Source organism: Enoplosus armatus, chromosome 16, assembly GCF_043641665.1.
Source record: "Enoplosus armatus isolate fEnoArm2 chromosome 16, fEnoArm2.hap1, whole genome shotgun sequence".
Lineage (NCBI taxonomy): Eukaryota > Metazoa > Chordata > Actinopteri > Centrarchiformes > Enoplosidae > Enoplosus > Enoplosus armatus.
Genome location: NC_092195.1, coordinates 11,795,010 through 11,909,530, shown reverse-complemented (window position 1 = coordinate 11,909,530; position 114,521 = coordinate 11,795,010). Strand labels below are relative to the sequence as shown.

At 41.5% G+C, this 114,521-nt stretch overlaps 3 protein-coding genes across 4 annotated transcripts; 2 read left to right on the top strand and 1 right to left on the bottom strand.

Moving 5' to 3' along the window:
* Nucleotides 1-33,992: 33,992 nt before the first annotated feature.
* Nucleotides 33,993-51,561, top strand: mylipa (myosin regulatory light chain interacting protein a). The gene is made up of 7 exons (XM_070921824.1): nt 33,993-34,100; nt 35,434-35,624; nt 44,343-44,528; nt 46,328-46,525; nt 46,634-46,798; nt 47,921-48,350; nt 49,594-51,561. Exons 1-7 carry the CDS (start codon nt 34,014-34,016, stop codon nt 49,789-49,791), a joined length of 1,455 nt encoding a protein of 484 aa, XP_070777925.1. The 5' UTR covers nt 33,993-34,013; the 3' UTR covers nt 49,792-51,561.
* A 6,870-nt stretch (nt 51,562-58,431) lies between these two features.
* Nucleotides 58,432-65,213, top strand: gmpr (guanosine monophosphate reductase). Of its 2 annotated transcripts, XM_070921783.1 has the most exons (9): nt 58,432-58,518; nt 61,496-61,615; nt 62,055-62,138; nt 62,264-62,437; nt 62,519-62,600; nt 62,996-63,102; nt 63,409-63,451; nt 63,568-63,727; nt 64,208-65,213. In XM_070921783.1, the coding sequence occupies exons 1-9, from the start codon at nt 58,432-58,434 to the stop codon at nt 64,386-64,388; spliced, it is 1,038 nt and encodes a 345-aa protein (XP_070777884.1). In that variant the 3' UTR covers nt 64,389-65,213. The 2 variants fall into 2 exon arrangements, with proteins under 2 accessions (XP_070777884.1, XP_070777885.1); XM_070921784.1 differs by lacking the exon at nt 62,055-62,138.
* Nucleotides 65,214-72,702: 7,489 nt separating this feature from the next.
* atxn1a (ataxin 1a) lies at nt 72,703-77,769 on the bottom strand. Its single transcript, XM_070922262.1, has 2 exons — nt 75,683-77,769; nt 72,703-73,312 (listed from the first exon to the last, which is right to left on the bottom strand). The coding sequence occupies exons 1-2, from the start codon at nt 77,534-77,536 to the stop codon at nt 72,722-72,724; spliced, it is 2,445 nt and encodes an 814-aa protein (XP_070778363.1). The 5' UTR covers nt 77,537-77,769; the 3' UTR covers nt 72,703-72,721.
* Nucleotides 77,770-114,521: the final 36,752 nt, after the last annotated feature.

The window sequence follows — 114,521 nt, the reverse complement described above, 5'->3', positions numbered from 1 at the left end:
AGTGGATTCAGAATAAAGATGTCAAGGCAACAAAATAGAATCACTTTCAAAAAGGTTTGGTTTCTCTCTTCTGCTTTTATCACACACACACACACACACACACACACACACACACACACACACACACACCATCAAAAGTAAAACACACTTGCGCCCACACCCACTCGTCTGCCTCCACTGCCTAAGGGGGGGGGGGGCATAATAATCCTGCTCATTAGCGTGATGCTGTGAAGAGCATCACAGTTCCACCTTGCTCTGTCTGCTTCTCTCCTGTCCTTCACCAACTCCTCCCCCCTCCTTTTTCCTCCCTCTTTTCCAGTGCATGTCAAGTGCAACTGATGGGAACCACTGAAGACACATTTCTTGCAAGCATGGCTTCTGCAACCATGCTAGTGCCAGTGACGTATGACTGTTTGCTGTATCAGTTTTGTAAATGTTAAAATCAGTTCAATGGAGAAATATCAACTGAAAACAAGCCAAAGGAATGCATGTCTACAACTGCACAACATATGACTTAAGAGTCAAAAAAGGGTAGTGAGTCATTGTGGAGAGAAATGAAACCCTCAAGCTCACACACACACACACACACACACACACACACACACACCAAATCCACATAATGTCAACCCTAGCCCTCATCTTTATGACACATCATAGCCCTCAATGCCTGCCGTTGTGCAGGAAAAATAAGATACAAACACCAGCAGCCACAATCAATAGCATTTGGATACAGCTGCACAAGTCGCACTGCAGGGAACTCAACGGAAATATCATAAGCTCCTTAATTAGCTATGGGTGATTATAACTGCGCCACAGAACGAGCTGTGGGAGGGGGGAAAGTGCACCTGCTGGACATTCGGATGGACTCGTGGATAATGACATCACGCAGTAGAGGAAGACAAATTACTAAACAGATAATTGGAGCCCTCAGTTCCCGTTAAGAAAAACACTTAAATATATGACTACAGCTGACAGTTAATTCCGATATTAATTCAGTTTATGAATATCCTGACTCTTAACTGTGTTTTTACCGTTGACAATGTTAAAGCCTGCAGAGATTTTGGAATGCGTGGCCAATTGTGCTGTGGTTGTATGAGATATGAAAACATGGGAACTGGATTAAAAAAACATTTCGAGGATTTCTCACATATCTCTCACAAACGCTGCCACTTCTGACCGTGACACTTTCAGCATTCACTGTCTGAACCTCGCAATGAATGTGAGAGGAGTTACTGCACTCCTTTTACTTTGCTTTACAAACACTGAATTGTGAGAGGAGGCAGTGTACATCCAAGTCCCTTTATCTGCAGCACTCCTAACCATTTACTAATGATAATACCTTGGGCTTACAAGTATGAATATATTAACCAGTACATAACATAATGATCATTGTCCAGCGAGGAAGTGGGTGGCAAAAGGATGATTCATCAGCCATGGGATGGGACCTCGAAGCACTTTTTCTAGTTTAACAATTTAGATTCATCAAACATTTGTATTTCTCGTATTAAAACACAGCACAAGGTGAGAAATCCAAATGCAATAACCGCAACCACTGAGATGAATTTATAAAAGAAGACATTTTCAGACGGCAGACAGCAGAGGTGAAGTGTGCTTACATTATAGGAATCATTTTAAGCTGTGCCTGACAATTATGAGGGGAGAGAGAAGCTAATTTCCCAGGAGAGTAACCTTTCATATTTGCTTGCCAAGTGGCCTGAGATTGATAGTACCACCTAGTATCTAGCATCTTCTACCATATCTCACTGTTTACAATGCAGCTGGAGGATAGGACCCTCGATGTTGATGCTTTACTAAAATATTAAATAGTCCGTGAAAATAACTGAGCCAAACAAAGTGGCAGTTGCTGTGATAGGTACAAACATTCCTCAACCATTCACATTTTTGTACTTTCATCTCAAAGTGTAAGGAGGCTGCATTTAATGTTTGCAACTAGACAACTGGTGGTGTGAAAATGTGTGGGTATACACAATTTAGTTACATATTCAAGTTTACAATGCAGTGAAGTTCATTTTCTCTGTGCAAAGTGCTACTAAATTAACTACGAATGTGACTTATGTATCAGAATGTTAAAATCACTACACAACTGTGCTAATATTTATGTTTTCTGTGCTTCCCATTTTAAGCATCTAAAATGTCCCTCTCCTCCTGCACAGTACCCCTCTTTAATTACTACAGAATATCACGCTTACGTCATCTTTCAATGGTCACAGAATAAACTGTAGAGGTGATGGTCCTTGCATTTCTTAACATGTGACGTATAGCAGCAACCACACAGTAAACGTACAGGTTTGCTGAACAATAGTTATTCTCTTTAAATCTCAGTTTTAAAACCTCCCTCTTTAATTCAGAGAGTAGCAAAGTTTGAACAGTTGAAGTTATTAAGCAGCATTGTTTGGCAGATAATGAGATTTTCCAGCAGTCTGCTCACAACTCATACTGTCTATAGGGCCAGTATACAAAGTAAAGTAAGAGCACAGTGTAAGATGCACACACACACACACACACACACACACACACACACACACACACACACACAGAAGTGTATACCTAAATAGGAAGGCAATTAAACATTTTCTTTCTCTCTCCCACATCCTTTTCTGTGCATCAATCTTTTATGTTAATACACACAGAGAGAACTCATTTCCGCTTTCTCACTTTTTCATTTCTTCCTGTGCAATCACAGCCTTTGTTAAACACGTTTTCCATTTGACACTTAACCAACCATTACTAAAGCTTACAAACACACAGAGCCCTCGATTGACAAAAAAACTGCCAAGTGTACTGAGAGAACTGACAGATGAGAATGAGAGCAAAGACACAAAAATACAGTTGCCTTGGAAACTGACAGTCTGCAATCCAGTTTTATGTAATCTGCGAGGAGACATGCCAAATTCTCCAGGCCACCCATAAACTTTTCAACTCTTTTGTCCAGAAGCCTAACAAAAGTTGGGAGAGGAACAGTGCTGTTCTCCTTGGCCATATTGTGGATGTCACATGATTGCCTGGGGAGCTAATCTACTCTCTCAATAGCAAACAAAAATAAGAATGTTCATCTCTCCAAATACTTTACCCAAGTAAGCACCAAGTAAGTGATTAATCATTAATCTTTTAGACTAACTTCCATTTTGAGCCTTAGGCTAATTACATTTCTATCCCATCTCAATACCTGCCCTTGGCACTGATCAGGGGCCGTATTCACACAGGATATCATCTTTTTTCCAAATCAGTACATTTTTTGGCATACTGCATATTTTGCTTTTGTTTGCATACTGCATACTACAGGCTACATTGTGGCCAAATTAGTATGTACTGCTAGTATAGTTGGTAGTTTCGAATACAGCCAACAACTCCTAATAATCTAAGAGAAGGGGTAGGGTTGACCCCGTTGGTATGGATGACCTCATGTTTTTTGAATGAACTTACTATGTCTACAGTGATTGGTTGACCTGTGTCAGTGAATGTGGAATATTAAATCAATACACAAAACAGGAGGCACACATTAATATAAACTTAATTAGATGAAGAGAGAGAAAGAGATGGAGATAAATAGATAAAGATAGAGAGAGATAGAGAGAAATATTTGATGGGGTAATTCTACAAATAGGGCCAATTTTACCGGTTACTTTATTAGCATTAGCCATGGAACAATGTGTATTTATTTAATTTAGTTAAGAGTTATTCATCAAACCAAAAATGTGTTAAACAGTTTAAGTGTACAATAACACCGACAGGCTGAGATATTACAAGTTCATGAGCACTGCCAACAGAATGTTTCCTGTGTCCAAGTATTGCAGAGTTGTGCAAACAATAATCTCTGATGTTATTGGAGTGATTACATTTGCTAGTGAGTTGACTGGATCCTTATTAATTTGTTATCATCAAAATGTGCATTGTATTTTTACAAAACACCGAAATCAATTGAAACATAAAATGCTTTGTGAATTACTCTCTAACTAAATATGCCTCAAAGTTAGGACTGAAATGCTCCTTATTCTGAAGAGTTTCTCCTAACTCAGCCAGCTGGGAGCTACTTTTAGCCTCAGGGTGTTTTGTGAATACTGCCCCAGACCTGCGCAGAACTGTAATCTACCCATGATCTAAACACAATCACGCTAATGGTACAGCTGGAGGTGCTGCCTTTAAATATTATAATAACTGTAAATCAGCAGTGGCAGCTTGAAAGCCAAAGGTGAGACTATGACCAGAAAGCCGCTGCTTTCTAGACTGCTGAGAAAATATGGGTGCACAAAATGGATGAACCCCCTTCATCAACTACCACTAAGGTGCCCTTGAACAAGGCACCAAGCCACCCTTAGTTTCCCTCGTGGACTTGCCTGCTAAAAATTAGTGTAATCATTGACTTTAGTACTGAGAGTAAGAGAGAGAGAGTGTATATGCTCATAGAAAACCTGAACTGAATAACTAATGCTTAAAATCAAAAACTAGTCTATTTATTTTGTAACACTGTTGGTAGAAGTTTGATGCTGCATTCAGGCTATGTCAGCAGAATGGGAAAGACAGGGAAATTTCCTGTCACATCATTTAAATAGCCTAAATGTGCGACATTTGTTGTTACATATTTGTAGCTGTGGGTGATGCAAACAGTGTATAGCTTCTTTTAAAATTAGCTGAATCGATTGTAGTGTGGATGTATCTGCCAGTGATGGTGGCTTCGCAGCTATTTTTCCAGCTGTCTGTTGAGACCTTTATCTCTTCTTATCAAGTGGGAGATATTGTAGCTGTCAGAAAATCTCTGACTTGGATTTACAACTCAGAGACTGACATGAACAGTTTTTCCAACTCAGTTACCCGCAATTCAATCTGAATGATATAACACGACTAAAGTCACTCAGACCACCACCTACACCCCTCCTCCAAGAGCCAGTTGGGTGCAGTGCCCAGGCAAGGGCAGAAAACACTGTAACTGACACTACTTACAGTTGGTACAGTAATGTTGGCATTGTACTAAGCTGCGGTGGTAGAGAAAGCTGAGCTTCAAAGCAACTACAGATTTAGTGGCCAGTATTTTAGCTTACTGATGCAAGTGGTTGACATGATATTCCTCCACAGGCTAGCTGTCCTCACTTGTTGTCATAGAGAGTTGTCCAGCAATCTGGGAGGGCCTTTGTGTCAAGCCACTGCTTTTCCACACTGAAAGAGGCAGCTTGATGTGGTTCAAGCACATGCTGACGCTTAGCCAACAGCACAGTCCTTCTGTGGCCTCAATCTAAAGAAATATGGCTCAATTAAAGTCTTGTAACTTCTATTCTTTTAACCATCTTTCATGTAACAATTGGTGACGGTGCCCTGATTAATAATATATAACAATATATACTCCCTAATACGGGCCTCTGTCCACAATATATTCATGAGAATGATCAGGCAGAAGTCCATGTAATACAAGTGAGTTTTAATTTGTCTTCATTCAACAAAGATGCATTTTATTTGTCATGAGGTGTCAAAAGTTGCTTTGTATCATGTTTTGTATATATCGAGTGTTAAAGTTAGCCTGAGAAGCTAGATAATCATTAATTAAAAGTTATTGCAGTATTTACCAAAGTTGAGACACACAACTTATATACAAACACAAGCAGATATTTACTCAGCTAAATGTTAAATAACCTGCAGCGTTAATTAAGACTGCTTGCATTAAAACCGTGTTACTTATAGTCACTGGTTAGGGAGGAAGGAATTAGAAAATGGACGTCCTAGTAAAACTGTGTAAAGTTTCCATTTGGTTAGATTGACGCATCACAGAGACAACATCTTGACAGGCTTATGAGAGAATATAAATACTCATGACTCAGTGTTTTTATAATCTTTTTGAAAAGGAATGATTTGTGTATACTACAGAGGATGGACATAACAGTCTGATGTATCCCAATACTACAGAAATCCATTACATTTACTTGTACTCTAAAATCTAATCTTTAGTTTGCTGTGTTTTTGTAGTTGAACTGAATTTTATATTGTAAGGTGTTCATAGTATTTAACCCCACTGTATAGAGTACTTTTTGTATACCATAAATGTAGTTACATAAAACCTGCATACATAATGATGTTGTTACGATAGTAGCTTATTAGTATTATCTCTTATTGTTCTTAAATGGAGTAGCATATACTAACACTCATCTGTGAGGCTTTAAAAGGGGCACAACAAAATGCCATGATGTTTAATCCATTAGGATGAATGAAAAACTCCTTGTATTTCCTCTTCCTCCCCTCCTGCCTCTCAACCAGTGTGTGAAAACCAACTTGTATACTAAATGTCTTCTCTGCAATCTGATGAAGGCCGACTCACACAAAAGGTGGGAAGTTGTTGCCAGGCAACTCTACACCTCAGGCAGTTCTCTTTATTTTTCTTTTTTCCCCCAGTTGGATCACACTTTCTTTGACATCACCACAAAATAAGAGCAGTTTTATGATGGTTCACAGTCCCAGAGTATGTTATTGCCAGCGAAGTCAAAGATAAAAAGGACAGAGGACTTTCACGGGAGATGCCTGGAAGATTGGCAAGGACTGCGGGGACTGGATCCAGGGATAGGTGGGTAGAACAAGGGACTGAAGACGGGGCCTGGGGAGAGATAAGAGAAGAGATAGAAAAGTGAATGATAGAAGAAAAAGTCGAGGTAAGAAACTTGATTGACTCTTTAGAAAGTGTTCAAATAAAACAAAGATGTGAGAATTGATGTAGACATTAACATTCGGATCACATTTGGGATACAAAATATCGTTAACGCCAAAGTCACATCTAAAAACAGTGAAACAAGGTCATATTATATGTAACTTTCCTGAGTTTGACTGTGGGTAATGAGTTAATATCTATTAACACCAATTTCTTTCCAAGTTCTGCTTTTTGTGATGTAATACAAGCCTTCTCTCCTCCTCTGAAAGATCTCTGTTCATTACTTTTGCATCTATTTTTGTATCGCACTGCTGTCCATATGCCTTGGGTTTGTATTACTGTGTCTTTTTGGCTTCAGTTCACTTATAAAAACATACCTACATTTCTGGATGAGTTAAATATGAGTTTTGGGGATTTTTTTTTTATTTGCAGCTCCATGAGCCATTTGTCTTGTTACATAAGTGTCTATTGTGGTGTTACTGGAGGTGTCTCAACCTCAAAATGCACATCTCAAGACAATTATGTCGATTTAAATATTCTTTGCTTAATTTCATTAGCCAGTGAGAGTGGCATGTGACCAGTACATAGAAATCTTAATGTGCATCAGTATGCGTTCATACCAGCGTATGCATGTGTGCTTGACAGAAAGTTGAAAAATAGGGGTAGAAGGCAACAGATGCCGTCTTCAGATGTCAACATTTTAGCTTCTGTCATCATCTTGTCTGGCATCTCTCATGTCAACAACTCTCTCATCTTTTGAGGGGGGGGGTATGAGCTAGAGGTTAGAATGACACCTTGTACAACACCTGTAACTGTTTCTGCTACTCACATTTCTGTCAAGCACAGAAGAGCAGCTAACAGACTGCTGGCAAACACGCAGAGGAAGTGAAACAGACAGAGACCCCTGTGCCTGCTCACTTGCATTTGATGTAGATGGGGGAAAAAATCTACTGACAGGAAGTGTGCACATCCTCCCAAGACCCGAGGTAAACTCCACAGACATGTTTTTAACAGTGGCAAGGCATACAGACATACAAATAAAAAAAACTCTTAGAACATGCAAACACACAGGTTTTTCTTATTCTTATGTAATCTCACTGGCTGACTAAGAGCACGTTCTTATTTAGAGCAAAGGCCTGCAGGAGCAAATGTTGGAAAAGAAACACATCACACACTGTGAACGCACAGTCACATATACACAAATAATCCTACATAAACTGACTCACATACACACTTACTTTTCAAAGTTGTCACAGGCACAGTGAGCATGTCTGGATTCCACCCGTGGGGCCATCTGTTCTTGCGTTGGCCAACTCGAGGAGACACAAACTCAGGAGTCATTAAGGATGCAATATGGCTCCCATGTTAATCACCAGCCTTCATCATTTCCATTGAAAATGAGCCACTGGGCAACAGGGAAGTGGGGACGGTTTGTTATTCACAATCTGTTCAAGAAAGCAACATTTTATAGGCCACTTCCCGAACAGTGGGATAAACTGAAGACTGTATATATATATATATATATTTACCATTTGCTTTATCTGGGTGCTATTTGGCCCTTATTTTAAGCACTACTGGTTGCATGAAATTTTGATTGATTTTGAGCTCATTCAAATATTAACGTTGTATGTCTGGAAAAGAAGCTAAAGCTTGAAATGCACGTAGCTCAGTCTATATCATGCTGTTTTCAGATTTGTTTGTTTAGTTATGGAATTCCTGCTTTGTACGGTAGAGTCCTTTAACCAGATCACATAAGAGAAGAAGACTTGAATTCTGGTGTCTTACGAACATGATATGTGTAACTGTCTTGGTTGCCATTGAACATGCTGGCGTTAAGTTTAAGTTTAAGAGTTCACATGTAAGTTGCTCCCACTCAACACCTCCCTACACAAGCCTGCTGCCGTGTCCCTGCAAAACCACATCCTAAACTCAATCCTACGCTTCCAATTTCTTCCTCTCATGTTTATAAAGTACAGTGACCTCGCATCTCTCTCTGTTCTGCTACCTACCACAACTGCTACAGGCAATGACTGACCTGTGCCACTACCCTTGTTATCACTTTGAATTTTTCCCATTTCACGCCACAGGGAGCCTTTTTGATAGACCACATTAGACCATAAAAAGCCAGCCTTTTTGAACTGACTTGAATTTCCTCCGCCCTCAGGTCGCCTCCCTTTATAAGTGGCCCAGTGGTTATGGTTAATGCCTGCTCCCTCGGTAAAGACTCTTCTATTTTGGTGGGAATAATGTTAGCTGGCATAGTGCCGCCATCACTGGGCTAATAAGTATCTGGATGACCTTGACTGTATGTGCAAGTATTATAATTATGTGTGACATTTTTATTTAACCAATTGGAAATAAAAACACTAATTCATTTTTTTCCTTCCAAACAGGATCAACCGGGAGCAACGATATACATTATTAACAAAACTGCCCTGTTAGAAAGGTGACTTTCAACACAGAGCTGCAACTTAGCCCAGTGCCTTATCTGAAAGAGAAGTAATGTAGATCACAATAACAAAATGCTATCCATAGTTTGGCCTGAATGTATTCAAAGTATACACAGATAGCAGTGAAAAATGTGACTCTACAATGCGAGAGAATGACAATAGCTCATGTAAAATGCATGAGCTGTATTTTAGTCTTTGTCGCGACCGCTGATAAAACCTGAGTAGGCAAATTAAATAGTCAAACATCACAATCCAAACAATGTTATGTGGTAGCATATCATTTGCTCTTTAACACGGATCCCAGGTCTCCTCAAGAAAGAACGAGGAAAGCAAAAAAGGGATTCGGTAATTACTCTCATTGCACAGCTCACTGCGCTTTGCAAAAATGAGCCCTCGAGGTCTGCTGCAAATTTTAAGGTTTCCTTTGACAAACAGAATGTGAGGATTATCTCACTTAATTACTCCACTTGTCCTACCTGATGCTTCTGTGATGCTACCCAAACAACACTTTGACCACCAGCCCACATCTAACAGGGAAATGGTTTGTTCAATGTGTTCTCATGTGCCCTCTCCTTCTCCCTCTTTTAATATGTTGGTTTCTGACTTGCAGAGCCACTGAACGTGTTTAATTAGAAGTTAATGTCATCAGTTCTGGATGACTTGTACAGAAAGCCCTGTTTTAATGGCATTGAATTGGTAGGCAAGGTGTTGTATTTTGCTTCTCCTTTTGGGTTCGGTGATGTCACACTGGACCCTCACACAACAGAGAACAGGCTGTGTGTCTAAGTGGAACGGAAAAGTCTCATGCTGGGGAGATGATGGCATCGGCCTATTTAGCTCAGAGATTTGAACAACTGGAGCCGGTGTTTTCTTTGTACCTACAACACTGCGAGGTCCTCTCAGAGAACACACATAGTAACATAGAGTATAACAGCACAGTGTGAAAATAAGCATGCAGAGACCTGATGATCCATCGCAGTGACCATCATGTCCACTTGCATTATTGTCAGAGGTTACGTAATCATTGTGCAGTAACGCATGACCACAATGATGGGTTAACTTTGACTAAAATAAAAGCAAACAGAATGTTCACTGTTCACAATTAATTTCTATGTGCAAGCACATGTTAAAGTTGATGCAAGTTGATTTTAAAACAATGAAATGAATAGAAACTCTTTGCAGCGTGAACCAGTTGAATCAGTTTAAAAGGTGGTAACAAACCCTGCACGTTACCTGGCTATCCTATGATACTTTTTGTCATGAGATAGCCCCATCTAGTGTAAGAAAAACTAAATACTTCAACATTAATGAAGGGTAGGGTGCAATTTCTCTGAATTGCCCTGATTGGGCCTCAAGCATTGTGAAAAGGGTCCATATACTATCTTAGTAAAATCTAAGATGTAGTACTTTATGCCAAAATAATGTGTATCAAACTGCATCCTTGAAATATTTTAGACAACTCACAAATGCTACAAAGAGAGTGCTAAATTCAAATTTTCAACAAGCTCAACAGTAACGAAACATAGACAGCAGATCTTTGCTCTAAAATTAATATAATCTTGAACAAATTCTAACAATTTACCCTGAAATTGTTAAATGAGATTGTGATGAGAACGGGATATCGCTTGACAGAGGACGCCAACAGCAAGAGAGACAATTGTGGGAAGATGTGGCACGAATACAAAACAGAGTGAATGGTTGGCTTTCCCTGCTGCTGTCTTCAAATGCGGCATTTTGTCATTCAGGCAAAGTTGCCAGTAGCTCAGTCAAAGAGAGGATTACATAATGACTGGCTCTCTGGCCTCAGAGCAACGTTACTGTGTTGTGGGCACACAGCTGTTCATCTTTTACCAATATTTTCATATCAATTCATTCTGTAGTTTAAATCTACCACTGAGATATACATTGCACTTATGTTGCTTTTCCAGAAAGTATGTCTGGAATTACACTATTAATATCTAAGATACAAGATTCAGTATCATGTAACATTACCTTTATCTGAAATGTAGCAGTAGGTTCATTTAAATTGGAGCAGCTATCTTCTGTTTGATATTCAAATTAATTTGACAAGTTTTGAGACGCTGTGCAATCCAATCAGGGATTTCAGCAGAAGTGTCTATTAAGTCTTGTGTGAGCACCAGCGCCTCATATATTCAGTGCTTCGGACAGTGCGAGATTCAGACAGCATGGCACACAGTGCAGGCCTGCCTACTGATGTATAACAGTGTGCAGGTGTGCATTATCTCCTGAACTGGAACCTCACGTTTCTTTCCCTGAAGAAATGAACGTGAGATCCGTCCAGACAAACTGAAACCACAGCAATCTGTTTCTATTCCTGCCTCTCCGCTTGACAGACGCACATGTCAAATGTATGACATTGTTTATGTACGTGGCATGTGATGAGACGCTCAGTAAAGCGTCAGATCTGGTGTCAATCACATGTTGCTGGTTAGACGCATTGCCCACATCAAGAAGCTACATGCATCCACCACACACAATGACAGTTGGACTGAATTTCCTCTGGATGCTTTGATAGTCGATCCAATTTGATCCAACTTCTAACTTCTAGTGATTTATTGCAGTATGCTGATGAAATATCATAAGGTTCTGTTTCTCTCTGTCCTGACATATCTCTGTCTTTGACCCATTTTTTTGTATCTAGACTGAATGGTTTTTATTTCACCTGTTAAAAGTAAGAAATAGCAAGCATTTTGAGACATAGGGTTGTAGTTAGACAGGTATGCACTGGCCTGAAAATCACTGGTGTAAATTCAAAGACTGGCCAATCACTCACTATGGAAAGTCTTTAGCAAGGCACAGCTCCCACTTCAGGATTTATCGAACTGTGTAAGAGTGAAGCTGAATGATATTGACAAATGATTAGGCAACCTGTTTAAAAAAAAAGTAATTCCCAACCCATTTCACGAGGATAAATGTATGAACACAGTTGGCAAAGTCAAAATGCAAGCACAAAAAGTGAACAGGGAATTGAAAAGAAGGAGGATGTTGAAGGCACGGAAGCAGATCCCCATATTCATGTCTTTGGCTTATTGAAGCATTACATCCACAGGCAGCATATTCCCCACTCACTCTGCCTATTGCCGTAGAAAGCTCAACTCTTTCCTATTACCATTTCCACAGACTGTATGCAGAGAGGCTGCATAAAGATGCACTCAGTCAGATGGGATAAAGTCAGTGTTCAAAGCAAGAGAGATTAGGATAAGAAGTGTGTGTGTGTGTGTGTGTGTGTGTGTGTTTGTCTGTGCACACATGGGTCTGTGCACACATGGGTCTGTGCATGCTCTCATATTAGGAGAGGGGAGAACGTGTTATTCAACAGACTCCAGCAGAGTGCATGAGCAATATGACAAAGCAAAAAGAAAACGCAGGGGGGAAAAAAGCGGAGTGAGTGGGAAAAATCTGTCCCCCGGGCTCGAGCAGACTCCATCTTTTCTTCGGCCGGAGAGGGTCTGTCACAGTGTATTCCACTGAGACTGCCCTGCCACAGTCTGAGTCAAAAGCCCTACATGTCTGTCCACACACAATGCACCACACACACACACACACACACACACACACGAAAAGTAAAAAGGATAAGGGAGTTTGGGTATGTACATTGTTCATCTATTCTGTGATATGCAGGGCAGGAATGGTGAAAAAACAGAGCCTAGGAGGTTATGGTGATACTTTTATCTCTGAGTAATGTTTTCTATCTGATCCTCAAATCGTTTTCCATTTACTGTTTGCCATTAGATATGTTCCCTCTTATTATACCTAATGGGATTTTGACACTCACACATCTCCAGCAGTGAAGAGAGTTAATTCAGTCCATAATTCACTCATCATTCTTGAGAGATATATTCTCATGTGACAATTTAATTGCCACAATGCAATATAAGTATTGGGCATAATGACAGAAAGGTATGTTCTTACAGGTTAAAATGCTCCTTGATTATATTCTCATATTCTAATTTTATTAAACTAAATATTTATTCTGGATTTCTGTCTGAACTCAAATTATGATTAAGGGAGGTGCATTAAAGGCTTCAACTAAAGTTTTATTTAGTTTATTTTACTTTTCACCCTTTTACTTTTTACTTAATTTTATTATTGTTACACATTTCCATTTTAAATGTACATATGGAAAATAAAACAAGGCAACACATACACTACCTGCATGATCTAAGACTTGACCCCAAAGTGGTAATTATCATTTTTCTAGGAGCTTTTAGCAATAATTCTGATCTCACCTAAAACCAGAGCTGTTAAGTGAGCAAGTCCCAGAAGGACAGACCGACGCTGACTCTCATCTGGTTTCATCTATTCAATTTAATGTAAAAGTTCAACTCTGTTTGAAAGTAGAGCTAACAGGTCAAACTGAGAATAGTGATGATGTTGGATGACTGGATTTAAATAGATCAATGTCTCCATCTAGTGGTTTGATGTTGTAGTAGGAGGGGTTTGTCAGTGTAAGGTTACAGCAGCAAAAATGTAACAACTTCAATAAATCTAGCAAAATGATTCATTTGAACAGGCTAAGGGGTTAATTTAGTCTACTATGGATTACTTTACCTTGTCTTATAAATCTTATCTACACTCGTAGACATGGTGACACAAGAAACATACAGATAAAAAGCTGCATGTGTCTTCTATATGTGCGGGGACATGTGGGCACAATCCAAATGTCAAAACAAAAGGGGTTACATGTTCAAACCACCAGTTATTCAAACACAGGCTCATAGAAATCACAGGGACAGACATGAACTACAAACTACAAACGTTAAACAATATGTTTTATCTATAACTGCACTCGAGCTATGTTTTTATGATTCTGTTCCTGTTTTGTTTGCACGCACACATGTGATGCGATACACAGTCCTGCCAATGGACTCACAGTATTCCACTAATCTACATGAGGCTGTAAAGCACCAAGGAACGTAGCAATGCACCAGCAAAGACTGCAAGCAAGTAAACAATGCAAGTATCAAACAAAAAAAAATTTAATCAGCTTCGCAAATGTTTAATGAGGAAGGTAATACATCCAACACATTTGTTATGCACAACGTGTTTTGGTAAGCACCGAATGCAAACATACTGCAACACAGCCTGAGCAAACAATTTCACAAGAAGAACTCAAGCCATTTCTCTCTGAGGTAACAAGTGTACCAGCAGAGGGTGACTCTTTCCCTCTCCATGGGCCACATCTTCAAACACATCCAGCTCAAGAAACACTCCCACATCCTTTCACTCCCACTCAACACACGCAGAGCTTCAACACTGTTGTTGCCCTGAGCAAAGCATTTAATACAGTGCTTTGGCTGTGTACTGCCCAACAAGCTCTACCAATGAAATACTTTGAATACTGCTTGCAGTCTGTCTGGTGTAGCTTAGTAAAAACACCATCATCTCTCTCTCTCTCTCTCTCTCCATTATTCAGAATAGTCATGCCTCTGCCTGGATCAATTATGGTTTCAGGCAGACAAAAGTAGGCTGATGAGTCCAGTGGTAAACAAGTAATCCACATGCTTCTGATTCCTGAAACCAGTTTCTGTGGGAGCATTGCTCGAATATATATTTACTATTGGCATAAAATGTACTAGCATCGCAGGTTTTGGATGTATAATGTGTGTTAATGCAGCCGTAAGAAAATATTCTGAATTCTAAAATATTTTAAAACATTAAGTTATCTTAAGTTATAAGATGTCTGGCAGAATAAATGCAGCTCACCTCAACAGTTGGGATATTTGATGGAGTAATAAGTTGTGATTTACAAGGTATTATCTTCTGGTCTGTATGTTATAAAATTAAATTAATGGGTGTAATTTTTGGTAAATTTGAAGTGTGGTGACCTGCAATGTTTTAAATCCTCACTACATGAAACACATATTCAAGCATGAACTGATTTTGAAGAACAGTGTTTCCTCTGTTTAACTGATTCACCCTGGCTAAAAATAGAGTTTATTCTCAATTCCTCATTTATAGAATTAAACATTTACCACTGACATGTTGGTTTAGTGATGAATAAGAGATGGAACAAGAAACAAGGACAAGATTGCTCCAATGAGCTGGCAGATAACCCAGCTAAATAAAGCATAACACACTCTCTGCCTCTGAGAGAGGGGTGAAATCTACGGTACATCTGAAATGTATACTACTACTTGTCTGTTTCACTAACCTAGAAATATCCTCCTGACTCAGTGAACTCAGATCCAAAGTGAAGCTTACTCCATATCTGTCGGAAAGCACTTGTGTTTGGTGTTCATTCTGGGGACTGTGGGGCAGGTGTACCCACTCCGCTGCAATTACTCACATTTTGAAAAGAAAACTTTTCCATACTAATAGTGAGGATGCAAGTGGAGAGGCCCAGTAGATGTGACAGCTCTACTGCTGCTGCAAGAGAAAGATGTTGATGGCAATTTAGCTTAACATTTTCACTTTTTTATATTTCACTGTGATGGTATTTTATATGATTACATGTGACAAATAAACTTGATAGATTGATGATGATCTGAACTGCTGCCTCTGCTCTGCTGTCAGAACTTCCTACTCTATGCACAATGTGTAAACAATGAAGGTGTTGTTTTTTCACCTTTGCACCAAACACATTCAAAAAAAGAATATGTATCAGGTTGAAATTATTCATCATGAGAAGGAGCGACCTAAATTCCAGTTGTGGCTACAATACAGATAATTAAAATAATAGAATTTAAATTTACTTTTCTAGTCACACATCACATGCATGAATTAAATATAATGGCAAGTCAGCCATAATAATTTCCCAAGGTAACACTGTTGACTCACAACAAGGAGGACCATGGTTTGACTCCTTGTGGACTGAAGTGTTGCTGAGGCTCAAAAATGACAGGCCAAGACTTAATGATCCCTGAGGCAGTTGATCAATTTACTGCACTTTAATGCAATATAAACATTGTGTGTGTGTGTGTGTGATAACGTTACGTATGAATGTGAGTGTAAGAGGGCATTCACACTACAAGTTATCTGATTGGTTCAGTCCAGTCTGACAAAGTGTGAAAGGATTAACATTGTGTGACACAACATTTGGTGTGGATACAAAGATCAGAACTGCTGATTGCTTTGCTACTGCCAGTCACAACATGTTTTAACAAGTTAGGTGGCACGTGCTAATTATGCTCATTTACTTTAAATTAAAACAGGAAAAAAAAATTATAGACTCACTTTCACTTACTACTAATATGATGGATACAACTATTCTGGGAACATCATTATTGGGATGTTAATTCATGTATTCTTTAATGTAAAAGTTGAGAAAACTAGGAAGCTTTGCAAATCTGTGATTGTTGTCGCACTTAATTTGCCCTTGCCTCCTGGAAACACTGTTCATTCAATTAAATCCCATTAGTATGGAAAGCAGGACATGTGCAAATTGAATTGGCAAGTGACTGTTAATGGTTCTATTGCAACTTTTTATCCAAAAACTTTGACGCATTCCCACAGTCGCCTTCCTCTACATTGTGTTATAAATATTAAACTGGAAAAAAAGGACCCCTGGTGACTTGTTGAAGTTATTTACAGTGTGAATGCACAATGAGTTGTGCTTCTGTGTTAGCTCTGTGATGGACTGCCCTATCAAGAATGTTTCCTGCATTTGTGCCCAACGCATTTAAGGACAGACTGTGGGCTCCAGACTCAGAGAGGGATCACAGGCCGGGAACATGTTTTTCCATCTTTTTACAGAATGTCAGGAAGCTTTAGATAGACGTATGAATAGTTAATTATCTTACAGATTACTTACAGACTTAGCATCTTAACAGATTGATACAAGACATTGCAATTATATATACACTGTACAGCAACTGTCAAGTGTCTTCATCAAACACTCTTGATCTTATATTTAATATTCCACAATCTACTTATCATCAATTTTCTTTACCTGCTTGTTCCTAATCAGGATCGGGGGGCATGCACTGGTGAATGGCAAACAACAGTTCATCGCAGTCTAAGCATTTTCAGTTATACAGCTGTCAGTCTGAAAATTTAGCAGTGTTCACTATCTACTGCATTATATTCCCTTCATTCATTCTTTAATTACCAGTGAATTAGCATAGCCTTTCCACTATCATTTGTAGCTACGATATGCCAAACAATAGTGGCCCGTAGGGGAGATGTGCTTTGGGACTTTAACACAATGTGAAAAGATTGATATGAGGCCTTATGCTTTGTTGAAGTCCACATTGCATATCACATACCCCAGTGGGCAACAGTGTTGGCAGCTGTCATCGTCACCAGGAGGTGTGCCAGTTTGGACCTGAGCCAACACAACTCGTCAGACAGGAACAGCACAGCTACTGTCCCCGCCTGAAAACACAAGGTGAAGTTGTACATACATCCGCAATACATATATGGAATAAAGACTCACTTGCCTAGGACTTGATAATTGCTGATTCATATACTTGCATTATAAACAAATGTAACACTGTGAAGCAGTCATACTCATTTTCATTCACATTCTAAAGAAACAGAAATAGACTGCCTCAGGCGCAGAGTGAATCCTGTTTTATGTTAATTTACATATATTATATTATTGATAAAGCATTATTCTCGCCGATAATTTACAAAACCTTGTCGGTGCCTGTTTCAGTGCACTTTACTCGGGAAACAAAGACACTGTAACAAAATACAAGGATGCTGCAGCACAACTGCATACTGACTGTAAAAGCCAGAGACAAAATCCCACTGATAACTTAAAGACATTACCATAAAGAGCTTGGTCATACCAGAATTTATCAACAGTAAAATTTTGGACCAAACCAAATTAATTTCAATGGATTTGCTTAAGGCAAGTAAATTTGCATGGTGCTTTTGCATAGAGTTAAACTTTGGTGACCTTTGACACGTGAATATGCGCTGGTGACTTTTAAGAAAGGGAACCAAAGAATCCAAAATGGAGGAATTATTCATCTTAAGCTTTGTTGTACCATCCAATTGTATATGACCCTGCTCTGCTGACTATGAACCGCTCCACAGGAGATGGGCGGCATCGTCTGCAGTCAGTCGTCAGAAAGGAGTGGATAAAATATGTTTCCTTGAATTAATTGTGTTAAGTTGTTGTCTGGTAAGCGATCAAGAACACACGTGCTGCACAAAGCTTCCAGCACCGACGACTTTGGCAAATATGATTATTGTTGTTGTTTTGACCAAACCACCAAAAGCACAGTAACTAATCAGCCAATTGATGTGGTTTCTGGGTTTACAAACATAAAATAAAAAGGCATGCAAGCAAAATGAAATAACATTAATGCTTATTAGTCATAGATAAAAGTGTGTGGAGGATATGTACTGCCTCTTTTACCCATTTCTAATTCCTGCTCCATTTCTCCCTGATGCTCATCCAGTCATGAATATTCCTCCCTCTCTCTCTCTCTCTCTCTCTCTCTCTCTGCCCTGAGGCAAGGTGACGTAGAAAGCACTGAATAAGCTTTAATGTGTATCCAGACACAGCTTGTCAGCTTTGAACTATACTTGTCTGACCATCTTTTCCATGCCCATCAGCCAGTGTTAGAAAACTCTTATCCTAAATTGATTCTGCGCACCACAGATCTATGAGGAAAGGCGCAGACAACAAAGCAAGGACTGACAGCCAACTTGAGAAGTACTTAGGGCATGTGAAAAGAGGCAAGAGAGGGGTGGTAGATAGAATTGGTGAGAGATGACAGTGATGTCTTGTTTGGCTGCAGGGAGAGGTTCATATCATAGTTTTTTCCCATGTGTCTTTGCACCTTACCCAGTGTCGAGGCAGTGCTCATGCAGATGTCTGCCTGTCTCCTGACCCTGCTGCTGGAAAAGAAAGTGATGACTCTGCTTTGGTTCGAGACCTGTGACTGAAAGGTCTCAGGCTTAATCCTGACATCAACTAATGTAATGTGACAGAGTCCTTGAGCAATACACTGACCTGTTACCTGCTCATACACTGAACGAACAGTGTCAGCCAAATGGCAAAAAGTGTAAATGTGAAACTTTGAAAGTTTCTTGATTTTACAAGTGTGGGTTAGCAACAGATTCATATCAGATTCATGATGTGGAAAATTGACTCCTGTGTAAGAATGTCCGAACTGTCAAGGCCTATGTTTATCTGAATTTATAGTCCCAGTATTTGTCTGCATGAATAGGTGGTGATACATGCTGGCTGTCCTTGAAACAGCAGTGAAAAGGGGTTTGTCTAAAACACACACAGTCAGAGCTGAAATTGTGTGTGATATCCCAGCTTTAGCTAATGTGCTTCTATGGATTTCTGTTTATCGATAAACCTCTTTTGAAAAGCAGTTTAAAGAGGGATTTCTGTCTGGAGATGGAATGAGATGATTCTGGTGCAAAAACACCCACCAACACCGAGGATGATGCATCATCTGAACTATTTAAAGTTAAAAGGAATCATTGTTTCACTTCCAGAAACCATACACCGTTGGCTGGTGAGCTGCCTGCATTATAGGCAGACACCATGTACATTTCTAGTATTTAATCATTATCATGGTATGTAGGTCACATATAAATGAGGAGATAGAGATGCACATGCATTCAAACACATTAACACACTCCGTTTAGCAGGATTTATGGTTTATAGGAGATTTTGTTACATAAGTCATTGATGACATGGAAGTTGTAAATGTGCCAGTGATACCACTATCTATCCAGAGTTACAGCACATGGACTATACGCACATGAGTGGGATAGTTACATAAGAGAAGAACATTTGATTACTATGCCGGTGTGTGCTTGGTTAAAAACCTAAACTTGATGTGATGCATTACATTTTACTTCAGTTTTACATTTTATTTATAACTGATATAAATCTTATTTTTTGGTGAAAATATGAGTCGCTGTTTTAGATTACAACAACAATACATCAGGACACACAGTGGTACATTGGAACAGGTGCAACTCAAAACACAGATCTTAAAACTTACTATTCTCCTCACAGTCTGTCTGTCTGAGACATGACAGCTCTGCAGGGTACAGAAGCTATTAACAAGGAAAATGATTAGTCTGATTGAAGCAAGAGAGAGGCGGAGAGGAAGAGCACGTCAGAGTGGGAGAGATAGCAGGAAGAAAAACTTCTGACAATGACTTTGTGACACAGACTTTGCACGCGCGCACGCACGCACACACACACACACACACACACACACACACACCAAACCAAGTGACTGATTTCCCCCCAGAGCCTTCGGGCCTGGACCATGGCTGCCTTTAGAGATAAACCACCCCGCTATCTCTTGGAGATTTCACTTTCTTATAAGTTCCATGAAAGCTGTCGCATGCATTTTATGAAGTCAGCGTACAGTTCGCCTTACTTTTGCTTGGATGTTTAAATCTGTCTTTGTAGTTCACCGAGTCCAGTCGTACCTTCTGTAACAACCAGACTGCTGCTTTTCTAAAAGTTTTAGCAAAGCTTTCCAATTACCGTACATGTGTAGGTTTCAAATGTGTTGTATATGGACAAAAATATGAAGGGAACACAAAATATGGATTAATTTGCCTTCCTGCATTTTTCAGCCTTGCACATACCGCTGCTTAGCTGACAGTATCCAACTTGGTGTGTTGACAGCCCATTTATTCTGGTGGCACACAGGTATATTTCAGATAGTGAGCGTACACTACACATTTTCAGCTGCACACCTGGGTGAGGGAACATGTCTCCTATTAGACTGTATCAGCAAGAAAGTGTTTGTGCTGATTGTGTAATTGAGCGTGTGTGTGTGTGTGTGCGCGCGTGTGCAAATGCTATTCCAGCCACATTTATCGCTCACATACACTGATAGTGCAGAGGGATGTGTTGTAGCTGCTGAAAGTGGAAATATCAAAGTTACAATTGAATTAGTGTGCCTTCACATGAGGCAACTGTACTGTGCTAATCAGATTTATGAAATATGACATATTAGTAGTAAGTAACTTAAATGCAATATTATTATATTATATTCTAGGCATCAAACCAAGTTTATAAGTGTAATGGTAAGTGTTTTGGACATCGAGAATCCTGTCGCTTGACCTTTTTCTCACCTTGACAATTAGAGCAACCGTTGAGCAAGCAAGTGAATACAGTGAATCCTATGTAGACAGCCTCATTTGGGATATGTGCACCGTGAGGTGCAGGTTAAACCTACTTGTCTAGTCCTGTCTGGTTCTCTGAAGACCACACCTCTGTTGGCCATGTCATTGTAGAAGGCAGCCTGTGAAATGAGGCAGATTACGCCTGCCAGGCCATTTGGCCCCATCTGGTCTTTTTTCTCTCTTCACTTGAGGACATCCACATGTTCCATCACTCCAGCCCTCCTCTGTCATTTGATCCTTGGTGTCCTAATGAGAAAGACAAGGCATTACACAACTCTGCCTAAAAATAATAACCACCCCCTCTTGCACAATTTACAGTCATGTCTGTCCTTATGTAATCCGACGAAACGCATGTTTTTAATGCTTGTAAAAAGAATTATTAAGTGAACTGACACTGAACATTATTTCATTAGCTCTTACATCTCACTAAAAGAATGCATCTCATTGTTGTGTTGTATTTATGGGTGCTATTGAAAGCGCTCTGCTTGGATGGCAGAGTCTCCCTTGGGCAGTGCATGCAACATACTTTGAACTATGCACTGTTCACTGAGGCGCGCAAAGTAGGTACAGTGGGGCAGATGTGAATGTGTCTAAACAAGCCCCAGCTGAATTCAATGGGGAAGGAAGCACACACAGGCAAGCATGAGCATGGAGTGTCAAGCAAACGTAAAGTAAATGCTGTGCTATAGACTCATAGACTTATATGAGCATCTTGTTTGGAACAGGCAGGGTTAAGCTGAACCATGTTTGCAGCTCAGGATTATGATGACCTTGTGATTCTCTCACACATAAAGGACTGTAGCCTCCTGTATGACCACTTAGCCCTGAGGCAATGAAGGCTCCCTGTAACTCTTGAAACTGCATACAGGCAGACAATTAAGGTCTTCTTTTCTAAGGCAGACTATATTTAATAGTAGGACTTTTGATCAAATATACTGAGCCTCATTTTTATCTTTCATGGTGTCTTCTGTTAATTATTAATTAGAGCCTGTGTAACTTAGATTTAAGTAACAACATTAGTATTATTTCTCGTAATAATGAGGAGTTGAATTTATAAGCAATAAATGTACCCATCCTCAGCTCAACACACTCAGTGGTTTTACTGCTGTAGTCTCATATGGTCAGGTACTGTACATCCAGTGGCTAATGTTAGCTCATGTTAGCTAGCTTTATTTCAAAGTAACTGACATTGCTGAGTCAGTTTGCTGACTTCTGAAGTCTCCTCTACTTGAGCTAACTTACTGTTGAGCTATGTCACATACTGTATAGAATACAGTGTGCTATTGTCCTGTAAATAGGTAAGTGAAAGGTACATAGGCAGGCTTTAAACCATAGACTACACTTGAAACAGAGAAGAATTGAATAACCTCAGGCCTGTAAACATTTATAATATTAATATTTGCTTTCTGTCAGTCGGTTTTCTCAGCCTTCATAAGACAACTCTGTTCTTATGCACAATACAGCCGTATTTCATATGGCACGTCATGAAGACAGCACTGTGGAAGTGACATTTTACCTATTGTGTCATATAAGTTATTTTGTTAGTTTGTTAGTTTGTATGTCTGTGTTTTTTGCCCATCCCACATGGGATTATAAGATACAGCTATTTTATGAAACAAGATTCTTCCCGAAATATATATATACAAAATCAAAAGAACACATGTATTCTCAATATCTCATCTTCTATTTAGTAAAATGTCCTGTCTCAAACATTTTACATTCCTTAGCATTCATCTCAACCAGACCAGAGTTACAGTATTTCATGGTATGACTGAGTGTGGTTTATGTAAGGAAAATTGTGGTAAAGATATAGACACATGCCAAAGGAGCAGCTGTAAGCTCAACAAGGGTGTGTTATGTTATTGTGTTATGTTGCATCAAAGTGCATAAAAAATCAGACACCTAATTCACTGCAAGGATTGCTATGGCAGCAAATTTCTATCTGATTAGTTCTGACAGGAAAAACTTCTCTTCTGCTCGTGTTATTACTGTTCTGTCCAAGCCAATTAAATAGAGATTAGTTGAACCGTACACCTAACAAGGTGCTTATTGTGTTTCACGCATTTTGGAACATCTTTGCAAAGGTCCAGTAATCGATGTCCCTTCCAACATGTGTAATATCACAGACTAACACGGCTGATTTTTCACTAGCGCTTCTTGTGAAACTGGAAACCCTCTCGAGGTATTTCTTAGAAAACTGTGGCTGCTGCCTGATAACAGTCTGCACTCCGTAAATGATCACTCGAGTACATCAATGTGAATGGGATTCTTGCAAAAGGGCTTTCTTTGAGCTACTAACAAGAATCGATCATCATGGCTTGACTCATGTCACACTGAACCATAAAATAGGATTCCTACAGGGATTTTTTTGACCCTTAAAGTAAGAATGGCTGACTGTGTTCACTGTTTCCATTAAATCACAGTTTGTTTCTCTTAAAAATACTGTAGTATTTCTAAAAGAGTAAAGACAAACACTTCTCATCTGATCAATTTAGTTGCATACTATTCTTCTTCATTGTCAGTATTTCCTCTGCTCATGCAAAAATAAACTTAATTAATTTAAAACTACAGTCTTCTTTAAAGTCTGTCAATACCGATACGTGTCATTTTTGTTAGCATTGTCTTTGTGGATTGGATTTACACTTCAAATGTTCAGGGGACAAAGACTGTGACATGTATTTTACAGATATATGCAGGGACAACTTTAAGGGTAAAGATTTCATTTTAGCCTTTGATTGTTCTGATAACATGTGGAATAAAAAAAGACTGATTATTTTCCCATCCATTTCAAGGGACATGTGATATATTGTAATTATAAATGATATTAATTATAGTCACTTCAAATCAATCATATATTTGCATTTAAGTGACATGTTTGGTCGCTGACTTTTTACTCTCCTAGATACAGGAACTGGGTACCAACCATAATGAGCGAGAGGACAATGTGAAAACTTATTCATTTCAGATTTAAAAAGTTAAAGTGCTTGTTTGGTCTTCTTACAATGGTTTTGGCCAACCATACAAGCAGACATGTTTTAAGCCAATTCCATTTAACCCTATTACCCAATTTAATAAATTAAAGTTTAGGGTCTCATCTAGGTCATGGAAGATATCGGGACTCATCTACAGAGGTTTTATTAGTTCTGATGAAGAAAGTACAATAAAGCCTCGCAGATGAGAAGAGAAATTTAATTTCTAACTACACAGCAAATCCAGTTGCTTAAGGCTTTCTGGATTTTGTGGATGAGGATGGAGGAAGGGCATTATTAATGGGAATTATTAGGGAAAATTAGCCATGCCTATCCCTCTCAGCAGCAATGTCCAATATGGCTTTGAGGCACATAATCCTCAGCTGAAGCTTTCTCCGACAACGTGAGTGAAGTTCAGGTGATGACTGCAGCTCGGTAATGTTAACCAACCAATAATATGCATCTTCCAAGTACTATATGGAAAGCAGAAAAATACCCACTGCACCACTGTCAGAAATGCTTGTGTGCAGTCCACACTGCTAGCATGGTGTCAGAGAGTGTGTGTGTGTGTGTGTGTGTGTGTGTGTGTGTGTGTGTGTGTGTGACAACAGGAGGGAATACTGAGGAGTCTCATGATAGTAATCTATCACATAGTCAACCAGCCGTGTGCTGTAGCAAAATGCCACCTTGGTATTCCAAACACACTTATGCATTTGCACGCACACACACTCACATATCGACACACACCTAGAGTCAGCATGCAGCAGACTATGAACCCGCAAGGACGAAGCCGTCTCATAAGGATCCTAAACAGCCAGTGATGTCACCACAGTACTTTTGGCCATCTGCAGAGCCTGTTGGCCAGAGTGTGTGCACATGTGTGTGTCAAGGGCTAACTAATCTTGGCCAGCATCACAAATGCCCCGCTGGAATCATCCATCACACTCTGCTTTGTCCTCCACAGACACACACCCTCGACTTGCAACTGCAATTCATCATCCGGAGTCAAGTGTTCAACTTGCCAAGTGTCCCCTTTGCCCCTCTGTGCCACTATTGGTATTACTTTACTTCAGCAAGCTCACACCTGAGGCTGAGTCCCATCTGCATGCTTTATGAAACACACACACACACACACACACACACATGCAAATGATAAGATAGATCTATAATACATAAAGCAAAATGAGCTGGGATAAAGGGGATTAACTTCCCTTAACTGAGACAAATGAAACAGTTCTCCTCGGTTAAAAATGTATACACAGGTGCAAATAAGGAATCATGACCTCTACATCACCAACCATGTGCCTAGCTAAATCTATACAAATGGACCTGCAGAATACGCACATGCATGGGATACCAGCTTATACTACACAAGTGAAAAAATATGCATGCATGCACATATAGCCTACATCTTTATACCTGTGAGTGTGTGCGGTTTCCAAATTCAAAAAATGTCCTCATTCTGTCTGCATCCTCTTAGTTAACATTCCTTCCTTCTTTCTTGCATGATGTTCACATTGTATGAAGACGCAGTAGAGTTGTGGAAATGAATCTAATAATGACGAGTGGAGGGAAATCTTTACACAATTGTGTGAGAAAACAATTGCTCTTGACAACACTTTCCCTATGATTGGCAATACTACTTGTTCCTATTGGGGATGGTAAAGCCTAACCCAGTTTACATTGGATGCTAAAAGGGAAATTATTCATGCATCACAGGCATTACACAAATACATACACACACAATCACACAATGTGCAATATAGTCTCCACTCCATTTGACTTGCATGTCTGGGAGGAAACCACAGCAAACCCATATGAACACAAACTCCATGCAAAAAAGGACTGGGGCTGGGAATTGAACTTGGGAGATAGATGTTATGAGGTGACGGTGCCAGCTGCTGAGACACAATCATGGCACCCAGAGAGACGCCCCATTAATATACTGTAATCCTAATTTACCTGAAGCCTATCAAGAGGGACAGAGATCCTCAGTTCTCATTCTACATTCCTAAAGAAGATTGGAGGCAGAGGCCCAGGCAAATATTTACTGTATGTCGCTTTTCCTACCTATTGCGTCCTTTGATTTGATATATATTTTGAGATCATGTTAAGATTTAGATAGATAATGTAAGATGGGGTAAGAAGTGTTATGTCGAAATGCATTTGTAAAGCAGCAGTGTGCTTACATTTGGGGTAGAGCATAATGGCTTTTCTAAAAAGCTTTAAATCTAATAGAATATAACTAAAAGGCCAAGGAGATAAAGCAATTACTGTCTGGCGAGCCTCCTAAGACCTCAAAATTCCATGAAGTCACATTTGTCCTTTGGCGACTGGAACGTGTGTCCTCTGCTGGGATTTGCAGCCCGTCACCACGTTATGTAAGTATCTTTGGGGACGGTTCCTTCCAGCACAGTTTACAAACACACTTGCATGACTGAGAGGATGAGCCGGGAAAGAGGAACTCGCCGTTCTATACTTCCTCCTTCTCTTGAAGACAGATGAGGAACACTTCACTCTTGATGATTGCCAGGGAATGAGTGCTTCCTGCCAGAGGAGGTCAGGTTGTTGTCCTTTCTGGAATAGCCAGCCAAAGACAAAGTCATGGAAAACTTTATGTTCAGAAGTTAAAACTGGTGGGAAGCTGTTGGTGAGTGCTGACAAAGGAAAAGACTATTTCTGACACCGTAAAAACTCCTCCCTGCTTCTGGACAGGTGCCCCGATGTTATAAAGATAATTAGGTATACATATATATCTGGCTTTTTCGATTTCACTTGTTTCTTACTTCATGGTCACAACATATTGCAAAGACAACAACAATGAATGCAAAAATGATCATATCTTTACTTTTAATTTGAAGCAAATCCTCCAAAATGTTGCGTTATCCTAATTGATCTTACTGATTACTTATGAAGAATGTAAAATACATGTATCTGTGTGCTTTATGACTTTTGCAGCCCTGCCAAACCGAAAAACAATTAAACGTATCTAATTTCATTAGCCATTTTATCTAGGATGCTACACAACAATTTCCCACACTAGAAAGATTAGATTATTTTTAAATGTTTAGGGCTTGGATCACTCGGTTTCATAACGAAACTGAATCTTGCCTTAGTTTAGAGTTTCTTCCTACATTTTTGGAATGGCTCAAACGCAGATGGATTTCTTAAAGTTAATTACAGAGTAACAGTGGATCTGACAAAACTTAAAAGTAACTAATAATTTGACACATAAATCAAATACATAAATTGCATAAAGTTGTTAATTTAATCTTAAGAATGATGCTATGTTTTTCTCATGGCTCGCTTTATGACTCTGAGATGAGGAGTCACACATTCAGTATTTAATCATACTTTACCCAAGAGGAATCGAGTTATCATTGAATACTCGCTACAAGACTGTGTCATCATTTGTGCTACATGTATCATTTGCCTAATGAGGCAGTCATTAGTGATGATGGGTTGCCAGTTGTGGCTTTAGGGATGAAACTCCTGGCTCACAACAGATGAGACTAATTTCTTGCCTTTTCTTCATCCTTTGCACATACAGTATGCACACACTGCCTTTCCAGACACTCATATTCTCTGTTTGTGTTTTCATCTTCCACATGTTGCTATGGGTCTGAGATACATTATAAACAATGTGCGCACAAAAAGAAAGCACACACCACTCTACCTAAACCTAAACAATATTCATACCTTTTGCTTTGGCCTACACCATGCATGAGTGCACTTGTTGTACACTTCATTGATGAACTGAACTAAAATGTGTTTGCTGCATACATGTGGCGCCAATGGGCAGCTAACTGTAAGCAGAATATGCATGACCCAACACATCATGAATGCCACACCCATGTTGATGGTGCTCAGAGTTCCAGTGCAACATCATTTGTTGTGACTGGCTAAAATTAAGAAGAAAATGGTCTGGGTAATTACTGGCTGATATTTAGAGTTTATTGCTCTCAAATAGGGCTATGTGTTTAAACTTTTAACTCATTTCTATTTTTTTTTCATACTCCCCCATTTCCTTTCTCGCCTTCCTATTTCCTCTGTACTCCTCCTTCCAGCAATGAGGGTAGCTGGCACTGGCAGTCAAGCCAAGCAACTATTGCCATGCTTCCACACCTCATGCCAGAATCTCAATGCAAATATGCTCCATTTCCATACAGTTACAATAATCAGTCACGAGGCTGAGAAAACAGAAAAAATATTCCAGTGACAGAAAACTTTGTTGCGTGTTTTGTTACGAGATATCATTTGTCCTGCCAGCTATGAATGTGCATACAGAAACAGGATGCAAATGAAGTAGAAATTAATACATGACAAGCAAGCCATAAAATGCAAAAATGATATATATAAATATACAGTTTGCATTTGGGAAGAAAGTGCATTAAAACATGTATTGCACTAACAGTGAGGAGCTGGTATCTCAAATATACTACTGCTCAAGGAGCTACACTGTACACACTGTGCAGATCCCTAATAATAACCTTTGCCAAAGTATAGCTCTGTTATGAAAAAAATAGCAAAGCTTGTGCGTGCATGGTGAAAATAGGTTACAGCTATGCAAAGAAACACTGAGGGGATGCTCCTGTTTGAAAAGCAGCAATAGTGATAGCACTTGTCATGTGAAATCATAATTATGCAGCCACACATTGTCTTGTTGCATGTGATGGCTTCAAAAAGGTTTGATTGTCAGAGTTTGAGGAGACTAGATTATTTTAATTTCTTTTGTCTAATAATGTTGTAATGAAAGACTGTTAGATTGGAACATTGATAAAAAAAAAAAGGCCCCACTAATAATTCTCTTCAACTGACAGACTGTTAAAGCACTTAGGAGATGTAGTCACTCTGGCAGACATGAACTACATTTAAATAATTCCCATCATGTTCTTACTCACACAACCCCCACGACACTGAACATGCTGTCTGAGACTTTTAAAACACAAATCACCAAATGAATAAAAAAAAGCGAAAAAAATGAAAAAGAAAATGTCAGTCGGATTTACTAAAGACTGCTGGCACACACAGACCATGAAATTTTAATTTGGGCTTGATATCTGTGTTGAATTTTGTTGGTATCTATATAAAAATACATTGCTTTTCTTTTATTGTTCTGATGCACAACAATTATAATTCATATTTTGCTGAGAAATTCTAAATATGTTCATGAAATTGTTCTAAGCATACAGAAAAAATGTGAGAAACAAAAACAGTGTTTTTTGTGGGAAATCGGAGCACAATCTGTCAGTGACCCTTTCTAACATCACGACGTACAATTTTCCTGTGTTTGTTATCGTATAAATTCTTAATAAAAAAATAAAACCCATATCACGATTTTATTCATAAATACATGACATGTTCTATCAGGTCTCCCTTGCCTCCCACACATGGAACCAGCCATGTATAAAATGTTCTCCGAGAGACCCAGAAAGGCGGAAAAACATTAACTCATTAACTGTGCTGTGTGTCTGAAAATAGCCTTTCTCATCTCATTAGTTAGCCACAGTCACTGCATTTGTATCAGCACACAGCAGTTTACACAGCCATCATGCAAAACCAATCTTACTGATTATTCGTCGAGATCTAGGCCACTTCTAATCAGCAGTCACACAAACTAAGATTAGATGATTATAATAACCAATTCACTGATGGCTCTAACTTGATGGGTGAATAATATAAAGGCTACCCCATCAAAGGCAACCAAACCTCTAACTCGATGGGTCAATCCATCAACTTTTGGCTTCGAGAGAGCCAGACTCCCTCTGCCAGTTCCTTAGTTCTCTCTGACAGCTTCCATTCTGCCCGGTAGCGTAAATCTTCCCTCTCATCGCCCGAATCTACCAGCTCAATCCTCAGGAACATTTCTTTCTCCAAAATCATTGAAGCTAAAACAGAGTCTGTAGCTTGTCTGGATCTTGGCAATCTGGGGGAGGAACGAGAAACCCCGCGACGAGGGGGTGGACCGCTTTTAACCCCTGTGCTTCTGACTTCCTCTTCCTCATGTTTCACCAATGTCACATCTCTATCATCTGAGGTAGATGTACTTGAAGAGCTCTCATTGGTTGATTCGCAGCTAACGGACGACCGCGTGTCCTCCGATTGGTCAAGGTCCACTTGGTAGGCTAATTTCCTGTTACTTTGTCTGTTGATGGACAGACAAGGAGGCCATCGGAGGGAGAGACATCTTGTCATTGCCAGCCATAATTCCTGAGGCCTGAGGAGTAAACCTGACCTTGGAGGTTGATTTGTGGCACAAAAAGTGTCTCGTGTCTCTAATCGCACGCATTCTGCCGCTAACTCTGCCTCCACCAGCTCTGTGACGGGTACTCCATTAGAGTTCTTGGGCGACAGTTCTTCTTCTCTGTCCTTATTCTCAGACTGTAGCTGATGATCTTCTCCAAAGCTGAAGGAGCTGCTGAACCTCTGACTCCTCTTCATCGCACGTTCTGCCTCCACTTCTGAATCTGACGATGAATCTTCATCTGATGAGCATCCACGTGATGACGACTGATCTTTGGAATCCTTTGACGGTGGCCGTTGATTCTCTTCGGACTCAGAGGAGCTGCTCGCCCTCTGGCCTTTCCTCATACTTGGGCATACAAGTCCCTCCTTTTGCCCAATCTGTCAGCCGCCTGGTGCTGCTCCTCTTTCGGCTTACGAGAGATAGATTGAAAAGGAGTGAAAGACTGCAATCAAACCTATCACAACAACAACAACAACAACAACAACAACAGCCGCAGCAGCTCTGCTAGCATGGCACTTTCTGACATAATCCCTGCTTCAAGAGGCACAGCTTTGGCTATGGAGATGGGCAGTGATGACGCTGTGATGTCGTGTGCCCACATGCGCACACACAAAACACACACACAAACCCCTGCATGGCTATGTGTTCACGCTCCAGTCGAGTGAGCGGTGACTTGCCTCAGAGGGAAGTGATGTCACATTGCATGATGTCATACCTAGCCGCGAACCAGGAGTCTGCAAATGGTCTGTGTTTGTGCGAGACCACAGATGGTAAAAAAAGATGCCCTACCCCAAAAGATTGACCTGATTGTGCAAAATGCAAAAGGGGAGTCTTAATAGATAAATGTTGTTTTTTTTGTTTGTCCCCATTCATCTTACTCTAGTTCTTCTTGCATTTATTGTTGTATTTGGTATTCGATTAAATTTTTTTTTTTACTTTTATAAAAATAATGTCTGTTGCTCTTCGTCTTAAAGTGTAAGGGTGCACCAAGGGAAATGTAGGGATACCTACATTTGTAAGAACTGGATGTGAGTATCTATTATCTGTTAGTGTGCACAAACAATAATATAAATATGGAGGATAGTATAGCAAATAAAATATAAATACTGCAAAATACACTAAATATAGTGACCACTGCAGGTGCATCACGGAGAATCGTTAATGTATTTCTTTATCTATTTACTTCTGCATGTGTGTCTGTTGTTGTATTTTGGAGGGCTGTGAGAGACAGAAAGAGAGAGAGAAAGTCAGAAAGACAAAACCAGAAACAGACTCCTACTGGCTGCAGGTGCTCCATGTCTAGCAGTGGAGTACATGAGTGTACGTGTATGTGTGTGCCTGCGCAGTGAGTATCTCCAGTCCCATGTCGACAGTGGACGTTGGGTCACTCGCTATCTTCCTTGCTTTTCCATTTATGGTTATGATGGCTGCTCAGACTGCACGTCTCTCTGTTCACTCACTGTACACCTTCTTGCATCACCTCGGGGCAAAAGGACACTAGCCACGTCCAACTCTAAACTGGTTGCCCATATCACACACAGAAAGACACACACACACACACACACACACAAACACACACGCGCGCGCGTTGCAGCTGATAAAATCTGTCGAGTCCATTTTTGAGCGTAGGGGGCTGCATGTCATTGAGACTGAGAGAAAGTCACTGGAATTATCCCATATCAGCAGCAGATATGAGAATACCTCCTGAGCAGATATATTTCACACACTGATACTAGTGATCCAGATGCAAACCGCTGTTACACGATGACCAAATAAGTCTAAAGCCATAAAACCTTATGGTACAGAGTGCATGCCCTCAAATCTTGATGAAAATGTTTGCCATGCATCTTCATCCATATTTCACAGTAAACACGGTGTGGCCCATTAATGTGCAGTCACTCTCTGAACCAGTTCAGTGATAAACATGTCACACCTTGCTTTGTGGGAATGAGGCCACAGTAAAGTTGCTGGGGCTCACTAAAATGGCAAGATCATTAACCAAAGCTTGGTTTACCAATCATTGATGTTTTTTGAGATTTGGATGTGATACATGAATGAATGAATGAATGAATGAATGAATGATTGAATGCAAGGTCAGGATAAGAATCTGCTCAATTTTAACAAACACCAACCTTTTACTATTATAGACAAAAACAAGGCTGCCTGTAAATGACTTCATTTGACTCAAAGTGCGTCAGTCCATTTTTATAGCTCTTATCAGCCTTCGTTTTATCTTGAACAGATAAAAGAGACACAGAAACAAATAGACACAGAATGCATCTTCACACATGCAGCATGTAAATTTGAATCTAATTTCACACTCATTCTAAGTAATTGCTTCAATACAATAACTGAACGATGAAGTGATTGCGTTTAGGAGCTCCTTCTGGGTCCTGTCGTATCTGAGTCACAGATGCTACATCAGGAATGCAGTGGTGGGAGAGTACAAAAATATGTAGAGGCACACTGCCTCTACTCTAAAATGTCCCCTGGCAGACAAACACAGGGCTTGGCTTAACACCATGCCTCCCTAGTGTAAGTATGAGTGTGCGGCTGCAGTTTTCTGCAGAGTCTTCTGGCCTCGGTTGTCTCCCACCGTGGAAATGACAATACTGCTGAATAATGTATCATAAAAAGAGTGTGTATTGTGGAAGAGATGAAGATGAATTAACATTTAATTATTTAATGGCTCTCTATGAGTCAGTGGAGAAAACGCTTCAACCAAAACAATATTTCTGGGTGAAAATATTTTAAATAAAAAAGGTCAGTGTGTGAAAGTGTGATGATGCCAAACAACTTCCATCACAGTGATCTCAGTATGATTTGATGACACTTCATATCAGCACTGAAGACAGGGGGGTCACTTTTGTCTTTGTTCCTCACCTTGATGAGGTGTAGCTTCAATTAAACAGTGTACACTGGCATTTTAGCAAACGTGTGTTCGGTTCAGGGACAAAACAGGATAAGTCAATACGTTGGTCTAAGTGTTACACAAGCAGGAAAACTATGGAGAAGGTGGAACTGAGATGGAGACACAACAGGGCCGCCATCATGAAAAAATCATAAAAGTTGTGGACAGCATCTCCACACTAGCAAGACGGAATGTTTTCCGTTATCTCAGCTATTTCTGGACTGCATTGCCATACATTATTCACACAAAACCGAGGGGGGAACCGTATACAAGCCATTAAACTCACCCCGAGGTCTGCTGAAGTTCGCTGAAATGTCTAATTCATTAGGAGCAGGTTAGTTGAAAGCCACTTCGGGTCCCTGCAACAGGCGAGCCAGATGAGGGCGCAGTGGACTCCTCACACTTCCAGGCACGGGGGGTGAGCTCGACCAGAGCAGCGTGCGGATGTAACGCGACTTACAATTGGTTAAGATTTTGCAGCGATAATGACAAACTGGCCCTTATTGGACAAGCTGTGAGTAGGCGGCGCCGTGCATGGCGTTTCATTGATATAGCCCACAGCTGGTGGCTACAGAGCCGTCACACGGAGTGGAAGGGCTTAGAAAGTGACGAAGGCTTGATGTAGGGGTTTTCGAGGGCTGGAGAATTGTTTTTATTATTTTAAAGGGTGGCACACCAAAGATATACAGAACACACAGCCAAAATGCTCTGCCACGTTACTCGTCCGGATTCGGTGGTGATGGAAGTGGAAGTTGACGCGAAGGCGAACGGAGAAGACTGTCTGAATAAGGTAGGCTGTGGTGGAATACACATCACGTTTTTCTATTGTGATACCTTTTTTTTTTTTTTTTTTACCTGTTTTTAAACGCAGTGTCACAATCAGGCAGGGCAGCAATGCTCGGGTTGTCTTGCCAAACTTTAAATTTGTCCCTTTTCCTAAACTTCATCTTGATCGACTCGTCGCGACTCAAATATTCTGGTAAATAAGATTGAGGAATTGAACCCAGTTTCTGCGCGACGAGGAATACTTAAATACGCTATTTTATTTGATTGACTTAATATTAATAGTGAACTCCATTTGGAAACATCATCTGCTTCATTGTTGCACACGTAGAGACGGCGGAAACAAAATGTTCTGCTGCGCGCAACGTGCAGAGAAACGCATACATCTGTTTGTAACAATGAAACCTTAAAATGTCGATTAAAAGTCGAAACGTATGACTTGATACACACGCAGGAAAGTTTTGATACCATGGGCTGAAAGTGCCGGCGGTCACCTCTACCTGCATGGCTTAGTCAGAGGCAGATGGCTTTGTCGGGGTTACTAGAGTTCATCCTTCCGCCTTTGCAAGCGTTAAGCGCTCGCGCTCCACTCAAACTGAAACTTAGTCTGAGTTGTTTAGACCCCCAAAATGGACATAAATAGTGTAATATGCAAACTTTTCCTTTCATCTGTAGCCTCAAGTTGTTTTTCCGCTAATAAAATGTAAAGCAATTTCATATGCATGGCACATTCCCAACTTGCCGTGGGTATGAATGAGTTTTATCTCAGCCTCCGGGCTCCCTGCAGACGTTCACCAGCAGTTATGTAATAACCCCATGGCCGCCGCCGCCGCACAGGGGGCGTGGGATTGTGGGTTTGATGAGCCCCCTTTACCCCGGGAGAGCCTCCAAGTTTGCTTCCACCCTATCGCGAGCTTTAGAATATTGATGGGGTTTTATCTGTGTGAGAGCAGCACTGGGGCAGCAGCAGAAACCTAATGAACAAAGTAATAAAATCACTCTTCTGTGCTTAGCCCCCTGCAAGTCTTGTGAAACTTTATTGATTCCTGTGTGTGTGTGTGTGGGGGGGGGGGGGGGCGGGGGCGGGGTTCTGTTGATTCTTGCCACTGGGAGTCTAAAGCCATTATGGATTGTCCTATTCAATGACATTTTTGCCTGCTGTCACAACTCTGGATGTCATGTGACCTTCCTGCTCAGCCAAGTTTTATAAAAACTGTAAACCCTCCTCTGCATAAATGATTTAATATTCTCGTTGTCCCACACAGTTGGTTTGTGGATCCCTTTTGAATTTATTTGTCCAAAATCCACTTTTGTGACCTGTTTTTCTTTCATCTCTCCAGGTTTGCAGAAAGTTGGGCATAATTGAGGTAGACTACTTTGGGCTGCAGTTCACAGGCAGCAAAGGAGAGAACCTGTGGCTGAATCTGAGGAACCGCATCTGCCAGCAGATGGATAATGTGACGCCCTGTCGACTGAGGCTGCGTGTCAAGTTCTTTGTGGAGCCCCATCTCATTCTGCAGGAACAGACAAGGTATGTTTACCAACTCACAGGCTGCATAGACATTGTGTGCAAATCTGCCTCATGAAACTCATCACATTTCTTCATGGGCATATGAACAGATGTAGAATATTTAACAACTTCCTGTATGACACATTCTCTTTCAAGTACCTGCAAATCAGCTTGTCATCTTCTCTTAACAAAAGAAATCTGGTGTGTTTGTCATTATAATATGTACTTTTATTTCCTTATGACTGCAATGAGGAGCGCATGCTGAAAAAAACAAAGCCATTGTTAGCGAGTTCCCAGAGCATAACCTGATCACTTTGTTTGCAGTACAGTGTAATGCCCTGTAATAACCTCTTCCCTGAGCTCTTCCGGGGTTACTACAGGTCATTCTGGTGACACACCAAGCAGGAAATGTGATCCAGCAGCTCTGGGGCTATGTGTTGCTCTGTGCCTGCCCCCAGGGACCCTCTGTGTGACTGCCTGGACCTCTGTCACTGCCTCCATTCAGCTCAAAATAACTTTTGTTGTGCTTTTTTGTTTCAATTGTTTGTGGCCATTTATGTCTGAACAAAAGCACAGCCCTCCATTTGACATTTTTGCAGATGCTGTTTGGAAACCGTGTGACAGGCCAGTGTAGCGTGTTTACCTCCATAGTTTTTGTTTTCACAGGAATTAGTCATCATTATGAGCCACTGTTACAGCTGGTGTTCATTTTGTAATAGTTTTTGAAAGCATCAGGATATACATTTCACGTGTATCTGACGTGCAATATTTTCATTTTAGAAACGCAACAGCCAGAAAAAAGCTCCAACATGTTGGAGTCACATCTCCCCCTACTATCTCTCCCGTCTGCCAGATTAGTTTAAACGAAGTAACAAGCCTTGGCAAGTCTAGATCCTGACTCAGTATTATCCAGCCACGTATTCGTTTGAAGTTATAAATAACAAGTGCATTCGCATCCCTCTGAACCTATCCAAAAATCTTGTATTACACACAGTATCTGATGTGATAGCGTGGATTTTATATTCACCCCAGGCAGTGCTGTGAGTGTTGTGATACGGCAGGGTTGTGGAGGGAGAGCGGGCTTGAGGGGAAATTTGTTTGGTGTCTTTTTAAGCTCCGCCACGCTGCTCTTGCCCTCTCACTCTCACACACAGCATGCCACTAGAGCTGTTCATTAAACTGACATGTATCTGCCTTGGCCAGGATTTGTCTGGCATTCCAGTAAGCTCACAGTTGCTCCCCAGTTCACCCACTGCCCCACCTTCAGCTGTTTCCCACTCCCTCTCCCCTCCCTTCAGTGTGCTCTATCACATATAAAGATGTGATAGAAAACTTTGCTTTCTTGCACCCCCCACCACCAAACTCTGGCCCATATTTGGTAACCCTTTTTGAAGAAGAAAGTGAAAGGCTGCAGGGGGAGAGAGCGGGAGCTGGCAGAACACTTGGCTGCCTGCGCTCTGACCTCCACTAGATTAGCAGGGGTTATCAACAGATGGCTGGCGTCGGGTGGGGGTCATGGGGTTGTGAAAAAAGGTGAGATAAAGATGTGAGATGGCAGGCAAGAGGGTGTGGGGTTGCTGCTAATAAATACTCGCACATGGTACACACCAACATGCTGTCAAGTTATGTGTTACATTTTTGGCACAGCCCTGGTGCCATCCATCTGCTCAGATGTGACTGTAATTTAAGTGGCAGGGGAGCAAACACTGGCATCAATTTTAGAGATGAGGGCAAGATGTTGACAGTACACAACAGTGGCATTTTGGGGACCAACACACAGCTCTGGGAAACTGCTGGACGTCATTTCCAATGGTCATGACATTATACATGGCATTTCTGAGAATGACTGTCATGTATTCTCTTCATGACTAAAGGTGTTTATTAAAGAGGATTTTTTTTCATTTTGTAACTTGACTTTGAGGGAATATGTTCATAATTTGAGTGAATTAGTGCTTTGAGGACCAGGTAGGGCCCCATTTCACTCATTTCTTGTGCGGTCACCTTTGACCTACTTAGGCTACCACAAGCTCCACACAGCTTCTCCTGACTGCAGGCGTTACTCATCGTGGCAAACAGAAAACCTTCCACTATTGCACATTTTTGTTACTTGCATGCTTACATGTGCCATGGAGCATGTTTGCTGTATTTACTGTCAAAAACAGTCAAAGGCAGTGTTAGTCAGTGAACATTGGCTGCTCGACACACACACTCACTTTTCAACCACACAGCATGTTTCAGTAGATCAGTAAGTAGCAAGTATATATGAGCTGGAGAAAATGTCCTGTACAAAGCAAAAGGGCTTGTATGGTAACTCAACTGGCAGCTGAGCTGAGGGGTGGGCCTCTTTTTCTACGCCCTTCTTGTAGGCCTCATTACATAACCTGTGCTGCACAGAGCTGCTTATATAAGCTGCTGTGTACTCTGCTGCCACGTAAAGCCGAGCAGGTCACTCAACTGTTCATGTTCACATGTAGCTGACTTTGGGTACTTTGTGTTAATTCATTTTCTTCTTTTTGTTGGGCCTACACGTGCTGGAAAATGTACTATCTAGACTCCAATCATTTTTATAGTATTTAAGCCAAAAAATGGTACAGTTGTCTGGTCTACAATCACTAATACATTACCTGTATAGCCTTTTGGTAGGGTTTTTTTTCTAATGCACGTAACCAAAGTGCAGGCCATATCTATTTCAGTTGTAAGGCTTAAGTTCAGCTTGATTCTGTGGCAGCCGTGTCGCCTTCTTTTGAAAACCCTTTTTTCTTTTAATCTCATTGCTTTGAGATTCTTCATTCGCCCATCTCTCCTAGGCTTGTTTTTAGAAATCTAGTATTTCCCAGCTTGCTTTGCAAATAGGGCACTTTTTGCACATGAATAATGCGTCTCTCTGCTTCTATTTTGGGCAGCTGAAGGTGTCGCATTGAACAAAGACTGAAGCAAGGCTATTCAAACCTTCCAGTGGTTTAAGATGGAGTTAAGTTTTGCACTGAAAGATGCTTCCAACAGTTTCTTATCCAAAGCGTAGTTGCTTATAAAACACCTGATTTGCATTCATCTGTATTTCCATGATTTATCAACCGGTATGATGCAACTGCTTGGGTTCAGGAAGTAACTTTTTATTGGTTAAGGGATACTGACCTAAGGGCCTCAACAACTGCCTGTGTTATCTACATCATTAAGCACGACTTGCTAGGGGGTATTTCTGTATGTGAATGTTTCCCCTTCATTAGCCCTCGTATTTAACATTCTGATCAGGCAAACATTGGATACCCTGAAAGGGCACAGCTATTAGTGCACGCTTTATCAGCGGTCCTGATCATTAACCTCGTTGGTGTTAAGCTTTAATTTAAATCCAAACCAGAAGCCAAATGAGTTTTAACTGAGGAGGAAACATTATGTCTTTTTTAATAATTACAAATTAAAACGTCAGTACCACAGTGCATGGTGGGATAGGTTCCAACCCTATGTAGTGTTTGTAGAATTAATCAACTAAGAAAATACTCTACAGAAAAAGACAAGACTTTGCATGGATGCACAACATTTCGCAGCAGCCCGAGCATAACTGGGCAATGCACGAGGAAAAGGTTTAACTTGACTGCACTTTATATTCTGCACGCTGCAGCTTTTGTTTTTGCAACATTTAAAATGGCTGTTTTATATCTTACATTAGTTCACCCATGAAAACTGAGACAAGAGCATTATCTCTCCAGACAAAATTCCTGCTCTGCCTCTTCAACTGAATGTTCCACAAAAAACAATTTGAGGTAATTTATTCAGGACACACACACACACAAGTTATCATATGTAGCTCGCTGTTGCAGGCTACGGAGAGGATCAAGCCAAAGATCACACAAGATGCCTGTGGGTCCTCGAATGTTCAAAAATACCACCCAGGTTTTTTTTATCAGCATGCTCCACCATCTTAGTCGCTTTTTACTTTTTCCTGTGAGTTTATTTCCTCCTTCGTTTGTTGTGCACTCGAGTAACCTCGTCCTCGTTTGTCTTGTTTGAAGTCATAACATAAGCCCATGCCCAAGAATGACAGAATTGTTATATCTGTTTGCCGCCTGAACTTCGGCTTGATGCTGGGCTTTAATCACCGTTTTACCATCCAGTACAGAGCACCAGCCTGTAACCAAATGCATTTAGCATACAAACAGCTTCTTTGTTTTATTGCTGTGTAGCTTTCAGTTCGACTAAGCACAGAGCAAAAGCGTATGTTTATATTTTGATTGTTTGGCAACTTTCTGGTATATTACATGATAAAAACGTTGATACGTGTTTTAGTGTCTTGACGTTCCATTCAGCCCACACCCTTTGAAGATGTCTAGCATAGTTTACTATAGTTCATTGACTGCTAGTAACCTCGCAGCACACAGCTCCTGGCAGTGTGTTATTTGACTAGCTTACAAACCACATTTAGAGCCCAACGATGAGGTCTGAAACTCTACTGGTGATTGGCTGGATGAGGTGCAGTCTCTAGGCAGAGGTGTTAGGTTTCAGTTTGTGGGGAACGTTTTGTTCTTCTTTGTAGTGAAGCGGCTGACACTCTGCCTACTGGGGGAATAGACACTGGGTTGGGGCAGAAAACATTCAAATGAGACAATGGTTTTATAGATGGGCACAGCAGACTGGAGAGACGTTAGTTGACTTGGTAATGAGTGTCCAGTTACTTGGAAAAAGTACGCATGTTCTTTCTTTTTTTGTTTTCTCTGGCATCAGAGTACATACACTTGTAATATATTTTATAAAAAAGTTCCCAATGGTTCAACATCAAGTTGCTTAAAATGCACAAACGCTGCATTTTGGGATATTTCAGTGTTTTAAATTTTGAATGGTTCAAAGACAGAGCAGAAGAAATCAGCTGAAAAACTTGGATTATCTCATCCTCAGCCCCTTAGCTCAGCTCTGTAGCCAGTGACCTATTTTCAAATATTCTTTCTCAGGGTTCAGGCCTGCTTTAATTGAATTAGTCCAACCAGGCAATCAAGTATTCAAACATTCCTGCAGCACCCTACATGACCTCTCCTTCCCCCACAACCACTTCTTTCTCCTGTGCATTACCAGGGGTATTATGACTATAAATGAGTAAGCTTCTTAAGACAATGATTATAGGTTATCTCTATGAAGGACAAAACAATGATGAGGTGTATACAGTAAAAGTAGGCCAGGAGACTTTTGTCTCGGCACAGACTTCCTGACATTCAGTCTGGGTCTCGTGTGTTAAGCGAGGGCCAGTCTAAAGAACAAGGCAATGCTGTGATGCTTCAGTCTTTCAGAGTACACTTCATGGATGACCCTGATGATGGTGTCTGAATAGTAAATGTGTGTTGGTCCTTGACATGGTGAATCAAATGGAAGCATACAGAGGCCAGGTAAAGCTGCTGATAGTCAGCAAGACAGATTCTAGTCCTGTGATTCAGTTTAAGTCCAAGTCACTCTCATGAGAGTCACAGCGACTTGAACTCCCTATCATCTGCTTGGATGCCTGTTTGGTTGAGCATGGGAGTCATTTATTCATTCTGTTGTTTCTTGTCTTGTCACCTTGGTTACAGGCCTGTGTAAACTTGATGGGTTTGCAAAGGAATAACGTCTATTTTTTCAGTGTGTAGCAGTATACAGACATATCCAGTCACTTCACATCAGTAGGTCTCAGAGGTTGTGCCCATGATGGATTTGTGGACTGTCGTCTCTCCCATGCACTGAGTTTAGGAGGGACCATGACAGGTGCTGAGGCAGCACTACACCACCTGAGCAGACTGATCCTGGGACAGCTGTCTGAGAAGCCATCTACTTAATGTAGAGGCCAAGGAAGTATAGATAGAAATGTATGAGTTTGGTTTCTGAAACTAAAACAGTTGATGGAGTATCCAGACTGTTTTTTGCAATCTGTACAAAACCTCTGCCCTTGTTGTTATCATAACAAGAGTTATGCAGTGCGTTATTGCTGTGCAAAGCAGGTGTTCAGAGCAGATACAGTAGCAGTGTAGCTCCACAGGGGCCTCAGTGGGAGAAATTGTTACCTTCTGCGTGTGAAGAAGCTGTGCGTTGTCGTTTTTTTTTTTTTTTTTTTAAGTCATGTTTTTGTGGTGTTTGGCAGAGTGCATATCTGATGCCTCAGGGAAGTCGAGCAGAAGCGGTGAACTGTAGTTACCTCTGCTGCACGGCCTGTTAACCCGTTCTACTGTATGTCTTTATACTAGGCGTTTTCTTTCAAATGATGGTGGGTGCCCACAATCAGAATCAGAATCAGAAATACTTTATTGATTCCTGGGAGGAAATTTTACAGTACTGGTGCTCCCATTCAAGATTAGAAAGCAGCATAAATTTAGAAATAAAAGTATGTACAAAATGTAAAAATAAGAATTAGAAAATAAAAATATACACATTTACAATATTTAAGTGAAAAATAAAAGTTAAAAATATATACAGCAGCAGCACAACACTGGGAATGCAGGAGTCTGATGTCTTACTCATACATACCATAGACTGCATTGTCATAGATAGTTGGTTAAATGAAACAATGCTGAGGTTAAACTCAGAATAAGTAACACGAGAAGTCACACTGTCAGTATCACAACACCAAACTAACAACAGGCCCAGACGTGCTGAAGGAAGCTTTTAAGATATTAAATGCCTTGCTCACCGGCACAGTGATCGAAATTAACCTCTTGCCAATCCCCACCTGAACTATAGTAACCTCCGCGTCTTGCCCTACAGTAACCCTTTGTCGGCACCCTGTAGTAAACTCCCAGTCAAGTCAGCCCTATTGTTTGCGTCAGGCAGGTAGCTAACTAGCAGTGCTCCGTCACATGATGCCTGCTGGGCCTGACACAATAGAGCGCAGTGTTTGTGTGTGTGTGCGTTGGAGGGAATGGGATGTTTAACACCATATCAAAGCACTGTTTGTTATGCCTGAGGCTAGTCTGCTATGGGGCTTCGTTGTTATGGTCTGGCTTTATCAGGGGTGGCGTAGACTGGCTTTGTTTGTGTGCCTCACAGCTGCTTTTCGCTACTGTTGTTACTCCTTGGAAGCGCCGTGAATGTTCGTTGGATGAGGCGTGTCTGTTATTGCAAACTGAAGCCGTTACAGTACACAAGTGTGCATATTCTGCCACCAGTTGTGCGCTGCTCCCTCAAGAGTCCCATAAGAGGACAGAGGAAACGTCACCTCCAGCTCATTCTCGTGTCCCCTGTAGTTCCCACGAGACATCTCAGCGAGATGCGTCTTCTACATAAACAAAACACAATGGGTTTATATAAACTTAATAGGGCTGATGAGTGCTTCCCCACAGTGTCGCTCTAAACCCTCTCAAACATCCTCAAGTCATAGAGTGACCTGATTTGCACAAGTGAAAAATGTCTCTCGTTGCATCATGCTTCAAAGAGAACTGTAGCCCAAGGGAGATTTTTTTTTTTTTTAGCAGAAATAACAACAAGCGGTTTCAGGCGCAGTCTGCTTTTACTCTACTACACATCAGGCCAAAATATTCACAGCCATTCCTTTTTGAATTGAATTGTCTACTGCTCGAACTCTTGTCAGGGTCTATGGTCTATAGATGGGTCTATAGATGGGTCTATAGAGCGTATAACGTGTGATCAGGGAGTTAACATTGGGTCACTGCATGCAGTCACCAGGCACACTAACAGGATCCCAGCTAGTCAACAACAAAAAACAGTTGAATAGCTTTCCTCTGGCCAGTGGTTACAGAAGCAGGCCTGTGCAATCTTCTTAAGGTTACTGCGCCTTAGGTCATCTCAATGCAGGATCTGTTTAGGTTACTTCAGTTCAACCTCCTTCATGATTTAAGGATTGAGTCACCGAGGGTGTTGCTCCTTCTTACCGTCTTGTCTCCTGCTGCTAGAAGGAAAGAAATTCCTCACATCTTCTGGTCAAAACAATGGAAAGGACCTGCCACGGCATGTTTTTTTTTAAAATTTAGCTGTTTTCCTTGGCCACACCAGAACTCTGTGTTCTCATTTAATCGTTCAGCCCAAACAATAACAATTGTTGTTTTTGACCACCATTAATCTTTGAACTGTCACTTCATAAACCCACCTCATTTTTGAACACAAATTCCCCTTTCAGGCAAAACAAGATTAGTGGAAACTTGGTTTGTCTTTAAATGGGCATATTGCACGAGTGTGACGTTATTGAATCACATTTTTGACATTGAGCCGCAGAGCAAGAGACGCAGACAGGATGCCGGCCATTGTAACACCTTTTTAAATCCCATTTTGTATTCAACATTCAGACTTATAGCTTAATAACCCACAGTGGCGGTCACGCAGATACAGTAGTAGTAGTAGTAGTAATAGTTTGTCTACTTCCACTTTTAGAGCCACTCGTGAATTCACACATAAAGGAAGTTCCCATAGTGTGTTTTGAGGAAGAGATTGAAAAAGAGAAAGTGAGTCATTGTGACTATTGAACAAATGTCAGTTGTTTTTTCCTTTTGCTGGACACACACAAACACCTGCTGTCTGAAATTCAAGCCCTGCAATGGCCCATGTGTGCACCAGTTGTCCTGGCTCCTCAGTGACTACACATGAAAGTCGGTTGAACAATGAAAGTGGGCACTGTTTATGATGGGGTGCACAATGTTAAAGATGACGATTTGTCCTTTTTCTGGATAAATGTAAAGTAAAGGGTTTATTCAGGTAACACTTATTTACTACATCATATTGGCAATTGAAAGAATTCCCATTTGACCACTGTTCTGTTTTCTTTCTCTCCACCAGACACGTCTTCTTCATGCATGTGAAGGAGGACCTCCATAACGGTCACCTACGGATGGCCTCGGAACAGGCAGAGGAGCTGAGTGCACTCCTGGCACAGGCCGAGTTTGGTGACTATAACCAAAACACAGCCCAGTACTGGTACTCGGAGCTGTGCGGAGAGGAGGCCAGCACTGCCACTATCGACAGGTACAACACTCTTTAAGCAACCCAACATGGGCTCCAAGTAGAGCAGGAAATTGAAATTCTTGTCTGCTAAGATACATGCATGAAAAAGGTATTCATTATTTTGCTTCTGGCACAGAATCTTTTTCTTCTTTTCTTCACATCTAACTGTAATTAAATAAAAACAAAAACCCTACCCTGACCTGATGCCATCACTAATGATTTTGGGGTTTTGAGGTAGTTTACACAAGACAACTGGGATTTGAACATACTTTTATTTACCCTTATACATACATGTTAACCAGCTCTGGCCAATCCTTGAAACCTGCTGACCTTTTCTCTGTGTCAGCTCTCCTGAAGCTCTGTCTCCTCACTATCTCTGAGGGAGGTAGGAGTGATGAAAAGTAAATAATGGGTCATGGCAATGAGCTAAATATAATACAAGTGGCAGCTGTTGTTCAAGGAAATTAATTTTAATAAATCAAAATGCCATCTTAAGCAAAAAGTACCAAAACTGCTGCACTGACTTGAACTGACAGTGGTGTCTTTTATATTTTGCAGCATTTTATAAATTGCGGTGTCTCTTTTCAGTCAGAGTAACTTTATCTATCTGAGGTGAAAGACTTCAGATAAGAGTACATCACACACACACACACACACACACACACACACCGTGTGTGTGTGTGTGTGTGTGTGTGTGTGTGTGTGTGTGTGTGTGTGTGTGTGTGTGTGTGTGTGTGTGTGTGTGTGTGTGTGTGTGTGTGTGTTGGCTGTATGACAGCTAATACTGAACGGCCAAACACAGCAGCTGCCAGGAGATCACGTAGCATGTGTTTGCACTGACCGAACCTCCCACTGTACATCTTGAATGTTTTCTCTGTAAACAAGATGAGGGTGACAAAAATTCACTCTTACAAAAGCGTGGATCCCGTTGCACTATGCAAACAACTCGCCACACTTTCCACAGCAATGCCCATCCCACCTGCAACTGTTGGGCATTTATCCAAGACTCACTGCAGTGTCTCCATTTTGTAGTTACAGCCTTTGGAGTGCTTACTGGAACCATTTGTTTTGCACATGGCGCTGTGCCTCAAATGCTGAGACTCTTAAATTATACATTATCAAGCGCCATCTGCCAAACCTGCTTCATTAAACTTTTTATCCATGTTCTGTATTGAGTTAGCAGGCACAGCTGATCACTGCTACACCTACACTCACAAGGTGTAGCATTTCCCAACAGTTCTTTTTATACATTTCATAGAATGATCTCGCTACTGTGGATCAATATCATTATATGCCATTAGCAGGGCGAGAGTACTAGAATCTTGTACTCAAATAAAAGTACTGTTACTTAAAATGTTACTCAAGTAAATGACTTGCTCAAAGTGTACCCAAAGCCCTTATGTCGAACAGTAAATTCCTTTTCTATAGATTTGCAGCCTGTGCATACATTTATAATTGATTTATCAATTATAAATATACAACCTCCTTCCTCAGCAAACCCTTACTAGAATTAAACGAGAAAAGAGATCTGTTACATTGACAAGAGGAAATGTAATTGGTTACTTCCACTCGTGGCCACACAGCTAGCCTAAGCATTGATCTCACAAGTATAGTTGTCAGAAAAGAACCAGTTTAACATCAGAGCTCTCTGCCTGAGGGTTTGTTCAACTCTGAAAGTTAAAAACACACTACCGCATTGCATTTATCCTGCTTGTATAATACACCTGTCACAGTAGGTGTTCCTCGATTTATAAGATTATCTTGTCATTTGTGTTAAAGCAAAATAAACTTAAATGGTGGCCTTTTCTTCCCTTCTGCAGTATCATATCCAGACACAAGGCTCTGGAGGGTTCGAGCCAGGCCTCTGTGGAGTATCAGGCCCTGCAGCTGGTCTCCTCTCTGGAGCATTACGGTGTGGAGTGGCACTGGGTGCGCGATGCAAATGGCCAACGGTTGGCGATAGGAGTCGGCCCTGAGGGCATCGCCATTTGCAAGGAGGACTTTAGCTTAGTCAACAGGTATGCTGCAAATAGCTGTGTGTATTCTTCTAGTGATGGTACGGTACATGTCTGCCTTGAATAACATTTAATATGTAACATGTCTCCTCTCCTTTTGTCTCTTCTTAGGGTAAGCTATCCAGTCATCCAGATTGCCACCCAGTCGGGGAAAACTGTGTACCTGACAGTTACCAAGGACACAAGTGACAGTGTGGTGCTTTTGTTCAAGCTGATCAGTAACCGGGCAGCCAGTGGACTGTACCGGGCCATTACAGAGACCCACGCCTTCTACAGGTGAGAGCTAAAGACATACAGTATTTAAGCCCAGATCAATGACTCACACGTACACACACTCTGAAGCTGTACAGCTGTGCAGTCGCATTTTAATGGAAGTGGATTCAGGCCTTTTTTTAATAACTTCTTTCACAAAGTCAATACTGCCTTAATTATTAGAGGCAAGTCAGAGAAGGCGACTAAAGACTGTAGCTCACCTTGTGTACAGAGCAAAGATATCAATTAAAAAACATTTTAAGCTCTGTTGAGGTTTGTGTTTCTAATATGAAAACTGTCTGTCAACAGTCTTTGATACAGATGTTAGTCATCCACAAACCTGACCTGCTTTAAAACAATCTTTCTAACCGCTGCAGCTTGTTTTGATGATATAGACCAGTCTATTGTTCACCGTCCTTCACTAAAGACGGGTAGATTATGAGAGAGGCAGGGAAAGGCCTGACCTAAAATGTGTTCTGTAAACTTGACTTGTTCTGCTCTACTTGACATGCAGTGCTTACAGAGTGTGCATTCGCCCACAGTGTGCTCCTGTTCCCTTTTAACCCTCTTTATGGTATAAATGCATGCAAAGTGGGACACATAGCCACGTAAAACATGTCCTTGACCCGAATGAGTGTGGATGGAGACATAGATTGCACAGGACAATCTTCAGTGGGTAAAGATGGCATTTTTGCTTCCCACAGACGGTGTCTGTGTGTGTCTGAAATTGCAGTGAGTGGGCACAATTCAAATGGCTGAGCTATGAAATTGTTCTCCTTCAGTCACAATAGTACAAAGGTACAAAAGGCAGCCCTGTCCTTTTTGTTTCAGGGATGGGTTTTAGCTCAGAGTCTGCAGATTTTTTTTTGATTTTTTTTTTTTTTTTTTTGCAGGCATGTCTTCATCCTGCTTGCTCAGAAACGAGTGCAGTGTTTTTCTCATAGTGGTGAACGTGGTATCCAAACAGGATGGACATTAGGTGTTGCCTAAATAAGCAGTGTAGGGGGAAATTAAATAAGCAGACATACCCTCCACAGCAGTGAGGGAGCAGATGTGAGTCTTACTGCAGATAATTTTGGTTTGCTGACATTAGTAATCATATCTCATCATTTTTGTAATCATGTCTTATCTCATTTTCATGTCTAGGTGTGACACAGTTACTAATGCAGTGATGATGCAGTACAGCAGAGACTTTAAAGGCCACCTAGCTTCACTTTTCCTCAATGAAAACATCAACCTGGGCAAGAAGTATGTTTTTGACATTCGACGTACCTCCAAGGAAGTGTACGACCACGCCCGCCGCGCCCTCTACAACTCTGGCGTCGTGGACCTGGTGTCCCGCTCCCGCTCCGGCAGCGGCGAGCGCTCTTCTCCTTCACGCTCCCCAAGCAGAGACGACCAGCAGGATGAGGGGCTGGACTGCGGCAGCTGCCAGCAGAGCCGAGCCCTGCAGGAGCGGCTGCAGAAGCTCAGGGAGGCTCTGTTGTGCATGCTGTGCTGCGAGGAGGAGATAGACGCTGCGTTCTGCCCCTGTGGCCATATGGTGTGCTGCCAGACCTGCGCAAATCAGCTCCAGGTGAGACTCTTCTTCACTCATTATGAAAATGGCTGATAAACTTAGACTTCCGTAGAAAAGACGCAGGGGTGGGTTTAGCATTTTCTTTAGTCATATGCGCTAAGAAGTGACAGCACTGCTGGCATTTGCTATTCTGCAAATGCTGATGTCAACACTACGTTAAAAGTAGTACTTGATACAAGTAAATTAGACGACAAGAACTTGAAAACCAAAGAAGTTTTGCTTTGTTTTCTGTTTGGTCCTTGACTCAAGGCTCAGCTCAGCCTACTTTGAGTTTCCAGCTATACCGAAAGCTCTTTAATTATACTTTAGTTCCAACTTCTCATCCTTTTTATGGTCCTTTAAACAACGTCCAAAGCCTTGCTTACACTCTGCTGACCTGATTGTCCCCACACTTAATCAGCTAAATGTTGCCCATCTTTGTGGAAGCAGATGGTGTGTGTGTGTGAGTTTGTCTTATGAAGGGATTATAGCAGCCAGGCAAATCTCACTTCAATTAACTCAACTAAGAAACGTGACCCAGCTAATAGACGTGGGAATGAGTCAGTAGAAAGAGACAAGAGAAGGAAGGAAAGAAACTGCTTTCAGCATGATTGTGGAAACAGTTTTCACATCATAGCGATCCCTTTTCTTTTACTTTAAGAAGTTTATCACAGTGTTCTTTGTAGCAGTGATATTGGTTAGATGACCCGAGTGGTGGCTTTTGAGTCGCCTTAACAGCAGCAGTCTCCCCAGCTCATTTGATGAAAGAGCAGGTTTCTGTGACTCTCTGTACTGTCTGATTGTGGTTGCATATATTCTCTTAGCTTGCACCTTTCTTTTGCCAACACGTCTTGGTTCACATGTTTACTGGCAACATGTGCATTTATCACACATTACAAGACTGACACATTTGTTACCTTGGTGTAGTTTGCTCAGGTCTGTTTTTTTTGTTTTTGTTTTAAGAAAATGACTTGTGGTCATGAAATGTTTGAGATGTGCTATGGGTGTGTGATGAGGTCTTAATTTATGTTTCATAACAACAAATATTCCACCCAAGATTCCCTGGAGAAGCATGCCAAAATATATTGACAAAGGGTAATGGACCACTGAAAGGTTCACAACTTTAATGCATTAGTTGGGCCACTTTAGATTTGGCTCAAAGCACAAGTGACGTCCGACCAGTGTGTCAACTCTGCATACAAGCTCACTATTAGAAAATAAACATACTTGGGGCTTAATCCGTCTCTTTTCTTCCCCTCAGCTGTGTCCTGTGTGTCGGTCGGAGGTGGAGCACGTGCAGCACATCTACCTGCCCACCTGCACCAGCCTGCTGAACCTGACGCTGACCGACAACCACCAGCACCGCAGCAGCAGCATCCCCGCACCCATTCACAGAGAAATGGATTCTCCTCACAGCTGCTCTGCCACAGAGTACGACCACAAGATCTACCACACATAAAGACAACTCCACTAAACGCACCAAACTCCATTTTGAACACTTTTTTTGAAGCTGTGTCAGCCAGATCAAGGTTTCACAAAGAAGGAACATTTCTCGTCCGTCTGCGTTTCCTGCCTGGACTCTGAACTACCAAACATATAGAAACTCCTGAGCATAATCAAAGATCGACACATTCAAACCACTCCCTCAACTAGTGTGTTTGTGTGTGTGTGTGTGTTATTATTTACCTTTGGACTGTCAGTTTGTCTGGTTGGTTCTCAGTATTGTTGCTGTTGGTTGTGTCATTCTGTCCAAATGCCGCATTTCTTAAACATCATTACCCCTGCCACAATCTGATTTTAGATTAGGCCCTTATTCGTTCTTAAATTATTGCATCAGTTGACCTGATACAGAATAGAAACTTTTGTTTTTGTTTTTGAATTTGTCTGTTGTTCGTTTTTCTTTGCTCCATATCAGGCTCCTAGCCCCAGAACCCGAACCATTTTTTAGAAAAGCTAAACACTGTACATAATGGTCTTGTTTTTATTTTTAATGCTTCCTGACATTTTAAAGCTTATCTGTTTTTCATTTGAGAAGAGTTTTATGGTGTAACAGAGTGAATGCATTTTTTTATATTTTATTTCTCATTTGTTTTTCAGGTTCCATGTTTTCCATGCCAATTAGGGGGTATTTAGAGGCTAAGCAGCACTGCTCTGGGTATAGCACTGCATACTAATGAGACACACCAGGCGCAAAGGCCACCATGGTCCTGTTCTTGTGATCTGTGGGTTAAATGGGGTCCTTCTTTTAGCTGACCAGGACATGGACATGAAATGCAGTATCTTGACACACTCACAACCTCCTTCACTCAAAGCGGGTCTTGATGATTAACTGCCACACACAACAACAAGCCCAGTTTCATAGACTGCTGCTTTTCACATTTTTATCTCCATGCCAACAGAAAGTTAGAAATTAAGAGCACAAAATGCTCTTCTGCCAGACACAGAAACCACAGCTATATACAAAAAACATAGGAATTAGTCCAGCAGCAGCTGCTTCCTCTGAAAACCTCAGCTATAAATTCTTTCCTTTTTGATATTTTTAAAGGGTACTAGGAGATCTGTCTGTGCAATACTTTTTGAAAAGCTTTTCATTTTCAAGTTTTATTTAATTTCAAAGACTATATTTTTAAAAAAACTGTCACTTTACCAAGGAAGTTTTCCTCACGTCTGTAGGGGGGTTTGGCCTTAATGTAGCAGCAACACCGTGTTTATAATAAACTTTCCACAGACTTTTTTGTTTTTCTGGTAAGAAAAGGAAAACTTTATTTCTTTAATGCTGACTCGATTAAGCTAAGTCGCTGCAGGGGAAGTACTTTTTATTTTTCCATATTATACAAGTAGTGATTTGTTTCTGTTTTCTGAAGCAAAAGCCACTATGCTCTGTAAAATAACTCTTAAAGAATTAAATCATTTTTATATATTCTGTTTTTAACAAAAGAAAGTATTAATAAAGTTGTTTTTAAAAAAACAAACACTCTGGATTTGTGGGACGTTTGTTACAGTTTTGTGTTATCCGTCACTTGACACCCTATTCAGAACAAGTAAGACTAGAAATGTATATGACCAAGACTGTACTGTGTGTTGGATTTAACGTATGTTGTTGGTGCACTAATGATTTCAATGGGCACCACTAGACCATTGGTTCCCAACCTGGAGGCTTGGATCCCCCAAAGGTCTGAAAATAAATCTGAGTGGTCCCCAGATGATTAAAGAGATAAAAGAAAAAGAACTATTTTCTTAAATCATTGCCTTTTTCTTATGAAATACTGGATACCTCTTGCCTATTTCGGACTCAATACATCCATCAAATAAGACATATCAGGAAAGGAAAAACTGCTCTTTGGTTTGTTGAATTGTTCGCAAATGATGAGGGGCTGACAAGTCATCTCCCTTGTGACACTTTTACATTCGTATCTGGCCTCTGTTCCAATAGGCAGCTTTACTGATGGATAATAAAATCGGGAATTCTCTCAAATTAAAATGTAAACATCAGCCATGAGACCTGTTCTTGGTTTTACTTTGCAAAGTTATCGAGGTAAACCCGTAAACCTGCTGTCTTGAAACAGTCGGGGCCTCAGAGGTTTCAGATGAAACATGGTGAGAAGAGAGGTCAAAAAGGGTTTTTTCTTGTGACCTGCTGTGGGGAGCGAATACCTGCCATGACTTTAGTCCTCACCTCTCCAGCACCCCAGGTGTATCGCGCACTGAAAGGTCAATGCCTCACTTGTCATTGTCAGACGAGGAAAGGGATTTGAGAGTTGCACAGTCGGTGGTGCAAAGAGGCTCTCTATGTTGATGAGAAATGACAAGCTCCACTGGACTGTGGTTATAAAGTCTAGCAAATAAGTACAATGAAGTGCAGCAGCTATTGATTAGTCTGACTTCATCCCTCTCTCTGAACTCTTCTGTCTTTTCATGAACTTCTGGATGAGAATGCTTCTGTCTGTCTCTCCCCTTTCTCTTCTTATCTCTTTTTTTTTATTTGCTCTCAGCCATCACTGCCATTAAACAAACTCCAAGGACACTGATGACAGCAGAGAGGTAGAGTGCTGTGATTTCTCCTCAGTCAGCCATGCAGACCTCCAGTATCACTGCAGGTCAGAAAACAACGACACAATAAGCAGCAGCAGACAGAATACAACCTGTCTGTAAAGTTAAACTTCAACCTTGAGATACAGTGAAGTGAAATGAAAAACATGCTGCAGCCTCAGAACAGTGACACGTTGTCCTGTTGAGATTCCTGACACAGATTCACATGCATGCACATGTAGCCACAAAGGGGGCCAAACTGGTCATGTCACGGCTTCTGCACTTTGACGCTTTGCTTTGACCTGGTGACATGTAGTTGAAGCACAAACAGGAAAACCATCCGTCATGTCAGGAAAAAAGGTGGATAAGTTTATGGTATTATGATATATTGCTAAAGAAAGCAGTGGGGAAAAAAACATGGAAAGACTGCAGAGATGTTAAGCTCTCAGAAATGTGCAAATCTGAGAACGTTCCCTTTTGTCAAACTAATCCAAAATGTATCTAACACCACACACAACTGCGTTAATCTCTTGTTGAGAAATTTCCAACAAAATATGGATTTTGCAGTGGGAGGTGACATGTAGAGCCAATGCCAGAGAAAAATAGAAAGGGAAAACTAAAAAGGCTTAGTGGTTTCATTGAAGACTGTGGATTTTGGATTTGCCTAATCTGTTGCATATTTATATGAAATCGTGTTTCAATAAAATGTCACTGGCATGTGGGACATTTACAGCCCTTTTAATGTTTCGTTATTAATGGACAGATTCACCCTTTTTCATTACCATTATGTGATTGTTTTAAAACCATATATATATATATCTTTAAATGTCTATTTTATTGGCTTTATTTTGCAAATGTACCTTTTCTAGTGTGCATGTAGCCACGAGCAATAGTCAATAAAACCTGATAGAGGCGTGGTTTGTGACCCATTTCCATCAGTAGAATGTCTGACTTTACTATGGTGGGAGCGACTGTTCTCACAACTGAAACTAGGTTGTGCTATGTGTGGATATAAATGATGGGAAACAACTCAACTTAAAATCACAGGTTGGAGAGACACAGGAAGGTGTTTCAGGTGGGATATGATTTGTAGCTGGAAGGAGTGATGACGCAGGCACTATCAGCCATTTCCTTAAATAAACCCCTCGTTGTAAATGTTTGAATTTATGAAATATTTCTTAATGTCATAACAGATCCACAATTTTGCACTGTTGGCTTTTTCCCACTGGCCTGCACTGCTGCCATCAGTGTTGAATTACTTCTCGGTCGCATGCTGAGAGCGACTGTCACTTTCTGTGCGCCTCTCAAGGAAACATCTGCCACATTTATGACTGGCTACTTGGCCAGTGTTAACTCTGCATGTCAGAACCAAATGACAAAGAATGAGAGTTCAATTTGGGACTCGGTGTGCCACAAAATATTACTTGTAATTTCTACCAATTCAGACAGAACTGACTGATGTAAAAAATATGTGGTGCCTTGACCAACACTGACTGCATGATGGTTAAGGTTAGGAGCTGGTTTATGACTTAAGAAACATACTTAAGAATTAGGTTAACCATGTAGAGTTCCATTATATTAATATTCATTTTAATAGACAAGATATTACAAAGGAGTAGAGAGCATGTAGGGAAATAGCTCTACAAGTAAGCAAGTCTGTTCCATTCCTCTGCGTGTCACACTGTGTCTCAGAAGACTTGCCATGCTTTCTTGTTAACCCAGAATGGCATTTGACCTACTTCTCTGGGGTTTCAGCGTATTACTATTATTTTTACACTTACATCTGTTTAAGTGTAGCACATGCAGAAAGAGGCGCCTACTGAGAAAGAGGAAGTGCTGAACATTTAGCTTGATGTCATCCCCTGGATTCAAATTCTAGTCATCGTTTCAAACCTCACAACACAAAGCGGTGCGTATTCTCTGATGGAGACTCTTCTTCATCCTCATTACCTGAGCCATTCAGATGGAAAAGCAAATAGAATTTTTAAGTTCTTATCACTTCAACTCATGCCAGGAAAAGCACATCAAAGATTCTCACAGACTTCGCCCACCCACCGCCATGTGGTTTTCACATCTGCTCGGCCCAATGACACACTGCTGAGGGAAACGCAGCTCCTCTGAATGTGTTTGAGAGTTGAGTTTTGAGTTTCCTCTGGGCAAACAGAGCCCACCTCTGGATGGCATCATCAGCTGGTTACTGGATACAGGGTGAGACAGTCTGGTCTCTGTGTGTGTGCGTGTATGTGTGTGTTTGTGTGTGTGTGTGTGTGTGTGTGTGTGCATGTGTGCATTCCTCCGAGTTCTCATGGAAGTTTAAGACGGGTGTAAACAGCATGTAATGCTAATGATTGCAAAGGCCTTTGGTTCTCTGTGTACACCTGAAAAATGTTAAAATGTTAAAATGTAAAATGAAGAAACAATATTGTTTTAATGATTTATTTGAAAATCCTGAAGGATAGCACAAAGGGCTTCTTGTTTCTTAAACAAACTATCTAGTCTTCAGTCTGTAGAAAACAAGTACAATTATAGTGGTAAAGAAAAGAGTATTCAGTTGTTAAAGTATTAGTTTTTGGTATTTATCCTCTGCAAGTGCAAACCTGAGCAAATAAAAGCCAGCAAGAAAACACCTATAATGCTAGATACCATTTTCTTGCGATTAGAAGATGTTTTAATTGCATAATGGATGGGTAGTGAACATGGTGCTTATCAAATAAATACTGTAAAAATATGTGCACATGAACAAGACGTAGAGTCTGCATCCATGCTAGCAGCTCTATGAGGTTGTACACACCATGTTAGGTTAGTGTGTTAGCATGCAAACATTTGCAAATTCACTAAACACAAAGTACAAGTGAGGCTGACGGGAACGTCATTAGTTTTGCATGTTTTTGGTCATAAGCCAAAGTATTGGACACATTAAAATTTGGACCTGATGATGGCGCAAGAGGAAAAATGAAAAGTTACAACAATTTATCCTGAGAGTGACATGAAGGTCTCTACCTACTGGAGCTACTGGAAAAGTCAGGGGATCAACAAAGGATTCATTGGGATTCATTGTCTGGGAACAATGAATCTGCACAAAATGTCATGACAATTCATCCAACAGTTGTTGAGATATTTCATTCTGGACTAAAGCGGTAGTGGACTGACGGAGTGACATGAGTATAGCATGAGTACAGTGTTTAAATAACACGGGCTGAGCGACCCTATGACTTATATATAGGGCCGTTTCTGGACATTAAGTTAAACATTACAGGTAGTTCAAACAGAGTGGGCCATGCCATACAAGCAGTAAAGATAGATAGCTACTTGTTGCACTTTCACCTACTTCCTCCCTCAGCCTGTGACTCAGGCAAACACCTGAGACTCCAGCTGTGACCCCGACAATCTGACACAGGACAGATGGAGAGCACAGAGTTAAAGCCAGACTGTTCTTTTCTTATCAGTTTTGTTGCCATAAAGGGCTGTAAAAGGCTGACCTTACTCAGCACCCTCTTATCAATGCAGTTCAGTGTGACGTGCACAAGGGGTTAAAGAGCAGTGGGTTCATAGCAACTGATCTCATCAGTTATATAATGAGGTTAGGTTCAGTGTATCTAGAGCCAATCATGATTACAGTATTATTAAAGAATATATATACAGTTAAAGCTTTGCTCTGTTTTTTGTTGTTGTAGAGCACTCCGTAAATAGAATGTATTATTGTTAGACCACACTTTAAATTGAAATCAATCAATTTGCTTCCCTCCAAGACACTGTTTCAGTTCAGTCAATTTGTTACAAATTATTTGAATCGAATTACTTTTACTTCACTTAGTTCCTTTATTGACATTGAAATGCAGAGTGTACACTGAATGAACCCCATTCACCTTCATTCTTTGTCACAAGCTTCCAGAGCAGGAAATGAGAGTCTGTAGAAAAAGTTGATTTTCACAGTTTTCATGCTTTCAGGAATAACTGCTTCCTGCATGGACTGAATACAAAGACACCCTTGTCAGAAACAATGTAACAGGGTTGTAAAGGCAGTGACAAACAGACACATAAATATCATAAAGGAACGTCTTGTTGCCAGGAAACACTTTAACAAGAGTTTTGACCCTGGCGCTCATTCTGCTCTTTATTTAGCAGCAGTTTTCTTCAGCTGTGCTGACATCTACTGGTCTCTCGCTGTACTGACAGTTATAAATGCTGGGAAATTGATGCTCATGCAATATATAATGCTATGGGGGCTTTTCTTTGATCTGCTGCTATGAAAAATATACCATATAATGTCAAATGGACCAACTTATATTGTAATTAGTTTCGATCAAATAAATAACTAAATAACTTGAAAATATTCACTTAAATTGCTCATAACCTGATAGATTATTTAATTCTTCTGGACTAAATCAATTGCTCTCCTGCTAATGTAAAGTTATGTCTTCATAATGACTTTTCAGGACCATCTTGTAGTAATGTGTACTTGTTTTAGACAGTACTGTATTTATACAACTTTTAAGTTTTACAATAGAATTTAGGCCCATTTAAAAGTGCCTAATATAATACATTAAATAATAGTGCTTTTTAAAACTTCATGATAATTAATACTAATAAAGATCTACTCCAGACATGTTTTAAGACACATTAAAATACTAGATATTGCTTAACTGCTGGACACAAGATGTCTCCTATGTCACTGAAAAGTCAATTTTCAGTGTATGCACTGTAGGATTCAAGTTTCCACATCACACTGTATAAGTTACATATGGGACCAGGATTGGTGTCCAAACTAGTTATAAAGTCATGCTTGTACGTTCTAACCCGTTCTAACTAACTGAGAACTTTTCCCCTCTTCAGTGTCAAACTCTGCACATACTTCATTCTGCACAGTGAAGCTTAAACATCCAAGTGAAGTAAAAAAAAATAAAATAAAATAAGCAAACACATTTTTGAGTGGAGGGCATCTTTAATACAATACAGAATACAATAATAGACCATATGATACGTTACGTTTTTACACTTAATTGAACAGAAGGGATCAAAGAGTTAAACTTTGATGCACAAAGTATTTCAAGACCAAAGTCTTTCTTTTCTTTGAGATGCACAGTTGGCATTTCAATCAGGAGAGACTTCATAAGAGTGAACAAATATTTTATTAAGACTTGCATAATAAAGATGAGAAATGTGAAGAGTCTTTGGCGATTAGATCCCATCGTGACGCCATCATATTTTAAGGGGGGCAGTGAAGCCGTGAGTATTATTGGATGCCCCCGGATGGAGTCTCGACACTGGTGGTGGTGGTGGAAGGATGGCTGAAGATCTGGATGTGATGAGGAGTGGAAGATAGTCTTCCTGACTGAACTTATGCTGCGCTTCAACTAAAGCAGAACAAAAGACAGATCAACGGCTGCATTAACAATTTCAAAGAAACACTTGATCAAGGAAAGATAAATATAAAGACACATGTTCAAAGAAACGACAAAGCATTATGTTCCCTATTTCACATCATCCCACATGAATAACTAACTAATAAATTACTTTTCCATTTTAGTGTGTCGTCATCTGAGTCTCCACATCCCTCCCTCTCTCTCTTTTCGTTGCTGTCATCCTCCCTCCGTCTGTCTCCCCCTCTCTCTCTGTCTTAGGGAGCAATGCCCCAACTGGACAGCAGGTGTGCTCTTTAGCACTGCAGCACAAAACCCACTGCAGTGCCACCATGTCTGTGTGTGTAAAAGAGTGTGTGTGCGAGTGTATATGCGTCAGGCAGCCTGGCCACTGCTGCTGCTGCCACTCTGCTGAAGGAGAGGGGGGAGAGAGAGAGAACGCTGGAGGAGTGGAGGGAGAAAGAGAGGAAGAGGGATAGAGAGACAGAGAGAGAGAGAGAGGGAGGGAGTCCAGGCCCAAATAAAGCCATGGGGGCCGGGGCTGGGCTGGGCCCCCTTTTGCTATAAATACGCTGGCCGCCTGGAGGTTCGGGTTTGGTGGTTGGGGCTTAGGACCAGCGACCACCACTGCTGCTGCAGCCTTCCTCAGGGGATTCTCCTCCGCGTGCTCATCATCCTCATCCTGGTCATCAGTATTCTGGGCGTACAAGATGCCTCGCGTGGACGTAGACCTCAAGCTGGACTTTAAGGATGTCCTCTTCAGACCCAAAAGGAGCAGCCTGAAGAGTCGCTCTGAGGTTGGTACTGTTAGTTAGTTGTACTCTGATAATATATTACAGCCACAGTTCAATCAACCATCAGGGCAGGATACGTCTGTTACATTCAGGAAGTACACTTACACTTACACCTCTATGGTGGGTGATGCAACAGAGATGTGTTAACTATTTATACATGAGGGTGGATGGCAGCAAACAGGATAGCAAACAGGGTTAGAAGGCCCATACACATATTTATTTACAGAGCAATTGAATTAACCCCCCTGAAGCTGAAAAGTGCCCGCTCAGTGTAATTCTATATTTGAGCCTCTCCTTGTTGTCTTGTTTTGTGTAAGCCAGGAAGGGTACACTGCCTTTGTACTTTGGTGAGCAGCTACCCTGAATGAGCAGGTAACAGCGAAGTGACCTTCTTAAAGGTGACAGAAACAAGGCCAGCCTGTGCCAGACAGAGGCCATTAACAATAACTGTCTACAAACAGAGAACACAACAAAAGAAAAAGAGGAGAGTCAGAGGTATACAAAAGAAAAAGAAGATTTTGATCAGACGAGATGTGTCATTATGAACAGGCCACAGTGTATCTAGCAGCCACTGATTTGGCTCTCTACGACAACACAACCTCTCCTCCTTGTCTCCTTGTTGTTTTATCTTCACAACTTCCTCAACACAGCTATGTGTCACTAGATCGGGGACTGGTACCGACCCAAGATCATGATACTGGTGGAAGGTGGAAGTGGGCAGGAGTTGGCTTCTGACAGGTGGCAAGCAACACGAGACACAGGAGACTTCTCAGAAAACCTGTTTAAAAATAGTACTGTGTGTTACAGTCAACCAGAGCACATTCCATATGCAAGAGATATCAGGATAACATTATATGTATATATATAGACACAGATAACAGCACTGTGAACAGCCAGTACTTAAGCATGCACTGAGTGTATTATAAACTACACTAAAAATATCACCTCCTTCTTGACATTCCATCAAATCCTCTTTTCCTACATTAACTAAATAATAAAGAAAACACCTAAAATAACTGATCTGATTTTAGATGTATTATTTTACACGACATGACTCCATTGCAGCCAATATACTGCAGCCAAATCTGATGCATTAGCACTCCGAAAGCATCCATCTGTTGACATTCTGACTGCTCTTGTTTGAATCATTGCTGCATTTAGCAGGAGCAGAAATCCACCTGCCAAAGCTAAGCTAACCAGACACCCACAAAGTTGTTTATAGAGGAGGGGAGGGTATATGAACATCATGGAGGATAAACTGCTTTCAGAACAAGAGACTGCATGGTGAGCTATTTGGTAATCAAGCACTGATGCACCACCACTGAGCAGGAACGTGTCTGGACTTTAACTTTTTTTGCAGATGCTTGCATGCCTGATGTGAATTTTGACTGCACCATTGGAGTCAACAAAAACACCAGCAACATGGCAATAAATAGCAGATGACAGGAAATGTACTGTATTAAGGTCCTTCAAATTGTGTGGCTACACATCTGTATCAGCTTAGCCAGATGTTTTGAGAATCGAACCCCAGAAACCTCTCTATAAAAGAGAATTCATGTATTTCATGTGGGGATTTGTGATTTAATGCAGAAACTGCAAAGATTATACAGATTTTATCTACAGTAAATATGTGACACTGGAGAAAGCCATTTGTTTTTTGTGCTTCTGTTATTTAAATAGCCCAATTCATAGCATAAGTCGCTATGCATAAAAGCATAAAACGCTTTATAAGCGAGGCCACCGGATCCATGTGTCATACTTGGTCATGATTTACCAGTGACTAGACTGGAAAATCCTGCTGAGTCAGGCCTATATTGACTTGCAAGACGATGGATACGCACGACTGGACGCTCATACATATTTCACCGCTTTCCTCTTCCTCCCACCATTACGAGTTGTAGCCTCATTTTTTGCTGTGGCTCTGAAAATTGTTCCACCGTGAAGACTATGGCACACTTTACTGTTTGCCTATTTCCACAGCTGCAGTAGTTTTGCATAATAAATGTCTTGGCTCTGCTCAACAAAGGCATTCAGCACTGTGAAACTGTTGGATTTAAGTGAATGGAATCATTTTTAAGGCTTAAAATTTGTTTTAAACTCTTAACAAGTTTCACTTTCCATTATAAGCCTCTTTATATCAATCTATCATTCATCTTATCTTCCTTGTAGCCAATATACGTTTCCAATAAGGCATAATAACTTAACATACTGAGTTACGAGCATGTTAATACGATATACTTTCTCTACCATCTACTTCTGCTACAAGTGACATTTACAAGATAATGGTTAATGCTAAAATGTTGTTGAACAGTAGCACAAGTAGAAAATAGTCACAAAGTCAATGTACTGACTCAGCAAAGTTTAACTTAAGTTGCTAACATTAGCTAACATTAACCACCATAAGCTACCAGGCCAAGTAAGGCTGTAGCAGCAAAACCCCTGAACGTATTGAATAGAGCAAAGGAGCGTTTTATTGCTTATGAATTAAACTTTTCATTTGTGAGAAGAAGAATGTGTTACTCCTTCTGTGTTAGCGCTGTGACTTCATACCACAGGTAACGTTATGTGTAAACTCGAGCAGCTAACAGTCCAGTCATGTTAACTCAGTGGAATAAGGTTTATTTATAGCAGATCTTTTTGAAAGGCATCATAGCTATGACTTGCATCATCAGTGCAGATAAATACTTCCAGTAAAGGGAGCAGCTAGTGTGTCACAATGGGCCCTGCTTGCTTCATGTAGCTTATCACATTACAGCAGCACTGGCTTAGCTAACCACTGGATCTAAATGATTCAGTGCACCCCCATTAGGACCACACAGACTCAGAACATGAGCCACATGAGCTGCTCCCATTTTCAAGAAAATCTGCAGTGCCCCTCAGTCAGCGTTATAGAAAAATGTGATTCATCAGTCACATAAAACACTGACTAATGTTCACGAAACACAGCCTCCAGAGGTAATCGTGTGCCCCCTCCCCTCAGGTGGACCTTCAGAGGACCTTCACATTCCGCAACTCCAAACAGACCTACACTGGCATCCCCATCATCGCTGCCAACATGGACACCACAGGGACGTTTGAGATGGCACGGGTCCTCAGCAAAGTGAGTGGTTGAACAATAAATGACAGCATCATTGTGTTTGTGTATTTGTCTCTGTGTAGGCACACAGGAAGTATATGACATAGTTAAAGAGCATAAGAAACAAAAAGAAACAACAAAGACATTCTATGCGTCCTTCCGCTGAGATTTCTTTGACATAGAATCACAAAACAAAAATCAAGATGTTGTAGGGAGCCTTGAAAAACATGAATTCACAACCTTGTCCTAGAAGCAGTAAGACATCTGCTAGTTTGTGGGATCTTGAGTGTCTGTAATCTTTATATCAAAAGTTATGAACTGATTGATTTCGACAACATATTGTTTTCTTGCATGTAAATGGCCTTTTGTGTTTGAAACAAGACTAGAGAAACCACGATGAGTAATAGGAACAAATAGAGTCAAAAATAGGTCTTTCTTTCTTTTTTTCTTTCTTTCTTTCTAGCACACCCTCTTCACAGCCATTCATAAACACTACTCTGTAGAAGACTGGAAAAACTTTGCTGCTACTCATCCAGACTGCTTAGAGGTAACATCGTCAATGTTTGCCTTTTTTTTGAAGTAGGTTGTTACTCATTAGCAACACAAACATAAATACACACATTTATGTATAAGGGTCTCCTCCTAAAAGGCCATTGTGGCTTTTCTCCATAGCATGTAGCTGCCAGCTCAGGCAGCGGCATTGCTGATCTGGAGAAGCTGTGTGCCATCTTGGAGGCCGTCCCTGCCCTCAAGTACATCTGTCTGGACGTGGCCAACGGCTACTCTGAGTACTTTGTGGAGTTTGTCAAGACGGTCAGAGGAAAGTTCCCCAAACACACCATCATGGTAAGAGAGATGGTTCACTCCCTTTGCAGGCAGTTATGGGATGTGCCGTGAGATTGTGTCTTAATGCGGTCTGCCTTGCAGGCTGGTAACGTGGTAACAGGGGAGATGGTGGAGGAGCTCATCCTCTCCGGTGCTGACATCATCAAAGTGGGCATCGGGCCAGGTGGGTGGGTACGACTGTCTGAATGTGTCTGCTAATAGTCTGAAGAGCGTGCTCCCACTGAGTAAAGACAAACCTGCACAGGCCTCACATACAAACCAGAAAGACAGAGACATGCTGTTTTAGTAGCTTAAACAGCTAGGTTTGACATGTAGCTTTTACTGTATACACTGCCTCTTACTATATGAGCGTTGTGTATGTGTCCTTCATATATAGAACCAGTGCTGCATTGTCCACTTACAGGATTTGAGTTACAACTGCAAGGTTGCCTGTAGAGTTACCACCTGAACTGACAACAGGTTCCTGTAGCTACAGCAGCGGCAATTATACACAGGCGGGGAGAGTTACATGAAGGTTGACTTCTCTAATGAGTCTTCTGTGAACCTCGTGTGCTGCAGGGTCTGTGTGCACGACAAGGATCAAGACAGGAGTGGGCTACCCACAACTCAGCGCTGTGATAGAGTGTGCAGACTCAGCCCACGGACTCAAAGGACACATTATCTCTGTAAGTCCCACATCACAGTACGAAAAAATAACAAGGGACAGCCAAAGTTAGTGAAGTTAGTGTTATGTAGAGTTTATATTAAGCACTACTGTACTTGTCAAAGCAGTCTCATTCTGCTGGTGGAGAGGAGTTACTGCCTCAGTTATGCTGTTGCATAAATGTTCTCATGGTATCTAATGTTATGATGAATACTGGATTGCAGCCAGTAGAGGGCATCCTCAGTCTTCCAAGCCTGTTAGAACAATAAGAAAACCTTTGTGATTCGATTCAAGCCATATGACTGACGTCTATTTTTTCTCTGCTCAGGACGGTGGCTGCAGTTGCCCGGGAGACGTAGCTAAGGCCTTTGGTGAGTATTATTACTACTATTACTATGAGTACTATTGTTGTTCGCTTTGATTAGTCACAACATTCTTGGTGATGTGTGACTGTGTTGTACTGTACGTCTCTGCCTTTGCTCCTCAGGTGCGGGGGCCGACTTTGTAATGATGGGAGGAATGCTTGCAGGCCACGACCAGTGCTCCGGGGAGGTCATTGAGAAGAACGGGAAGAAATACAAACTCTTCTACGGCATGAGCTCTGACACCGCCATGAAGAAATATGTGGGTGGAGTTGCTGAGTATAGGTGAGACACTAATATCAGGAGATGCATAATAATTACTGGGTTCAGAAATGAAGAGGCTTCTAAGGACTCCTGTTCTCCTTGATTTAACTTTTGATATGTATTCAGTTTAATAACTGATGTGTTTTTTCTCTTGTGCTGCAGAAGTAGACGCTCAAAACCTGTACACAAAGAATTATAGTCATTGGCTGATAGACGTGCCATAATAACACCACAAAGTGCTGGATACCAAAATTAGGCCTTTTTAAAAAAGGAAATGGCACAATACTCATTGTAAAATAATGACATATTAATAAATCCACTTTGAACTTTTACACCGTGGTCATGTGTTTATGGGAGCTAGAATATTTAGCTTTCCATACATGTCTTACAGGTGTAAGAGGTGAATATGCTCATAGTGTGACTTTTGTCAATGAAAATGATTTCTGTTTTAACAAAAAAAATGTCCTTGTTCCTGCTTGCTCCTCTCTCCTCTGCTCTCAGGGCGTCTGAGGGGAGGACAGTGGAGGTTCCCTATAGAGGAGACGTGGAGAACACCATCCGTGATGTGTTGGGGGGCCTCCGCTCCACCTGCACCTACGTGGGCGCCGCCAAGCTCAAAGAGCTGAGCAGGAGAACCACCTTCATCCGTGTCACACAGCAGTCCAGCCAGATGTTCACTTAGTAGGGCGCACAGGTGTCCACACACATACACGCAGGTTGCATGATATGCATTGTACACGTACTGTGCAGAGTTTAAAGGTGTAATAGTAGGAGAGTGGTGTAACACACACAGGAGAAACCTGCACAGACACACGATCACCCGACCTGTTCCTCTCAGGATATCTGCTGTCAGAAAGCTGTTAGTTTCCTGCAGGTTGTGATTAAAATTAACTCAGAGTTTGACTTGAAGAAGAATCACAGCACTCTAATCAACTTAATCCTACAGCGAGTGCGTTTACATGCTTGCAGCCACCATAATTTACCACAACTGAATGTACCAGATTTCATTTTTGGATGGGCGCATGCAGATGTCCTGTTCCAGTAAATTCTTCTCAGTTTTGGGAAACAGTAAAAAGAGAGCCAGACTTCTGAGGCATGTGCACTTCAGATCTGATCTTTCAAAATACTCTTTTAACTTGGGTGTATACAGAAGACGAGATATTTCTAGATCAGCAGCATATCGAGAATAAACAAGAGCTATGAGCTATGTGAAACAAACTGATGCATGTAAACACACTCAGCAGGACGAGGCTGATACTTGTGCTGAGATCATTTGGGGAAACTGCTGAACTGTATGTTGGAATGAATGCAAGAATCAATATGCAAGATCCAGAGGTGTCACCCTTTAACTGTCACTGGAGAAACCATGTCGCAATAAACTGCATGCAGGACTTTCTGCTACTTTCCTCAGTGGTGTTGATCATTCTGTGAATTTCCTCCAAGGTGCGCAAATCACATTCCTGATGACAGGAGTGTGTGCCTCTCCTTAGTGTCTGTGTGCATGTATTTTGGGTGTGTCAGGAAGATTAAACTGAGCCAGATGAACATGAAGTCCTCTGGGTTTATGTATTCCAAACATTTGACATATTTGAGATACACTTGATTTACCCTGCTGTGCATGTAAAACACATGGAAGTCTTCTTTCATTGATTCCACTGTGCCTGTCGTTTTAAATCAAGGGCATCTTAATGTCTGTGGCTTCTACTGCATTGAAAAGTTGTCCTCTTGTACTTTAAGCAAGGTAATTCAGGGAAAAGCCATGTAAAGCAATGACAGAATTAAACACTATTAAATGAAAATTCAATTTTAAAATACTGAAAAAGCAGCACTTCTCACGTCTCACTGTGATCAGAGAATGAGCAGTGTGATTCCTCTTTCTGGACAAGATACCGCGGTTTTGTTGGTTTTCGAGGTTTTCTATTAAAACATTTTTAAATGTCAGGATTTTGGGACAATGCACTTAAAGTCAAGGCAATTCCTTTCCAACATGTTTTTGATAGCCAGCATTGACACTGCTGCCACTTACTTTCAGTGAGAGGTGGTGGTGTGTATTATAACAAGCCATGATGTAGGCATGTTGACATGCATAAAATAAATAATAAATAACATCAAATAAATAATAAATATCTTCTGTCATAGGGGTTGCTGGTACAGTAGAGTGTATTCTCTATTTCTTCTGTTTTTGTTTGTGTGACAAACATGAGTGGACAGCAGAGCAAAACTGTCAAAGACAACCGGATCAGGGGGATTATTTGAAGTGCAACACAGAACTCCTGTGAGAGATGTTTGACATTTCACAAGAATTGGTATCTTAACCGTTGTAGGTAGTGGGGATGTCAGGCACTGTATCGTACACCAGAGGGGGCTGTTTTCTGCTCAGTTTCGGCACTAAGCCCAATCAATGGAGGACAAACAGCTAATGACAGATAAGGTTTTAAAGGCAGTGTTTGTGTGTGTTAGTGTAAAAATAAAGACACAAGCCGCCCATTTATTCCAGATATGTCAAGGTTTCATTTTCTTTTTCAAAGAGGTGCATTTGTACAGATGTCAAATACATACACCAACAGGGTTTCTCCATTGCTATAGAGGAAAGGGGAGGTGAAACACAGGGACTTAGTGAGTACAATATAGTACAAACAAGTTGGCTGGGAACTGCTGCTGCGGCCCTCTGCAGGCCAGACTGTCCGTGCCGGCCTGTGCTGATGTCCGCTTCTCTGCCACCGTCTCATGGGCCAAAAAGTTTCAGTTCTGTACTTGGTGTCACCGGTTAGCAGAGAGACATCTACACAGACTGGTTGCTAGCCTCGGGGCTGAGTGTTCATAACAGGGGGAGGAATCAAATGAGCCACAGCTGACAGATAAGCTCCACCCCCTCCGTGGCAGTGGGCAGGGTCAGAGGTCACGAGCCGTACAGCCTGTCCCCTGCTGAAGTGTTTGTCGCCTTGCACAGAGAGGCAGAACAAAGACGTTCAGTACACTGAAGAGTAATCCAAGCCATCTCCAGCATAATACACATAATATCATAATAATAATTCATAGTTAATTGTCAATAATGACATTTGTTAATCATATCAAATTATATGTAATAAATTTACATATCTTATAACCCATATGAAACAGCCCACTATGTAAATTGATTGGGGTGAAACTAAACTGTTAAGTGGGCCTCTACAAGTTTTTTTTTTCTTTCTGCCTGAGTTGGTTATCCAGCGCTATGGACATTGACGACGTCATACAAAAAAAAAAGAATGAAAAAAAAATAGGAATCCTGATCGAATTCTGTTCACTTTTAAAACACGACAAAGTGCCAAAAACACATCCTTTTTGCAAAATGAAAGTACAAACATCAAGAAACAAAGAGCACACATGCCTTTTTTTCTGATCGAAAAGTCAAAGCTCACACACCAACATTCATTTTATTTGTAAAATTGTGCAAGAAGCCAATTTAAAAAAAAAAAAAAAAAAAAAAGAGACATTAGCAGTGTTCCTCCAGTGAGGAAGCTTGTCATAAAAACTCAACAATGACACATTCTCTACATAGTTTTAAGTCCCCTGACATTATATTGAGTGCTACAAGGAGACCAAAAACACAGAAAAAGCTCCTGCACCAAAGATAATGCAAACAAAGCAAAGGTTTGTACGCACCATTTTCACACCACGCGACCAAGCCAAGCTGTGCCGAATCTCCTTACAAACGTATCCGCCAAATTAGAGCTCAAAATGTGAACCAAACAAAACCTAATAAACAGCGCAGCCTGGTTGGTGTCGGGCGGAAAAGACTCCAAACAAACACAACAAAAGAAGGGATGCATTCCATGAGAAAAGGTTTTCCTAGTAGAAAAGAACCAAGGAACCACCTAACACCTCGGCCCGTTGGACCCAAGAACGCGCCGGGCGCCAAGCGAGATGGAGCACAGACAGATCAACACAAGGTTACGGCAAGGTGATGTGCAAAAACTTAAACTGAGCCATCTCTCTTTTTCATCCTTACTCACCCCCTTTTTATTTTCATTCTCATTCTCTCTGTCTGTTTTGAATGAATGTTACTCCTAGGGAAGGTATCGGTCTGAGACAGAGGGGTTAGACCAAGCCCATCCTAGGATTAGAAAGTGCTGAAACGTTATCAAGTCTTTTACATCTACTTACATGTGCATCTCTGTTGGTTGGTTGTTTTTTTTTCTTGTTTTTTCGTTTTCTTTTTTACAAAAAGTGGTCCCCACTAACAATGAGGTTTCTTTTTTTTTCTGTGGGTCTCACCGTGAACCGTTGAGGGTCAGGGTTTATGATCTCACAGACAATTAGAGGAGAAAACACTCCGTTACACACACACACACACACACACACACACACACACATATACACACGCATGCGTCACACCCTCAAACCCTAACACGCTCACACACATTTGAACACCAGGTGTACATACGCACACATACTACACACATGACATATGGTGCAGACACACACACACACACACACACACACACACCAAGGAGACATGACACAGTCTCTCACACACTCAAATTTAGGAAGGCCGCGAGGACAAAAGGGAAAGAGAGGTACAGACAAACTCTCCATTGGTTTTGTTTCTCTTCACAAACATCCTGACTCTTGTTTTACAGATGTGACACACACACATCGACAGACAGTAAAATACACAAGCCATTAACAAGGATGAGACACTGGAGTAGGACTATGCTACATACACTTGGCACAGCAAAGGGGGGGGAAACAAAATGTAAGTATTGCACATTGTGGTACATTTCAAGGGGATAAAAAGGATAAACGTGGGATTCTTTTAACAAATGAAAACTACACCAAACCCTCAAAAAATGTTGAAACCTTGCTATGATGTGCCGTTCCCTCTCCTGCATTCACAATGTGTCTACATTTCAGATTGCTTTGTTTCATAGTCTATTGTTAAGCATGCATTTCCACTGAAGTATAAACACAACGACCTGTATAAGCTAGTAGTGAAAAGGAGATCAAATATCAAAAGATGATGTTGCGAGGGGGGAACAGGCAGTCCAGCCCGGCCCTGCTCTATCCGGGCCAGGCCACACTGAAAGGTAGCTAACGGTTGTTGAGGGTTAATCAATTGCTTCGCCTCAGGAGGAGGTGCTTGTGAGGCTGGCTGGCTGTGATTGGGTACCTGAAACAAAGTTAACGAGGTCACTACGGGAGTCGTGGCAAGAGGCAAGAGTCCAAAACGTCTGCTGGTTGCTTCAGCTGCATGTGACATATGCTTGCCTGCAGGGTGACAACAGAGTTTGACTCTGACTCTGGGACAGTGGAGGTTTTGGGGGTTATGTTTAGTTACTGCATATATGAGACACTTCCCTGAAAGAACTAGCAACTGGTGTTGCAACTGCAATTTCTAAAGATTTTTATGTAGTACTTTATGGTGAGAGGAATCGTGTTAACTGAAGCGAGTCCTGTTCAGGTTTATTAGCTTCTAAATACATTTTTCAGTATATGGCAAGAAGATTGTGTTTTCTCTATGGGAAGAAAGGAGGAGTAGCTTTGGTTGCAATGCTAGAGGATTATTATTAAATGTTTATTGCAGAGAATTAGAGTGGAATGACTTTGTGTGTGTGTGTGATCCACTCATACACGAGGAGAGTGCCTGAATATTGTCGTACTATTGCTTTCTAAAGCAACCAAAGCATCACTTGGCTTTGGCTACAAGTGTTTTTGTTTTTAACCTGACTGATTGATGGTCTGAGCTGCTGACAGGTTTGTTTAGATGTTGGTGGTTCTGCTTTTTCATTTGTTGGGAAGGGGGTTGGACAAAAAAAAGAAAATGAACATGTACATACATTTACAAAACACACAGCCACACACACACAGATTGCAAAACATGGACACACGCACACATAATACTATTTCTACTACTAATGATCATGATGTTTCAATAGGAAAAGGAAGAAATGAAAATGCACTGCTGTGGTGGTGTTGATCTGAGAAACCCTGTTTTATTATAAAAAATAAAGCATTTTCAAATCTCATGAGGGGTCTACTCATTCACTCACCATCACCATCACCATCACCATCCATCTGCCCATTTACTCAACCACCTATCCATCCATCCCTCATCTATCTGAGCACACATCCATCCTGCCATCACCCTGGTGAACTCCCACCACCTGAAACAGCGTCGCCCCACACAGCTAAACCTATATAATCAGTGGGATGAAAGTACGACTGATCCACTTCTTGGAGGCAACCAACGACGTCGCCCACTAAAAAATATCTCTGCCATATAACACCTAAACACGGGGCTGAGTAGAAAGCTCAACAGACATGCCTGCAGGAAGCCACTTCTTCTTAACAACACTATTGTGCCAGCAACCTGCACATGCTAATCAAACCATGACCAATGCATGATCATACTGTGTTGTTACAGGCAGCATGAGTGAAACATGTTGAATGGCACCATACAAACAGAACGTACTGAATACCAGACCACATGTGTCCACCATCACTTTTACGGACTAAGCCTTTTTATAGGCATATAATCAAAGGACCGTCAGGTGGTACACACTTCACATTAGACCTCCAAATCTAAGCTCAGAAAAAGAACTTGGGCTTTCATATGCAGGAAAGAGCCTGTGAGGATGTTCAACTTATGAAGCTCTAAATGTTGGGCCAACCAAGCAAGCACATCTGTTGAGGTAACTGCTACATCCAAGGAAAATAGGGTTCAGCTGGCTGAAAGCACAGGCCGTGTTCAAAACTGAACCCTTGTCCCTACATCATGCTTTCAACAGCAGGAAAATTCTAATTTTCCTTCAGACACTACAAATGGTATATCTTTAACTACAGTCAGTAAATTCAGTAGGCAGGCACATGTTATAATTCTGTTTTACAGCTATGGTTATGTTCGTAAAAACTCAAATGTAATTTGACCTTAAGTGCGCTGATGTAGAAACTTTTCCTCTACAATGTGACAAGTGCCTGTTGAGGAACAAAAACCCTGGTCTCCTCCAGTGTGTTACGTGATCTAGGGCTCGTTTCAGGACAGGGTCGTTAAAAAAACTGATGTCTAAACCTTTTTCCCTCCTCCTGATGTGCAAATTGCAAGATTCTCTTAAGTACGACTCCAAGTGGAAACACTGGACATTAAGCAGTCTATATATCAAATGACTATATCCTTTTCCTATACACAGTATACATACACTCATACACAAACTCACACACATACACAAACACGCCACAGAGCACTTTCTGTACAACTGTACTGTTGGCAGTGCGCATTAATCCAATGTCAGTCGACTAATGTGTTTGCAGGAGGGACAACACCTGCAGTCACCACAATGCTCACCAACAACTACAGTACATATTATAGGTCAAAGAGTTTCAGGGATGGCTGTACTGTTTTGTGTTTGTGTAAGCATGTGTGTGTGTGTATGGACACAGACCGGCATCATGCACACTCCAGCACACACACGCACATACATTACAAATATATGACACCCTTCAAAATTCTGTGGCGTGAGCTTCTGATCGATGCTCTCAGTCTAGTACAGAACCTCATTGGGATATTTCAAAGCCTTTTCCTCATTAATCTTTATGCCAGATCCCAAACTTTCAAAACACATTCCTATACTTTTCCCTAGCTTTTGCATGGCTAACTGGCTGTACAAGTGCACATGCTGAAAACCATCGTATTTCTAATTCCTTTTGTCACCACATATGTTTCTCTAACCGTCTACTGACTGGAATTTTCTGTCACAATCATCCCTTTCTTTGTGATCTCATGGTACATCCACTCCCACATTACCAAACGACCCCTTCACTTTTCCAAAAAGCTTCACCCCTTCAAAGTGCTGTTGCTACTTTCTACCCTTGTCTAAATAAAAAAAAGAAATCTAAAAACATACAGTACTGCGTAAAATAAAAGAGACAACAAAAATGTGTCGGCTGTATGGTGAGTGTGACAGGTGTGTTAAGTGCTTTGAAACATCTTGACCCTCTCAGAACTGACATGCAGATTCTCTCGGTTCCTCTCACACAGCCTTTCTCGATTAAAAATATATAAAGAAATTCATCAAAAGAACACCGAGGATTGTATGAAGTCTTCCTCTTAACATTTTCTTAAAGTTCGCCAACCCAGTGTGTTTGCACTTGTACGTATTAGATTAGGGTATCTCACATTTATACATTAACATTGACTCACCTAGGTTCAATCTAGGACTAAATGACCCCTGATTAAAGTTTTTGACAATCATTGAAAACAACTATCTGGTGAGATAGAAGACGAGGGGTTTAAGAAAATAAAAATTTTAATTAAAATGCTCAAGATGAAAGTAAAGACTCCACTGTCATCAAACTAAACAGAGTAAGTGTTGTTCCCTCTCTATTGTGTGGCACACTGGCACCACCTGATGACAACACTGGTCAGGTCTGGCACACCCAGCAAATAATTTCATGATTTACCCACAAATCCTTCATGCTCAGGATCAGCTGGCGTTACATCCCTCCTGTGACCACAGTGTAAAACCACTAGCGTGAGAGGTGGTGGGAAAGTGTTTTTTCGTCCAGGCAGCCTCGCTAGCAGTGCACAGGGAGTGAAATCACTGTCAAGAAGCTAACTGTGAGCTAAATCAATTGGAAATTTACATAATGTGTAATGTATAGCCAGCCAAAGAAGAGCCATCCAGCATTGCTCCTGTGTGCCGCACAGCCACCAAGAAACATTTAGCACGCTTCACAAATCCCGCACCATAAGTCATCGCATGAAAACCACCAAAACGGCACCGATTGCTTGTGTGATATCAAATCCATCTATAAAAAAATGTGTTATAAACTACATGGACTTAATGTAAGGTGATACCATGTAGGGTAAATTTACCTCTATAGTACAGTATTCAAGATAGAAAAATAAAAACAGAAAACAAAACTTTAAAACCAAGACAAATGAAACATTAATGTGGGCATTCGTGGTTTTTTGTAGAAACCTTTTATATTTTTTTCTTCCAAATCCCAATGCTTATTTAACAGTCCTGCTAGCCTTCACTTGCCAATATTCGACCTTCCCTCAATGCTGACTTTCACCTCATGAGGGATGAAGGAGGGTTTGGGCAGGGTCAAGGGCGGCTCCTCCTCAGATTTTTCTACTTTCCGACCTTCAGGGGCGGACCATCTCCGCTTCCTGCCTCTTGATGGCTTACTGGAGCCAGCTTCTGCACCTTTAGAAACTGACCCTCTTTCCCCAAACATGAGATCCCCATTTTCCACATTGGCACCCCCTCCACTCCCATTCCCACTTCCGCCCTTCCCTCGCTGACTGATGCCATTCTCCCGCTCGCTGTGCCTGGAGCCTCCTCCACTGCAGCTTTGGGGAGTGTCTAAGACAGCCCTGTGGGGTTTGAGGTGCCCATGGCTGGAGGAGGGGAGAGATGCAGGGGTGGCCAGCTCCAGGGGCTGAGTCTTCTTCAGAGATCCGTTCTTCAGGTTCTTAAGGGTGAGTGAAATACAAACATCGCCCACAGACAGCTTGGTGCAAGGCAGCTCCAGAAGCTGGGTTGTCCGGTCAGGGCAGCATGAAGACCAGCCTTGGCCAAAGACAAAGAAGGGGTACTCCACCAAGACCTCCACACTCACCTGGATGAGAGAGAAAGACACATCAACACAAAGACACTGCAGTATGAAACCTTGCCTGTAAGCTGGTCTTGTCCATCTGTGCTTTAAAGCCCCTAAAAACTTTCAAATCCATTGTATTTTTCTGGAACATTAAAAAGTTTAAAAAGTTTAAAAAGAAATTTAGGAAAGAAATATCGTCTCAAACACACAAAACTGTTCTAACTAAAAAAGTGTGTGTTCATGTGTTTTTTTTGCAAACAAAGATAGTGAGATGGCTGCTTGTCAAAAACTACAAGAACACAAGGACTAAATTTAGCAGAATGAAAGAAGTTTTGGAACATGCAGTCCTAAAAATCAGCAAGACAATTATGTAATAACTGACTGGTTTGTTAGAGGCACAGCTGGATCCAGAAACATTCACAAGGAGGAAATGTCTTTGTGACCAAAAGGGGCAACATATTTCAAGAGAACAATATCAACCCAGAAATTAAGCCTTGCGGTCCATTACACAAAATCATAGAAGAGGAACGTATTTATGTAAAAGAAATAAAGTTTTTCTGTCTGAATCTGGATTCAATTCTGTACTTTTAGCACTGGTTGGGGTCTGCATTATCATTTGTATGTATGACAGAATGAAGAGATGACAGACAGAGGCAGAGGAGATGTGATGGGTAGAGTGAGGGAGAAAATAAACCTGAGGAGAAAGAAGATGAAGTGAAGATGACGATCTGAAATATTGCAGTGAAAATGAGAAGGTGGGAGTGGAGGAAGCTACTGAGATGGAGATGAAAAGGCGAGTTTACAAAGGGAGGGTGGGTTGAACAAGAAGAGGAGTGAGGAAGTGAGCGTGAAAGAGAACAATGTCAAGAACGATGCAAGTGTAAGATGTATCAAACACCCTCTCAAAGAAAACGTCAGGCAATATTTTCCCTCCCGTATTATATAATTTTTGACTTCTCAGAGTAAGTCCTCCGAGTGTGGACTCAAAGCTGCTACCACCTCTCAGGAAAAAAAAAGTAAGACGAGCCACTGATGGAGTACAAGAGAGAAAGATAAGTCTTTGAAAGATTGTCAGCTTTTGTGGGGTACAGTATCAAAGAGCAGCCGGGGGCGGGAGAGATGGTTAGAGATGTGCTGTGTGGGTGGACGAGTCACAGCATGGACAGATGAAATAGATTAACTGCCTTTAACGCACACCCTCAAAGACAGTGAGAAGGGTGAATGTGTGTGTGAGTGTGTGCAAGTGTGTTTGAAGGAGTTAGAGAGAACCAGAGACAGAGAATAGAAAGATAAAATTTGTTGTAGCATTATATGTTAAGAGATTACTGAGGCATCGGAGTTATAAGAGTGAGAGTTCTTTGAGACCTGTCGGACCTTTCAGAGTGCAAAACATACAAATCATGTAACCTAAACATCATTTCAAATCTGTACTTTAGGTATTTTACATGGACAAATGTAAGTCATAAATAAGAAAATAGAAGAATTGTAATTTTTGGGCTTCAAACATGCAACATATTACATGTAGAAGTAGCAACGTGGTACTGTATCAGTGCAGTCATGTTCCTGGCTTTACTGAATACTAAAAACTGATGAGTAGATTCTAACACTCAACTCTTTGAACTCGTAATCAGAACATGTTTGTTACATGACATCCTAGTACATCGAATCCTCGGGTCCTGTGGGATTCACGATAATAGTCATTAATAAGGTAGCAGCTCAGCACTTGTCATTCAACATTAATAACACCAGCTAAGAGTAAAGCCCTCCTAGAGATCAAAAGTTGTCTTTCACCCTAACAGAGGCAAACTGCAACTGGGGTGATTAGATTGGCAATGCATCGAACTCAGTAAAGGACTTGAAAGAAACAAACAATTATTTGATTATGAAAATTGTTATCATTCTTTGTAAAATCACACCAAGAACACGCATTAAAGGAATAGTTTCACTTTCTTGCAGCGAGATAGATGAGAGATCGATACCAATCTCGTGTTTGTGCATTAACAATGGAGACAGCACTGAGATTAGCTTAGCATAAAGACTGGGAGCAGGGGGAAACAGCTAGGCTCCAAACTTGTGAAATACACTGCTACTACTAGCTACTAACACCTCTAAAGCTTAGTAATTAACATGTTGTATCACTAATCAGTACACAAACAACATGTAAAAACAACAAGTTCTGCAGGAAGTCACTACAAATAGTTGCAGCACTTAAACCCCTGTAAAAGCACAATTAGATTGAATAATCTAATTGACAACCAGCTCTAGCTCCATTGTTAATGCACGTACAGAGTGAGCGATGTCAATCTTACTCTTGTGATAGAGTGTATTTTTTCCCTAGTTCCCTTAAATGTTGAACTATTCCTTTAATGAAGGTTGCTCCCTGTCTCTCACCTGTGCACGGTGCTCACCAACAGAGAATTGAACCACAGCAAAGTTGGGTGAGCTGTGGCTCCCTTCAATGCGCTCCACTGTGGACGAGTCGATCTTCAGCTCACTGCTGATCTCGGCACTCTGGATGAAGTCCTCTGTCTTCAGGTCCTCCACACGTTTCAGTTCCCCATCGGCCAGCTGGATGATGGAGCCCTTGATGAAATATGGGGGGAGTGAGGGGGGCACCACCGTACTGGATGGGGGAGGAGGAGCAGAAGAAGCAACCAGCCCAGGTGGAACAATGGGGAGATGAAGCTGGGCTTGGACAACTGCACCTGAAGTGGCCTGGTGATACGAGCCGCTGGGGGTTTCCAGAGTTTCTCCTTTGGGGGCAGGGGCAGCAATGTATGTGTGTGGGACTGTGGTAGGAAACGGTGCGGCTTGGGTAGATGAAGTCACATGGGAGGTTACAGGTTCCAACGTGGTGACTCCACCTCCACTAACAGGGATAATGACCGGCTGGGAGCCAGGAATGAGTAAGTGTTGTTGTAGGCTGGTGTGGTAGCTGATTGGCGTATGCTGGCTCCCACTGCCTCCTGCGATGTAACCAATGATAGGTGGCTGAGCGTAGATACTAGTGGCAGGGAGCCCCATTGACATTGACTCTGTAGCGTTGTGGGTGGTCTGGATAACGGTCTGGGGAGACAGTGTGCTGACAGCAGCTTTCAGGCTGTCGACACTTAACGGTGGTGGAAACGTGAAAGAGGAGGTGGTATTGGAGGGTGTGGGTGTGCGATTGACAGGCTGGCCCAGGATGATGCCACCTTTCTCCAGGTGTGCGGGGGTAGAGGTTGTCAGCTTCTCAGGGCTGGCTCTAGGTGGTACCAGCTGGTGGTCCCCATGGCTGTTGGGCATTAGCATGAAAGAGGTTCTCAGCCCTGAGAGATCACGAGTAGAGTAGTCTGACGGCAGAGCCAGCTGGCGGGCCTCGTAGGAGGACAAAGAAGAAGTGGCGTCCCGTGATTTGCTCGGTGGCTTGGAGAGGCTGGACTCGGGGGACGCTCCATACCGTCTGCCCCTTTCCAGCTCTCCATTGTGGAGCTCTCTGTGTCTGGAGCCACCTTCCTCTTTCCTGGAGGGTCCGTCCATATACTGCACCACAACCTGGGACATCCCATGCCCCAAAGTATGGTGGTGGTGCAGTGACTGGGGAGGAAGGTGAATGCCTCCCTGGTGATGAGGGGACGGCACAGTCCGTGGGGAGGTCGACATTTGAACATGGTGAGGGGCGAGGTCTGTAGAAGGCGGAGGCATCGACGTACGCCCTGTGGATGCTCTCTGCTGGTCATGTTTGGAGGCCTGCGAAGGAGCAGAGACTGTCTCTGTGTGTGAGGGTCTCTGTGCAGCAAAAGAGGAGGAGGAGGAGAGGGGGGGAGGTGGAGGAGGGGGTGGAAGCAGTTGAGGGGAGATGTAGCCTGTGTATGGGGCAGTGTAGGGTGAGGCTATAAACTGCAGGTTGGGAGGCAGTTGGGTGTAATGGACAGTTCCTCCAACTGTGGACTGTGACAAGGGGGACGTATACACAGTAGGAAGAGATGAGACTAGCCTCAGTGAGGAAGAGGAGGATGAAGAGTCTGATGTGGAGAAGAGGGATTTATACTGGGGCCCATCAGATTGACTGGAGCTACGGTGCCCACCCACGCCACTCTCATTCCCACCAGCTACACTGGCAAGCCAGGCCATGTTCTCTGTGCGCTGGCTGTCACTGGCAGGTGGGATGGTGGGTGAGCGATTTTCAGATGGTAATGTGCATGAGGGGATCTCCCTCTTCTTTGGGGGCAGACATTCATTACTGCGTTCCTGGTTGGACTTCATGCTGACTTCGCCTCACGTCCCTCGACCTCACGTTATTTTTCCTTAACTTTTGGACTTCTATAGCTTTTTCCTTCTTTTTTGTTTTCTCTCTCTCTGACTTTGTTTTTCACTTCCCTGTCTCTTTTTCTCACTTTTGATGATCTGTCCCTGTCTCACTTTAATTAGCTGTGAATTAACTTTCCCAAATCGTTTCTCTCTTTCCCTCTCTATCCAGTTCACCCAAGGCTGTTGAATCCAGGCCCTAACAAGCAGGTGAGTAAGGATTAAAGATGGAGATGAATATATGGAGGGGCAGTTAGAGGGGAGGGGTGGGGCGGCCTGTTTTGGTCCAGGGGTCTTTAGCGGCTGAAGGATGAGCTCAGTGTGGTAGGGGAGAGTGTCACGACGTCACACCTGCTGCTGCCGCCGAGGACGACGGGGGGCCGAGTGCGTCGCACTTCATGCGGAATCATTTCCCTGCAAAAGCAAGCCCGTCGACACCCAGCACAATCCTGAGGAAAAGAGAGAGAGGCAGGCTGTTAGGAAAAGCTGAGGATCTCAAACAGAGGAATAGGTAAATGCATACAATTTTGAGGCCATTTATATTTTTGTGTGTGTGCAGTTTCTTTTTCAACTAGACAGCAACCATAATGACAGGCCAACCCTCACTGCATCATATAGTATGCATCCCCGGTCTGGGGCACAGTGCCACGGGGGAGCACTGCTGATATATACTGTAAAGGTGTTCACACTGTCTCTGAAGCAAAACAAAAAAGTTTGTTTTACAGCTGGTTATCGTGAAGGTTCTTTTTAATTTAATTTTTCAGTATAAATAGAAATCTAAACTTTTGACTATTGGGTTTTCACCATTTACTAATTGCAATTTAGCGACTTAAACTACCCTAGATCATGTTTTGCAGTCAGGTGCAAATTCAATTCAAGGACTGGGAGCTGGAGACCAACACATGGTTCCAGCAAACACGGCAGATGAAAATGAAAAACAAGGCATAGCGGAGCACCATGTGCCAGCAAAATAATGCGCTGCACCACGAGATTCAGGAGCACAACCAAAGGCTCCAAGAAGAGAAACTATAGAGCGATGTGTTTACAGCCGTGAAGGTTGACAAGGCCACGAGCCAACAAAATGACGCCCTGCATCAACAGCCCAAGAAACAGGCCCAAAACAAAAACGAGATGCTCTGTAACATAGAACATACTAATAATAATAATCTAAACAATTCCAAGAAGTTTCCAGCCCCTGCTGTACTTGGACCAATGATAACAAGCCTGTGTCATACTCAATAAAGTATGTGTGAGTGTGTACTACATGTGTGTGTGCCACCTGCGAGGACCCCCTGCTGCAAAAGATGGAAAGCTTGGTGTGAATCTCATAAATAATGTACGAGCATTTCAAGCACATGCACACGCCCACACACATACACACACACATATACAAACACACACACACACACACACACACACACACACACACACACACACACACATACACACACACACACACACACAGACAACCAGGCACACACCATCTTGCTTACTCATAATCTGACACCTGAGCAGATTCAATTATGCTGACACATGTTCTTTTCCTGATACACAGCACAAGTTCACACACCAATACACACCCTCTTTCACCAACTAGTGCACAGAAGCACATACTTTGGCTCATGCGTATGCCCAACTTATAGAGTTCACATTTGCACACTTGAAAGTGGGCCGAGTATCAGTTGACTCACACGCTATAAACTTGCACTAGCATGAATTGAAAAGGAATTCTGTATGTAATACTGCAAATGAACACATCTTTCACTGTCAAATAAACACTTGGAAAGGTCTTCAACCACCTACACCATGTGAACTACCAATAAAAGGCCTTTCTAAACATCATCCAAACACATCAAGAAGACAATTATGGACTGAAAAATGTTGATGTCATGACACTTTATATTGCTTAGAGAAGAAAGGCAGTGACAATATCAGTCTTATAATATAATGGAATTGTGGTTAGTTTGCCCTCCATCGTCACTTTACCATGCTGACATGGGAAACCTATCATCATACTGTAGTTGAGGTATCTTGACATAACAATGGAAGCCCCTTGCTTGACATCATTACCTGAAATGTTAAGCATTTATTATTGTGCATTTGGAAACACTGATAATCTGCAGACATGGAGCAGAAGGATATAAAAGCAGGGAACGGCCATTTACGCAACTGGTTTGGTAACATAACTGAATATAAGACTGCAATTGTTGCTGACTGCAGTCACATTGGACCTCATAACACAGCCTCTTGTATTGGTGATGATTCTGACTATCTGATCTCCATAGCTGCCAAGCCACAAAAGATTTAATCATTCAACCAGAATGACTGGGTCAACACCTCCCAGAAGTCCTAAGGCTTATTTGCTAATTCCTGCTAATTGCACCCACTGTGTTTATGTGTGTGTGTGTGTGTGTGTTCCGTAGGACAAGGGACATCTTGCATCTCAAGCAGATTCCTGTGATTTAAGACGTGTCGCAGTGCTACTACAACACAACTGCAGAGACAGGCGTAGGGGTAAACACACATGCAAATTCACATGCACATACAGTACGAAAGCATGCGCACGCGCGCACACACACACACACACACACACACACACACACACACAGGCTTTGTTTTATGGTGGTGAGCACGCACACCTTCTCAAGCACACACACACACACCATCTGTTCAATCAAGCAGGCATGACTCAGATGTGTGCTTGTTGATCGGTGAGGGTTTAGCACCGAGATGCAATCTTCTCTGCCTCTCCCTCCTTCACTCTACCTCCTCTCGACTCCTCTCCTGCCTCAGCCTGCCCACCTCTCCTTCTTCATATCTCCATTCTCAATTATCATTCTTCCATCGAATGGTTTTATGTACCTAATCTTCTGTCTCCTAATGTCTTTGCTTCTTCTCTCTTGGCATCCTTTCACATTAATCTTCTACTTGTCTCATAATTGTACCACACCTAATTCACTGTACTGTTCAAGCTGTGTCATAAAATACAGTCAGTAGAGATAGAAAAAAAAAAAAGCCTAAACTATCCAGCTTGTATTCAACAAGCTCTTGCTCAAATTAAAACTTTGAGATAAGAGGAATATTATGTGTCGGAGAGCTCTCAGATTAGAGACATTTCATATCAGCTGTCACATCAAACACCGACAGTGTCTGTCCATCCAGCAGCAGATCTGTTCATGCTGCCATCTCTGAGAGCTTTTATCTTCAGAGCGAGGCATGTCAATTCTGACAGTTCACTCTGGCGTGTGAAAAAGGTTTCTGAGAAAGGAGAACTATTATATGCATTGTGTATTGGGATATATTGTAGTGCTGTTACATACAGTATGTGTAATAAGTGTGGTATGGTACTGCAGGCACTGCGTGCTAAGGTAAGCAACATATCACAGTAAGATTTCTATTGCAACAGATGATTTAACATAGGAATATAGGAACTTAAACCTGCATTAACATATCTTGGCCACTTGGGGGCAGCAGAAACATGTAGTAAACAAAACACTGACATTATCACTTTATTAAGTTGATATGTCTAACAGCATACTGTTGCCTATTTACACATCAGCAGAAATGGAGCAACATTTGGAGGAGCCACCTCAAATGTAAGTATGTAAGACCAATATTCACTTTCCTTTTAGCTCCGTTTTGGTCTCCACCAAATCCTAAGGGAAGCATCTGGCTCTTTAGCAGCTAAATGCTCCACTATGTCCAGCAGTTAGTCGCTAACTTGTCTGTCTGCTGTTTGGTGCTCATTTGATTCATTGTTAACATGACAATATTGATTAGAGCAGCTTTAACAAAAATACTGCTGGAACAGAGGGTGAGATACATACGCACAAATACACACACAATAATGCTGAACTTTCAAGCTTGGGTCCTTTCTCTTCTATTTTATCCTGCAGTGCTAGTGAGAGAGTAAAAGAGAGAGAAGAGACAATGCTGAGAGTGAGGGAGAAAAAGGAGTAAAAGTAGAGAAACCAGACTCATTCTCACTGTGAACTCCTCAGCTCAGACTCCGCTGAGGGCTACATTCCCTCTTTCTTAACCCTTCCAGCATGCGGGGTGGGAAACTTGGTATTTTGAACAATAAACTCTACAGCTACATTGAAGATCAAATTAAGGATCGACAAAGGGATTTGAGGGAGGGATAAAGAGAGGCAGGAAAGCAAGGAAGATGGGAGAACAGGGGTATGAGAGGGAGGAAGTGCTTGGGGAGACATGGAGAGAGAAAGAGAGGCAAACTCAACTGACCTACATTGGCAAAAGAGAGAGTATAGCTTCACTGAAACTGACCCTCAAACACACATTCACTGAAAAGCTATGTCACCTGAATCTTGCTGAGTTTGCAGCATGTACGTGTGTGTGTGTTTGTGTGTGTGTTGATATCAGATGACCTGTAACCCAAGCCGTCTGTCCTCCATGTGCTGTAGTCTCTCTCTCACACACACACACACACACACACACACACATTCACACACCAAAGTCTGTGAGTGTGTGAGTGTGTGTGTGTGTGTGTGTGTGTGAGCGTGTGTGTGCGTGTGTGTGTGTGTGTGTGTGTGTGTGTGTGTGTGTGTGTGTGTGTGTGTGAGTGCTCTCTGGGACACTAGTGATAAAGTGAAAAAAAACTCTGTGTGTACGTGTGTGAGTCAGTAACCTGAATCATTCACTAATGCACCATACTATTGTCCTTCCATGGTCAAAACAGTGGAGGTTTGTATATGTCACCCTTTCTTTCTTTCACTCTCAAACACACACACACACACACACACACACAGACATATATAGTGTACTTTAAAATCAAGTACAGTATATGCTGCAGCTGTATGTGGTACTAGAACCCCCCCTCCAAATCATGTGGATTTATGAATGAATTGTAAAGTACTCATACTGTCTGATGTTTGTGATTAAAACCATGCTTTTCTTTCATGCGTCAATTCTATATAAAAATGACATTTTACAGTAATATGCATTAAACCATACTCTAATTGATGCATTTAAAACGTATATGATGATCCATAATTTATAAATCCTTCTAGTTTACTCATGCAGTAATGGAGTGCTTTGTGGTCATGGCGCCAGTGCTGCAGTATTATGGCCAGCAATACTGAAAGTGTGGTCATTTACAACAATTACAAAATGTTTACAACAGCAACAGACATTCAAAGACACCAACACTGAGTTTCATAGTTAATCTCTCAACTGACTTCTTAAACTTCACTGAACAGCTAATACAGCATATTAAAACATCTAAAAGATATAGTTGTAGCTATAAGTTTCTCTGAACTAAATGTGCACAATACTTAGTGACATATTAATAGTAAATACATTTCAAGAATTTATTGTATCTTACCCAGATACCTCTAAACGGTATATTCTTTGGAATGTTATGAGATATCATCACATGACATGGTTTTGAATAACACACAACCTATGCAAAAATACATGCAACAATGGCGTTTCTTTTTCATGCTGAATAAATGCAGCGTTAGCTGATGCTATCAACTCTGCTGTATTCAGCTTTAGTTGTGAGCAGCAACAGCATGATCTATAATTATATGCAGGTATGTCTGCTCCACAAACAAAATCCACTTAAACTCCCCTTAAAACAAGAACATCCATTCAACTTTGCATTTCAGCTCAGGATGTTAAGAGGAGCCAATGCATAGCATTACTTAAAAAATGGCTTAATACACAAGGTTCAGAAGTGACATTTATATTGAGCAGGAGCGGTACAGGGGGCCCCGAGCTGCGTAGGAGACATGGAAATGTTTTTTTGTTTTTGTTGAGGTGTCAGGAGACTTCTAGCTGCTCCCACGATCACAGGCTGAGCATGAGTGAAACACCACAACATGCAAACCACAAAGGGCAGCAGGTTACAGAGTGTGTTGACTTGTGTCTTGTGTTTATTGTGTGTGACGCTAACACACAATAAACACACAATGAATGTTTGCTTATTAAGGATTTCAATTCAGAATATGATACACTAGATAATCATACAAACTCGTAACTTTGTGTCCCTTTGCCATCAATAAGCAACACGTCATCATTTTGTCTGTGAAAGCATTCAGATAAATGCTACAGTAACATAAAAGCTGGTGTGCATGGGCTACATATGTCTGTTGCGTTTTAGTCAGTGTGTGTGTGTGCATGATTGCCCAGCCATAATCATAATCATGATCAAAGGGATAAGTCCAACGTGATGTGTTATCTCACTGCTAAATATAGTTCAACTGGAAAGTACAGTGTTGCTGCAGGCTTATACTTCTCTGTCTCTCTCCACTTCTCTATTTCTTCCTCTATGTCCCTCTGTAGCTTTTTGCCTATGTGGTTTTTCATTAGTGTGGGTGTGTGTTTGCATATGTGTGTGCATGTGTGTGCACATTACAGGGACCTTTGCCAGACTGGGAACTCTGACAAGGCTGCCACTCTCCACTAGCGATTACACACAAACAACAACAAACACACACACATGGGAGTATGGTCAGATAGTGAGGGAGTAATGGAGGACAGATGGAGACAGAGAGTTAGAGAGGCAGGGGAAGGGAGGAGGGAGGGGTGACGGAGAAAAAGAGAAGCAAGAGCGAGTGAGGGGAGAGAAAGTGGTTAAGAGTTACACAAACAAAGAGAGCGACAGAGATGGAGAGAAACAAATGACTGTGAGAAAAAGAGGGAGTCTCTCTCTCTGAAAACAAACACTTAGGCAGCGTTGCATGACTTGCACTTTCTCACCCCTTAACAACCCTGAGACGGGTTGGGGGGGGGGGGGGGGGGGTGTAGACAGACAATCAGAAAGAAAAGAGCCAATGGAAAGAGAGGAATGAGAGAAATGTATGAAGAGAAGAGAGGCGAAAAGAAGAAAACAGAACAGAAGCAAAAAGAAAAAAAGAGAGGAGAAGCCAAGAGAAGAGAAGCAAAAAGAAGAGAAGTGAAGCAGGGAGGGGAAACACTTTAGGACGACGGCCGAATGGGAGAAACAAGCGACGACGATTGTAGGAAAAAACTAGGGCAGACGCAGTACGCACTTACAAATGACATACTGTGATACAACAAGACAAGCGTTCGGGACACACACACACACCCAGACTCTCTCTCCCACCACACACACTTCATTCAGAGCGAGCGCAAAACTGTGTGAAGTGTACTTACCAGGGTAGCAGGAGTAGCCCACTTCTGCAGCATGCTCTCTCTCCCCCTCTCATTCCTTTCCTCCCTTAACTTCTCTCTTCTCCTGCTCTGCTGTGTCCCTTGTAAAGCACCCTGAGTCTCTCTCTCTGTCTCCCTCTCTCCCCCTCAAGCTGAAAATCCCAAGCAGATTCAGTGTAGTTGTGCTACAAACTGCTCTCTGCCTTTCTCACCCCCCCCCCACCCCAAAACACACACCGCAGACACACACACACACTCAGCCAACAGCCCTCTCCTAAATCTTGACAGCGAGGCAGGAAGCTCCCTCACTACCACTGATGTACAGCACTCAGGTGATCTCACACACACACACACAAAATTGGTAGCACACACTTGCACACGCCCACAGGGAGGGAGTCCCGCATGCAGAGCTCCAACGTGTATTATGCAAGGGGCTGAATGCGAGCCAGATCTCTCACACTGTCTGCCCTACACACACACACACACACACACACACACACACACACAGGGCCCCTCCCACGGTTTGCTCGGCCAACTTCATCAGGTATTCATTCAAAAAACACACACACGCCAGCTGGCTGCACGCCCAGAGACCGCTTACAAGCAGCGAAAGAGAACGAGAGAGGGTGGGAGGTTGTTTCAGTGAGAAGGGCGGGGGGGGGGGGGTGGAGAGAGTGAGCAGTAGAGATTAGAGAGAGAGGAAGAGTACATGAAAGAGTGACACATGTACACATACAGATATGCATGTATCCAGGGCTGAAACTATGACTCATCTGTTGTTTTTTTTCTCAAATCATTGATTAATCATGACCTATAAAATGTCAGACAATAGTGAAAAAATGTCTGTCACAATTTCCCAGAGCCCAGGGTGATGTTTTCAAGTTGTCTCTCTTATCTAACCAACAGACTAAAACCCAGATATTCAAGCAGCAAATCCTCACATTGGAGCTGGAAACTGAGAATGTATGGCATCTTTGCCTTATAAATAGTAACCAATTATCAAAATTGATGTTGATTCATTTTCATTCATCCCCTCTCACATATGCAAGGGCACTCCTCTGTGTTTATATGCTCAAACACGCAGGCTTGAGAAGACATAATGACAGAAACACAAGAAACATCATATCCACTCTATTTGCAGGTACAGTAAGGTGTTGTGCTCAGATTCAACAAGGCTGCACTTCCTCCTTTCGACCACTAGATGTCATGACTGATTGCCTCACTGACAGTGTACAGCAGTCTATTTCCGTTAGTTAGCTGACCTAGTTAAAAGACCATTTGGAAGTAAATATAGATGAAATGTGCTCCTCAATGCTAAGAGATGTAGCACGCACAGGGAAGAAGTGAGCACTCGCTCATAAGATGTTAACACACACACGTAATGATTCCCACTCGACTCAATGGGTCTAAACATGCACTAAAAACACATCCTGTTTGTGTTGGTTGGTCTTCATGTCAGCTTGATATCAATCCTAGTGTTTAACATTGGATATTCATGGAGCGTTTAACTATTACAGGGCAGGAGACGTTTCAAAGTTTGTTTTCGATGTGGTAAAGAGGACTAAAAGAACAAACAAAGTGTACCCAGAGAGGCTCGGCTGGGTAAGAGGATTGAAAAGTGGTAATCTGAGAGTTCTTTGTGCTCTTTTTTATTTTATTTTGGAAGGCATTTTTTGGTGGTACACACTAAGAGCCGTGATGTTTTGTCAGTCAAGCAATGTAGCAGCGCTACAGTGTTTCTCTTCTTGGACTTTGCATTGGTGCAGTTTGACTTTTTGTGTAGATACCATTCTATATTTTGGTCTGTTGTTAGTTGTTGTTGTTGTTGCTCGTGTTAACAGTTCCTGATGTGCAATAGCGCTGTGCCCACATATCGCAAAATTTCTTTCCTGTTTTGAAACAAAACCATGTACTTAACATTTTTGCGAAATTTAGGGGTTTTATGTGCACTATTAGAAGTTATAACATAATCAAGATGCGTATCTTTTAACCATTTTGTCTTGTATAGAGAATAGTATATACAGTATATAAAGAAATTATCAAAATGAAATAAATGTTAGAGCATCAAGTAAGAGAACAGAGAACAAAGTAAAGAAAAAGATACAGATAGAGAGATGAAATAAACACATAAAGCCAAGAGAGAAAACCATACTGCATTTGTGTCACAGTTGTTTCCGTTTTGTCAAGTGACCTCAAAGGCACAGCAAAAGCCACCTGTTGCCTTGGCAGCTAATTGGAGCCTCTTTGCATTTAATCATAATTCATTTGTGTGGGTTTGTTTACAGTCTGCCATCAAGTGAAAGAAGTGCCAAAGAGAGAGAGAGAGAGAGAGAGAGAGAGAGAGACAGAGAGAGAGAGAGAGAGAACGAGCACAAAGAGATGAGAAAAGAGAGAATCAGTTATGAGAGATTTCATGAGTGATTTTAGTTCTGTCTCTGTCATGTCTTTGTTCAGCTGCTCTGTCTCTACATGCAAAACACTTTCCTGGTCCAGCTGAGGCAGCCGCACGCCCTTCGATCATTTCTGAAAGCACACAAACCTCTGCCCTCCAGCTCCAAACCCATACTCTAGACCCAAAGAAATATCCGGTTTCTTCACATTTTCCCTGTCGTGTAGCCATGTCGACCAAGAAACCTGTTTTGGTTGGATGTAACAACAACTGGAGACCATCAATAAATGTCTAGAATATCACCACTTGATCATAACTTGCTAATATCGAGTGTCACTCCTTCTGCAAAATCCATGTTTTATTTTCCCTGAGCTTAAAAATGTCTTTATAAACCTGTCAGCGCCTCATAATTTACGTCTCTACTCTATGACTGATGGATTTTATATGTATCACATGAAATCACTGAGTTCTCTTAGCTATTTCATACATCTGGATCTTGACAATGACATGAGAGCTTGTCAAGTGTTTTTGAATGCAGATATCCCAACTCTCATCTGTTTTTCATAAAAAGATATTGAAATGATTCACTTGTAGTAAACACAAGCCATTATGCTGACCCCATAACCAGGACCAATACATGAAAACAGTAGTCATGCTTGTCAAAAGTGACTTGCCTGTATAATAAAAGGGAAAGTTCATCTAATAGATGCTTTATTGCATGTTAAACACAACGGAAATTTGGTTTGGCAGCAATCCACTCCACTTAGCAGCATATATAAATATATACAAGATATATATAATATAAATAGTCATATGCATACATAGCGCACAACATTTCAAAATAAAATACCATCCACGGTATCAAGATGTAGGCAATGAATTCTTTAAAACAACTAACCCATAACATTGAAAGTCAGTCGACAATCATCTCATAATAGGAATCAATGTAATGTTAAGTGCAGTAAAATCTTCCTCAGCAAACACTGCTCAACTCTCCTCTTCTTCATTTCTTCTGTCTTTCTGAAGAGGAACAGTCTCAGTCTCAGTCAGTCACTAAGGGAGGCTGATGAAAAGCTTCTATATATAAACACACCTATATACATATCACAGACTTCTCTGCGCTCTCTCCCTCTCACCCACACATACTGACTCTCTCACTCTCTCAGTCGCCCCTGCAAACTTCACCCCCCCCCCCCCACCCCTTTACACTCTCTTTACCCATCTATCCCCCCTTCCTCTCTGTCGGCGAAAGTCTCAGCTCTCTTGTTTATCCATGTTTTTCCATCTGTCTCTGTGTGTATGTGTGACTGTGTGACTGTGTGTGTGTGTGTGTGTGTGTGTGCGTGTGTGTACATGCAGGAGCTTGTGAGACAGCAGGTGCAGAGCCATCTAATGGTCACATACCAAACACACACATACACACACACACACACACAAATGATCATAACAAAGGCTGGCTTTACGAAGGCATGCCCTTATTACAATCATATCATACTCATGTTCTCTTCATAATCTATTATTCATAACCTTTTGTAATCATTACACAATCATGTTAAGACTGCCCTCTGAACCGTGGGCCATTTACACACTCTACAAATATCTTTCACTTTCAGTACCCCGTCATCTCTGTCTCTCTCACAAGCCCTCTGCCAGGCTGTGTTAACTTGCTGGCAGTGTAGTGTGCTACTTCAGCCCAAGCCACATCCCATTCACAAACCTACTAATCCACACACACTATTAGATCTCTGCTAGTCACACACACACACACAAAGAAGTACGCATGTGTGTGTGTGTGTGTGTGTGTGTGTGTGTGTAGGATTAGGGAGGGACTGGAATGGATGGGCAAATCACTGTTAAGCTCCTCTATTGCTGTATAATCCCACTGAGTACACACACACACACACACACACACACACACACAGATGCACAAATGCGTAAATATGCAAACATGCATTCAGGCGTACACATGCGCACACACAGACATGACCCGATGCTCTCTCACTCTTTTCATTTTCACACACGTACAAAGCATGTCTTCGCACACACCCACACACACACAAACAATAGCAGTCATCGCAGACATTCAGACACACAGATATGCAGGCAAAAGTCCAACACACTCATTCAAAGGCAAAACGCAGACATGAGCACCCAAATATTATTTCAAAGACAATATATAATCCTGTTCAGAGAATGTGTGTTACTACACAAAAGGGAGTAAGAGAGAAATGTAGGAGGGGAGGAAGACAGAAGAGAGGAGTGAGAAAAGGGGCAGATAAATGTAATTCAAACTCCATTCATCAACATACCATCCATTCACTCATTCTACCCACACAACTATCACTCCTTTGTCCGTTCCTTCAACATAAGACCCTCACACGTATTATGAAACAATGTCACTCACTTTAAAATTTGGAACATAGAGAATTTGCAAGCCACAGCTCAATTAGCATTTAAGAACACGGACATTTTTCTACACATGGGCCAAGACTATGATGTGAGATATGATAAGAATGTGGCTCCTCAACTAGCAGACTACTTCATTGACTTAATCTGTCTTTTCATTGGTTTTAAGATAAGATAAAATAAGATAAAATAATCCTTTATTAATCCCTCAGCAAGGAAATTTGCATTGTTACAGCAGCATACAGGATAGTGCAATAGTAGAGACATAAGTAAGAAAAATCAAGATATAATAAATAAAAACAATAAAGACTGTTATAAGCTACTAAAACTAAAAAACAACTATAATTTACAAATTTACAAATTCACAGAACGAAAGAAATAAAGGTAGAGTAATTATACTGTATTGATGTATAGGTAGATGAAAAATAGGAAGTTCAGGATTTTACAGATTCATCTTTGGCACATGAGTGAATTTCCTTTTTCAATAATAAAGTTAAACTTGAGCTTGAACTTGATATTTAAAACCACTATGTGTTGAATCGTTATGTGATGAAAATGTAGACAAAACCTGTTGCTTTAAGCTAGGGCTGCAACTAACAGTTACACTATATTGCCAAAAGTATTCACTCACCCATCCAAATAATTGAAATCAGGTGTTCCAATCACTTCCATGGCCACAGGTGTATAAAATCATGCACCAAGGCATGCAGACTGTTTCTACAAACATTTGTGAAAGAATGGGTCGCTCTCAGGAGCTCAGTGAATTCCAGCGTTGTACTGTGATAGGATGCCACCTGTGCAACAAGTCCAGTCACGAAATTTCCTCGCTCCTAAATATTCCACAGTCAACTGTCAGTGGTATTATAGCAAAGTGGAAGTGATTGGGAACGACAGCAACTCAGCCACGAAGTGGTAGGCCACGTAAATTGACAGAGCAGGGTCAGCGGATGCTGAGGCGCATAGTGCGCAGAGGTCGCCAACTTTCTGCAGAGTGGTGTAAAGCACGCAGCCACTGGACTCTAGAGCAGTGGAGACGCGTTCTCTGGAGTGACGAATCGCGCTTCACCATCTGGCGATCTAATGGACGAGTCTGGGTTTGGCGGTTGCCAGGAGAACGGTACTTGTCTGACTGCATTGTGCCAAGTGTAAAGTTTGGTGGAGGGGGGATTATGGTGTGGGGTTGTTTTTCAGGAGCTGGGCTTGGCCCCTTAGTTCCAGTGAAAGGAACTCTGAATGCTTCAGCATACCAAGAGATTTTGGACAATTCCATGCTCCCAACTTTGTGGGAACAGTTTGGGGATGGCCCCTTCCTGTTCCAACATGGCTGTGCACCAGTGCACAAAGCAAGGTCCATAAAGACATGGACGAGAGAGTTTGGTGTGGATGAACTTGACTGGCCTGCACAGAGTCCTGACCTCAACCCAATAGAACACCTTTGGGATGAATTAGAGCCTGAGAGAGACTGAGACTGAGAGCCAGGCCTTCTCGTCCAACATCAGTGTGTGACCTCACAAATGCGCTTCTGGAAGAATGGTCAAAAATTCCCATAAACACACTCCTAAACCTTGTGGAAAGCCTTCCCAGAAGAGTTGAAGCTGTTATAGCTGCAAAGGGTGGACAGACGTCATATTAAACCCTATGGATTAAGAATGGGATGTCACTCAAGTTCATATGCGAGTCAAGGCAGGTGAGCCAATACTTTTGGCAATATAGTGTATGTTCATTATTGACGAATCTGATCGTACCTTAATCGCTCAATAATTTGGTCTGTAAAGTGTCAGAAAATAGGGAATAATGCCCCTTGCAATTTCTCAAAGCTAAAGTTCACATATTCAAATGGCCTGTTTGTGCGGCCAACAGTCCACAATTTACTTTCACAGAGGAATAAAAAAGTTGGGAATTTTATATATATATATATATATATATTATATATGCAACACACCCCTACACTCCATACGCAGGGTGTCAGTTACTAAGTTACTAACAGAGAATATTGGTTGTTTATAAATGGATTTCCTTCCTCACTATTCACACAAAAACTCAGTTTGTAATGCTAATTTAAAGCAAATCCTCTTTAACGTTTATTACACCTCATCTTTGTGCTCCCACGATCTTTTCATGTGGGTGGGACATGGTGAGAAACACAGGATATCAGACGTGAGCGTGATCATCTCTTAGCTGAAGTCAGGTTGAGGACAGGCTGACAGGTGTGGGATGTGTGACTCTGAGGGGCTGCAGGGAGCACAGCGCTAAACAGAACACCTGTGGAGACAAACGGTAATACACACACACACACAACTGTAGACTAATGCTGCTGGTTTTTTGGTTGTCAGCACCCACTCCTTTTTCTCTTGCATGTCAGAATGGAAGAAAAAGAACAAACTGGGGTTTTTTTCCCTGACGGTGCCTGCATGTGTCCACATCTAGGACAGAAAACCCTAATGTTGTGTGTGCTGAAGGTGAACTGCCCCGCTGTAATGGGCATAGGCAGGCAGACTGGCACTAATTGGCATGAATGGGCATGGCAGTGGACATTGTGTGGATGAAGGAGAGGTGGGCGACTGCTCAGCATGTGCCCTTGTCTGTGAATAATGTGTTCCACCTTTTCAAAAAGGCACAAGGACAAAAATGTCAGACAGGCAGCGGCACTGGTTGAGCATGCAGACTCGCACGGATCATCAAAGGCCTCTACTGCGCTGCACAAAAACACATCCAACACTCCTGAGACTCAACAGGACACACATGCAGCACACACCGGAGCCACAGCAAACTCAGCCATCATCCAAACAAAAAACAAATTCCACAGCCAGGCACATACACAATCACAGCACACTCCAAAGGAGTCTGCATGCTGCCCAGCAGTGTGTCTACTCCTGCACGGTGAGCATAACAATAGACCTTGATAAAACCCATATGCATGTCCATTCACTCAATACAATCAAATGTGTATAATCATGTTGAATAGCTATGCTGATTGATTGCTGTCAGACGCCCAGAGGGGAAAATGGCTCCCGTCAATTGGGCAATTTCTACAGAGTGAAGCATGTATTGTGTATGCTGCTGGCAAAGGGACAAAGCTTTATGTTTATACAAGTCTGTACAATATGGCAGAAAATGAAGACATGAAATGGTCTTCTCAATATTTTTGCTTTATGAATAACTAAAACATTGATGGTAACCCTTCACTATGACATGGCGCATGCAGCCAGAGGGCAAACTGTGTGTACTTCACAACACTCCTGCAGGGACAGAGAAACACAAACACGCACACACAAAAAAAATGATGTAATTAAGACCACACAGGATATTTCATAAATTTGAGTTTGAAATGAATGCACACACATAAACACATAAAATCAAACAGGAGGGGGGAGGGGGCTTTACATCTGCACACACACTGGGTTATTTCTCTGACTAACTCTTCTGTTATGCTATGGCTCATTGACTATCAATGAAAATGTGCTTTGTGGGTAGTTATTATATTCAAACTAAGAAGACCCTCAATATTTTCCCTGTTAATATATATATATACTTTTTCAGGTGTGGTTCACAGGAATTTTTTCAAAATGCACTGTGAAATAGACAGGGGTGAAAGAATACAAACATGCCAGTTTATTTAAAGATAACAATAAACTTTAATAGTTTGAATAACTATATATGAAAACACATAAAACAAAAAACTGTTAAACTTGAATTGAGAAAAGTCAAATCCATGGTGTAATGTAATACACGCTGATACCACTGTATCTGAAATAACCCAATATAGACTGTTTATACTGATCACATGGACTCTAATATTTCTCATTATTTGTATCTCAATTACAAAATTCTGTAACTAACTACATGAGCCATAGTTTATGTGTGTTTTCCAGCATCTCCTGACTTAACAAACCAGTTTTCATATGGAGGCTTCTGTTAAAATATTCTACCATGCACTCACACCGCTCATGCTAGATTTGAGGAACATGAGTGAGGGTTTGAAGAGAGACGAGAACTGACTGCACAGGCTTCTCATTGCTTGTCTCACATTTCCAACTAATCCTTCACTTTCTTTTAACATCATTATTTTCAGTAGTTGTAAGGCACACACACACACACACACACACACACACACACACACACACACACACACACACACACACACATAAACACAGATGAAAGGAAATTCCATTTTAGTGACATTCTCTGGGTGGGCCTTTTCAACGGAAAGGAAAGACCAGCGAGTGCTTTATGTGTGAGTGTGTGCGGTTACCAAAAAAAACTGCTTTTTGTGTGCAAAATTCTTCTGCATGCATGCAGCTGTCTCATGGATTGAAAATGTAGAAGCTGTGGCAGTCACACACACACACACACACACACACACATACACACACACACACACACACACACACAGAAACAGTTGTCTTGAGTGTTACAAAACACAAAACCCTTTGACCCTGACCCAGTTTCAACGCCAATCCCAATTTTTGCCTAGACGACCACTGACACTGCTTGTTTATAGTTTGACAGCGGTTACGTAATGATTCGCAGTCAAAGTGAAAAGGAACAAAGGAGGGAGGGGCAGATGAAAAGAGGAGAGGGAGAGCAGGATAAAATAGCAAGAAAATGACGAAGGAGCAGGAAAAATATGGAGAGAGACAGTGATGTCACCTTGTAGTGGCACTGCAGTGAGAGGGACAAAGAAAGAGAGAGAGAAAAAAAGAGGGACATCGAGAAAGAGACTTAAGAGATCTATTAGCTGATAGAAGTCATGCAGACAACCTCCCACTCCTTAGGCAATTGATTCGAGGATATTGTGCGGAATGCCTGTGAGTGTGTGTGTGTGTGTGTGAGTGAATGACAGTGAAACTCTGGCTTTGGGCCTCAGGGCATAATGTAGTACTACTAGAAATCTCTCTTTTGAGACTGCACTTAGTCTTTGTCCTCTCTGTGTGTGTGTATGAGTGAGCATGCGTGTAGACGTTTGTGTGTGAGTGTGCAGGCCTGCGTGTGTGCGTGTGTGAGAGAGAGACAGAGAGATCAGTAGAGAGGGAGAATGAAAAAAGAGCAAAAGCCCGGCAGTTTGTGACTAAAGCAGCATGTAAATGTGAGCTTTAGACACTTTGGTGTGTGTGTGTGTGTGTGTGTGTGTTCTTTTATTACACATGTTGTGGGTCCTGTTCACACAAGGCAAAGAGAATGAATATAAGTCAATGCAATGTCCTCCTCAGTGTCAAAAACGAGTTTGTGTATCTGCCTCTGTGTGTGTGTGTGTTTCAAGAGGACAGCATAAAGGAATGCCTCGGTTCAAGACTTGCCAAGAGCACTTTTCCCATACGCCAGGGAGCCAAGACTTCCCCAACCAGCCAAGAATAGCACCGACTCTCTCTCTCTCTCTCTCTCTTTCCCTCTCACACACACACTCAAGCACTCACACTTTTTAGTCTTTGGATTTAACAAGAAAGAGGGTGATAGTGTGAAGGAGGTAAGTAGAGCCTCACACACTTCAATCAGCAGTGGAAGAGACAGAAAGAGAAAGAAAGAAAGAAAGAAAGAAAGAAAGAAAGAAAGAAAGAAAGAAAGAGGCACATTTCCTGAGCTATTGAATTTACATCATAAACCTTGTACAAGGTTTGGCAATACTGTACATGTGGACATGCCAATGAAGCACATTTGAATTTGAGAAGACAGAAACAGAAAAAATACACAAAAGTCTCACTTTCTGCTCAAACATGCGTTTTGGCAACATGTTTTTGATCAAAATGTGATGCTAATAAAGCTTCACCGAGTTGAACTGAAATGAACTGAGAGGCAGATAGAAGGAGCGGAACAGAGAAGCGAGAGAGAGAGAGAGGAGTGAGCAACATACAGACAGATATTCCAGCAGAGAAACTGCAGCACTCTCCAAACTGTCTGCTCCCTGTGGGGTAAATGAGAGTGCTCTGTCTGTGAGTGTGTACGTACATGTGCATGTGTGTGTGTTTGTGTATACTTAAACAAGCATGTCTGTTTAAGACGAGGACCGGAGCGCACTCCCTTCTCCCATTGTGAGACACCAAATGTTGAGGCAGCACAACAACAGGCAGCAACATGGTTTCCACTCCAATAGCGTGGAAATACTGTATAAGACATACTTAAACCTCATGGTTATCACAAAGAATGATGTAGTTATACACTTCAACAACCCTTAAAAACTGGTTAATTGCAGTGTTTAAATCTGCATCTCAAAAGCACTGCATCAGATCTAATTTCAACCAAGAAATGGTCCTTAATAGAGACTAGATTGGTTTAATGATGTGACACAAGGGACAGAATGTGAAAACCACACCTATCTACTTATCTACCTCGCCAAATTAGATTGCATCAGTGGCTTCTAGATGTTCAGCTGAGGTTATTGCTCAGAACATCCAGGGCTGCCCTGTTTTACTTTTTCATCTCTGCACTGTTGATGCCTGCACTGTGTCATAATGAAATGTTTTTAATTAGTTTGTGATGCATATTATTAGCTCATAGCTGGACAGATGAGCGCTGCCTTGAGACTTAACCTGCCAATTAGTATCCTGACACTCTAGTAAATTCAAACATTAATCTTCCACTCTGCGTGCAGACTCCTGGTGGAGGTCGGTTAGTGTTTGTTATTAAAGTCACCCATGTCCATTGTTTATTGCTCACGACAGCAGTAAACAGACACGCAGAGAATCCCTCAGGGAGAGAGGCGAGTGGAAAATAACATCTACAAACATGCAAGGCTATCTGGGGGAGAGAACTTGAAAAACTTTGCTTAAATGTTTGTTCATACTGATTTTCTTTGACTCACTGGGAAAATGCCTTACAGTGAGAAGACTATCCATCAACCAGAAGGCCTGAGTTCAAATCCTTGACCTCAAGCATTTTCTCTGCGAGCAAGATAATCACCAGCAGCTCCAAAGGTGCTATTCGGCAGCTGACCCTGCGATCTTACTTCCCTGTGGAAGGCGGGAAAGTGAAAAGAGAGTTTTTCCTCTGGGAATCAATATTACCACAAAAAAGACTGCATTTGTGCTGCGAGTAACTCAGAGAGAAATCAAAGTAGTTGCAGCTTGTGGTTCGCTAGTAATTCGAAGAATGGCAGATTTGTTTACATAGAGATTCATCAATGAACATGCATAGAAATTAGATACCCAAACACGCGCATAAGTAATAAATATAAACAAAATGATACGCTGCAATACCTCCCCCCTCCTCAGGCCTTACAGAGACATTATTTATAGGGTGTTTTTTGCACTCTCAGCACTGCCAATAAGGCCTCCATTCTCGCAGGAAGGCCCCTCACTAACTGACTCCTGAAGGTGTTATGCATGAAAATATATTGCTGCTCCAACAGAGAGCTCAAATAAAGCTTCATCAAAACACATGCTGTCACTAGGCAGTCTAGCTTTCTCTTACCCTAAAAATGCCTCTCCTCCAGTCACAACGAAGGCAGGATACAAGCTTAGTTAGCCAAGGTCCACTAGCTTCATTTCAGTAACTTAAAGACGCCTTCTTATCTTGAACCTTTATACTGAGGTCTGAAAGTGTGAATTAATAAGTCATCTACCATATGGTTTGGTTAACTAATTAAATTTCATGACAAAGGGAAGATGATTAGGCCACCAATTTGAACTGAGCCATACATTCACGATGTGCCGTCGCTCAAAGCAAACAGAGAGGAAAACCTCGGTTCATTCACTGCGAGCTGTGCTTGTGATGAGCGGCCACTTCACTCACATTAAAATCAAATGCACTTATCATGCATCTGGGCTGTGACCAGGGTGACAGGTTTATCAGCAAAACAAGGCTCTCGGCTATGGAGAAAACACAGGGCTGAAAAGTCCTTGATGTCAGAACTAATAACATCAAATTAAACATGATGTTGTAAACATGTCAGACTAGCAGCTTTTAGGTTGGAATAGCAACATGGTAGCAGTTTGTCAGTAATGATTCAGCAGCACTGTAAGCAGTGAACCACTGTCCTCTAGCACAATTAAAAACGTGATCAACGTCTCGAGCTATTCATAAACCAGCTTACATTGCAAGAAACAACTGAAAACCAGGATTTAGGCATGGCACATTTTAACAGGAGGTACAGGGACAATCTCACCTCATTCAACACAACTCCTCCAGACCCCCCTGGTTTGTCAGCAGGTGGTACAGCCCATGGAGAGGGTTCCAGACTATCCCAGAATGCAGTGTGTTGACTCAGGGACTCGGCACTCCCTGGTGGATGAAAACAACAAAAATGAATGAATGTAATATGTACATTATAACAAGGCAGGATACACTAGTATACACCGTGTTGAAGGAACCAGCAGGAACTACACACAGCAGAATGTATTTGGAAACACGTAACTCTGTAGCTTTGATCCAATAGCATAAACAACAATATGGGATTCTTACATCTTGCTTCAAATAGAGTTGCAGCTGCAAACAGGCAACATGCAAAAGACATTTGTCTTTCACATCCCCACAGCCTCTGATATTTGTACAGATCCCACAGTGAAGCACTACAGTGACGGTTACTGATGATGATGGTGGTAGTGAACTAGTAGACTTTACTCCAAATATGAACAAAGTAGTAAAGAATTTCTAGGAAAAAAAGGATTGATGTAGGAGTACAGAGACAATAAAGTAAAACTAGTTTTTATTCAAAAAGTGGAGGATGCCATTTACGTGTCTCTTAATGTTGCATATGTCAAAAATTAAATGAAATGGGTCTCAGTGTAGGGACACAAGGACAAACATTTTTGAAAGATTTCGTGAAAGACCAATGAAAACCCATTGTTTATATTTTATTTTAACAGGCTTTTAAACATTTATGCTCATTCTTCTTGCTTCAGCCCTTTAAACCTTGCTCCTTTGGCATTTTCACTGTGCATATTTTCATTCTGTAGCTTTCATTTGCTACTGTCTGCAAAGTGTTGTATTGTTTTAAAAACTCCAATGTAAATACAGGTCGTTATTATACACAAGACCTGTCATATTCATGGGGGAAAAAAACTCTAAAAAAAAACATTTAATGCGCAACAAGCTGACTTAAGCATACACCTACACACCAGCATAAGAGACAGACTGGCTGATTGTCGAACAGTGTGCACACACACTCTGTGGGACTAATTAGGCAGGTTGTGGTGGAATGATGGGGATGTTAGGGGGATACGAGAGACATGTTCCCTGCTGTTAGTCAGCTGCAGTGTGTGTGTGTTTGTGGGGTGTGTGTGGAGGTGTGTGGGACGTCAAACATCCTACTGACCCACTTCTTACATGTCTGAAGACAAGGAAAGAGGTGTGTAGGAGTGTGTTGGTGTGAGTGTGTCCCTGTCTAGCTGTGGGAAAGTGTTTTATCCCAGCTTAAGGAAGACAGAGAGGGGAATTACAGTGTGTGGCTGGTTTAGTGTGTTACATTAGTAATGGTAAAATATATCATTCCATGCACACTTTTTATGTTATGCATGGTGATATTCTACAGGGGATTGAGAGTTATGGTGGAAATGAGATATGATAATGGGACGTTGAGGCAGACGCATAACGAGAGGAAGAAACAGTGGAATGTCTGGTATGGCAGACATGGGAAAATCAATAGGCTTCCACAGTTGGCTATAGTGTGGTGTCAGGCTTATGTTAAGCATGTAACCACACACACATTAAACTGGCTGCACACAGAAAACAGTAGGGCTTATGTACACTAAAGATGTTTGTAATGTGTGTATGTAAGGCAGAAACAGAGGAAGAAAAAATAGATGCATAACGAGGCCATGGATTAGCAGACCCCAACTGGCAAAGGAATCCATCATATGGTATTAAAAAAAATCAAGTGAGAAAGAGGGATGGAGGTAGGACGAGACAGCAACAAAGAGTGAGAAACAGCAAAAAAGTTTAAAGTAAAAGTAGGAGAGATCCAGAGGCGTCAGGAAGGGAGACAGATGGAGAGAATAGAAAGGATGGTGAGGTAACGCAGCAGAGAGAAAGAGAAGCAATGGGAAGGCAGAGAGAAAGACAGACAAAGAGAGAAACAGATGGTGGCGGAGAAGAGGCAGATAGAAACTCACTGGGAGGACAACACTGGCACAGCCAGTGAGGCACAGCAGGGAGGATGGAAAGCTGAAAAATGTCAGCGAAAAAGGGAGGAGGAGGATAGCAGAGCAGGACAGAGAGTGATGGTTTCATTCCAAAACTCTAACAACTTTTAGGGAAAATGCTATGGTACCCGCTAGTCTTTAAAGATGTCAAGTTTATATATAGCACCTGTTATAGCCCATTACTAATAAGGGAAGCTCATACGAGGGATGAACTAAAAGAAGAAGGTTTATTTTGTTTAACAAATGTAACAAAAAAGTCAAATCTAACAAATGAGACTGGCAGGGAAACATACCGCCAGGCTAAGATAATACTAAATAAACTATAAAGAACCTCCAAAACTCCAACGTACAACACAAGATGGTGCCAGGGGAGAGGGAGTCTCCAGACTAACAGGATGGGGTGGACCTTATGTAACCTAGAGACAGTGGCAAGCTGCCTCCAGTTCCTTGATGGCCTCCAGCTTTTCGACAATATGATGAAAAGACAAAAGCTGTTGTAAAGATCATGTTGTAAAGATAACACAAGCAGTCCTTCATTTCATTATGTATGAAAAGAATGCACAGTAAACATGAAGTGACCTTAAATGCTCAGTGCTGATATGAATGCAATATAAATGCTTTTCAGCCTGATTAGAAGCTTCTCCTTACATCAAAACACACACTTTCTGTCACACACAAACACACACAACTGAACACAGTTTGTCTCAATCCATCATGTCCAATCCAGAAATCAGGCAGACTAAATTAGTCAGGAAAGGCTCAGTGTAAACCACATTAAGCGAACGGCTGATTGAATTGCACAGTGGGGCAGCCAGCACCTGCTATGAACTGTGTGCGTGTATGGCTTTTTTTATGTCATCGTGTGTGCTCAAATCCAGTGTGCTTTTGAGGTTTTTCTCTGCATTGTGCCTACACTACATTGCATTACATTCATTTAGCAGACACGTACAATAAGTGCATTCAAGCTCCAAACAAACAACTAAGAGCATGTTCAGCTCCACAGTATAAGTGCAGAAATGACAAAACATACCTACAGTATTTGTGTATGTGAGTCTACCTCAGTTCGAAACACAGGGGTCAAACTGATGTTTTATGCATATCGAGGGACCTACTTGACACTGTCATCAAAAGAAACTTACAGTGAGTTAACAGGTGGAGGTTTGGTGTCATGCTCGGGGCGTTTTGCCAGCATTCAAGTAACTGAATGAGTGGTTTACACACTTGAAAAAAAAAATGAAAAAAGTATTTTGTGTGCATATCCTGCTGTTGTATTCTGTCACAGTGGGTGAATGGGTTCACAGTTTTTGCTCATTTATGCTTGTGTGTGTGTGTGTGTGTGTGTGTGTGTGTGTGTGTGTGTGTGTGTGTGTTTGTGGTGATCTAGATCAACATGTCTAACAAGTGTTCTCTGTGTGAGTGTTTCTCTGTACTTGACTACATGCTGGCGTGATTACTCCATGAATACTTTTGTCCACTCACTCACTCACTCCCCATCACTTCATCTGTTGAAGTGCTTGCATTCTTCCCATTCTCTCTTTGCCAAAGTGTAGAGAAAGAAAAATGTTGGCCACCCACAATCGCCATGGCTGTTGCCTACTGTACAAGTTTTGCCCAACAGAGCAGCCTGTTTTTAAAAACGGCTGTAGACTGTGGAACCACAAGTACTGGGTTCAAAGGCTAACATCAGCAAAAGATTTACCCGACAATGCCCCTGAAGGTTGTATTTTATACAGAGTTGAATGACAAAGGTCAAAGGTTGCAGTAGAAGAACTGAGTACAGATGATAAAAACATGACACATTAACGACTTTAAAAATGATTGACATCTAAATGAAACTTTACATAGAGATGTGTGGGAACATCCAGGCATCTAGTTTCGCTTTCTACTTGCTTAGAGCCTTTTAGACATCCTGTAGTACACAGTTCATCATTTCTCATAAATATGACAATCACACACACACACACATACACACATAGACAGAATACTTTGAGGGCTGACGTAGTGTCTGACAGCTGTTTGGTTGGTTGAGGCAGAAGAATGCAGCAAGTCTCTTTGTGTGTGCACATGTGTGTGTGTAGACCGAGTGACTGACCATCACTGTAACGTAAGGGAAATGCCTTCCTTAACCACAACCTCATTTTCCTGGACTCCAACATATCTGCCATACCACAAGTGAGGAATCAGCCCTCTGAAGGTTCAAGGTGCTCACAGCAGGGAGGAATGTTATCTTGGGTGCACACATGTCTGGAAAGACCAGTGTCCTTTACTTATCGCCATCCTTTATCTACCACTCCACACTCTTTCGCTGTGTTGCTGTGTACGTGGCAGCTGTGCTAGGTTGTTAGGAGTGCCATAACAAAAATTCCTGTTACTGACCTGATCTATTTTTAATACCCAATTTTACAATATACTGTTGGAAGGAAGGAAAGAAGAAAGACAGATCACAAGCCAGGAAGCAAATACAAATCATTCAGCAAAGACAAACATAAAAGAAAGGTCAGCATTTCCAGGTTTACAACTCTCTCTCTTTCTCCCTCCACTTCCCAACTGTTTCCATTCAAACACCATTTATAGCCATTCCCTGCTTCATAACCCTTCAGCATGAAGTTCATGTGAGAAAAAATCAGGGATAATTGCAATCAAACCACACTGTAACAAGGAAGGTTGCTGCTACAAGCTAGCTGAGAGTGATCTATCAACCACTGGTACACTTCATATACTTTTACTGATGGAGGTCAGCTAATTTAGGACATTTTCATGGGTGTATAAAAGTGGATAGGATCAGTGGATGCATAGTTACTATGCAATAATATGGATAAAGGTTGGAACACCAAGACACCAAGACTGGTGCAGGAGCCGATCATAGCCTGAATAAACCTGACTGAATGCTAACATGCAAAGCAAAAGAGGGAGAACAACGGTGCAAAGGCTTCAGAGCTGTCCTCGATTTCACTTTCATAGTCAACTAATAGTCAAACAGTAATAAATTAGAAAAGAAACAGGGTTTCCTGCAGCATATTACAGGGGATATGCATTGCCTAGCCTGAAGTAAAGACTGGCCCCGCTAATTTCAGAAGAAATTATCACACTTTTATGACATATAACATTAACCTTCATATTAAGGAAGAAAAGAGTAGAGTGTTGCTGTCCAGTGAAGACCATGTATCTCCAATTTTTTTGATTAACTAAAGGTTAAAATCATTCTCACATTTATTAAGCTCAATAAACAATTTAAAAACCTATTGGATTATCTGGAAAAATGCACTGTGACAAAGCTGAAAACTGGGCTGATGTTCTCACAGTTCATGTTCAGTGTTTAATGACTGCGGCAACTGTTTGCACCATCGTGCGGTAACTAAAGTGATCACAAGACAAAATGCAGCTCAGCTCAGCAGTCAATCATTGATCACATTGTATGTTTGCTTCGCTGTAATTTAATTAGAGCAGCGTGTCACAATGGCGGGAGTTTTTACTTGTTCAGAACAGCAAAGTCTAACTGCACAATTAGTCAACTGTGGGTGGGCACAGATCGTAGGCAAGACTCTTCATCGCTCATTATCATATATCTACTCATCCTAATGTCTGATTAGTTGACTAGCTGACTCATGACAATGTCTCCTGTCGTATAATAAAGTAAGCATTGTAGAGTGTGCCGTCTGAGCTTCACTTTGTGAGGTTATACAACTTCACTTGTGGGTGGAGCACACGCACATACATAAATGCATGCACACACACAAAAAAAATATGTCCCACATAAAGACAATGGGGTAAGACAAAATCCTAGGATCTATGTGTGTGTGTGTGTGTGTTAGTGTGTAAGCTTCTGCGTTAAGAGGGCATGCTGAGAGAATAGGAAGCGTGCTTTCTGTGCCAACCCTCTCCTTGGCAGTCAAACAAGGACACTCACACACACAAACACAAACACACGCACACAGACAAACACACACACACACACACACACAGTGCTGAGCGTTTTTAATTGGCCACTGATTTGCCAGTTAGTGCTCTTGCCACTCTCTTCACCTCACTGTGCTGGCCCCCTGCCCTAGAGCCTGGCAGAGACACAGCTGGACCCGGAGAATGTGTGCGTGAGTGTGTGTCATCCTGAAGTAATTTGTTTCACAAGAGGATGTGCGCCTGTGCATTAGTGTAGGTATGGGAAGGTGTCATTTCAAACAAATACACTTCACATTTGCTCGTGTAAGGAGGTTCAGTTTCACGGTCAGGCTCTACAAAGTTTCTTCATTTGAAGAAACAATTAATTGATTTATTGAAATTCTTCATCTCTTTGGCTTTTTTTGTATTTGTCAGAAATAGAGGTCTCCACGAACTGGCATGGTGTGACTGATGCTGAGTGTACTTTCTATTCTTAGACCAAAACATTTCCTACGTGTGCTGCGAAGCATGTCGATAGAAAATACGAAATAAATGATAAAAAATAGACTCAGACAACCTTTCAGAGTTCAATTATAGTTTAAAAACTTGCAATGGACTGTCTGAGGAACATCTAGTCTGTGCGACATGTGTGTGAGATTTATGTAGCTGATGCCATAACCAGATTGCATCCTCTCCTGCAATATTTTACAAGGCAATGACAATCAGCACCCATTCCTCTTACACTCATACACACACTCAGAAAAGCACAGACACACATACCTACCAGCAACCCAAGGTCAAAACAAAGAGGATGAGATAAGTGTGTGTGTGTATGCATGTGTGTGTGTGATGACATCATTACTAGAGCAGAGCACTCGATAGCTGATTGATGGAGAGAGGGGTTGTTATGGTCGACTGCTGTGAGCTCATTGCCCGGCAACCAGACAATTGGACCTTGCCACTGTGTGTGTGTGTGTGTGTGCGTGTGTGTGTGTGTGTGTGTGTGTGTGTGTGTGTGTGTGTGTGTGCGTGTGTGTGTGTTTGATCTCAGTCCTGCAGCTCACAGGACTGATGGGTCAGCCTGTCTCACACACAAACACGCACATACAACATCCAACACACAGATATCAGATGTCTCATGCACACACATGTGTACATATAGATATCCTCATTCTATACTGCTTTACAGATAATCAAACAGGTGAGCAGATTTGTGTTCAAATGTACACACACACAGACACACACACACACACACACACCAGTAGCTAGACAGTCTGGCTCTCATGTTGACTACTAAGTAGCTGCAAGAAATGCGGTGAAGTTGACTCGTCTTATACATTTTAGAACAGTGATTATCTACAGTGTGTGATTATCACACAAAGTGTGTGTTGTGTGAAGTATTGAATAGGAAGGATTCATTCATCATATTTCTGTAAGTATTTTTGGCTGGTGATTTCCCCGTTTTTTCCTCTAGTCTCTCTCTCAAATTCAAATTTGCTTTATTTGAATGAATGTGTGAATGTTGCAAAAAAAACGTTTGCGACATAAAAAGTGACAATGAAAGATGTACATTGTCAAAATGTTAATAAGTGTAACGATAAATGTATAAGCAGCAATTGGTCAAATAGAAAATATCCAGAAATCCATGCAAACTGTGCACTGGCCTTACACAGGTGTCATGGCTGTAATCTGCAGATATCTGTATCTGTATTTTCAGGCAGGGCCCAGACTTGCTCAACACAGCTTCAGTCATAGAATTAAGTTGGTTTTTTTAGTTCATTTTGGAAAATACATATTTCTGTAAATACATCAGATATATTTCAGCAGAAGTATAAAAAATGCTGTTCCTCGTCTTTGTGTCCGAATTGACTTCTTATTCAACTGCTATGGGCAGCCATGGTTTCCTGGCAGCCGGTTCCTGCAGCCAATTTTACATAAAATCATAAAACAGTTTATTATTGATGCTCATTTCTTTGGGTTTCAGGGCTATGAGTGGTAAAAAGAAAAAGGGTGGGTTTAGCTAGTGTTTTTGAGCCAGCTCTTGGAGCGGGTCAATTACTAGGTTCTGTTGGTCCACATAAAAACTTTCTATTGGAGTCTGGATCACTTCAGGACAAGTCTCTCCAGAATTTCACAGCTCCCTTTTCTATCTGCAGTACAATCAGTTGTCTTCCTAGTTCTTGCTTGTAGATTATGTCTGGGACATTTCTGAGGACTCTGAGAATGTTTTTGGTGAAATCAAAGGGAAGAAGAAAGTTTTTTTTTCTCTTTTTAGGTAGTACAGCAACTTTGTCTGATTTGTGAGGACATAGTCTGTTCAGCCTCTCACATGGGCCCTATCAGTTTACCAATCACACACATACACACCGACACGCTTCTCAGGTGACCACTCATTGAGAAGCAAACAGAGGAGACACAATACTACCATCACGTCACAAAAAACAATGGTGGCTCGGCCTGCTCTGATGTCACCTGAGCAGCCGAAACTAATCAGGCTCTTCAGCACACTTGAAACAGAAAGATTAGTCTGCTTCCAGGAACTTACAATGACTAAACAGGAGCTAAAAGGCCACAAAAACAGTGACATTTGTAAGTACTTTTTATACAAACAAATGTGTCAGTGAAAGTTGCCATTGTATCTCAACTGCAAACGTCTGTTCGATCATCATTTCTTCATGCCTCTAGTCAGGCTTCATGAAGGCAGAAGAGTTAACATGCATTGTTTTAGTCCCTAGAGGATGGATTCTGAGCCCAGATATAATGCGACCAAGAGTTAGAAAGCACTCACCACAGCTGGAGGACCTCTCATACGGCAGCTTTATTAACAATACTGTAAACACACACTCATTTTGTTAGCTTAACAGAAATACTGTCCTCAAGAAAGGTGCTTTGTTGATGATAACAACGATTCGATGGTTAGTTATATGTGGCTGAAATAAAAACTGTAATTGTGTACCACTGCTGAGAAAATGTTAGATATGTCTGTGGTGGTATGCCTCAGGTAGTCACTGTATGGATCAACGAATAAAACGTTTCACTGCCAAGGTTAGGAGGGTTTTATTTCCACTGAGATCACATGTTACAAGATGAAAAGTCTAGTAGGTAATAGTATGAAATCTCTTGATGATTATGGCCCAATTTATAAATGGGGCAGCAGTGCAGCCTCATGGTTAGACTGACCATCTCATAAGGGAAGGTCACAGGTTAATGCAAGAGTCATGTATCCATCAGGGAAATGTATCATCACTTAAGATGAGTCAATCTCTTTTTCTTGTCCTTTTACATAAGTGTGTCAGCTAAAAATGTAAATCAGGGTTATTGGTTGTGTGGTGGGTCACATTTTGTCAATGAATGTTTAATAACGTGGATGGTAACTCCAACTCCCTTTCTGTCTGCACAGGAAGTGAGAATATCAAAAGTAGTTAAACCCAGACTCAAACACATGGTACCGCTGCAGAATGAAAACAGAGCATCTTTGAACCCAAGACAGATAAAAAAAAAAAGAGAGAGACAGAAATGAAAATTAAATGCAGTGGCAGATGAGGGTAGGACGATAACAGAGAGAATGAATAAAAGAAAGCAAAACACAAAAGAACAAAGGAAGAAACCGAGTTGAGGCTGAGTATAATAAAAGAAAAAGGAGCTCGTCTGTGTATGTCTCTCCCTCCCTCTCTCTTTCATTCTAAGATGTTCAAAGACTAATGCAGCACTCCTGAGACACTGCTACCAACACTGCTGGGACACACACACACTAGTACACCCTGCTGGGAGACAAGCTCTGTGCTACCTTCCTCTGAACCAAAGTAATGATACACTAGAAACTCAGACAGACAGATGAAGGGAGAGAAAGAGGCTGAGAGAGAGAGAGAGAGAGAGAGAGAGAGAGAGAGAGAGAGAGAGAGAGAGAGAGAGAAACAGGCCTAATACTAGTCGGATATGTTTGCAAAACCAGTATACCATACTGTCATATGTCCATTTAGCAAGAATCAAAGCAGATAAAAGCCCAAAACTCAAACTACGATGTGACCTTACGCAATTATCATATCATGAAGATAATAATTAAACCTACTCAATCATTCTACACTCTATCAATATTTTTACTGTGAAAGGTGTCGCTAGTACTGACGAACCCACAGAGTTATCAACCGACACTGTAATTCCTCCCAGGTCTACAAAACTTTTAAGCGTCTCATTCTTTTGGTTTTAGAGCCCTGCTACCTTGTTGTTCTGTTTCAGTCTCACAAACTCTCATCAAATTGCTTCCAGCAACATCAGGCAGCTGTTTTTTCCCAGCACAAAAATCTCTGATAAACCCACCGGTCACTACCAGCTCAGCACCAAATGGCAGACAGACACAGTTAGCGACTAGCTGGTGAACACAGTGGAGCATTTAGCAGCTAAAGCATCAGATATTTCACTCAAAAGTTGGTGAAGATCCGACGAAGAGCTTCACCAAAAAGTGAGTGAACATTGGACTTAAATTGATTAGTGACCAGGAACATGACACCAAATGATTGACAATGTTGCTCTGTGTCGGCTGGATGTGTGAACATTACATTTTATATTGTTATTATATTCATTAAAGAAATATCAAGCCAATGATAATAAAGATCACCTTTAGTCCTTTATGCCACTGTCCACAGTGCACACTCCAGACACTTTGATATCATCATCATCATCTTTTGGCAAGTGCATGATGGCAGCCACAAGAGCAAGCCACTCACATCTTTACTGACATTATTTTTATGATCAAAATAATCTCTGTTATTCTTCAACAAAACATAAAATAAATGCAATACAATAAAGACTCCTGCTTCTACAGACAGCAAAGGAGACAAAGGTTTAATTTTCTCTGCACTTGGGAGAAAATTCACAACCAAATCTAACATCCCTGTATTTCTTCTCAGAGCTTAGAAGAGGAGTCTCACCCGGCACCGTGAAAATGTGTGCTGTACACGGTTTTATCACCAATCTGCACGGCTGATAAAGTCGGACTCATTATTTGCTGTGGTTGTTACTGGGGCTGCTTGGTCTGGGGAAATAATATTCTTGCACGCCTTGTTAACTCTGTTTCTCTTCAGTTCTCTCACCCGCCCTCTGTCTTTCTCTTCACAAACCGCCTAATTCTCTCGTCTCCCTCGCTGCCTTTTCATTGTTGTTTTTCAAACTCTGTCACTCTGTGGCTGTAGGCTGTACACATCTTGCTCTTCCTCATTTGACCTTCCCACTTTCCTCTCTCCTTTGCCCCCCCCCCCACACTCCCCACACTTGCGGGTTCTACAATACTGTGCACCTCTGAGTCAGTTTACTCATGTGTGGCCTACTGCACACTGAATACACTTGTCAAATGAGCGCTCGAAAGATGTTTTACACACAGCTCAATTCCACGCTCAATTGGTCAACTGACCGAGCGTTAGCAATTGTGCGCACCCTGTTTTTGTTGAAAACCAGTATGTTGATGGTGACGATGCAGCACATGCTCTACATGTATGTTACTGCACAAATCCTTAAGTTATGGTATATGATTGCAAAGATGTGTCTGGTGGCATAACTGTTTTTAACTAGAAAAACGTACCAACAGTGAGAAATGAAACCTCTCTACTACAGTCTCTTAAATCAGGTAACAAGGTACGTTTTCAGTAAAAAAAAAAAATAGATGAAAGAGGTAAAATTCAAAAGAGAAAGCAGGGGAGATGAAGCTGGAGAGAAACAGAAGGGGGGACAGATGAGAACAAGCCAGAATAAACAAATAGCCTGTTGGCTTTTCACCTTCCTGAAACTTGAAAGCTGCCACACAGAGCAAGCACCTGACTCCAGTTGCACTTTGCAGTTAACGTTGAACAGATGAACACACAGAGGCACGTTAATGGGCGTCATATTCCTTTAAGAGTGTGGGTTCTTCAGTCACACACTGAGCTGCATCTATTTATAACCCTGCTGTTTTTGAGGACTCTGCTACATTTACATGGGAACTGTGCATATACACACACACATAGATGTCCACACGTATCCATTCTCACACACGCATTTGCATACGGGTACTACGCTGGTTGAGACTGAGCATGCTTTTCCTGCTGTGTGTGGTTTTGTGTGTGTGTGTGTGTGTGTGTGTGTGTGTGTGTGTGTGTGTGGTTTGGCTTCACTCTGACAGTAAATGTATGCTACTCGACATTAGAGAGCAGCTCAGTCACAGAGTGTAAGTTCAAAGGTTTGTGTGTGTGTACTTAGGGTATGTTCAGGCGTACATGTTTGTTTGTAACAATGCACAGGAAAAGCACAGATGTAAATAATGCAGTTAATGATGGCTGAGTTCAATTTAGCTGAATCTGATTCAGATTCAGGGTCCTGGTACTGTGCATGCTGACTCACTGTCACACTGTCATGTCTTACTGGGACACTTGGAATATAACAGTGTCATTATTACTGTAAAGTTATTGGTAACACCTGTGCTTTTCCTACTACGACAAGTCAAAATGTCTGAAAAGGACATTATTAAGTGTGTGTGCATAATTGTATGCATGTGTATACGTATCACAACTATTCCCCATTTGAACCCACAGTCACTGTGCGTGACTTCAATTATAAAAATGACCTCATAAAACCTTTCAGAGAAGATGCTCTCACGATGGTAATCCCTTGTTTATCAAAGGGTATTGCGAGGTTGTGTTGAAGGTCTGGTTTTGTGAAGGACTGAAGAGCTAATATGTGTAATGCATTGGTGTTTGTGTGTGTTTGTGTGTGTGTGTGTGTGTGAGAGAGAGAGAGGATGACATCATTACTATGACTGGGCGCTGGCTGATGGAAGGTCATTATGGCTTGCTGCCATGAGCTCTTAGTTTGTGGGCATGTGTGAGTCTGAACACCACTGTATGTATGTGCGTGTGTGTGTGCCTTCTCCCTCATGGGATAGGGATATTTCATGGAGTACATAAACAAAATGTACACCCACAAAGTCTCTCTCTCTCTGCGAGAAAGTCAACACGACATTAAGGCCCTGTAAAAATCCTTTCTTCTTCTATCCCTCTTTCTGTTTCCTCTCTGTTATCCTCTTCCATCCCTTTCTTGTTTACTTGGAACCTACATGACATTCATCCCTCTCTCTATTTGTCCTCCTCTTTTGCTCCATCTACTCTCAATGTCACACTGCACACTAAGAGATAAATCAAAGGCAATATCAACCTCTTTAATCAGCACTGGCAAGATTAGCAAATGTAACAATATGTTACTTTTACCAATAATAATACATAGTTTACCAAGTAAATCACCACAAATGTTCATGATTCATGTCAGACAGAGAGAGAACATTTTTAACTCCCCCCCACTGAGCTCTAGTCTAAATTCCTCCTCTCCTATCTCCCTCTCAGCATAAATATCTCCCTTCCTCTCCCTCCCCTCTCATCCTCTCTCTCCATTCACTCCCTTTCAATGCCGCGCTTGTCCTTCTTCCCTCTTTCTTTCCCCCCTCCCTTCTCCATCTGTTCCTCCCCACCCTCACTGTCCTTCACATGCATACCTTCCATCCGCCCCGACTTCCTCTACTGTTTGTCAGTCGGTAGGTAGGTGAGGTAATCCCAGTTACAGTCATTAAGTCTCAACACACACACACACACACACACACACACACACACACACAAACACACATAGACACTCTCTTTGAGCATAAACAGTGTGATCATAAAGCTGACACTGCTGTCATTCAGACTTATAGTGCTGGGGAGAAACACACCCAGAGATAAAATAAAGGGTAAATGGGAGTTACCAATATGTGTGTGCATTTGTGTGTGTGTGTGTGTGTGTGTGTGTGTGTGTATGTGGGCTGAAGGCTAGAGCACAGTGGGGAGCCACTACAACAATTTATCGCAGTAAATCCAATGAAGAGAAAACTGTGTTTGACTGGAGGGACTTTCCTATATGCTTCATTCACTCTTAGTACAACAACCTCAGTATGTGTGTGTTTGACTGCATGTGTGTGTGTGTGTTTAGGGGAATCCGTAGTTTGCTCTGCTCAGTTTCTCATTACATCATCACATGGTGCTCTGGGCTCACTCATACAAAAACACACACTGTACACACACTGAACACACACAAGCAAGTGAAGCTAGAGATAAAATGTGTGCAAACTGTGTGTGTGTGTGTGTGTGTGTGTGTGCATGTGTTAGTGTGAATACACTGTAATGAAGTCATAGGATTGTAGAGGCACACTGGTTGACTGTCAAAGAGCTTTTATAACACCTTTTCAGTGTGACTGTGTTAATGCTTGTAAAGAGAAGTCGAGGAGAAAGAAAGAGTGGAAGGTGGCAAATAAGCGAGAGAGAAAGATGGAAATTAAAAGAGGTAAGAGAAAGTACGCTTGTGGAACAGCGCTGCATCCCATCGAGGAATGGACACACACACATAACTGCTCACTGTCCACATGAGGAAGTTGACTGATAAGGTTACATTCTTCAGCACCTTCTACTGACTAGATACAGACAGTAGAACTACAGTATATGAGTTAAGCCAAAACACTGACTAAACATGCAGTAGCAAAGAGAGAAGTGTATCAGTGAGAGGTGAGGGTGGTTCTATTTAATGATGAAGGAAAGAAAAAAGGCAGAAAGAAAGAAAGAAAGAAAGAAAGAAAGAAAGAAAGAAAGAAAGGAAGGCATGCATAGTGACTCAAAGACACAAGACAGAAAGTAAACAAAGTGAAGTTGAGATAAAACAGAGGCCAGTGTGTGACGCTGAGTCAAAGGCAGACAGAAAAACAGACAAAGCCAACAGCAAAAAGCAACAGAAACTCTGCTCACCCCATGTTTCTTCCACATCTTTGTGTGCTGGTGTCTGATAAAAACCCGCAAAACACTATGGAACTGTATACATGTAATAAGTCTGCACGCCTGCTACACTGTGGCTTCATGTTTCTGCTCTGACCTGGTGAGTTACTATTTAGGAATAACTGTACTACATGCTTACACGCATTCTTAGTTAACAAAGTTAACATAAAAAGTCATTTAACTGTCTGACACTAAACTAGTGTTACACATAATAGTGAGAGAATATGTGTCTGACTGACTGCACAGCTGTGTGAATGGCTGATAGCCTGGTTACCTGAACAGCTGTCTGACTTGCTGCACAGCTGTATGACTGGCAAACAGACAAATTGATTATCTCTGTCTCACTGGCTGGCTGCCTGGTTACTGAACAGCTGTCTTGCTGACTGATCAAGCCGTCTGACTGGAAGTTTGCTGACTGAATATGAATAACAGGGGGACATAGCCTACTGACTACATACCTGGGTCATTGAAGTGCCTGGTGACTAGGTGGCTAATATAGTGCATACTGTAAAAAGTGTCTCTACAGAGGACATAAAAGTTTCTATATACGTGTGTGTTTATGAAGAAAGAGACTGCATGTTTACACTTATGTGTTCACTGTCTGTTCTTGTAAGTGAATGACTGGCTGTGTGTGTGTGTGTGTGTGTGTGTGTGTGTGTTTGTGTGTGTTGCTTCTCCATGCACCGGGAGGGGGCCTGTTGCTCTCTGCTGTTATACAATACATATTGTATAACAACTGGCAGTGTGTGGGCGGCTCCCGCCATCTGGAGAGATGCAACCCCTGCCGTGCCTGACACTACACACTGAATTTGTGTTTGTGTGTGTATGTGTCTGTGCATGCGCTTTTGTGTGTTTGTGTGTTTGTGTCTACCCTGTAGCTACAACTAGATAATGCGTCATCTACAGTAGTTCCTGGGTTCATGTACATAACGTATTAAAGGAAGGTAACTGAGTGCATGTTTTCTTTGCACATTAATACTGTTTTGTTAATACAGATAAATACTACAAATGTATAATTGCAAAATGATAATACATGCATCGATAATTGCACACGCGCACAGGGATTCATACCTATGAGGAAATGTTCTCTGGGGGTTTGACAGCTGACAACAGAGAGTGAAGACTTCATTATCTGGCTTAGCAGGAGTGAGAGTGTGCCAAAGCTGTTTCGCTCCTAGTTCTGGGTTTCCACAGAGATGGACTCAACCAAAACAACAAACAACGCCTTGGAACTCTTTGTCCACAAATAAACAAAGACACACTCAGAGGAAGACATACAGTGTGTGCACACACACACACACACACACACACACAGTAAATAAGGTGCAGAGAGAATCTACTCCATCAACTCCAACTCAGTGCTCGACAGTGAACTGTTGCTATGGAGAGGAAAAACATGGCTTTCCAGTCTATTTTAAGGTAACCAGTGTTACTTTTTTTTTTTCGCTGCACATATCAGAGTCAAACACACTGTGATAGCAAGCATTACCACTACGCCGTTTAGCAACTGTGAGATGCTTTTTAATCACCAGACTTCATTATTTGCCCTCCCTGCTGCTACTGATCTGTGACTAATCAGTCTCCCAAAAAGGAATGAAGATATCTCGCTGCAAATCACAGCTGCAAAAGGTCCAAATTAGACCAAAAAGTTACCTTTCTGCTCAGTACAGAGTTCCACTCAAAGCATCACGCTACAATGGAATATTGTTTTACATTGTGATACTGTCTGTCTTTGTTTGCATGAAGCACATCGCACATTGTGCAAAAGTGGGTACATGAGTGCGTGCATGTTCCTGTATTTTTTTGTTTCAAGTTGAATGTGTAAGGTCCCTGGAGTAAGTGAGGTGTTACATTGCCTCTTTTCTTAGCAGATGACTTCACACATCAAGAGGAAGTCACTGGAACTCACATCCAGCTGGCTGTAATAGTGAATCCCAGCTTTTCTTTTGCAACATCACCTAACTCATTGCTGATAATTATTTCCTGTATAACTTTACTTGGCACTCTTATGGTGGGAGTGTTCCTTTGGTTTGGTTTGGTTTGGTGTATACATGGTTGATATAGGTTTCTTCTGTTTCTTCTTCTTATGACAACTGAAAAACAGTGCATTTGAATACAAGTAGAATGAATTGTAATAGGTTTTTGCTGTCTTGAAAGCCAAAACAAAGATTAAAACACATATTTTAATGAATTTTCAACTCCAGTTTCAGGTGTTAAAAAAGCTAATCTTATTCCTCCTGCTTGTC

Excerpts from the sequence above, each read along its gene's own strand:
- atxn1a (XM_070922262.1), bottom strand. The coding sequence starts at position 77,536 with ATGAAGTCCAACCAGGAACGCAGTAATGAATGTCTGCCCCCAAAGAAG. Across the intron at positions 73,313-75,682 it reads TTGGTGAGCACCGTGCACAG|GTGAGTGTGGAGGTCTTGGT; the intron begins GTGAGAGACAGG and ends TCTCTCATCCAG.
- mylipa (XM_070921824.1), top strand. The coding sequence starts at position 34,014 with ATGCTCTGCCACGTTACTCGTCCGGATTCGGTGGTGATGGAAGTGGAA. Across the intron at positions 34,101-35,433 it reads GAGAAGACTGTCTGAATAAG|GTTTGCAGAAAGTTGGGCAT; the intron begins GTAGGCTGTGGT and ends TCATCTCTCCAG. Across the intron at positions 46,526-46,633 it reads GACTTTAGCTTAGTCAACAG|GGTAAGCTATCCAGTCATCC; the intron begins GTATGCTGCAAA and ends GTCTCTTCTTAG.
- gmpr (XM_070921783.1), top strand. The coding sequence starts at position 58,432 with ATGCCTCGCGTGGACGTAGACCTCAAGCTGGACTTTAAGGATGTCCTC. Across the intron at positions 62,139-62,263 it reads CTCATCCAGACTGCTTAGAG|CATGTAGCTGCCAGCTCAGG; the intron begins GTAACATCGTCA and ends TTTTCTCCATAG. Across the intron at positions 62,438-62,518 it reads TCCCCAAACACACCATCATG|GCTGGTAACGTGGTAACAGG; the intron begins GTAAGAGAGATG and ends TCTGCCTTGCAG.